Below are 144,179 nucleotides of genomic sequence, written 5' to 3'. Positions count from 1 at the left end.
ATGTACCCCTTCAAATCAGTACTTTTGTATCATTTGGGTAAATACCTATTAGTGCAATTGCTGGGTCATAGGGTGCTTCTATTGTTAACTTTTTGAGGAAACTTTGTACTGTTTTCCAGAGTGGGTGCACCAGTTTGCATTCCCACCAGCAGTGCAAAAATGTTCCCCTTTCTCCACATCCTTGCCAACACCTGTTGTGTCTTGTGTTGTTAATGTTAGCCATCCTGACAGGTGTGAGGTGGTACCTCACTGTGGTTTTTGATTTGCATTTCCCTGATGATGAGTGATGTTGAGCATCTTTTTACATGTCTATTGGTAATATGTACGTCTTCTTTAGAGAAATACCTGTTCTGCCCATTTTTAATTGGATTATTTGGTTTTTGAGTGTTGAATTTGATAAGTTCTTTCTAGATTATGGATTCTAACCCTTTATCAGATATGTCATTTGCAAATATCTTCTCCCATTCCATAGGCTGCTTTTAGTTTTGTAGATTACTTCCTTCACTGTGTGGAAAATTTTTATCTTCATGACGTGCCAATAGTTCATTTTTGCTTTTGTTTCCCTTGCCTTCAGTGATGTGTCTAATAAGAAGTTGCTGTGGCCAAAGTCAAAAGGGGTGCTGCCTGTGTTCTCCTCTAGGACTTTGATGGTTTCCTGTCTTACATTTACATCTTTCATCCATTTTGAATTTATTTTTGTGTATTGTGTGAGAAAGTGGTCCAGTTTTATTCTTCTGCATGTCGCTGTCCAGTTTTCCCGGTATCATTTACTGAAGAGACTGTCTTTTTTCCATTGGATATTCTTCCCTGCTTTTTTAAAGATGATTTGGCCATATAGTTGTGAGTCCCCATCTGGATTTTCTTTTCTTTCTTTTTTTTTTTTTTACCCTTCGTTCCGACAAGGCTAACTATCTGGATTTTCTATTCTGTTCCATTGATCTGTGTGTCTGTTTTTGTGCCAGTACCATACTGTCTTGATGACTACAGCTTTGTTATGTAGTTTGAAGTCCAGAATTGTGATGTCTCCAGCTTTGTTTTTCTTTTTTAGGATTGCCTTGGCTATTTGGGGTCTTTTGTGGTTCCATACAAATTTTGGGATTGTTTGTTCTAGCTCTGTGAAAAATTCTGGTGGTATTTTGATAGGTATTGCATTAAATATGTAGATTGTTTTGGGCAGTATAGACATTTTAATGATATTTGCCCTTCCAATCCATGAGCATGGAATGTTTCCCATTTCTTCGTGTCCTCTTTAATTTGTTTCATAATATTCTTTAGTTTTTGGAGTGAAGATCTTTTCTTTCTTTGGTTAGGTTTATTCCTAGGTATATTATTGTTTTTATAAATGGGATCAATTCCTTGCTTTCTCTTTCTGCTGCTTCATTATTGGTGTATAGAAATGCAACCGACTTTTGTACATTGATTTTATATCCTGCAACTTTGATTATTTCATGTATTAGGTCTTAGCTCTTTTTTTAAGAAAGGGAAAGTTAATGATTATCGAAAGGTTAATAATCCATTGTTATCTCTACAAGACATGAATCTTATTGGTTTCTAATTGGTTCCTAATATGTAATTCTGGTCCCTGATAAAATATGCACAGCAACACCCAGTAAAGGTACAAAGACTGAATGGTTCACTTCCTTGTTCCTTAAGACAGTGTAACTAAAACTGAAATGAATATACGAATTATGTCTTTTCTATATAAGTGTAAGTTATCACAAGGAAAATTTATATTTTACCAAAAATCACGTATCCATATTACATATTAACATAGAAGATAAATCTAAAGAAAGATTTATAACAGCTCAACACTAAGCTTAGAGTCTGTTGTTAAATATTCCAGTGTTAGTTGCAAATAGATTTTTAATCCTTTCTCAGTATTCTGGTATTGAGTACACTCTGTTCTAGCATTTAGGGCTTCAAAGCCACTATCTTGTAGAATCATGAAATTTGGGTCACTTCCTATTGTTTTCATTCCTCTTGTCAATTTCAAACATATATTGGACATAAATTAATTAAATCATTTAATCTTTTAATAAATAATATTTACTAAGTATCTACTTTTGGGCAGGCATTGCACATTAAATACCCAATTATATGTCATGTACTGTTCCCCCATTACTGTATATGTGAATAAAAGAAATTTATATATATATATATATATACACACACATATAAATGTATATATGTCAAATTATAGTATACACTTGTAGGAGCCCCACCTATGTAATAATTAACGTAAATATTTATGTACCTATTTTAGAATAATATATAATACGAAAAGAGTTTCTTCCTATATTTAGATTTATTTTACCAAAATTATGTATGAGACATCAGTTGTTAAAACACCTCCTTAGGGGCACTCGGGTGGCTCAGTCAGTTAAGTGTCTGACTTCAGCTCAGGTCATGATCTCACAGTTCATGAGTTCGAGCCCCACATCGAGCTCTGTGCTGACAGCTCAGAGCCTGGAGCCTGCTTCGGATTCTGTGTCTCCCTCTCTCTCTGCCCCTCCCCCACTCGGATTCTGTCTCTCTCTCAAAAATAAGTAAACATTAAAAAAAATTAAAACAAAACACCTCCTTATTAATACACTAGTAGGAGGTAAATGAAAATTGAGATTGTACTTTTAGAGTTATTGCAATTGTTTGAGAGAGTATTAATAGTAATGTGTCCTGCCCCCTTTGTTGCTCAACATGTCCCTGGATGGTGAAATTCTACTCCATGTAAGAGTAGTTAACACGTGGTACTTACTATGCAGCAGGGACTGCTTTTAATGTTTTACATTAGTTAACAACTTAATCCTCACAATAATCTGACAAGTTACATACTTTTAAATACACATTTTAAATTTGGGAAAACTGAAGGACAGCACAGTTAAATGACTTGCCTAAAGATATGCAACTAATAAGTGATAGGGCTGAAATTTGAGGCCGAGGACTTTGGTTCTTGAGGCCATGCTTTTAACCATCATATGATATATACTGATTTTCAAAGTGAAATTTAGTTTATATGGAGTGAAGACATTTCCAACTTTCATAGTCTTATACCCACTTACACATAATTTGTGATACTATTTGTAGAGAACCTAGATACTTTGATGAAACAGGGCAAGAATAGAGTCCGGTCACCTCAACAGAAAAGAGGACCAAATTGGGGCGCCTGGGTGGCGCAGTCAGTTAAGCGTCCGATTTCAGCCAGGTCACGATCTCGCGGTCGGTGAGTTCGAGCCCCGTGTCAGGCTCTGGGCTGATGGCTCAGAGCCTGGAGCCTGTTTCCGATTCTGTGTCTCCCTCTCTCTCTGCCCCTCCCCCGTTCATGCTCTGTCTCTCTCTGTCCCAAAAATAAATAAACGTTGAAAAAAAAAAAAAAAAAGAGGACCAAATCTATATTACCAAAAGTTTTGCCTATGTCTCTCTGCTCTAAGTCTAACTTTCTTGAGAGTCTCAAATGTTCTCATCTTTCATGTCTATATTACTCGGCCACTTAAATCACCTTAAAAAGTAATAAGCTTTAAATTTTAAAAGCAGCAAGAGACAAGAAAGAAGTTATATACAAAGGAAATCCCACAAGGCTACCAGATGATTTTTCAGCACAAAGTTTGCAGGCCAGAAGGTAGTGGCATGATATGTTCAAAGAGAGGAAAGAAAAAACCTGCAGCCAAGAATACTCTATTCAGAAAGGCTATCATTCAGAACAGAAGGAGAAATAAAGTTTCCCAGACAAACAAAAGCTAAAAGAATTCATCACCACTGAACTAGCCCCACAAGAAATGTTAAAGGACACTCTTTCAGCAGAAAAGGAAGACCACAAGTAGGAAAAAGTAGTAAAGTTAAGTATATCTGTAAAAATCAGTCGAGAGATTCACAAAACAAAATGATGTGAAGTATGACAAAATACACCTAAAACATGGTGGGGAGAGAAATAGAGAATAAATTCAAACTTAAGCGACCATCAACTTAACATAGACTGCTATATGCATACGATGTTATATACAAACTGAGTCGTAACCACAAATCAAAAACCACTAACAGATATGCAAAAAATAAAGAGAAAGGAATCCAAGTATATCACTAAAGAAAGCCAGCAAACCATAATAGAAGAGAGCAAGAGGAGAAAGAAACAGAGAAGAACTACAAAAACAACCACAAAACAAGTAACCAATGGCAATAAGTACATACATACCTATCAATAATTACTTTGAATGTAGATGGGACTAAATGCTCCAATCAAAAGGCATAGGGTGATCGAATGATTTAAAAAAAAACAAGCCACATCCATATGCTGCCTACAAGAGAGTCATTTCAGACCTAGTGACACATGCTGATTGCAAGTGAAAGGGTAGACAAGCATTTATCATGCAAATAAAAGTGAAAAGAAAGCTGAGGCGGCAATAATTATATTGTACAAAATAGACTTTAAAACAGACTATAACATGAGAGAAAGAGGAACACTCTATAATCACAAATGGACAGTCCAACAAGAAGATATAACAATTGTAAGTATTTATGCACCTGACATGAGAGCAATCAAATACATAAAGCAGCTAATAACAAACATAAAGGAAATAATCGATAGTAATACAATAACAGTAGGGGATTTTAACACCCCACTTACATCAGTGAACAGATCATCTAAACAGAAAATCAACAAGGAAACAATGACTTTGACATTGGGTCAAGATGGATTTAACAGAGGTATTCAGAACAACCCATGCCCCAAACAGTGGAATACAAATTATTTTCAAGTGCACATGGAACGTTATCCAGAATAGATCACATATCAGTCCACAAAACAAGTCTCAGCAAATTAAAAAAGATTGAAGTCATACCATGCATCTTTTTTGACCACAATGCCATAAAACTAGAAATCAACCGCAGGAAAAAATCTGGAAAGACCACAAACACATGGAGGTCAAATAACATGCTACTACACAACAAATGGGTAAGCCAAGAAATCAAAGAGGAAATAAAAAATACATGGAAACAGATAAAAATGAAAACAAAGTAGTTAAAAATCTTTGGGAAGCAGCAGGAAGAAAATAATAAAGCACAGAGCAGAAAGAAATGAAACAGAAACTAAAAAAACAAAAAACAACAGAACAGATCAATGAATGGCACAAAAACAGACACATAGACCAATGGAATAGAACAGAAACCCCAGAACTAGACCCACAAACGTATGGCCAACTCATCTTTGACAAAGCAGGAAAGAACATCCAATGGAAAAAAGATGGTCTCTTTAACAAATGGTGCTGGGAGAACTGGACAGCAACATGCAGAAGGTTGAAACTAGACCACTTTCTCACACCATTCACAGAAATAAACTCAAAATGGATAAAGGACCTGAATGTGAGACAGGAAACCATCAAAACCTTAGAGGAGAAAGCAGGAAAAGACCTCTCTGACCTCAGCCATAGCAATCTCTTACTCAACACATCCCCAAAGGCAAGGGAATTAAAAGCAAAAGTGAATTACTGGGACCTTATGAAGATAAAAAGCTTCTGCGCAGCAAAGGAAACAACCAACAAAACTAAAAGGCAACCAACGGAATGGGAAAAGATATTCGCAAATGACATATTGGACAAAGCACTAGTATCCAAAATCTATAAAGAGCTCACCAAACTCCACACCCGAAAAACAAATAACCCAGTGAAGAAATGGGCAGAAAACATGAATAGACACTTCTCTAAAGAAGACATCCGGATGGCCAACAGGCACATGAAAAGATGTTCAATGTCGCTCCTTATCAGGGAAATACAAATCAAAACCACACTCAGATATCACCTCACGCCAGTTGGAGTGGCCAAAATGAACAAATCAGGAGACTATAGACGCTGGAGAGGATGTGGAGAAATGGGAACCCTCTTGCACTGTTGGTGGGAATGCAAATTGGTGCAGCCGCTCTGGAAAACAGTGTGGAGGTTCCTCAGAAAATTAAAAATAGACCTACCCTATGACCCAGCAATAGCACTGCTAGGAATTTATCCAAGGGATACAGGAGTACTGATGCATAGGGGCACTTGTACCCCAATGTTTATAGCAGCACTCTCAACAATAGCCAAATTGTGGAAAGAGCCTAAATGTCCATCAACTGATGAATGGATAAAGAAATTGTGGTTTATATACACAATGGAATACTACGTGGCAATGAGAAAAAATGAAATATGGCCTTTTGTAGCAACGTGGATGGAACTGGAGAGTGTGATACTAAGTGAAATAAACCATACAGAGAAAGACAGATACCATATGGTGTCACTCTTATGTGGATCCTGAGAAACTTAACAGAAACCCATGGGGGAGGGGAAGGAAAAAAAAAAAAAAAGAGGTTAGAGTGGGAGAGAGCCAAAGCATAAGAGACTGTTAAAAACTGAGAACAAACTGAGGGTTGATGGGGGTGGGAGGGAGGGGAGGGTGGGTGATGGGTATTGAGGAGGGCACCTTTTGGGATGAGCACTGGGTGTTGTATGGAAACCAATTTGACAATAAATTTCATATATTAATAATAAAAAAAAAGAACAGATCAATGAAAACAGGAGCTAGTTCTTTGAAAAGATCAACAAAATGGATTAAACCTTTTGCCAGACTCATCATCAAAAAATACATCCAAAAACAGAGAGGACTCAAATTAAATCAGAGCTGAAAACAAACAAACAAACAAACAAACAAACAAAAAACAATGCCACAGAAATATACAAGATAATAAGAGAATATTATGAAAAAATATATGACAACAAACTGGACAATTTAGAAATGAATCAATTTCTAGAAACATATAACCTCCCAAAACTGAATCAAGAATAAATAGAAAATTTGAACAGACCAACTACCAGCAATGAAGTTGAATCAGCAATCAAAAAACTCCCAAGAAACAAAAATCCATGACCAGATGGCTTCACAAGTGAATTCTACCAAACATTTAAGGAGTTAATACCTATTCTTCTCAAATTCTTCCAAAACATAGAAGATAAAGGAGTATTTCCAAATTTATCCTTTGAGGCCAGCATTATCCTGACACCAAAACCAGATAAAGAAAACACACACACACACACACACGCACACACACACACACACACACACACACAAGAGAACTGTGGGCCAATATCTCTGATGAACATAGATGCAAAAATCCTCAACAAAATATTAGCAAGCCAAATCTAACAATACGTTAAAAGAATAATTTGTCACAATCGAGTGGGACTTTTTTTATGGGATGCAAGCATGGTTCAATATTTACAAATCAACGTGATACATCACACCAATAAGAGAAAGAATAAAAATCAGATAATCATCTCAATAGATACAGAAAAAACATTTGACAAAGAAAAATATCCATTCATGATAAAAAAAAACCCTCAACAAAGTAGGTTTATAGAGAATATATATCAACATAATAAAATGCTATTTTTCATGATAATATATGTAAACCCACAGCTAACATCATACACAATGGTGAAAAACTGAGAGCTTTTCTCTTAAGATCAGGAACAAGACAAGGACGTACACCCTCGCCATTTTTATTCAACATAGTACTGGAAGTCCTAGCCACAGCATCATATAAGGATAAGAAATAAAAGTCATCCAAATTGGTGAGGAAGGAATAAAACTTTCACTATTTGCAGATAATATGATACTATACACAGAAAACCCTAAAGAGTCTACAAAAAAAGCCACTAGAACTGATACATGAATTCATCAAGGTTGCAGGATACAAAATCATACAGAAATCTGTTGTGTTCTACACACTAATAATAAAGTAGCAGAAAGAGAAATTAAGAAACGATCCCATTTACAATTACACCAATAATAATTACACCAATAATAAAGGGGCACCTGGGTACCTCAGTCGGTTAAGCATCCAACTCTTTATCTTGGCTCAGGTCACGATCTCACAGTTCATGAAATCAAGCCCTGTGTTGAGCTCTGCACTGTGCAGCGCAAAGTCTGTGTGGGATTCTCTCTCCCTCTCCCTCTGTCCCTTCCCACCATTCACTCACACTCTCTAAGTAAATAAAGAAATAAACTTAAAAAAAAAATAAAATACCTAGGAATAAACTAAGGAAGTGGAAGACCTGTACTCTGAAAACTATAAGACATTGATGAAGGAAATTGAAGATGATACAAAGAAATGGAATCCTCATGGATTGGAGGAAAAAATATTGCTCCTCCATACTACCTACAGCAATCCATACATTCAAGGCAATCCTTGAATGTCCATACTACCTACAGCAATCCATACATTCAAGGCAATCCTTATCAAAATACCACAGGTGTTTTTTATAGAGCTAGAACAAATAATCTTAAAATTTGTATGGGACCACAAAAGACCCCAAATAGCCAAAGCAATCTTTAAAAGAAGAACTAAACTGGAGGTATCACAATCCCAGATTTCAGGATATACTACAAAGCTATAGTAATCCAAGCAGTATGATCCCAGCACACAAAAAAAGAGACCTATAGATCAATGGAACAGAATAGGGAGTCCAGAAATAAACCCACAATTATTTGGTCAATCGATCTTTGCCAAAGGAGGCAAGAATATGCAATGAGAAAAGTGTAGTCTCTTCAACAAATGGAATTGGGAAAACTGGAAGGCTACATCTACATGCAAAAGGATGGAACTGGACTACTATCTCACACCATACAGAAAAATAAATCCAAACCGGATTAAAGACCTACCATGTGATATCTGAAGCCATAAAAATCCTGGAAGAGAACACAGGCAGTAATTTCTTTGACTTGGCTGTAACATTTTTCTAGATATGTCTCCTGAGGCAAGGGAAACAAAAGCAAAAATGTACTATTGGGATTACATTAAAATAAAAAGCTTCTACAAAGCAAAGGAAATAATCAAGAAAACTAAAAGGCAACGTACTGAATGGGAGTATATTTGCAAATGACATATCTGATAAGGGTTAGTGTCCAAAATATTTATTTTAGTAATGTTTATTTATTTACTTGAGAGAGAGAGAGAGTGCAAGTGCGAGAGGAGCAGAGAGAGACAGAGAGAAAGAATCCCAAGCAGGCTCCGCACTGTCAGCACAGAGCCCAAGGTGAGTCTCAATCTCACAAACCATGAGATCATGACCTGAGCCAAATCAAGAGTTGGAAGTTTAACTGACTGAGCTACCCAGGTGCCCCAGTATCTAAAATATTTAAAGTACTTATACAACTCAACACACACACACACACAGACCCAAATAATCCAATTAAAAATGGGCAAAAGACATGAACAGACATTTTTCCAAAGAAGACATCCAGATGGCCAACAGACACATGAAAAGATGCTCACCATCACTAATCATCAGGGAAATTAAAACCAAAACCACAAGGAGATATCACCTCACACCTGTCAGAATGGCTAAAATCAAAAACACAAGACACAACTAGTGTTGGCAAGGATGTGGACAAAAGAAACCCTCGTGCACTGTTGGTGGGAGTGCAAGCTGTTGCAGCCACTATGGAAGACAATATGGAGGTTCCTCAAAAAATTAAAAATAGAATTACTATATGATTCAGCAATTCCACTACTGGGTATTTACCCAAAGAATAGGGAAACATAAATTCAAAAAGATGCACGCACCCCTATGTTTATTGCAGGACTATATACTATAGGCAAACTAAGGAAGCAGCCCAAGTGTCTATCGATAGATAAATGGATAAAGAAGAGGTCTCTCTCTCTCTCTCTCTCTCTCTCTCTCTGTGTGTCTCTTCCTGACACACACACACACACACAGAGTGGAATATTAGTCATAAAAAATGAAATCTTGCCACTTGCAACCACATGGATGGATCTAGAAGTTATAATGATGAATGAAATAAGTTAGTTAGAGAAAGAAAAGTACCACACGATTTCACTCATATGTGGGATTTATGAAACAAAAAAAGTGAGCAAAGAAAAAAAGAGTCAAACCAAAAAACAGACTCTTAACTATAGAGAACAAAACGGTGGTTAGCAGAGGGAAGATGAGGCAAGGGATAGATGAGGTAGGTGAAGGGGGATGAAGAGTACATTTATCATGTGGGCACTAAGGAATGTATAGAATTGTTGAATTACTCTGTTATACACCTGAAAGTAATATAACATTGTATATTAACTATACCGGTATTTAGAAAATAAGAAGTGAGTCGCCTTATTCATCCTGAAATACCAAGGGGATACATGGTATATACATGTCATTGCAGGGGATGTAACCCTTGATTATTTGGTTGAGGTGGTGTTTATTGGATTTCTCCACTCTAGTTATTAGTCTCCCTTTCCCCTGGTTTATTCTTTGGAATTAACTTGGTGGTAATTAATGACGGTAATTATTTCTATCAAGTTTTGCTTGAGGAATTTTAAAACTTTCTCCTTTAGTTTTGAAAAATATTTTCACTGTGCCCTGTCGTTCTGGGTTGGTAGTTTAGTTTCTTTCATTCAGATCTTAATAGATGTCATTTTCACTGTCTTTATGAAAGCATCATCTTGATAAGAAGTCTACTGTAATGATTTCTCATTCTTCTCTATGTCATGTGACTTTTTTCCTCTGGTTGACTTCAACTTTCTCATCCTCTCTCTCTCCTTCTTTCTCAATTGAACATAGTACACTCTGTGTGTGTGTACCTCTCATCTCGTTTGGTGTTCTTTAAGTATGTTGGATCTGTGGTTTGGTGTCTATCATTAATTCTTGACGGTCATTTCTTCTGCCCATTTCATCACCATTTTCCTCCTGGCGTTCCAATTACAAGTATGTGGCACTGTTACGTATTGTTCCACAGCTCTCGTATGTCTTGTTCTGTCTTTGTTCAGTCTTTGTTGTAGATGCTTCCTCAGATTCTCCCAATTATGTTCTTCAAGTAACCATGACTTGTGTAATCTCCTTCTCTTGTGTGTGGGCTGGGCCCCATGACTTACTTCTAATGAATAAGACACAGCAAAAAATGCTGAGATGTCCCTTTGAAGATTAGGTTATAAAGGACTGTGATTCCATCTTTCTGGTAGTCTCTCTTGCTGCAAGAGTTCATGCTCTCTCTGCTCTACGGAGAGGTCAATATGGCAAGGAACTGAATGAAGCCTCTGTCTCAGTCAGCAAGAGACAGTGTCCCTCAAATGCAATATCCCGTAACACACTGGATCCTGCCGACAACCTTATTAGTGACTATGTTATTCAGCGTGGGATGCCATAACAAAATACGACAGGTTGGGTGACTTAAACAACTGGAATTTATTTTCTCACAGTTCAGGAGACTAGAAGTCCATGATCAAGGTGTTGGCAGATCTGGTGTGTCGTGAGAGATCTTCCTGGCTTGCAGATGCTTGGTTACCTTCTCGTCAAGTTCTCACACGGCCTTTCCTCTGTGTGCATGCAGAAGGAGAGCTCTCTGGTGTCTTCTCGTCTTCATATAAGGACGCCAATCCTATTGGCTTGGGGTCCCACCCTTATAACCTCATTTAACCTTAATTACCTCCCTAAAGGCCCCATCTCCAAGTGCAGTCACATTGTGGGTTAGAGCTTCAGCCTACAAATTTGGGGACGATACAGTTCAGGCCATAACAGTGACCCAGTGACCGTGGCCACAGATCTTTCCTCAGTCAAATCTTGAAGTGAAATTATGGCCTCAGCTGTAGCCTGATGGGAGTCCTTAAGGTGGAATATCCAGCCACTGCCAAAAGAGAAGGTTATCACGCTCATTGTGCCTGCTCACTGTAAAGGTGAGAAAGAGACATAAACATTTATAGTAGGAATTGCTTACTGCCAAATGTCTGAGGGAGGGAACTTTGGAGACTGGCAGTGGAGGAAGCCCAAAACAGAAGCAGGTTTGCCATGGAGGTAAGTGTCAGTACGTACATTTTGTCAGAGCACAGCCGCCACCAGGTTTTCGTTGTTCTATGTTTTTAGTTCTCACTCCTGTGAGATCAAAGCTCACACATTTACCAGCAATAGTTTGCTCTGCATGTGTCAGCAAGAAAATGTCAAAGAAGTGAAAATGGTTCCAGTCATCCTGCATTTTGAAAATTTCAGGAAGTTGTGGCTGAGAAACTAGGTACCAGACCCAGTTTCAGTACCTCCCCCCCCCCCCACCCTTTTTACCCTCCATTGTCTCAATCATATGACCTTGTGCTGGATAGTAGATTATATTTCCCCAATGCTTGTTTTATCTCCCGCTTTCCCAGAAAAAGTTCTTCCTGTTTTTCTTCTGTTTCTGACTTGGGCATTTACCTCTGTTCTGAGAAGAGAAAAAGAGACAGTGTCAGAGGTATAACTGGCTCATACCCAGTGAGTACTGAAATTTAATTGGACTCCTTAATAACACATTTGATGTTAATTGCAGCATAATTTTATTTAACCTTTGTTTTGTGATCTGCTAAGTATCTAGGTTGACAAGGAAGGGACAAGGAAGGACAAAGCTTTTGAATTTAATAATGAACATTTATAAGAGCTAAGGTACTTATCTGAAGTCTTTATTTTCTTATATCTCATTTTAATTTCTGTACGTTAGCTTCATTTTTATTCATCTGCCTCCTCCATATAGAAGTATGGTATGAAAAATCCTGACAAGTATCCTGATGGACTTATTGACTTTTCCTTGGACCTATCACTATAATCAGGAAGATGTGGGTTTATCAGAAGATGTGAACAATAACTATTAACAGATAAAACATGAGGAAGAAAAGGAAATTTTCCCAAAGAAGTGGGATAGGATGTATAAGCTCATTAAAATATACAACAATCAGGGGCGCCTGGTCGGCTCAGGTCATGATCTCGCGGTCCGTGAGTTCGAGCCCTGCGTCGGGCTGTGTGCGGACAGCTCAGAGCCTGGAGCCTGTTTCAGATTCTGTGTCTCCCTCTCTCTGACCCTCCCCGTTCATGCTCTGTCTCTCTGTCTCAAAAATAAATAAATGTTAAAATAAAATAAAATAAAATAAAATAAAATAAAATAAAATAAAATAAAATATACAACAATCACTGAGCTAAGACACTACTTCCACTGGTTTCCACCAAATGTTTGAAATCATTTAAATTGATGTTTTCCCATTGGTAACAAATATTGTCGGTTGTCTTCTTTGAAGTGGCAGGCCTATTTTGTTTATTTTTGAGAAAATTTTTGCCAAATACCCAGGTGTGAATAAACAAAGTTTGCCAGTTGTTCTTTCTAATAAAATCGTATTCCATGAAAATAGTTGCTAGTTCAGTTCACAATAATCACACAAGTGCATTTTGTCAAGACAGCTGTCATTCATTAATTCAACTGTGACATATAGAATAATAAAAAGAAGTACACAAGCAGCAAAATTGAAAATAAATAAATAAATAAATTGATGTTTTCCCAACTCATTGGGTGACTAAACTTTATTTTATTTCACATAACCATTAACATTAACAATCTAATTTTCCAGGGTGCCTGAGTGGCTCAGTGAGTTAAGCGTCTGACTCTTGACTTCAGCTCAGGGCATGAGCTCATGGTTCACGAGTTCAAGCCCCGCATTGGGCTGCTGCTTGGGATCCTCCCTCTTTCTCTGCCCCTCCCCAACTCATACTGTCTCTGTCTCTCTCAAAAAAAATAAATAAAAACTTTTTAAAAATATCTAATCTTCAAGGACTCAATTTTAAACATTCTCACAGAATTATAGAATGTTTTCAAATGTGTTTATCCATGCTCATGTTGACATCAGCAAAAGTTTCATAGAAAATCCGACTGCGAGGGGCGCCTGGGAAGTTCGGTGGGTTAAGCGTTCCGACTAGGTTTCGGCTAGGTCGTGATGTAGAGGTTCGTGAGTTCAAGCCCTGCATTGGGCTCTTCGGTGACAGTGTGGGGCCTGCTCCAGATTCTCTCTCCTCCCACCCCTCACGGTCCCTGCCCTGCCCGTGCTGTCTCCCTCTCTCAACATAAAATAAATAAACTTTTAAAAAGAAAGACAGAAAATCCAGCTGTGAGTCATGTCATTTCCATCTGAGTCCTTTAGGACAGCCCTTTGTAATATGTGTGCCAAAGTAAACAAATCTGGCCACATGTTTTTCCTTTTAAGTAAAGACCACATAAATCTTTTAATGCAAAATATGGACCTTTTTGAAAGTTTAGGGTCGCAGTTTATAGTTCCCCTTACTCTGTGGGACCTTCCAGGCAGATTTTTGCTGCCCCACATCCTGATGTGACAAGGAAGGAACAGGGGAAACATGACCTCAGCTTTTACAATGACTTCTTCTTTCAAGTACCAGTAACTTAATCTTAGGGTCTCCTTTCCAAACAGACCTGTTTTCACATCATTAGCCCACCTCCGAGGCATGTATGAGAGGACCCGGGAATTCTTTTTTAAGACTTGGAAAGAGAGAGTCTCACAATGAGGCAAAACTCTTGACATGTTGATAAGGGTTTGCTTTTATTTTGCTCTGCTATTGGGAAGAGAGTGGGTATGGTAGGAGTATGTCTGTCAACAGATAGATATCAATATTATACAGTAAGGATGAAAATAGGAAATGAGAAACACAAAAAATCTTGGAATTTTGGTGGCACTTTGTGCGGCAGCAATAACGGAGGCAGAATACGAATCCAAAAAAAAAGGGAAAAGCATGAACGATGTCAACAAAAACAAACGATAAAAGCCATGGATTAGAAGTCAGACAAGAATATAGGGGCGCCTGGGTGGCTCAGTCAGTTAAGCATCTGACATCAGCTCAGGTCATCATCTCACGGTTCTTGAGTTCAAGCCCCACATAGGGCGCTGTGCTGACAGCTCAGAGCCTGGAGCCTGCTTTGGATTCTATGTCTCCTTCTCTCTCTCTACCCCTCCCTCACTCACACTTTCTCTCTCTCTCTCTCTCTCTCTCTCTCTCTGTCTCTCTGTCTCTCTCTCAAAAATAAATAAACATTAAAAAAATGTAGAAGTCAGACAAAGATATGAAGTGGTAAAAATGACAATAAGGTGCACATGAGAAACACACATTTATTGTTACCAAATGCTAGGTACTGTAGTAAATGCTTTACATCATTCAATTTAATTCTCACAAGCCACCTAAGAGGTAGGTATTATTGTCTCCATTGCTAAAGCGAAAATAAGCATTTAAAGGCTAATTGATTTATGTAAGTTCATATAGTAAATTCTAAAATGTAATTTAAACCCAGGGCCAGCTACGTCCAAACTCTTGATCTTTCTGCTATAACTTTTAGTAAAGAAGACAAATGAAAAGAAATTGCAACGAGGGAAACAAAGAACAAGTCTTTTTTTTTTTTTTCAATTTTTTTTTAACGTTTATTTATTTTTGAGACAGAGAGAGACAGAGCATGAACGGGGGAGGGGCAGAGAGAGAGGGAGACACAGAATCCGAAACAGGCTCCAGGCTCCGAGCCGTCAGCCCAGAGCCCAACACGGGGCTCGAACCTACGGACCGCGAGATCGTGACCTGAGCCGAAGTCGGACGCTTAACCGACTGAGCCACCCAGGCGCCCCAAGAGCAAGTCTTTAATGGACTCGAAAGAGCAAGAATGGACGAAGGAAAATATGGCTAGGAGATATTTCAGAGCACACATGAAATAGTGATAACGTTTAGACTTACACTTCATGGACATTTGGTGGAAATGAGGATGGCAAAGGCTGGAAAAGGCCGTTTGCCCTGAGACAGGAGGCCTAGACAGTGTTAGGACTTTTGAAGATGCCCTGATACTTCTTTGTGACTATTTTGCTTATGACTGAAGACCAGCAAATTTCTAGAAAATCAGCTGAATGTCTGACTTTAAAAAAAAAGGACTTCTTTGGGGTGCCTGGATGGCTCAGTCGGTTAAGCGACCAACTCTTGATTTCGGCTCAGGTCATGATCTCGCTGTTCATGAGTTCCAGCCCTGCATCAGGCTCGCACACTGACAGTGCAGAGCCTGCTTGGGATTCTCTCTCCCTCTCTCTCTAATATCCCCCACTTTGTTCTCTCTCTCTCTCTCTCAAAATAAATAAACAAAAGAGAATACATAAACAATTTTAAAAAAGACTTTTTTTTTGACTACGACTTGCTGTAGTTCAAGAACCATGGCTAGCTCGCATCTAGCAAAGTCAACTTAATGAATTACAGCTCTTCATTATTCGTGTGAGTTCCTTAAAGGAGTACGGTTATTTAACCTTTAACCTGCCGCATGCCCTGTACGTAATTAGAAAATGAACAAGAAAGTTGAAAATGTTGAATTTGGCAGGATGGCATTAGGTAGGTAGAGGGTCAAAAGTTCTGGTAACAATACTTTAATAGTCGTCTCTCTTCTGTCGTGTTCATCACTGTTCTATTTGTTCAGCTTCTCGTCCATTCTCGCGTGTGTTGGTATCAACTTACTAAGTCTCCTTATCTAATGTTCTGTATTACCCTTATGAATCTACATCTATTTCCGTAAATCCCTATGATTAATTTTCTCATACGCTCTTAAAATAATCTTTCTAAAATGCTAATTATATGTAGCATACCCTGATTAAATGTTACCAACAATAGCCGAATTATGGAAGGAGCCCAAAGGTCCATCAACTGACGAATGGATAAAGAAGATGTGGTTTATATGCAATAGAATACTACTTGGTGACCAAACGAATGAAATCCTGCCATTTGCAGCAATGTGGATGGAACTAGAGGGTATTGTGCTAAGCAAAATAAATCAGTCAGAGAGAGACAGATAGTCATGTTTTCACTCATCTGTGGAATTTGAGAAAGGGAGGCAAACCATAAGAGACTCTTAAACACAGAGAACAAACTGAAGGCTACTGGAGGGGAGGTAGGTGGGGGGGGGGGCTGGGCTAAATGAGCGATGGGCATTAAGGAGGGCACTTGTTGGGATGAGGACTGGGTGTCCTATATAAGAGATGAATCACTGGATTCTGCTCCTAAAGCCAAGACTGCACTGTAGGTGAACTCAGTTGAATTTAAATTAAAAAATAAAATAAAATAAAATATTTACTTGAAGTCTCCAAATGACTCTCGGAATAAGTTCTTGCTCTTCCCTATTTCAATTCATTCTTTTCCCACAAATGGATGTAAACTCTATGAGTTGCAGAACTGAGAATAAGCTGGAAAGAGAGAGAGGAGTGAGGAAGGTGACAGAGTCTGTAGATGAAATAGTGAGATGCTTCTTTGAGATACAATTGACGTATCATGTAAGTTTAAGGTGTACAACTGCAGAGTTGATACAATTATTTACAGCTAAATTATTCACGGCTAAAGATCTACTCTCTTCCCAGCTTTCAAATACTTAGCACAGTATTAACTGTAATCACCATGCTGTAAGTTAGACCCCCTAAATTTATTCATCTGAAAAAAATCAGAAAGAAAGAGAGGAAAGAAGGACAGAAGGAGGGAAAGGAGGGAGGGAGGAAGGGAGAGAAAGAGAGAAAGAAAAAGAAAGAAAGGAAGGAGGGGAAAAAAGGGAAAATGGAAGAAAAAACAGCAGCTATTATGGGGCACCTGGGGGGTGCAGTAGGTTGAGTGTCAGACTCTTTTATCTTGTCTCAGGTCGTGATCTCACGATCTGTGGGGTGGAAGCCTGCATCAGGCTCTGTGCTGACAACTCTCTGTCTCCCTCGAAAATAAAAAAAAAAAAAAAAAGAGAGAGAGAGAGACAACAGTAATTAAATTAAAAATAAATAGTGAGATACTGGCAAAGTGGGTGGCTTTGGTAAATAATCATGACCTCAACCAGAAGTTATCAGTACAGTGGACCACAAAGGTCGGGTGGCTTGTACATTTCAGTCAGAAGCCACCCAGTACGACGCAGGGAAGAACCTTTTTTCATCGCCCTTTTCCCATAACAAAGCACCAAATCTGGTGCATACCTCACTCTCAACAAATGAGCAATGAATTAACAAAGTGGGGTGATAAAATCAGATAGAAAAGCATGGTAAAAGAAAGAAAAAAAAAAAACCTGGGGATAAGGTAGACCAAAGAGTCGAGAGGTAAAAATAAGTAGCCCTGAAATACTGATTAAACCACCTCCAGAAGCCTCAATATAGATTCGGACACATATGCAAACTCTTAATGTCACATGCTAAAATCTCCTGATGCAAACCATGTTGTGGCTTTCCATCACAAACAAGATCTAAGCCTGTGACATTTTCGTAGGATAAAAGAAGTTTTGTGCCCTTTCCTTTGGAAGAATAGTTCTTTACTGTCTTGGGTTTAAATCACTGAAGTCATCTAACGTATACCAGAGAGGCATGGATTTCCATCTTGCTATATTTTGTTTCTTCAGATTTTGGCAGATGCTGCGCTCAACAGAATCTCTTGTCCGTGTGGTAATTTACATCCTGCTAGTGAATTCCTGTTTTCGCTTCTGAGTTCTATGGGATAACTACTTCCTGGGCCTACACTTCCTCACCCCGCCTTTCCCCTAATCACCACCCAAAACAATTATTTTGAGGTCAATAGAACATGTGAAAATAATTTCAGAAGTCTCATTGAAAAAATATGCATATTTAAGCCTAATGTATTTTTAAAATTAGAAAAAGTTAATAAAACAAATATAGAAATCAAAGAGAATAAACATGGTAAAGAAAACATACCTAATTTTAACACCAAGAGAAAAACACACCTACAGCTTTGAAAACCAATTTTTAATATATCTTTATATTAATATATAATATTATAAAGAAAATTAGTATTATACTATGCTACTGGTTATTACCTGTAGAGTTCTTTAACATACCTATTACAACATATATTCACTTATGATACAAAATTGTATTGGCTGTGTATGTTTCCGTCACTTGGAAATAATTCAAATAGATTTAGATAAGACCCTATGAGTGATTATTGACGTGGCGTAATTAAGTTTTATATTGTCATTACTTTAAGAATTTTGTAAGTTGTGTTTTATAAATCTGATATATTTCCTTTCTGTATTTTTCATATTTTTGATAATTTTAATTAATGCCAAAGTTGTAGACTGGTATTTTGTTTTATCTTTTTATTTTTTTTAAGTTTATTTATTTATTGCGACAGAGAGAGCACGGGAGTGGCAGAGAGAGAAGGAGAGAGAATCCCAAGCAGGCTCTGCCCTGACACGGGGCTCAAACCCATGAGCCGTGAGATCATGACCTGAGCCGAAATCAAGAGTTGGACACTTAACCGACTGAGCCACCCAGGCACCCCTGAATGTTATTTTATCATTTTAAATTAACCTCTTAAATCTTATTGAAACTGAATTATAGTATTCAAAAGCTTATTTATTTTTATTAATTGCTTAGTTTCTTGATGCATTTTTAATATTTCTGTCTTACATTAGAATAGCATGAGATCTTTATATTTATTTCAAAATAGTATTGCTTCTTGTCATATGTGTTGCAAGTGTTTTCACTAATTTATTTGCTTTTAAAAATGCTTTAAATTTCTTTCTGTTTAATATAATATTTTATTAGACAAAAATGTTCATCACATATACACAATTTATTAATCCAAACGTACACAAACCCATCATTCAATCAGGAGACTGAACCTTTAGCAATCTCTTTTTTTCTGTTTTCTTCCTCTTTTCCATATATCTGCCACCACCTCCAAAGGTGACTTCTATTCTGAGTTGTGTGTTTCTTATTACCTTGCTTACTAATACAATATATATAGATACAGTGTAATACATATAACAAATTGTTTAGTTTTGCCTGTTTTTAAGCTTTATAAAATATCAAACTGCATTTAGTGTTCTGGGATGACTTTTCTTTTTCAGTGTTATGTTTTTAAACTCCGTCTCTGTCAATGCAAACGCTATAGTTTAGCCTTCATTCATATAAAATATACATATTTTTAAGCAGTTTTTTTAAAAGTTCATTTATTTATTTTGGGGGGGCAGAGAGAGAGGGAGAATCTTAAGCAGTCTTTTTTTTTTTTTTAATTTTTTTAACGCTTATTCATTTTTGAGAGACAGACAGAGACAGAGTGTGAGTGGGGAAGGGGCAGAGGGAGACACAGCATCTGAAGCAGGCTCCAGGCTCTGAGCTGTCAGCACAGGGCCTAACGTGGGGCTGACATTCACAAACCGTGAGCTCAAGACCCGAGCTGAAGTCCGACGCTTAGCTGACTGAGCCTCCAGGCACCCCTTAAGCAGTCTTTTAAGCAGAATCCACTCTGAGCACGGAGCCCATCATGGGGCTGGATCCTACAACCCTGGGATCATGACCTGAGCCCAAATCAAGAGTCAGATGCTCAACCAACTGAGTCACTCAGACGCCCCCCAAGTTAGATTTTTTAATGCGTGAAAAATGATACGGATGTAATTTCATTTTTTTCAAGTATCAATTTTCTTCACCTAATTTATTGTACAGATTTCTTTTCATGTTTTTTTTTATTTTCAAATATCCATTTTCTTTTTTTTTTTTGAAATTTATTGTCAAATTGGTTTCCATACAACACCCAGTGCTCATCCCAAAAGGTGCCCTCCTCAATACCCATCACCTTCCCTCCCCTCCCTCCCACCACCCCCCCCCGCCATCAACCCTCAGTTTGTTCTCAGTTTTTATTTTTTTTTATTTTTTATTTTTTCAACGTTTTATTTATTTGGGGGACAGAGAGAGACAGAGCATGAACAGGGGAGGGGCAGAGAGAGAGGGAGACACAGAATCGGAAACAGGCTCCAGGCTCTGAGCCATCAGCCCAGAGCCTGACGCGGGGCTCGAACTCACGGACCGCGAGATCGTGACCTGGCTGAAGTCGGACGCTTAACCGACTGCGCCACCCGGGCGCCCCTGTTCTCAGTTTTTAAGAGTCTCTTATGCTTTGGCTCTCTCCCACTCTAACCTCTTTTTTTTTCCTTCCTCTCCCCCATGGGTTCCTGTTAAGTTTCTCAGGATCCACTTAAGAGTGAACACATATGGTATCTGTCTTTCTCTGTATGGCTTATTTCACTTAGCATCACACTCTCCAGTTCCATCCACGTTGCTACAAAGGGCCATATTTCGTTCTTTCTCATTGCCCTGTAGTACTCCATTGTGTATATAAACCACAATTTCTTTATCCATTCATCAGTTGATGGACATTTAGGCTTTTTCCACAATTTGGCTATTGTTGAGAGTGCTGCTATAAACATTGGGGTACAAGTGCCCCTATGCATCAGCCCTCCTGTATCCCTTGGGTAAATTCTTAGCAGTGCTACTGCTGGGTCATAGGGTAGGTCTATTTTTAATTTTTTGAGGAACCTCCACACTGTTTTCCAGAGCGGCTACACCAGTTTGCATTCCCACCAACAGTGCAAGAGGGTTCCCGTTTCTCCACATCCTCTCCAGCGTCTATAGTCTCCTGATTTGTTCATTTCGGCCACTCCAACTGGCGTGAGGTGATATCTGAGTGTGGTTTTGATTTGTATTTTCCCTGATGAGGATCGACGTTGAGCATCTTTTCATGTGCCTGTTGGCCATCCGGATGTCTTCTTTAGAGAAGTGTCTATTCATGTTTTCTGCCCATTTCTTCACTGGGTTATTTGTTTTTCGGGCGTGGAGTTTGGTGAGCTCTTTATAGATTTTGGATACTAGCCCTTTGTCCGATATGTCATTTGCGAATATCTTTTCCCATTCTGTTGGTTGCCTTTTAGTTTTGTTGGTTGTTTCCTTTGCTGTGCAGAAGCTTTTTATCTTCATGAGGTCCCAGTAGTTCATTTTTGCTTTTAATTCCCTTGCCTCTGGGGATGTGTCAAGTAAGAAATTGCTACGGCTGAGGTCAGAGAGGTCTTTTCCTGCTTTCTCCTCTAGGGTTTTGATGGTTTCCTGTCTCACATTCAGGTCCTTTATCCATTTTGAGTTTATTTTTGTGAATGGTGTGAGAAAGTGGTCTAGTTTCAACCTTCTGCATGTTGCTGTCCAGTTCTCCCAGCACCATTTGTTAAAGACACTGTCTTTTTTCCATTGGATGTTCTTTCCTGCTTTGTCAAAGATGAGTTGGCCATATGTTTGTGGGCCTAGTTCTGGGGTTTCTATTCTATTCCTTTGGTCTATGTGTCTGTTTTTGTGCCAATACCATGCTGTCTTGGATGATTACAGCTTTGTAGTAGAGGCTAAAGTCTGGGATTGTGATGCCTCCTGCTTTGGTCTTCTTCTTCTTCAAAATTACTTTGGCTATTCGGGCCTTTTGTGGTTCCATATGAATTTTAGGATTGCTTGTTCTAGATTCGAGAAGAATGCCGGTGCAATTTTGATTGGGATTGCATTGAATGTGTAGATAGCTTTGGGTAGTATTGACATTTTGAAAATATTTATTCTTCCAATCCATGAGCATGGAATGTTTTTCCATTTCTTTATATCTTCTTCAATTACCTTCATAAGCTTTCTATAGTTTTCAGCATACAGATCTTTTACATCTTTGGTTACATTTATCCCTGGGTATTTTATGCTTCTTGGTGCAATTGTGAATGGGATCAGTTTCTTTATTTGTCTTTCTGTTGCTTCATTATTAGTGTATAAGAATGCAACTGATTTCTGTACATTGATTTTGTATCCTGCAACTTTGCTAAATTCATGTATCAGTTCTAGCAGACTTTTGGTGGAGTCTGTCATATTTTCCATGTATAATATCATGTCATCTGCAAAAAGTGAAAGCTTAGCTTCATCTTTGCCAATTTTGATGCCTTTGATTTCCTTTTGTTGTCTGATTGCTGATGCTAGAACTTCCAACACTATGTTAAACAACAGCAGTGAGAGTGGACATTCCTGTCATGTTCCTGATCTCAGGGAAAAAGCTCTCAGTTTTTCCCCATTGAGGATTGTATTAGCTGTGGGCTTTTCATAAATGGCTTTTATGATGTTTAAGTATGGTCCCTCTATCCCGACTTTCTGAGGGGTTTTTATTAAGAAAGGATGCTGAATTTTGTCAAATGCTTTTTATGCATCAATCGACAGGATCATATGGTTCTTATCTTTTCTTTTATTAATGTGATGTATCACGTTGATTGATTTGCGAATGTTGAACCAGCCCTGCATCCCAGGAATGAATCCCACTTGATCATGGTGAATTATTCTTTTTATAAGCTGTTGAATTCGATTTGCTAGTATCTTATTAAGAATTTTTGCATCCATATTCATCAGGGATATTGGCCTGTAGTTCTCTTTTTTTACTGGGTCTCTGGTTTAGTAATCAAAGTAATGCAGGCTTCATAGAATGAGTCTGGAAGTTTTCCTTCCCTTTCTATTGTTTGGAATAGCTTGAGAAGGATAGGTATTATCTCTGCTTTAAACGTCTGGTAGAACTCTCCTGGGAAGCCATCTGGTCCTGGACTCTTATTTGTTTGGAGATTTTTGATAACTGATTCAATTTCTTCGCTGGTTATGGGTCTGTTCAAGCTTTCCATTTCCTCCTGATTGAGTTTTGGAAGAGTGTGGGTGTTTAGGAATTTGTCCATTTCTTCCAGGTTGTCCAGTTTGTTGGCATATAATTTTTCATAGTATTCCCTGATAATTGTTTGTATTTCTGAGGGATTGGTTGTAATAATTCCATTTTCATTCATGATTTTATCTATTTGGGTCATCTCCCTTTTCTTTTTGAGAAGCCTGGCTAGAGGTTTGTCAATTTTGTTTATTTTTTCAAAAAACCAACTCGGTTTCATTGATCTGCTCTACAGTTTTTTTAGATTCTATATTGTTTATTTCTGCTCTGATCTTTATTATTTCTCTTCTTCTGCTGGGTTTGGGGTGTCTTTGCTGCTCTGCTTCTATTTCCTTTAGGTGTGCTGTTAGATTTTGTATTTGGGCTTTTCCTTGTTTCTTGAGATAGGCCTGGATTGCAATGTATTTTCCTCTCAGGACTGCCTTCACTGCATCCCAAAGGGTTTGGATTGTTGTATTTTCATTTTCGTTTGTTTCCGTATATTTTTTAATTTCTTCTCTAATTGCCTGGTTGACCCATTCATTCTTTAGTAGGGTATTCTTTAACCTCCATGCTTTTGGAGGTTTTCCAGACTATTTCCTGTGGTTGATTTCAAGCTTCATAGCATTGTGGTCTGAAAGTATGCATGGTATGATCTCAATTCTTGTATACTTATGAAGGGCTGTTTTGTGACCCGTTATGTGATCTATCTTGGAGAATGTTCCATGTGCACTTGAGAAGAAAGTATATTCTGTTGCTTTGGGATGCAGCATTCTAAATATATCTGTCAAATCCATCTGATCCAATGTATCATTCAGGGCCCTTATTTCTTTATTGACCGTGTGTCTAGATGATCTATCCATTTCTGTAAGTGGAGTGTTAAAGTCCCCTGCAATTACCACATTCTTATCAATAAGGTTGCTTATGTTTGTGAGTAATTGTTTTATATATTTGGGGGCTCCTGTATTGGGCACATAGACATTTATAATTGTTAGCTCTTCTTGATGGATAGACCCTGTAATTATGATATAATGCCCTTCTTCATCTCTTGTTACAGCCTTTAATTTAAAGTCTAGTTTGTCTGACATAAGTATGGCTACTCCAGCTTTCTTTTGACTTCCAGTGTCACGATAAATAGTTCTCCATCCCCTCACTCTCAATCTGAAGGTGTCCTCAGATCTAAAATGAGTCTCTTGTAGACAGCAAATAGATGGGTCTTGTTTTTTTATACATTCTGATACCCTATGTCTTTTGGTTGGCGCATTTAGTCCATTTACATTCAGTGTTATTATAGAAAGATATGGGTTTAGAGTCATTGTGATGTCCGTAGGTTTCATGCTTGTTACGATGTCTCTGGTACTTTGTCTCACAGGATCCCCCTTAGTATCTCTTATAGGGCTGGTTTAGTGATGACGAATTCCTTCAGGTTTTGTTTGTTTGGGAAGACCTTTATCTCTCCTTCTCTTCTCAATGACAGACTTGCTGGATAAAGGATTCTCGGCTGCATATTTTTTCTGTTCATCACATTGAAGATTTCCTGCCATTCCTTTCTGGCCTGCCAAGTTTCAGTAGAGAGATCGGTCGTGAGTCTTATAGGTCTCCCTTTATATGTCAGAACACATTTATCTCTAGCTGCTTTCAGAATTTTCTCTTTATCCTTGTATTTTGCCAGTTTCACTATATATCATGCAGAAGATTGATTCAATTTACGTCTGAAACGAGTTCTCTGTGCCTCTTGGATTTCAATGCCTTTTTTCTTCCCCAGATCAGGGAAGTTCTCAGCTATGATTTCTTCCAGTACACCTTCAGCACCTTTCCCTCTCTCTTCCTCCTCTGGAATACCAATTATGCGTAGATTATTTCTCTTTAGTGCATCACTTAGTTCTCTAATTTTCCCCTCATACTCCTGGATTTTTTTTATCTCTCTTTTTCTCAGCTTCCTCTTTTTCCATAATTTTATCTTCTAGTTCACCTATTCTCTCCTCTGCCTCTTCATTCCGAGCCGTGGTCATCTCCATTTTATTTTGCAGTTCACTTATAGCATTTTTTAGCTCCTCCTGACTGTCCCTTAGTCCCTTGATCTCTGTAGCAATAGATTCTCTGCTGTCCTCTATACTGTTTTCAAGCCCAGCGATTAATTTCATGACTATTATTCTAAATTCACTTTCTGTTATATTGTTTAAATCCTTTTTGATCAGTTCGTTAGCTGTTGTTATTTCCTGGATGTTTTTCTGAGGGGAATTCTTCCGTTTGGTCATTTTGGATAGCCCCTGGAGTGGTGCAGGACTGCGGGGCACTTCCCCTGTGCTGTCTTGAATAACTCGTGTTGGTGGGCGGGGCTGCAGTCAGACCTGATGTCTGCCCCCAGCCCACCGCTGGGGCCACGGTCAGACTGGTGTGTGCCTTCTCTTCCCCTCTCCTAGGGGCGGGATTCACTGTGGGGTGGCATGGCCCGTCTGGGCTACTTGCACACTGTCAGGCTTGTGTTGCTGGGGATCTGGCGTATTAGCTGGGGTGGATCGGCAAGGTGCACAGGGGTGGGAGGGGCAGGCTCAGCTCGCTTATCCTTCGGTGATCGCTTCAGGAGGGGCCCTGCGGCATGGGGAGGGAGTCAGACCCGCTGCCAGAGGGATGGATCCGCAGAAGCACAAGGTTGGGTGTTTGTGAGGTGTAAGCAAGTTCCCTGGCAGGAACCGGTTCCCTTTGAGATTTTGGCTGGGGGATGGGCGAGGGCGAGGGCGAGGGCGATGGCGCTGGCGAGCGCATTTGTTCCCCGCCAAGCTGCGCTCTATCGTCCGGGGATCAACAACTCTCCCTCCCATTGTCCTCCAGCCCTCCCGCTCTTGGGGCAGAGCTGTTAGCTTATAACCTTCCAGATGTCAAGTCCCGCTTGCTGTCGGAACACACTCCATCCGGCCGCTCCGCTTTTGCCAGCCAGACTCGGGGGCTCTGCTTGGCCCACGAGCCGCCCCTCCGCCCGGCTCCCTCCCGCCAGTCCGTGGAGCGCGCACCGCCTCGCCGCCCTTCCTACCCTCTTCCGTGGGCCTCTCGTCTGCGCTTGGCTCCGGAGACTCCGTTCTGCTAGGCTTCTGGCGGTTTTCTGGGTTATTTAGGCAGGTGTAGGTGGAATCTAAGTGATCGGCAGGATGCGGTGAGCCCAGCGTCCTCCTATGCCGCCATCTTCCCCTCCTCCTCTTTTCATGTTAATCTGAAATGCTATCTATATTATGTAGTGTGAGACTCTTCGGAGGCAGTCTATTTTCTCCCAATTAGCCAATAGTCCACCCCTACACCAAAATCCTGCTGTCTTAATTACTCTAGCTTTCTAGTAAGTTTTCATATATACTAGTCTAGGTATATCAAATTAATTCTTTTTATTCAGAAATGTCTTGCCTATTCTTATTCTTTTACTTTTCCATATAAATGTTGGAATCTGCCTAACAAGCCCCTAAGATCACATGTTGGTATTTTCATTATTACTGAATTTATAGCCTATTTGGGGAAGAATTACGGTTTTTACAATATGGATATTGTTTTGTTACTGAATATGCCACATATGACCCAGTGAAATGTTTTTGTCTCTCAATAATGTTATGTAATTCTTCGGATACAGATCTTTCTTACTTTTGTTAGATTATTCTTTGGTATCAAAATTTTTATTTGCTATTATAAATAGTATCTATTTTAAATTATATTCACTGACTGATACTAAAACAGAGAAATGTAATTGCTGTTATTATTAATATTTTGGTATATTGATTCTAGCTAACCTCACCATAGCCTTTCTTATTTTATCTAAAAATGTGTTGGATATATATTTTTAATTAAAAAATTCTATCCAAAATAAAGATAATTCAATTTCTTTCTCTACTATTCTTATGCCTTTACTTTATTTTTCTTGGTTTATTGCACTGGCCAGAATTTCTAGTATAATGTTAAATAGAAACAAAATGGACATTTTTTTTCCTGTTTGTGATTTACAAGGAATGCATCCAATATTCCCTTTTTAGGACTGTTATTGTTGTATATTTTTCTCCTTCTAAGGAGAATATTGTTGTATATTTTACCTCCTTCTAAGATATCACTTAGAAGGAGGTAGTTCATTTCTATTCCTAGTTTATAAAAAGTTTTTATCAAATTATTTTACTCTGTCATTGAAACAATTATATGGATTTCTTTGCCCTGAATCTATTATGTGGTTCATGATAATTATAGATTTTTCTATATCAAACCAAACTTACCTGTGGTTAAACCTAAGGTTTATTAACTTTCTAAATATTTTTGCTAAATTTGGTATGCTAATTTTATTTGAAGTTTATTTATTTATTTTGAGCAAGAGAAAGAGAGAGAGCTGAGGAGGGGGAGTGGGAGAGGGAGGGAGAGATAGAATGCCAAGCAGGCTCCACACTGTCAGCTCTGAGCCTGATGCTCGGGGCTCAGTCTCACAAACTGTGAGACCGTGACTTGAGCCAAAATCAAGACTCAACCGACTGAACCACCCAGGCACCCGTCCCAGAATGGTTTTGATGGCTGGTTGGAATACACACCATAGGAAAACTGATATAGGAATCTAACATAAATATAAGTACATAATATGTTTGGTCTAAGAGTAAGAGAAGCAAGGGAAGTAAGTTGTAATTAATGATTGACTATTATCACTGAATACAGACAATCTGAAACATAACTTGGAAATATGCCTGCCTGGGAGGAATGGACTATCATGTTTGCTGAGCAAACTCACACTTGCCAAGTCTGACACTGTCCCATTCTTCCTACCTGGGCTGCCTTTATCTTGCCACCATATTGATAATATACTTTTTTTTCTGTGATTTCCATATTTTTAGTAAAAAAAACAAACAAGCATTCTCTTTAAATTCTCCATATAATGTGCCATATTATTTTTACTTTACACCGTAATTTAGCCTTTCCTTTTTGAGATTACAACCATATCACTGTGATCAGGGTTTGTATACTTCTAAACTAATTTAACTATGCATATGTAAATGATCAATCTTTCATTCCACACAAATTTTATTATTTTCCATTTCAAATGGTTCTTTATGGAAAGCTTACTTCAACCGTTGGCTGAGGATCATATCATGGAAGTTTTTTAAATTACTTATGTAATTTTGTTAGTTAGCAAAATATAGCGTATGAGGGCATCTTACAGATATGCCCTCAAATCCATTTTCCTCTTATAGACAAAAAACCTTGAAAGTTTCAACGAAAAGATTTATGTGGCCTTGAATGAATAATTATATCATTTCTGTGAATTCTCTTTGCCCTAGAGCTGAAAAAAAAAATAGCCATTTCTAGCAAACTGAAGTGAGAGGACATTTTAGCATTAGAACCATGAGTCCTTTGAGCCAAAAAGAAATATCCTATGCCAAAAAAAAAAAAAAAAAAAAAAGAAAGGAAAAGAAAAGAAAAGAAATACCCTATGGAAATAAGTAAACAAAACATGTTTTGAGACTCGGGAAGCCTGGTTCTTCTCAATATCACTTATGACCTAGACCTAGGTCTCTTTTATAGGTGAAAAGGATCTGTACTTAAAGATGATGAGTAGAAGTAATCAATGTAAAGGGGTGGCAAATGTCAAAACCCAAAAATGCTGTGTCAGCAGAGCTGGGCTGTTAAGAATGCTACTGTCATTGGGGCACCTGGGTGGCTCGGTTGGTTAAGCATCCGATTTAGGCTCAGGTCATGATCTCAGGGTTCTTGAGTTCAAGCCCCATGTTGGACTCTGTGCTGCAGCTAGCTCAGAGCCTGGAGCCTGCTTCAGATTCTGTGTCTCCCTCTCTCTCTGCCCCTCCCCCACTTACGCTCTGTCTGTCTCTCTCTGTAAAAAATAAATAAACATTAAAAATTAAAAAAAAAAATGCAACCGTCATGGGGTGCCTGGGTGGCTCAGTCAGTTAAGCGTCTGACTTCAGCTCAGGTCATGATCTCCCAGCTCATGGGTTTGAGCCCTATGCCGGGCTCTGTGCTGACAGCTGAGTCTGGAGTCTGTTTCAGATTCTGTGCCTCCCTCTCTCTGACCCTCCCCTGCTTTCTCTCTGTCTCAAAAATAAATAAACATTAAAAATTATTTTTTAATAAAAACAAATGCTACTGTTCTGTGTCTCTATAATCAACACAAGTTTTCATTTTAGTATTAGTGTTTCACACAAGAAAAATCTGGATTTATCATAGACTGTGCTTTGGAAATGAGTCCGCTCTCTGGGGAATGCAAAAAAAAGCAATATCTACAGCGTTTTAAACGGTCTGGAGTTGGGTAGCAGGAGAGCATTGTGGTCCTAAATGACAACTTCCAAATGTGCTTACTTACCTGCCAAAGGAGGCTGATAGGTGACAAATAGAATAAATAAAGAACCACATTTTTGTAAATGAAATACACACATTTTTTACTATTATAAATTGTAATTGACATCGTTGAGTATAAAATATATACAAATTTCAGAAACCAAAGAGTGAAGTTTGTTTTATCAATCTCAACCTATCTCTCTTTAATCTCTTATGAGAGAGATTAAATGTTTAATATTTATGTTAATATTTAATAATTATGTTTAATATTTAATAATATGTTTAATATTATGTTTAATATTATCAACTTGGTAGGCAAAGTTAACTGTCAGTCTTTTTGTACGCAGCAATTTTATTTTATAGATTGATATAAAATATTATAAAATGCTTTTTTTTCTTTTTCTAATTGAAATATAACTAACATATAACATTACATCAGTTTTACATGTACAACATAATGATTTGATATTTGTATATATTGCAAAGTGATCATCATAAGTCTGGTTAATGCCTATCACCACACATAGTAACGAGTTTTTTCTTGAGACTGGAATTTTTAAGATCTCCCCTCTTAGCACTTTCCTTTTTGTTTTTTGAAAACTATTTTTATCAAGTCATATACCCAGTAAAAGTCACATACAAAAAAATTAAAAGATTTTTAAAATCCACTTAAATACTACCATTCGTTCACATTGTTCTTTTTCTTTTTTACAATTATGTCTATGTTACAGAAGCATGGACATATGAGCATGTGTGTGTGCCTGTGTTCATGTGTGTGCATGTGTGTGCGTGTGTGCCCCTTTTTTTGCTGAATAATATATCATAGACATATTCCTCATGGCCATTATTAACCATCCTGTTATAGGCTACTTAGTATATTGCCTAAATGTACTATAATTTATTGACTCTCATAACTGTGAACTTTTAAAATCAGGTTTTCAAGTTTTCACTATTCAAAATAACTAAAAGTACATTTTTCACACTTTGATTATTTTCTTTGTTAAATACTTAAAAATTGAATTGTTGGAGCGCCTGGGTGGCTCAGTTGGCTAGGCAACCGACTTTGGCTCAGGTCATGATCTAGCAGTTTATGAGTTGGAGCCCCATGTCGGGCTCTGTGCTGACAGCTCAGGGCCTGGAGCCTGCTTTGGATTCTGTGTCTCCCCCCCTCTCTACCCCTCCCCTGCTCACGCTGTGTCTCTCTGTCTCTCAATAATAAATAAATGTTAAAAAAAACTTTTTTTAAATGGAATTGTTATATAAAAGAACATGCATCTCGGGTCACCTAGGCGGCTCAGTTGGTTAACCGTCTAACTCTGGATTTCAGCTCAGGTCATGCTCCCCTGAGCTGAGTTTGTGGGATTGAGCCCCGCATCCAACTCCATGCTGACAGCAGGTAGCCTGCTTGGGATTCTCTCTCTCCCTCTCTCTGTCGCTTCCCCGCGCCATCAAAAAGAAAGAAATAAACTGTTTAAAAAAATGTATTTAAAAAAACATGCATCTTTTTAAACTGGAATATATATTGTCAAATTATCTTCCAAGAATTTTGTAATCTTTTGTTCTTCTACTAAATGTTATTTTTCTACTACCCCACTGCCTACCACTAACACCGAATATCTTAATATTTTTAAAAGCACTGTCAGTCTGGTAAAATAATAATAATAATACAAATCAACTAATACCCATTGGACGTATACTGTGTGCTGGGCACTAGGTGTTTTACTTTATGTAGATGATTTCATGTTATCCTTGTGTAATCCCAGGAAGTAGACACTATTCTAACCTCTGTTTTACAGTGAAGAAATAGATACACTGGAGTAACTTACCTATGGTTACTTGGCTATTATAAGGGCAGTGGTGAAGCTGGTATTCAAATATAGGTTGCTTAGGGGTGCCTGGATGGCTCAGTCAGTTAAGCATCTGACTTTGGCTCTCCCTTTTATTGCTTATATCCCCCTTTATATTCTCAGTCTTGATTGTAAAACATCTGATATCTGCAGCCTTTGTTTTCTTTTTCAAGTTTTTATTAAATGCCAGTTAGTTAATACACAGTGTAATACCAGTTTGTGGTGTAGAATTCAGTGATTCAACACTTACATGCAACACCCAGTGCTCATCACAAGTGCCCTCTTTAGTACCAATCTCTACTGGTATTAATAGCTGTTCTCCGTAGTTAAGAGTCTGTTTTATGCTTTGCCTCTCTCTTATCTTCCCCTATGTTCATCTGTTTTGTTCCTTAAATTCCACATGCGAGTGAAATCATACGGTAATTGTCTTTCTTTGACTGACATATTTCGCTTAACATAAAACTCTCTAGCTCCATCCATATCACTGCAAATGGCAAGATTTCATTCTTTTTTTTATGGCTGAATAATATCCCTTTGTATATATAAACCACATCTTCTTTATCCATTCATCAGCTGATGGACACTTGGGTTCTTTCTATAATTTGGCTATTGTTGATAATGCATCAGAGTACATGTGTCTTTTCGATCCAGTATACTTTTGTATCCTTTGGATAAATACCTAGTACTGCGATTTCTGGATTGTAGGGTAGTTCTATGTTTAACTTTGTGAGGAACTTCCATACTGTTTTCCAGAGTGGCTGCATCAGTTTGCATTCCCACCAACAGCGTAAGAGCGTTCCCCTTTCTCTGCACCCTTGCCAACACCTGTTGTTTCCCATGTTGTTCATTTTAGCCATTCTGACAAATGTAAGGTGATATCTCATTGCAGTTTTGATTTGTATTTCCCTGACGATGAGTGATGTTGAGCATTTTCTCATGTGTCTGTTAGCCACTTGGATGTCTTCTTTGGAAGATGTCTATCCATGTCTTCTGCCCATTTTTGTGTGTTCGGTTTTATAAGTTCTTTATATATTTTGCAGCCTTGTAGTTCTTGAAGATTATCTAACTAGAAGTTTCCCAGCTTCACTAAAAAAAAAAAAAAAAGGAAAGAGAAATTTAAAGTACATTTAAATCAAAAAGTGCATAACTTTTATAGTGATCATACAGGACTAAGAGAGATTACTTGGTGATCGAGGCACCTAAATGAGTTCCAAGAATTCTCTTCTCACTGTCCAGTAAGTGCAGGGAGTTGTCCATTCTGTTCAAAGGCCCTGGCTGAGTCTGAGAGGAATACGGCAACCAGTGTTTACAAAGGTCGAAAGAAAATCACTACGTGTTTGATACTATTGAAAGTGTACATAAATGTGTTTCTATGAAAATACCTTAATTATTTAATCATTTATCCACTTAAAAAACAATTTTCTTATTTGATTAAGCCTCTTAATTTATATATCTGTCACTAACATAAGCAGTAACTCATAAATACTCATGGTTTGATAACATTTTCTAAAACGAAATCTAAATATTTACCTTTTTAAACACTGTATTTACTTTCGTGGGGATACTTCCTTATGCAAGTTAAATCAGACTCGTTACTTAAGCATTATTACCGACTCAAAGATGCATTTTTAAATAATGAGTTTTTGTAAGACTAAAACATTTTAAATGACACATTCGATATGAATTAAGAAAACAGAACTTTTTTTCTTATTAGGTAACATATTTTTAGCGATTGCATATAATTTACAAATCAGACCTACTCTCTAGATTCTCTTGCAAGTATGTGAAAAATCAGATTTGAAAACTGTCATGCCTCACCCTTATGTTCTGGTGAAAGAGCTCAAGAAAGGAATACACACCAGACTAGCACATTTCTAGCCATCTGTTAGTTTCATCATGATGGCTCTAAATTCAGCATCGATTCAGAAACGTCAGACACTGCTCATGTCTAAATTGTAAATACAGGAAATTTCAGATTGTAGTCTAGTGCTTCTCTGCTGGCATTAGAACTCTGGAAATTTCTGGATATTTTAGCAGTCTAAATAACTCACACCCACTAATTACTCCCTTACAGTCCCACATGCCATAGGATGGCTGATACTGTACTCTGTTCCTCATGCTATGAATGGAAGTAACATTCAGGTGAATCATGATAGCAATGAAAAGAGAATTTTATGATTTTTTTCTATGATTTTCCTTTACAACATCATTATTACTAAAGAAGATACATTTTTCTGATAAACAATTCTCTTAGCTCACAGAAAAATTGTCATGGGTTTATAGACTAATTAAGATGATTATTCATCCAAAAATGTGTAGTGAGGACCTATTATATTCCAGAATTTAATAACCAGGGCCAGGTTAAAAGCAAGATGGATAACATTTATGGGTAACATCCTTTTGGAGTTTAGAGTCTATTAGGAAAAGAAGATACACACACATGCAAGCAGTTTGATATGGAACACAATAGGAGAAAATAAAGGAATCTAATTTAATATTTGGAAAATATTATATGGTTAGAGACATAGATTGGGAACTTAAAGATGCTACCATTGCATGGGGAAATGCCAGGGAATGAGGAGTTGGGGCACTGGGCAAGTCTTCCTAAGAAAAGTCACATCTAGAATGACATTTGAAGAAAAGCAGAGGTTGTCCAGGCAAAGTGTAAAGTGTGTGTGAAGTGTGTGTGTGTTTCTGGGGCAGGGGAGTGTTTCAAGCATTAAAAAGATAACGTGTGATAGCATGGAGGTGCTCAAATACTGGAAGAAGGTTAGTACAGCCGTTGATGAGTTTTATGTGTCAATTTGACTCAGCTAGGTGATGTAATCAAATCTAATCCAGGCGGTTCTATGAAGGTATTTTGTAGATGTAGCTAATATCTACAATCAGTTCGCTTTAATAAAGGAGACTGCTCTTGGTAATGTGAGTGGACCTCATCCAGTCAGTTGGAAGACCTTAGGAACAAAACTAGGGTTTCCCAGAGAAGAAATTCTTATTTAAGACTGCAAAGTCAAAATCAACTTCTGCCGACTTTCCAGTCTGCCAGCCTGTCTGCCCTACTGATTTTGGACTTGTCAGCCTCCATAACTGCATAAGCCAATTCCTTGAAATAGTCATATGTATATAAAAATATAATACACATATATACATATATGTCAAATATCATATATATATATTTTTTTCTATTGGCTCTGTTTCTCTGGAAAACACTGGTACAGATTGGATACCAGGAAGTGAAATGTTGCTATCATAAATACTTAAAACTGTGAAAGTGGCTTTGGGATTGAGTAAGGGCTAGAAGCTGGAAGAATTTTGAGAAGCATGATCAAAAAAGATCTAGACTGTCTTGAAGACGTTTTGGTAGACATGTGAACATTGATGGTGCTTCTGGTGAAGGAAGGCCTAAAAGGAAATGATGAGCTTGTTATTGGCCACTGGAGAAAAAGCCATCCTTGTTATAAAGTGGCAGAAACTATGCTGAACTCTATTCTATCACTGGTGGAAAGGAGAGCGTAAAAACGATGAACAGAGACTCCCGAAGCAAAATATGGAAGGTGCCGTCTGTTTTCTCCTTGCTGTTTTTAATAAAATGTGAAAAGAAGAGATCAATTGAGGAAAAAAATTGTTAGGCAAATTGATAATTTGGAAATTTGGAAATTTGGAAATTTTCCAGCCTATTCCAAGAGCATAAGATGGAAACCTTGCCAAAGGTGTGGCTGGAGAAACTTTCCACTGAAGACACTAGGTGTATGATTCGTGGATCCAATCAACCATCTCAGCAGACAGAAATACTGCCAGCTTGGACTGAAGGGGACAGAGACAGAAATAATTGAAGGCAGGCTGTCACATTTCTGAGATTCTACAAGCAGGAAGCAAGCTGCCCAGAAGGTGGCTCTGTTGAGGGATTAGGGTAGCAAACAAAGCCCAGGGACTTTGGGCCACTTGGGCTGAGGCTGGCTTAGAGGCCAATGGGCCTCCATGGACCCAGAGGCTGAATTGGCCCATGGAGAATTATTTGTAGGCTTTGGAGCCTAATGGTATTTGCCCTTGTGTGTTTCATTCTTGCTGGGGACCTGTGACCCCTTTTCCCTTCCATTTTCTTCCTCTTGTAATGGGAATATCTTGTCTATGCCTGTTTCCACTATTGTATTTTGAAAGCAGATAACTTGCTCTCCAGTTTTACATCTCCACAGATAGTAAAGAATTTTGGCCCTGGATGGATCATATCCAGCGTCTCATCCATACCTGATTTAGATTATTTAGAAGATGAGATTTTGGATTTAGGATGACGTTGCAATGGAACTAGACTTTTGGGGGGATGCTGGGACAAGGGATATATACTTGGCAGGTGAGAAATATATGAATTTGGGGGGACCGGAGGACAAATTGTTGTTTCAATTGTGTCCCCCTCAAAATATTTTGAAGTCCTATCCCCCAGTACCTCGTAATATAAACATATTTGGGAGTATGGTTGTTGCAGACATAATTAGTTAAGATTATACAGGAGTAGAGTGGGTCCTTAAGCCAATATGACCAGTGTTCTTATCAGAACAGGAGAAGAGACGCAGAGACATAGACACAGGGGGAGAAGATAGCCATGTGCCAACAAGTCAGAGAGATTGGATATGGTGCTGCATCTATAAACCAAGGAACGCCAAGGATGGCCGGCAAGCACCAGAAGCTAAGAAGAGGCGAAGGAGGATTCTACACTACAGGTTTCCAAGAGAGTATGGTCCTGCTGACAATTTGATTTTGAACTTCTAGCCTTCAGAGCTGTGAGACAATAAGCTTCTGTCATAGTAAGCCACATAGGTTTTGGTACTTGCTTATGGCAGGCTTAGGAAACTAATACCTACTAGATTAGCGTAGGTTCTAATCCAAAATAATTGTCTCTTAACGAGAGAAGAGACCACAGAGACAGGGACCCAGTGAAAATGCCATGTGATGACAGAGGCAGAAGTTGAAATGATGTGTCTACAAGCCAAGGAAATGCCAGGATTGCCAGAAATGACAGGAAGCTACGAGAAAGCAATGCGGCAGATTCTCTGCCGGAACCTTCAGGAAGAGGATGGCTCTGCTGGCAAGTTTATTTCAGACTTGCAGGCTCTAGAACCGCAACGGTAAATTTCTGTTGTCTTAGGACACCCAGTTTGTAGTAATTTGTTATGGCAATCCTAGGAAACTGATAAAATGTTGATAGTAAGAGTGGTTCGAAAGGAACAGATTCTTGGGGCACCTGGGTGGCTCAGTCAGTTAAGTTCAACTTCGGCTCAGGTCATGATCTCGCAGCTCGTGAGCCGGAGCCCCACATCGGGCTCTGTGTTGACAGCTCGGAGCCTGGAGCCTGCTTTGGATTCTGTGTCTCCCTTTTTCTCTCTGCTCCCCCCCCCACCCCCACCCCCACTCGCTCTCTCTCTCTCTCTCTCAAAAATAAATAAAAACATTTAAAAAGAAAATAAACATTTAATAAGTAAACATTTACAAAGAAAAACAGAATCTTAAGGATGAGTTTTCTGAATTCAGGCTCAGAGTTCTGGAGTTGGTTCCCTAATCTCTCTAGATTCAAAGACACTAATGATTCTATTTACAGTGGTAAAGGGGGAACTGAAAGTCCTCAGTGTAATGTGACAATAGAGATATACAAAGTATACACAGAGAGTAACCCCTGGATACTCTTTTGAATACTTATAAACGACAAGATTCTGGGTGACCGTGTATTTGATACATTGGCACATTTTTGTCAAACTAAAGAGCACAATGAAATTGGCTGGTTGCTCCTGATGATGCTGAACAATGAGGACAGAAAAAAGATGAACTCAGGGTTCAAATTCTCAGGTCAAGCTCTATGTAAATAACCTGAGAGTTTCTAGGTCTTCCCTGAAAGAAACTCCCATATACTGTAACTACAAAGCTGAGATTTCTGAAAAATCAAACCTGGAGTCTTGTCCCGTGAGTGGGTAAGTAATACCCACAATAAATTGAATTACTGGCATCGATTTTCCAATCATGTTCCTTCCCAGTCCCTGACCATTCAGCCAAAAGTTGGCCACAGCCCATGAGTTGGTGTATAATCCTGCCTCTGGTTATTTCTCTTTCCAAGTAAAATGAACAGCGAAATACACTGCTCAGAAGTCTGCCCCTGGGGACGATCTTCCTTCACCATTGTCCAGGGATGTCCCAACGAGAGGCTGTAGGACAGTGACTGTTTGCTTTCAGATGCTGCACGCATATCACACAGAACCATCTGTAGGTCAGACTCAGTTCTCTCCTCCTCCGTGGGTTAATCGTAGGTAATGGCCTTGAGGTCATAGGTGCAGGCTGAAAGAGAGAAAGTAACATAGAAGAAATGAAACCGGGAAGGTGGGCCATTTGCTCATGTAACTGACTTGTGCCTTCAGGGCCTGCTCAAGCCTGATCTTCTGCATATCACTTCTGTTTGATGATGGAATGCTGCTGGGCGCATTCAGCTTCCTGGCCCCGTGAGTCAGACGACATCCAATTCGTGATAAGAAGCGCAGATCACATGGTCACCTGATAATTTGGTGGCCCATGGTTAAGTGTTCGGTCTCTACCAAAGCCCAGCAGCAAGTCAAAAGCTGTTTTTCAAAAGGAGAGTAGTTCTCTGCAAAGGACAGCAGACCTTTGCTCCAAAGTCCTGAGTCTACACTGCGATTCACCACTAGAAGCCTGCCAAAAGTTCTGAGCAGCTTGCCTACTGAACTTTGCACACCAATGGGTCTTTGGATCATATGGCTCAAGTGGAAGAGGAGCAGCCTAGACCTATTGCAAAGGTTTCTCTCATTCTAGGCCCTACTTAACACTAGCGGCTTTTCCATCCATTTGGGGGATGGGCCAAAGTAGTACATCCAAATGAGAAATGCATTGCCTCCAAAATCCAAAGAGAACCACTAGGTATTGTACTTCTTTTTTGTTGCAGGAAGGGCGAGATACATGAATTTATCCTTCAGCTTCAAAGGGATATCTTAACAGGGCACCTGGATGGCTCAGTCGGTTGAGCGTCCCACTTGGGCTCAGGTCATGATCTCGTGGTTCGTGAGTTCGAGCCCCGCATCGGGCTCGCTGCTGTCAGTGCTGAGCGCACTTCAGATCCTCTGTCTCCACATCCCCCTCAAAAATAAAAAAAAATAATAATAATAAATACATTTTAAAAGTAGGGCTATCTTGACATGACCCACACCACTTGACTCCTAAAGTTTTCACTGAGGTACAAGGATCCTAAATGCACTTTTCCTTCTCTGTCACACAAATATCTTGCCAATAAGTATAGCACAGTTGCTGCTTCTTGCTCCCTAGGTCCGATGGGCATCAATATAATGGGTTGGTGTGAATTCTTGTTGGAAAGAAAGATGATCCAGGTCCTTGTGAACTAAATTATGACTAAGGCAGGAGAGTTCATATTCCTGATGTGAGACAGTAGAGCTGTATTTTTGGCCTAGCCAGCTGAAAGCAAACCGCTTCTGGTGGTTTTCATTAAAAGCGTGAAGGAAACGTATTTGCCAGATCTCTAGCTGTACCCTAGTTACCGGGAGCTATATTAAGTTGTTGGAATAGAAGCTACAACGGGAGCCACCATCTGGCTAAGCTTCTGAAATCCGCTGCCTTTCTCCAAGATCCACCTGTTGGCTGCACAGACCAAATGGGCAAGTCGGACGGGGATATGTTAGGAATCACCCTTCAAGTCCTTGATGGTGGCACTAAACTCTCCAGTCATTACCAGAAAGTGGGGTTGGTTTTGGTTCACTAATTTTCTAGCTATAAGCAATTCTGGTAGCTTCCAGTTGGCCTTTCCCACCACAATTATCTTCATTGCACAGATCAGGGAACTGATGTGGGGTTTCTGCCAGTTACCGAGTACGTATAGTCCAAAGCTGGGAGTCAGTTGTGGCGCCATGACCCTCCACTTTTATGACTCAAGTTTACTTATGCTCATTTGACTTAGAATTCTTTGCATTCATACAGATCAAGTAAAAATTCAGTTGATCGCCTTCCTGTTTCACCTCTAGGAACATCACGATCAACTAGGCGATGTCATAAATCTCTGCAAGTCAGGCTATTCTAACTACTGCTTTGGATGTGCAGTCCATTATGGTAATCACACCCACCTTGCCTTTGACAATTAAGTGTCCATCACTGTCCTTACCACCCGGTGGCCCAGTTACCCCCATTGTACTTAAGAATCCTAACCAAATGGCAAAAGTTCCCCTTGTAGTTTCTTTTTTTTTCATGTTTATTTATTTTTGAGAGAGAAACAGAGACAGAGAATAAGCAGGAAAGGGTCAGAAAGAGAAAGAGAGAGAGACCCAGAATCGGAAGCAGGCTCCAGGCTCTGAGCTGTCAGCACAGAGTCCGATGCGGGGGTCAAACTCATGAACCACGAGATCATGTCCTGAGCCAAAGTCAGACACTTAACTGACTGAGCCACCCAGGTGCCCCCACCTTGTAGCTTCTGACTATATGAAGAGCGGCCACAGGGTTCTTCAAGAGTGGTGGGGCTCCCCTCACAGATTTATTTCTCACAACCGTGGTGAAGGGTATGCTCTCCGAATGCTCCTGGGGTAGGTGAGCAGACATTACGTGACACATTCACTCTAACACTCCAACTTCCTTCCCTAAGCCTCTGGGTCCTTCCTCTACCACATACGGAGGCAGTTCTGGCATTTCAGCTGTATTTAATGAAGGCCATCTTTCCCTCGGTGGAACCTGGGGCTGCTCAGGAAGAGGAGATACATTTCCAAGGGCAGTGGGACACATGTGATGTGGGTGATGACACATGGAACAGTGATGCTGCTGCTGTAGTGTGTGGCCAGCTGGGTTGTCCACCTTGTATCACTGACACGGGTCTTGGAAATGATTCTGCAGGATATGGAAAAATTTGCCTGGATGATGTTTCCTGTGGTGGGGATGAGTCATCTCTGGGAATGCAGGCACAAAGAGTGGGGAGATCATGACTGCAGACACAGTGAAGATGTTGGAGCAACCTGTTTGGATAAGACATCCATACCGGGATTTTCAATAAAAGCACATGGACTCTCCAATGTACTTTTTTCCCCTAATGGGTACTTATATGACAGAATACTCACTTCTCACTTTTTGAAATGAATCATACCTCATATCCTCATTCTGATTTTTTTAACGCTTATTTATTTTTGAGAGAAAGAGACAGAGCATGAGGGGGAGAGGGACAGAGAGAAAGGGAGACACAGAATTGGAAGCAGGCTCCAGGCTCTGGGCTGTCAGCACAGAGCCCGATGCGGGGCTCGAACTCATGAACCATGAGATCATGACCTGAGCTGAAGTTGGACGCTCAACTGACTGAGCCACCCAGGCGCCCCACCTCATTCTGATTTTTAAGGCCTCTTTCTATCGTACCAAACTTTTTTTCTCTCGGGAAGTCAAATCTCATTTTCTGATATCTACCCATATTTTCCCAAAGTTAAGTTCACCGGACCCTAGTGGTAACAAAGTATTCCACAAAAAGAAGTTATCCATAGTCAAATTAATTTAGGAAAAATTAATCAGAGTTTAGTCATTGAAACACTCAAACAGTTGCCTTGAAATATCCACATACTTAGGGCACCTGGGTGGCTCAGTTGGTTAAGCAACTGACTCTTGATTTCAGCTCAAGTCATGATCTCACTGCTCATGGCATCAAGCCCTGCACTGACAGCATGGAGCCTGCTCAGGATTCTCTCTCTCCCTCTCTCTGCCCTTCCTCCACTCACTCGTGTGTGTGTGTGTGTGTGTGTGTGTGTGTGTGTGTGTATCTCTCTCAAATCAGTAAACATTTTTTTTAAAAAAAAAGAAAAGAGGGGCACCTGGGTCACTCAGTCGGTTAAGCGGCCGACTTCGGCTCAGGTCACAATCTCACTGTCCGTGAGTTTGAGCCCCGCATCGGGCTCTGTGCTGACCGCTCAGAGCCTGGATCCTGTTTCAGATTCTGTGTCTCCCTCTCTCTGACCCTCCCCTGTTCATGCTCTGTCTCTCTCTGTCTCAAAAATAAATAAACGCTAAAAAAAAAAATTTTTTTTTAAAGAAAAGAAATATCCACATATTTAAAAATTCTTTTTTCAGAGTTACCCAAATACTCATTCTTACTTGAAGGACTTACTTGTGTATGATTCATACCAACAACGCTGGAATAAATGTTCTTCAGCTAAAGTCTGGACTTATGGTTTATATAATTTCAAAAATGTTAAGAATTGTTTTGAGGATTCTTCCTCCAAGCCAAAGTTTTTATTATGCAACTTTCAAATCGTGCAAAGAAAATTCTCATGTACACCTGCCCAGGTATAATTGTGGGAGAGTTGAATTCCCTGATTCGGATATACTCTTTTATTAGTCTTGGAGTTTCCTTATTTTCAATCAGTCCCAACACCTTTATCTCTTACTTTAGACATTCTTTTCTGAAATGAGCAGGTAAGACATTGAATTCGGTCTTAAGGAATTTATTTAAACTCCAATATAAGTGTGAAATCTGCCTCTTAAACCTTGACTATCCTATCCAGCTTTTCAATTTAGATAGATTTACAGTTATGATTTACAAACAATCACAATCCTTCAGTGACAATTTTCTATCAAATTGAATTTTCCCCAAGTCTTCTGGATGCTCGTTCTGCACTGAACTATTCTCTTTCAAGGAGAACTTTTCCTCCTCATGGTCATGAATATCCACATGGTTTTTTTAATGTTTATTTATTTTTGAGAGAGAAAGACAGATCATAAGCAGGGGAGGGGCAGAGAGAGAGGGAGACACAGAATCGGAAGCAGCTGACACATGTGTAGCACGTCCACCTGGGCCACCTTCTTGGCCTCCTTTTGCCCATAATTCTCCTGAAGGATCTGGTGCTGTTCTGGAGAGGCCCTCTGCAGATACCGAACCACCAGTCAGCTGCATTTGTTGTCCTGGATATCAGTGCCAATCTGGCCTGTCACCTTGGGGTCTCCAAAGAGACAAGGTAATCATCCTGAATCTGAGAGAAGTCCCCCTTCTCCAGTAGCATCTCCCCATCAATGCCCACCATATACACGGCAGCAGCTACAGGAAGGTAGAAGGAGTAGAAAGCTATCTTGCACCTGACAATAGATTTGTACTTCTTTCCAGTGAATCTGCCAAGACCCACATTCCCCAGGGGCTGGGGGGGAGGGGCGGGGAGGGGTGCTGTGATGAGGTCCAGGATCTGTCCGATCTCAATCTGATAGGAACTCTGCAGGAAAAGCTCAATTAAGTTCAGGTAATAGGGCTGCTCCCGGCAGTACAGCTTCAGCAGGCAATAGATACATGCTTCCGGAAGCAAAGCATCGTTGACGGCATCCAAACCTATGCCTGGCTTCTGTTAGCAGCCAATCTGCCCCTGTTCGGTGAGGGATGAATCCATGATATCATTTGACATCAGGAAGAAAGCTTGGAGCAGTTCTGCACAGCAGCTCACAGTCAGGGCCAGCAGAGACTATCAGCATCTTAATTAAATATATTCATTCTCACATCAGTAGGCAATAGGACTTAAATATTTCACTGACTATGCCACAGCATGCCAAAAACTACCCAAGTGCCCTAACATAGATAAATTAGACTTGATAGAATTGTAACTCATTCCCTTTCATACGAACACTTGCAAGAATTCTGCAAAACAAACAAACAAACAAACAAATACTTGCAAGAATTGGCTTCAAAAACTGACTGTGTCAATTTGGCTCAGAATCAACTTGCAACTTCTTAATTCTCCAAAAAAGTCACATACTCTTTACATATAGTGAATTTCAGATTCCCCCCACCCCAGGGTCCAAACTCTTGTTAGAATTATTTTCATCTAGCAACTCTAAGATGTAAGTTTATTCTAACTTCCTGGATATTGTCATATTACAGATATGTGCCTTTCTTTCCTGACCCCACTTATGATATCACCTCTCCCTAATATCCTTCACAATATCTAGTAAGTAGTATGTAATTATTTGAAATGCAGACAAGAATCAGGACCATTAAGTAACATTATTTTTAGCTGGAGTCTCTGATCAGATTTTGAGGCAAAATGATACCTCGAAAATCATTCTGGTGTTCTGGTTACAGAACGAAACAAAAAAAGAACTGAGGCTCGTGGGCAGAGGCAGCAGATGCGCGGGGAGGGTCAAGCAGGAAATCTACGTCATTGCCACCCTTCTGCTAACCGCTGGGAAACGAACATTGGTGCAGTTATTTGCAGGCAACTTGGATGTGCCTTACTCAGCATCTGCCAAGGGCCTCATTTCACAGGAAAAACATCACACGTCTTACTCTCTAGATCTGGCTGCACTGTAAATGAAGCTTCTCCCTGGGATTGTGTCCAAGGGACACAAACTCGTGTCACTTTAATAAGGAAGCTAGTTTGATCTGCTCAGGTAATTTCTGGACAAAGATAAATATACTTACTCAATTATTGACGATTTCATGTATTTAATACGTATTTATGGAGTAGCTCCTTGACAATGCTAGGCCAAAGGCAGATGAACTAAACAAAAGTAGCTCTAGTCCCTTATCCAGAAAAGAATCCAAGTGTGTAATGGATGTGCACGAGGAAATAATTATTTATTTAAAGTTATGAAGTAGAAGTACAAGATGAAATGAAAAGGCGTAAGCAGAAGGCCTTACCTGTTTGCAGCGTCAGAGAATATTTCTGTGAAGGGTATGGGTGTGACTTAATCATATATAGAGGTGTTAGGGAGACCATTAAAAATACATAGGTAGTGGGGCGCCTGGGTGGCTCAGTCGGTTAAGCGTCTGACTTCAGCTCAGGTCATGATCTCATGGTTCATGAGTTCAAGCCCCACATCGGGCTCTGTGCTGACGGCTCAGAGACTGGAGCCTGTTTCGGATTCTGTGTCTCCCTCTGTCTCTGCCCCTCCCCTGCTCCTGCTCTTTCTCTGTCTCTCAAAAAGTAAATAAATGTTAAAAAAAAATAAAGAAGTAAAGAAATAAAGAAGAAGATAGTTTCAAGTTCAGGAGTTAATGGGAGTTAGAACATTGGGAAAGTAGGTATAGATTATTTTCCAAAAAAGCTGAATTTTAAGGGGAAGAGATAGATAAGACAGTGACAAAAAAAAAAAAAAAAGGAAGATAAGTCCAGCAAAATTACTTATTTTCTTTGACAGAAGATTCTAGAGTAGTGTTGTGCAATAGAACTTTCTGTGATGGAATAAGGTATATATACAGGTAGCAGATGTTGAGGGTTATAGAAAAAAAAAAAGGACAAGGAAAATGGGATCCAGAGTGTATACGGGACAGAATACAATCCCAAATAGGATGTTTGGGGTAGGCCTTCTAGAAAAAGTGAAACTTGAGCAAAGTTGAAGGAGGTGAGAGAGTTGATTAAGTGCATGTACAGGGAAGAAAAACACAGGTAGGGGCGCCTGGGTGGCTCAGTCAGTTAAGGGCCTGACTTCGGCTCAGGTCATGATCTCACCATTCCCGGTTTCGAGCCTCACATTGGGCTCTGTGCTGACAGCTCAGATCCTGGAACCTGCTTCGGATTCTTTGTCTCCTTCTCTCTGCCCCTCCCCTGCTCACACTCTGTCTCTCTCCGTCCCTTTATCTCCAAAATAAATAAACATTAAAGAAAATTAGAAAAATACAGATAAACAGCCAGTTCAAAAGCCTTAGGGCAAGATTATGCCTGATATGTTTGAGGAATAGTAAGGAAAGGAACCCAGTGTAACTGAAGAGTAAGAATTAGAACGGTCAGACATGAGTCAAAGGAGGTAAGGGGCAGGGCAAATAATTCAGGGATAAGTAGGTCTTCGTAACAATTTAGGTTTTTACTCTAGTGAAACATGGAGCCATTGGATGATCTTGAGCAAAAAACTGCTGTCTGATTTCTAATTTTAGCTTGTGAATAAAGAATACACTGTAGAGGATCAATGATGGAAATAGAGAATTTAGACTCATGGGAGGTCATTGCAGTAATTCAGGCAAGAAATGTTGGTGGCTCAGTGTAGTTGTTAACAATGAAAGGGGTGACAAGTGTTGGGATTTTTAAACATCTTTTGAAGATGCAGAAAACAAGATTTCCTGAAAGGTAGGATATATGGTATTACAGGAGCCAATAATTGTGCCAATATATTTCCATATATAAAATAATGGATTTCCATCAAGCAAAACACGGCAGATTACAGTCTTAGAGGATATTTGGAAGAACTGAAAAGAATTCCGTTTCAGACGTCTATGAGAAATTCAAGTGCTACATGGCGTTTGGATAAATGAGTCAGGAGTTGGAATAGTCAGGAATAGATGTTAACGGCATAGATTATTAACACAGGTGCGCTGCAAAGGATGGGATCAGTGGGAAAAAGCAATTATTTTTTGTTCGTTTATTTTTAGATTGCTTAGATGTATTGCTGGGAATTAACCTGGAGATAAAAATAACCTTCTACGGGAGCACCTGGGTGGCTCGGTGGTTAAGCGTCCGACTCTTGGTTTCGGTTCAGCTCACGATCTCGCGGTTTCATGCGTTCGAGTCTCACATCGGGCTCTGTGCTGACAGCCCGGAGCCAGCTTGGAATTCTCTCTGCCCCTCTCTCTCTGCCCCTCCTCTGCTCTGTCTCTCTCAAAAACAAATAAGCTTTTAAAAAAAATAAAATAACCTTCTATCTTTAAATTACATCCATCACCTCAAAATGATCACAAATCTTCGTATCTGTTATTTAATGCTGAGGTTACCCAATCATTATTTCTTTTCATGGAAATGATTTGCACCGTTCATTTCCTTCAGAGTTCCAAATCTGGGATTGGCATGTTACCAAGATCCAGTAAGTAAACATGTAATCTAGGTCTTAGGAACCAAGTCGGTACTACAAAGATATCTTTCTCGGATCCCCTGCAAATGGAGTGTTCTAATGCTGAATGGAGAAAAAGTACCCTGGAATTAGATAGGGAGATTGGAGGATGGGGCTAGATATTGGAGGCTCTGAAATATGATTTGTAGCTCACAAGCAGCCCCGGCTGGTTGGAATGGCTGTCTCCTGTTCTGGACGTGTTGAAGTGAGACGTGGAGACAGGTGGGGTTCTTTGTGTGATTCTGACTTCTCTCTCCCTGCTGCCAGTGTGCTGTGCAGAGGATTAAGTTGTGGAGAGGCTGGATCTCTTTTTGTGGGTCCTCACTCTGAGAAAGGGAATGATCCAATTGGGGCTGAAAAGCTTGAATTTGAAGGGAGTGAAAATCATCTTGCCTTGTGCCCCACGGCGCCCCATCCCGACGGGACTTGTAACCATAGCAAGAGAGGCTGGAGTCTGTTCTTGTGAGATGGTGAATGATCTTAATGTGCTGGGGCTGGAGAAGGAGAAGGTTGGGCAGGAGTTGAAAAGGCTCTTTTCTAAGGCTTTATCTCCTCTTCAGATACACAGATGCCTGACTTGTGAATGGCAAACCCCAATGGAAGGGGTGAGTGGAGATCAAGGTGCCTGGAACCTGGGCTTCCCCCTGTGACAACCACTGGGACCTGGAAGATGCCAGTGTCCTACACAATCAGTGCAGCTGTGGGATTGCTTGCTCAACCACAAGAAAAAAAAATATATATTGGAGGAGGAAGTGTTTGTGTGTAGGGACATAGGTTCTGTTGCTTAGGGAATGAGTCCCTCCTGGATAACTGTCAAATGACAGTCTTTGGAGCTCTTCTCTGTGCCCATGAAAAACCATCATTGTGACCTGCATGGTGAGGGAACAGTGCTTGTGGGCATCTACTGGCAATAGAGCTCACACATGGCAGATAAGATGAGGGATTGAAGGAAAGACAGGTAAGAAAACAAGGGATGTAGGTGGGATAGGCATGACAGTCAGAGTAACATGTAATAAATAGTGATAACTGGGCACACTGGTAAGGTGAAGGTAAGCACTCACCTCTCCTTTGGGGATTTGCAACTAGACATTAATAAAGACAATTTTAGGGGCGCCTGGGTGGCTCAGTCGGTTGAGTGTCCGACTTCAGCTCAGGTCTTGATCTCACGGTTCATGGGTTCGAGCCCGCATCGGGCTCCGTGCTGACAGCTCGGAGCTTGGAGCCTGCTTCCGATTTTGCGTCTCCCTCTCTCTCTTCTCTCCTCTTTGCACTCTGTCTCTCTCTCTCTCAAAAATAAAAATAAACATTAAAAAATAAAAAATAAAATAAATAAAGACCATTTTAATTGGTCACGAGTTTGAGAGTCCTTACCATGATTGCTCATTCAACTTTGTCATAGAACTCTTCGATCCTTTCCATGCTAATTTTCGCCCCATTTCCTACACCCCTACCAGGAAACCAGACCCGGCCATTGTTTCCATGTTCCTCAGGTTTATCTGACTCATCTCTGTCTGCAGTCCCAGACAGTGGTGATTTCATCTGCTCAGCTAAGTAAAGCACAGTACCAGGAAATGCTTTGCAACACTAAAAATTGTGACCTATTGGCTAGACTTTCTCCTCTCTGCAGACAAACAGCTCTGCCTCGTGGGTGGGGGCCATCCTGTGCTGGCAGAGTGGAGATCCTTCACCAGCGTTCCTGGAGCGTGTCTGTGATGACAGCTGGGACCTAAGTGATGCACACGTGGTATGCAGACAACTGGGATATAGAGTGGCCGTTAATGCCACCAACTCTGCTCACATGGGCGGGGGAGGGGTGGGATCAGACCCCATCTGGCTGAATGACCTGAACTACACAGGAAAGCCACATTGGAAGCCCCCTTCCCGGGGCTGGGGACAGCACGACTGCAGGCACAAGGAAGACGCAGGGGTCATCTACTCAGGTCTGCCCACAAGCCTTGTATCCTGCTGCAAACACACACACACACACACACACACACACACACACACACACGGCACAGTGGCAAAGTGGAGTCAAAAATGTACTGATCTGAGAGTATAGAGAACTTGATTTTAACTCTGTTCTTAAACTTTCCTAATACCCTTGGCTATTTCCTTCCTCCCTTCTTTCCTTCCTCCCTTCTTTCTTCCTTCCTTCCTCTCTCTCTCCTTCCTTCTCCCTTCCTACCTTCTTCCCTTCCCTCCCTTCTTCCCTTCTTCCTTCCTTCCTTCCTTTCCTTTTTTGGTGTCATTTAGGAGAGGAGTGTTGGTCTTAGAATAAGAGAAGGTTAGATCCAAAGAAAGGGACCTTTCATTCCATCTACTCTGGTGTTCGGAGGCCAAAAGACATTGAGTAACTTGCCAAATAACACAATCTAATAAGTAGTAGAAATGGGATTAACCCCATTTCCTGAATCTGATTTATGTTAGAGAGTAAAACTAAGAAAGTTACGTTTTAACTTAATTTTAAGCATAAATATCGTTGGGGAACCCCTATGAACCCTGAAATCACACAAGAGCTTCAGTTTCCATCAGATACATTGTGTTAATAATATGTTAAAGTGGTTTATGAAATTTTTTTGAGCCCTAATACACTATCTTCAGGGAGAAATTTTTCTAACACTCCAAAAGGAAATATTTAACAGTAGATTCACAGCTTTGAGGCTCTACAACGAAACCGAAAGGGACACTGGTGCTGGGAGACTGGAGGTATTCCACGCCAGGACCTGGGGCAGTGTGGGCCGGAGGAATGTGTCCACGGTCACCACGGGGATCGTGTGCCAAGGACGCAGTTATCAGCCACACCCCTTCGTATAAAATGGGCTCTGCTTTCACGTGGGAAGATGGTGTTCGGGGCCCTACAATGCTTATCTCCATATGGCAGTGTCCATCTGCCCCCCGGGGAGCAGAGACTATCCCGCCCGGCAGGAGAGGGTGGATCACGTATGAAGGTGGGAATCTTCTTCAACACTGGCTGCTCTCAGAAGCCCTGTGAACTAGAATGTGCCGCTAAGAAATACCTGGTCTTCCAGGTCGGGAGCTCATGGCAAACTCACTGCAAAGTGCATGGCAGTAAATACCGAGTTAAGGTCCTTCCTCCCACACAACCTCATTACTCTGGTTTAGTATTTTACAGCGTTGCTTGGTTTTGTTTCGTGTTTTAGCGCGCACTGTTTGCTTCCCCTAAGTCCCCTGTGAGCTCCTGCGTTAAAAACAAACAAACAAACAAACATAAAAAAGGATATGAACTCTCATAAAAATTGTGACATGTTAAAATTTGAAAAATATTATATGTATTCTTTGTCTTAGAAATTCTAGAAAGCTCAGAACACTGGGCGAGCATGCGAATCAATTGGGAGGACTAAGTGCTCCATTTTTTTCCTGCAGAATTTTCCAGGGTGAAAAGGTTACACAGTAATGTATAAATAATGTATTTTTAAAATACATTAAACTGCATTAAAATTTAACATGTGTAGTAGAGAAATTTGGAAACATTTTACACTATAAGTAATAAAATCCATATTTAATCCTACGATCAAAAATAACTATTGCTGGGGTGCCCGGTGGCTCAGTTGGTTGACCAGCTGACTCTTGACTTAGGCTCAGGTAATGATCCCAGGGTTATGGGATCAAGCCCCACATCCAGATCAGCAGTGAGTGTGGACCCTGCTTAGGATTCTCTCTCTCTCTCTCTCTCTCTCTCTTTCCTTCTGCCCCTTTCCCCTCCTCACGTGTTCTCTCGTTCTAAAAAAATAAATAAATAGAAATAAAAATAAAAGCTTCAAAAATAAATAACTATTGCTAGTGTTCAGGAGTATTAACTAGTGGTCTTTTTGTACAAAAATATAATTGTAATTATGATTGCGTTTATGAAACGTGGATGATACTATAAGTACTTATATATACACATAGAGAATATGGCATCTATGCGTATAATGTGTCGTATCACTATATCTCATATATATAACATATATGTTTTGAGTGGGGGTTCCTTTTTATATGAAACTATGTTGTGAATATATTCTAATTTTACTAAATGGTCTTTGAACAGCACACAATATTTCATCCTGTGGATGTATCTTAAATAACCATGTGTTTATTGATACTAAGGCTATCTCCCTGTGTCAAACTAGTATAAATAATGGCATTATAAACATTCCTACCCATTGTGGTGAATCTCTGGTTATGTCCAAAAATTATATGTCTAATCCTGTAATGAAGGGGGAAAGTGAATGCACGCTTTCAAGATTCCTTATATATACTACTTCATTGCCCTCACAGAAAACCTGCGTATTAATTTTCATTCTTATGATCAGCATATAAGGAACCAATTTCATCTCACCCTGCCTACCAAAGCCACACACAGAAAAACACACACGTGCATATACACACTTTGCCAAATTAAAATTTCACCTCTCTCCACGAAGTTTGAATGGGCTTGATGAGGAGTGAGTGTGAACATTTCTCATGAATATTTTCCAATTGTGGTTCGTATTTTTACTTTCCTTGCTTCTTTCAACTATTTGGCGTTTATCATAATAGAAAATGTTTTTCAAAACAATGAGAATATACAGAAAGCAGGAAAAATACAAATATCAGCTATAAGCTCATTATTAATTGATGATATTTTTGATGATGTGTTACCTAATTGTACGTTCTTTTTTAGTTCTAGTGTAGTTAACATGCAGCGTTGTGTTAGTTTCTGGTGTACAATATAGTGATTCAACAATTCTATGCTCACTCAGTACTCATTCACATGAGTGTACTCTTTAATCCCCTTCACCTATTTCACCCATAGCCCATGCACCTCCCCGCTGGTAACCATTAATTTGTTCTCTATAGTTAAGAGTCTGTGCCCTGGTTTGTCTCTTTTTTTTTCTTTGTTCCTTTGTTTTACTTCTCAAATTCCACACATGAGTGAAATCAAATAGTCTGTCTTTGAAATCAAATGTCTTTCTCTGACTGACTTATTTCACTTAGTATTATACCCACTGGATCCATCCATGTTGTTGCAAATGGCAAAATTTCATTCTTTTTTATGGCTGAGTAATATTCCATTCTATTATCTATCTATCTATCATCTATCTATCTATCTATCTATCATCTATTTATCATGTATCTACTACATCTTTTTTATCCATTCACCTATCAGTGGACACTTGGGATGCTTCCAGAATTTGGCTATTGTAAATAACCCTGCAGTAAACTAGGGTTCCCATATCTTTTTGAATTTGTGTTTCCCTATTCTTTGGGTAAATACCCAGTAGTGGAATTATTGAATCATATGGTAATTCTATTTTTAATTTTTTTAAGTTGATTTATTTATTTTGAGAGAGACAGAAAGAGTGACACAGAGAGAGAGACAGAGAGACAGGGGGAAAGGCAGAGAGAGAGGGAGACATTTTTTGGCAGGCTCTGAACTGTCAGCACAGAGCCCGATGGGGGGGTTCGAACTGATGAAACTATGAGATCACCCTGGCTTCCTACTTTCTTTACTCCTACTATGGTCTCCCCTTTCCATTCAAAGAGTTCCACTCAAAGAGTCCCCTTTAACATTTCTTATAGGGTGGGTTTAGTGGTGATAAATTCCTTTAACTTTTGTTTGAAGTGGAAAAAATAACATTGCTACCCCATTAGGTTATGAGAGGTAATTAACCATCTATAGGAAGGGTGGCCAGCACGTAGTAAGTGCTAAATAAAGGACTTAATAAAAGTGGAGGAATTGCAAGGGCTCAGCAGAGAGAAAATGAATCTTAGGAACCTGAAGAATTCACTAGCAGAGACGGTAGGGGCCGGGCCGTTTGAATTTGAATTCCTCCCACTGTGCATCCTTCTGAGTTTCATCCAGAAGAAGGGATTCTCTAGAGGAGGACCTATTCCATGAGATGGAAACCTGCCTCTCCAGAGAGGACCCCACCGGGTGGGCACCTCAAGTCTGTGACTCCGGGGCCCTCACTCCATGGGGAGGATGGGAGTGTGAAGAAACAGGACGGATAGTTGCGAATTCCCGCCTGACAGAAACGTTCCTCTGCCTCCTATACAAACGACTGCGTGTGAAAGGGAAGCAAAAGCAGCAGCGGTTGAAATAAAAGGTGATTCAAAATTAAGAAAATTAGGCAAATCGACTTAAGACAATTACCTCTTCACCCACTTCATCCTCAGGATCACGTGTAGTCCATGGCAGAGGCACCAAACGGGTTTAAAATGAAAGTCATGCAGTCTCTTCAGATGTATTTCAATCTCTCCAGCCTGTCTTCAGTTTCATTAGCAAGCCGATCAACAACGAACAGTTGTTTTCCAATTTTGCTACGTTTTTACTTTTTAAAACGTGGTAACTGGGGCACCTGGGTGGCCCAGTTGGTTGAGCCTCCGACTCTTGATTTTGGCTTGGGTCATGATTTCAAGGTTGTGGAATCAAGCCCCGCATCAGGCCCCAGGCTGAGCATGGAGCCTGCTTGGGGTTCTCTCCCTCTCTCTATGCCCCTCCCTGGCTCACACTCTCTCTGTCTCTCTCAAAACAAATAAATAAGTATTTTTAAAAATTTTGATCACTAACTTCTTTGGATATTGCCATTATTTGCACATTTACGATTATTTTAAAATGTTTAAAATGACATATAATATGCATACAAACATATACATAACATGCAAAAAACTATTCATTGTTTCATTGGAGAAAACGCTATAGTGGAATTGCTGTACCAACATAATAGACATAGTCGGGCAAGTGATTTTCCAGTAGTTGTAACAAATTTCACTCCTAGAAGTTATGAATGAGAATGTATTTTACTGCCTCTTCTCTGGCACTGAATATTTTCATCCCTTTTACAATTTTGCTAATTCAGTTTTGATAAATAGTATCTCACTGTTATTTTAATTAACAATGTTTTCATTATTAATGAAATATATTATTTTTTTGCATCTTTACATATTAGCCAAGTTACGTCTTAAAAGTCTTAAGAGGTGCCAGTTTTTCCTTTGACATTGATAGTTTCTTAATTTGCAACTGCTATTTTTTTAATATTTTTATTTATTTTTGAAAGAGAGAGAGAGAGAGCATGAGCAGATGAGGGGCAAAGAGAGAGGGAGACACAGAATCTGAAGCAGGCTCCAGGCTCTGAGCTGTCAGCACAGAGCCCGACACAGGGTTCGAACTAGTGAACTGCGAGATCATGACCTGAGCTGAAGTCAGATGCTTAACTGACTGAGCCACCCAGGTGTCCCTGCAACTGCTTTTTCTTTTTTTTAATGTTTTATTTATTTTTGACAGAGAGATAGAGAGAGAGAGAGAGAGAGAGACAGAGCATGAGTGGGGGAGGGGCAGAGAGAGAGGGAGACACAGAATCTGAAGCAGGGTCCAGGCTCTGAGCTGTCAGCCCAGAGCCTGACGCGGGGCTCGAACTTGTGAACCACGAGATTGTGACCCGAGCTGAAGTCGGACGCTCAACAGACTGAGCCACCCAGGCGCCCCTGCAACTGCTATTTTTAATATCAGGACTACTGATCTTTCCTCTATGTTATTTGTTGCATTCAATCTCCCAGTTTGTCATTTGACTTTAAATACTTTAGACAGATTTGTATTGCACTGAAGAAATTTAAGGCTTGGGTACAAAAAATAAAACAGACAATGATCTTAATCTTTCAATAGCACTCTACATTTTATCTGATTGAAAATGTGGACCCCACTTATCTCTCTAATGGTGGTGGGGTTATTATACTGTGTTAGTTCGCTACAGCTGCCATTAGAAAGCCACTCTGGATTAAACAGCAGATATTTGTTTCCTCACAGTTGCAGAGTTTGGAGGTCTAAGATCAAAGTGTCAGCAGAGGTGATTTCTTCTGAGGTCTCTTCCCTTGGCTTTTCTCTGTCTCTTCACATCTTCCTTCTGAAACTTTCTCTGCTCTGGTTTCTTCTTGTAAGGACACCAGTCATATTGGATTAGGGCCCACCTTAATGATCTCATCTTAACTTAATCGTCTTTTGTAGACCATATCTCCAAATATACTCCCATTCTGAGGTACGAGGCATTAGGAGGATTGCAACATGTGAATTTTGTAGGGACACGACTCAGCCCATCACATGCACCTAGTAAAGGAATTGCACCAATGTAGAATATGCTAGCTTGAAGCTTCCCAGATCTATCCAGTTGTATTTTGAAGTGATTGTTTTCATTTCCACTTTCAACAGTACAGGAATGCTCCCACCTATTACTCCACGGTTTTATTAATTAGTATCTGATTAGACTGATCTGATCTGCATCTCTGCAGTCTGCCAGAGGGCAAACTGAATCTTCTTTTGAGAGAAATAATATCATCCAGAGCATCCAAAAATTTTAAAAACGGGGCTCCTGGGTGGCTCAGTTGGTTGAGCGTCCGACTTCGGCTGGGGTCATGATCTCACAGTTTGTGGGTTCGAGCCCCACATCGGGCTCTGTGCTAACAGCTCAGAGCCTGGAGCCTGCTTCAGATTCTGTGTCTCCCGCTCTCTGCCCCTTCCCCGCTCATGCTCTGTCTCTCTCTCTCTCTCTCTCTCTCTCTGTCAAAAATAAACATTAAAAAAATTTTTAAACACAATATTCAGTATTTAAAAACAAACAAACAAACAAAAAAACCACACCAGGCATACCAAGGAATAAGACCATACGTAAAAAGATGCCAAAGAATGAAAACCAAAGTGGACCCAGATACTGGGGTTATCAGTTAAGTATTTTAAAGTAATTATGATTAATGAATTCAAGAAAAAAGCTGTCCAGGTAGAGAATTTCACCACAAAATGGGAAGCTATAAATAAAAATGAAATAGAAATTCTATGATAAATACAAAACTGAAATTAAGAATGCAATAGGTGGGGCGCCTGGGTGGCTCAGTCGGTTAAGCATCCTACCCTTGATCTCAGGTCAGGTCATAATCTCACAGTTCATGAGTTCAAGGCCGGCATCAGCTGTTGGTGCAGAACCTGCTTGGGATTCTGTCTCTCCTTCTCTCTGCCCCTCCCCTACTGGTATGCTCTCTTTCTCTCTCTCAAAATAAATAAATAAACTTAAAAAAAATAAGAAAGGGGGCACCTAGGTGGCTCAGTCGGTTAAGCATCTGACTACAGCTCAGGTCATGATCTCACAGTTCGTGGGTTTGAGCCCTGTGTCAGGCACTGTGCTGACAGCTCGGAGCCTGGAGCCTACTTCTGATTCTGTGTCTCCCTCTCTCTCTGCCCCTCCCCTGCTCACACTCTGTCTCTCTCTGTCTCTCAAAACTAAATAAATGTAAAAAAAAAAAAATTGACAAAAAAATAAGAAAGAATTCAATAGGTAAGTTTAAGAGCAAACTGAATAGAGCTCAAAAGAGAAAGAATGAGCTGTATGATAAACCAATAGATAGTAATTATAGATAGTAATTAGACTTACAGAAAGCAAAAAAAAAAAAGGACAATACAGCAAAACACAAGAGAAAAATAAAGTATGATAAAAAGTCTCTAATTAATGTAATCGGTGACAGCAGTTTCAAGCAAGATACAGCCTGTGTCTCCTGCTGATGACAACTAATACCTCTGAGCAAACATAAAAAACCAACCACTCACCTCAGATCCATCGGAATGGCTACTACTAAATAAATAAACAAGCAAATAGGTAGAAAATAACAAGTGTTGGCAAACATGGCGAAAATGGAAACCAATGCCTTGCTTATGGGAATGTAAAATGGTAGAACCACTATGGAATATACTATGCTAGCTCCTCAAAAAATTTGAAACAGACCTACCAGATGCTCCAGCAATCCCCCTGCTGGGGATACACCCAAAAGAACCAAAAGCAGGTCTCCCAGGGGTACTTGTACTCTCATGTTCATAGCAGCATTTTTCACAGCAACGAAAACATGGAAGTCACCCACGTGTTCATCAGCAGATGAATGGACCAGCAAACTGTGGTACGTAAATACAACAGAATGTAGTTCAGCCCTAAAAAGGAAGTGAAGTCTGATGAGCTACAACATGGGTGAAACTTGAGGACCCTGTGCTGAGTGAAGTCAACCATGAAAAGACATCCTATTTGATTCTGTTTCCATGAGGTACCTAGAGGAGTCCAAATCATGGCAACAGAAAACAGAATGGCGGTTACCAGGGGTGTGGGAGACCAGGAATGGGAAGTAATTGCTTAGTGGCTACAGAGTTTCAGTTTTGCAAGATGAAAAGACTTCTGGAGATAGATGGTGGTACTAGTTGCACAACTGTCTGGATGCACTTAATACCATTGAACTGTACATTCAAAAATGGTAAAGATGTCAAAAAGAAAAATTAAAAAAAAAAACACAAACAAACCTTAGGACTCTATGACTCCATAAGGTAAATAATAGATGGAGGAGGATTTTCTTTATTTTTTTAAGTTTTTATTTACTCATTTTGAGAGAGGGGGAGAGAAAGAGAGAGAGAGAACATATGTAAGTGAGGGAAGGGCAGAGAGAGAGGGGGTGGGGGAGAGGGAGAATCCCAAGCAGGTGCCCCTAACTTCTAGCCCACCTTTCTGGCCGGAGGACCAAGGAAGGGAGGACCAGGGAGCATGGCGGAATCCTTTGGGGTTTTTCTTTTTTGCTCTCCTGCCCCTGCCCCTAAGGCAGTTTTAGGGCATATCTATGACAGTGTTATTGATTTCTAGTATTTCTTTTTTAACTTTTCTTGTCATCCCCTCTCTGCTTACATTATCCATACGCTCTTACAGGTTGTCCATGTTCTTCACTTGAGTCATTAGCATGTTAATCATAGTTATTTTTTATTTAATTTTTTTAACATTTATTTATTGTTTTGAGAGACCGAGCATGAGGGCGGGCGGGGCAGAGAGAGAGGGAGACACAGAATCTGAAGCAGCCTCCATCTGAGCTGTCAGCACAGAGCCTGACACGGGGCTCAAACCCAAGAACGCTGAGCCAAAGTCAGATGCTCAACCAACTGAGCCACCCAGACGCCCCATAGTTATTTTAAATTCCTGGCCTAATCATTCTAATCTCTCTGCCACAATTTGAGTCTCATTCTGATGCTGGCTCTGTCTCTTCTTTTTTTTTAAGATTTGGTTTTTTTTATTTTGAGAGAGGGAGAGAACATGAGCAGGGGAGAGGGGAAGAGAGAGAAGGAGAGAGTGAGAGGAGAGAGAGAGAAAGAGGAGAGAGAGAGAGAGAGAGAGAGAGAGAGAGAGAGAAAGACTCAAGCGGGTTCCATGCTCGGCAAGGAGCCCGAAACAGGGCTCAATCCCATGACCCTTGCGATCATGACCTGAGCCAAAATCAAGAATCTGATGCATAACCAACTGAGCCACCCAGGTGCCCCTTGCTCAGTCTCTTCAAACAGTAGTTTTATTTTTCAGTGTCCCTTGTAATCTTTTCTTGAGAGCCAGGTGCGATGCGCTGGGTAAAAGGAATTGAGGTAAATAAGCCTTTAGGGAAAGGTTTGATGCTTATCTGGCTGGGAGTTACACTGTTTGCTATAAGCTATAGGTGTCAGAGGCTAAAATTTCCAGTGGTGTTTTTGTCTCCCATGTTGTCTTTGGGTTCCATAGTGACTTCTTCATTAATAATGTCTCAGATGTGCCATTCTTTCTGTGGTAGTCCCCTGTTAGTATATCGCAGCCCATTGATGTGGTGGTGAAGTGTTGGGGGAGGGGAAGCATTCTGCAGGCCTGTCGTTTGATCTCAATTTTTTAGTAAGCCCATGCTTCCTGGCCGTGACCTTCACCTCTGTCTTCCCTTCTTAGGGGAAGGAGACAGGAAGGCCAGAAGGGGCTGAGGTTGAATATTCCCCTTCCCTCAGGTCTTTTAGGCTGTGGTAAAATCCCAGTCCTTCAGGCTCGGATTAAATAGTTTCCCTCGAGGGCAGACCTTGTGTAAGTAAGTGAGTAAATCAATCAAACATTCAGTCAGCCAAGCAACCAACCAGAATGCTCTGGGTGTCTTTCCAAATGGCTGCTTTTCTCTTTTTTCCTGCTGGAATCGCAAGGGGATTTTTCTCCAGTCTTCACTGTGAGAACCTGGTACAGGTCCTAACGGTAAAACTCACAGAAGTGTGGGACCCCTGAGGTTTTTACATTCCAGTTGGTCCACACGGAGCCTCCAGCAATTTGCCCGTAGTGGCTGAGGCTGAGGCGTTTCTTCACCGTTACTGGTCCCACAGAGCTTTCTGCTCTTGGGCTTCTGTTCCAGTAAGTTGTGCTCTGTCTCTGCCTGCCGCTCTCTAATTTGGGGAGCAGCAGTTTGCCCGGTGACCTCAGGTCTCCAGCAAATCTAAGAAAAGTTGCTGGTTTTCAGTTTGTTCAGCTTTTGTTCTTGCTGTGTGGCTAGGAATGATGGTTTCCAGGCTTCTTACACGCAAGATGGGAAACCGAAGTTCAGACGGTCACTCCTAATAGATCCAGTCACAGGCAGCCTTATTGAGTCACCAGATTTCTCCATCCGTGGACAATGCTCCATTGCTCTCAATTCTGCTATGAATGGGGCTGTGGGGTGTGTGTGTGTGTGTGTGTGTGTGTGTGTGTGTGTGTTACAGTTCTAGACCTTTAAAATATTGGGAGCAAATCTGATCATCTAATTATAAATGCATTTTTAGTGATGATACCTCAATGGCTTACCCGTCTAAATTTCATAATTAAATGTTTTCACTCAAAACAGTAACTGAGCTTGCTTTTCAAGGAATGTGATAACGTTCCTTGCTCTATTGTATTTTCCCAGCTGCTCAAAGACTCCACCTGACAGCTCTTCCCTCCGCAGGGAGGTGATCTCCTATTGGATAATACAGAGGAGCTGGTCTTCTTTTAGCGGCACCCGCACCCATGATCGTGAAGGTGCTGGCCACATCACACTGCTGGATGTTCCTCCTGCCTTGGAAACCAGAAACGACTGTGGGCTTCCAAAGCCCGCGCAGCAAGTTGAGAAGCATTACTCAGTCACTGAACACACAGATCTACCCTCACAGAATTCAGCGTACCTCTTTTCTATCTTTATGGCTCACATCCTCAGTCTGTTCAGCACTCCAAGTTTCCTCCTGGAAAAGGTTACGGGTGATGAGACAGTTGTTCTAACAGAAAGAAAGCTTACAGAATGTATCAGGACTCTTTCCGAGCATTGGCTGAAGCTGTGGATAGTCTATCATTGAGGAGAAGGGTAATTAGATCTCAGCTTCCGATACGGCTCATTAATATCTTCCGTTCCTAGGATTTCTGCTTATTTTTATTACACAGAGTAGGATATTCACATTTTGTTCTCTTAAGTGCAACCCAGATTCGGTGCATTAATATTGTCTTTTGTTGTTTTAATCTCCAGGGCCTAGCACATGATACGCACTCAATATTTGTTAAGTGTAGGTGGCTTTGCCTGATGAGAAAACATCAGCGTAATAAACAAGCTCCGGAGATTTAGAGAAACATGCACTCATTACATGAAGATGTCATATATATGTGCACGTGTGTGTATATATATACATATACGTATATATATATGTATATATATACGTGTATATATATGTGTATATATATGTATATATGTATATATACGTGTATATATATGTATATATGTATACATATACATATATATGTATATATATGTATATATATACACGTGCACATATATATACACATAAATATAAATATAAATAATATAAATATATACACATATACATTTAAAAGTCAATTCTAAGACACCTACCAGTGCCAGAACAAGGAGAAAAAAAAGCCAACTGGGAGTTCTATCATGAAAAGAGCAATGTTTTCTAAGTCCTAAGATCCTCGCTTATTAGAAATAGAGCTCGCTGACAATTTTTGCTAAAATGTCAAGGAATCGGAAGGTTTCATGAGATCTGATCACTCACTGACTGCACCCAGAGAGTAGAGTGAGTGGGCCAGGCACAATGGAGAAGGGAATTGAACTTGTAGAAGTCACAGCACTAGAAAGCACAATGCTTTACAAATAGCATTGAGAAAATATTCTAATTCCCAGCATGGGTAAACTAGCAATTCTGAAAAGATTGTTCCCGTGTAATCCAGAGTCAATTCTGAATGCTTTTTTAAAGTTTCTTTTACTTATTTTGAGAGGGGTGGGGTAGGGGTGGAGAGAATCCCAAGTAGGCTCCATGCTACCAGCACGGAGCCCGATGTGAGGCTCAATCTCAAGAACCACGAGATCATGACCTGAGCTGAAATCAAGAGTCGGGCACTCAACTGACTGGGCCACCCAGGCACCCCTGCATGTTTTTATGGGAATAAATACTAGGGTGCAGATATAGGTCATCTCTCCTGATTTTTATTATAGAATATTCAGGTATCACTGGCACAAAACTATTCCAAATTTGACCCAAGCATCCAAGTGAATGAGCTTGCGTTTCCTTTTTTTCCTCTCAAAAATATATTTAATTACCAAAATAAGAGAAAAATGTTGGAAAAGTCAGAGGCAAAGTACATGAAAACCATTTCAGTGGTAACTAGCCCAAATATAACACAGTAGTTACTCTCGTGAGTAATGCTGGAACTTATTTGTATTTATGGTTGCAACCCCCTTCCTACTCATATGCCATTCCTTAGTTATTGATGATGATATTAATTTCTCTATCTGGAAAAGTTCAGTGAAAAGCTTAAACTAAAATATTCTTTAAACACAGGAGTGCTGGGGAAACTCACTCACTTAAGCGTCTGACTCTTGATTTCAGCTCAGATCATGGTCTCATGGTTCGTGAGTTCAAGCCCCACTTCAGGCTCCATGCTGACAGTGCAGAGCCTGCTTCGGATCCTCTGTCTCCCTCTCTCTCAGCACCTCTCCTGTTCTCTCTCTCTCTCCCTCTCTCTCTCTCTTTCAAAGTAAATAAATAAACTTAAAAAATAAAATAAAATAAACATGTACCTTATAATATTTCCATCTATATGATGTAAAGAACAAAAGATTGTCTAGATTATTCTAAACAATTTTTTATAATTAGCAATTTGTATTAGCACAAATTATTCTTTGCAAAAAAATAAATGTTATTTTTAACACACTTAAAATTACGTTTCTATGTTAGAAAACATTTCCCTCAGCAATTCTGTTTATTTTTTTAAGTTTTTTTATTTTGAGAGAGAGAGAGAGAGAGAAAGAGAGAGAGAACGGCTGGGGGAAGGGCAGAGAGGAAGGGGGACAGAGGATCCAAAGTGGGTTCTGTGCTGATAGCAGAGAGCCCAGTGAGGGACTCGAACTCACAAACTGTAAGATCATGACCTGAGCTGAAGTAGGACGCTTAACCAACTGAGTCATCCAGGCGTCCCTTTGTTTAGTTTATTATTGTGCTTAATCTATCAGTGTGCTAGGGCCACCATAACAAAATACCACGGACCAACTGGTTTAGACAACAGAAATGTATTTTCACACAGTTTTGTAGGCTAGAAGTCTGAGATAATGGTGTCAGCGTGTTAACTTCTTCTAAAGCCTCTCCTTGGCCCATAGATGCCATCATCTTTCTGTGTCCTCACATGTTCACCTCTTGGTCTGTGTGTGTCTGTACCCTAATCTTCCTACTTTATAAGGATATCAGTCATATTGGATTAGGGGCCACTAAATGACCTAATTTTACCTAAGTACCTCTTTAAATCCCTATCTCCAAATATAGGCACATTCTGAGGTACTGGGGGTTAGGACTTTGATATATGAATTTGCAGGACATGATTCAGCCCATAACACTTAGCACATCAGTTATCATATGAAACAAAGGGCCACCTTTGCCCTGTCTAAACCTTATTAATCATAAACTTAGAATTATTAGAGTCCAAACTAAAGACTTTTTAAAGATTAATTTCCAGAAGCATGTCAAAAGCAAAACCACATACAGTTTTACCTTCCTCTTTCACTCTGAGGTTATTTAACTGTTTCTTGTCAAATAAGTTGTTTTTACGTTCTGGGACTCACTAAGGAGACAAGAAGAAAACGCTTAAGATCTGGGCGTAGAACGTAATATTAGGATATAACACCGGAGAAATCTGTCCTAAGAATTTAGGAAATCTGATCAATTCTTTGTGTGTGTGTTCGTGTGTGTGTGTGTGTGTGTGTGTGTGTATCTTCATATATTCAAGCAGCTTCATTTCGAATAGGAACTTATTGCCTCTTTTATAATTTCAGATCAGCTTCCAAATGTCTCGGAAAGACACAGTAAATTTTGAGTGAAGAGGAAATCAACTTACCCTATGAAAAGCTGGTCCAAACAATAGTTACTGAGCAATAAAAGAACAGCTAAATTGATAAAGACTGGTGATAATAAAAGTTAACTTTCATGTATCGCTGTTACAGACTTAATGTTTCTCACCCTCTCTTCCCACCCCACCATATTCATATATTGAAATCTTAACATGCAACATGGTGGCATTAGGGCCTTTGGGAAGGAATTACTGTCCTTATAAATGGGATCGCAGAGAGCTCTCTCACTCTCTTTTCACCGTGTGAGCCTACAGTGAGAAGTTGGCCATCCACACCCTGAAAGAAGGCCTTCACCAGAACCCCATCATATTCTGGCACTCTGATCTCAGACTTCCAGCCTCCAGGACTTCAAAAGTAAATTTCTCTTTTTACAAGCCACCCAGTCTATGGTATTCTGATATAGGAGTCTGAACTAAGACACCACTAAGACTTCTGTAATAAACTAAACAATTAGAAACATTATCTGAGAATGTGGAAAACACCATTTTCTTTTTTCTTTTTAAATGTTTATTTTTGAGAGAGAGAGAGAGAGAGAGAGAGAGAGAGAGAGTGTGTGTGTGTGTGTGTGAGCAGGGGAGGGACAGAGAAGGAGACACAGAATCTGAAGCAAGTTCCAGGCTTTTGAGCTGTCAACACAGGGCCCTATGTGGGGCTTGAACTCACAAACACGAGATCATGACCTGAGCCAAGTCGGATGCCCAACTGACTGAGCCACCCAGGTGCCCCATGAAAACACCATTTTTAAAACTGAATATCAGAATCGTCATCTTTATTTTTATCCCTGTTTGATTTATTCATGATGCCTTTGATCAGTTGCCTTGCTTCTACTTTAGCTTCCTTGGTTTTTGAACATATCTGCCTTTCCAGAGGAATTGTAACAAATTATAGCAATAAATACCTGTCTCAAAAGAAAAAGAATTTTGGAAAAACCAATAGGCTTCATGGAGCTCTTATAAGAGATGAAATAGAGAGAAAAGGAAGACCAGGTTATGAAACAGGAAATTTTTATTTATTTATTTTTTAAATATAATTTATTGCCAAGTTGGCTAACATACATTGTATAGTGTGCTCTTGGTTTCGGGGGTAGAATCCTGTGATTCATCACTTACATACAACTCCCAGTGCTCATCCCAACAAGTGCCCTCCTCAATGCCCATCACCCATTTTCCCCTTTCCCTCCCCTTCCCATCAACCCTAAGTTTGTTCTCGCTATTTAAGAGTCTCTTATGGTTTGCCTCCCTCCCTCTCTGTTTGATCTATTTTTTTCTCTTCCCTCCGCCATGGTCTTCTGTTAACTTTCTCAAGTTCCACATATGAGTGAGGACATATGATATTTGTCTTTCTCTAACTTATTTCACTTAATAATACCCTCCAGTTCCACCCACATTGCTGTAAATGGCTGGATTTCATTATTTCTCAGTGCCAAGTAATATTCCATTGTATATATAAACCACATCTTCTTTATCCGTTCATTAGTTGATGGACACTTGGGCTCTTTCCATAATTTGGCTATTGTTGAAAGCGCTACTATAAACATTGGGGTACATGTGCCCCTATGCATCAGCACTCCTGTATCCTTTGGGTAAATTCCTAGTAGTGCTGAGTCATAGGGTAATGTTTAATTTTTTGAGGAACCTCCACACTGTTTTCCAGAGTGGCTGCACCAGTTTGCATTCCCACCAGCAGTGCAAAAGAGATCCTCTTTCTCTGCATCCTCACCAACATCTGCTGTTGCCTGAGTTATTAATTATAGCCATTCTGACAGGTGTGAGGTGATATCTCAGTGTGGTTTTGATTTGTATTTCCCTGATGATGAGTGATGTTGAACATCTTTTCATGTGTCAGTTGGCCATCTGGATGTCTTCTTTGGAGAAGTGTCTATTCATGTCTTCTGCCCATTTCTTCACTGGATGATTTGTGTTTTGGGTGTTGAGTTTGGTAAGTTCTTTGTAGATTTTGGATACTCACGCTTTATCTGATATGTCGTTTGCAAATATCTTTTCCCATTCTGTTGGTTGCCTTGATAAGGGAAATTTTTAAATCTTTAAGCTCCCAAGAAACTTTTGTTCATTTAGGGTCTCTGCTCTCAAGGAGTCGGGGATTTTGTAAATCAGAACATTTGGTCCATGAATGCAATCAGAAAGAATAATTAGCCCTGTTCCAAGAGAAACTTGTTTTGTGAGCTTCTTTTCAAAAGAGAACAAGGCTTTGGTTCCTTAGATTTGATATAAATCCCAGGACCTATCCATGCATTATGTTTGCAGTAAATATTATGAGGAAATGTAGTAGAGTGTTTAAATATTAAAATTTAACCTTGACCTATTAAGATATGTTTAATTAATATTTTGTCCTTCACTAAAAAGTTTCCTGTATAAAAGTGCAGAGATATCCCTTTCTCTATTTATGGAAACTTCAGTTCTTTTATTAGAAAATGAATGCATGTTTCATAAAAATATGGAAAATATTAAAAAGACAATAATAAACACTAAGAATTCTACCATTCTGAGATAATTACTGTTGATGTTTTAGAATGTTTCTGTCAGTCTTTTATTTATCTTTGTATGGAATATAAGTGAATGTATATTGTTCATCTGTGTAAAATAAAGATGCTTTGTTCTTATTACATTAGTTTTTTTGAACTAAGTCTAGCATAAATCATGTTGTACAGAAGTCATTTTTCCCTTGCTGTTTTTGATTTTCTCGTTGTTTTTCAATAGTTTGGTTTGGATAGGTCAAAGTGAGGATTTCTTCATACATTCCTCTTAATCTTGTCTCTTAATAAGATCATTAGTGGTCCACCATATTCCATACCTTCTTATAAGTAATATGATTTTTAGTAGATGTGTCAGCTATAATTCTCAGCCTTTTTTATGTGATGATGTGACTGGGGCTCAGCCAAGGAATGTGAGCCACCTCTGTGCATCGTACCCGCTCTTTCCCCTTCTGTGAGTGAATACAGATGACTGACCACCAAATGGGTGGAGGAGTCACAAGATGGGATGAAGTCCCATTAACCAGCAGAATCAAATAAATCTGTTATGCAAGTGCAAAACAAATCAATTTTGTTTTTAAGCATTATACATTTTTTGGCTATGATCCAATAGTTTTCAGGTAAACTAACCAGTGAGTGAAAAAGGAGTGTCTGAGAAAGAGGAAGGATACAAGTCATTTATAGGGAAAGACCAAACAGGAAAATTTCGGAATAGTGAACACGTGGCATGAAATTGAGTAAAGGACTACAGTGCTTTAATAGTAAAAACCATAGGGGTGGCTCAGTTGGTTAAGCATCCGACTCAATTTCAGCTCAGGTCATGATCTTGTAGTTCATGAGATCAAGCCCCGCATCGGGCTCTGTGTTGATGGTGCAGAGCCTGCTTGGGATTTTTTCTCTCCCTCTCTCTTTCTCTCTCTCTCTCTCTGTCCCTCCCCTACTCATGCTACACACTCTCTCTCTCAAAATAAATAAAGAAACTTAATATCTATCTATCATCTATCTATCTATTGGCACTGCTGGTGCCTAAGCCACATGTGAGGTAAAATGAGTCAGATTGTGGTGATATTTGTCTACTGTGTTAAGAATATTTTAAACTCTGGGCCAGCTGTTGTTGTGATATACTAAACAACATGAGCAGAAGAATATAAAGTTACAGTGAAGGCCGGGAAACTCTAACAAAGAGGCCAAAAAATATGGTGACTAGTGAACCAAGAAGTTTATTCTGTCTAAGGGAAATGTGCAGGGGCAAGAGGTGGCCTCTGCTGTATCTAGAATCATGGCTGGAAAAGCTGTTCTCTTTACTCTAAACAGGGCTTCGAATTGAAGAAGATACCCAAAAAATGGAAAAATATTCCATGCTCATGGATTGGAATAACAAATATTGTTAAAATGTCCCTACTACCCAAAGCAATCTACATATTCAATGCAATCCCTAACAAAATAACACCAGCATTCTTCACAGAGCTAGAACAAACAATCCTAAAATTTGTATGGAACCAAAAAATACCCTGAATAGCCAAAGCAATCTTGAAAATGAAAACCAAAGCTGGGGGCATCACAGTCTCAGACTTAAAGATGTATAACAAAGTTCTAATCATCAAGACAGTATGGTACTGGCACAAGAACAGACACTCAGATCAATGGAACAGAATACAGAACCCGGAAATTAACCCACAAAAGGTATGGCCAATTAATCTTTGACAAAGCAGGAAAGAATATCCAATGGAATAAAGACAAATTTGTCTCTTCAGCAAATGGTGCTGGGCAAACTGGACAGCGACATGCAGAAGAATGAACCAGGACCACTTACACCACACACAAAAATAAACTCAAAATGGATGAAAGACCTAAAACCTAAGACAGGACGCCATCAAAATCCTCGAGGAGAAAGCAGGCAAAAACCTCTTTGACCTTAGCTGCAGCAACTTCTTACTCAACACATCCCCAGAGGCAAGGGAAACAAAAGCAAAAATGAACTATTGGGACCTCATCAAGATAAAAAGCTTTTGCACAGTGAAGGAAACAATCAGCAAAACTTAAAGGCAACTGACAGAATGGGAAAAGATATTTACAAATGACATATTGGATAAAGGGTTAGTATCCAGAATCTATAAATAACTTATCAAACTCCATACCCAAATAAACAAATAATCCAGTGAAGAAATGGGCAAAAGACATGAATAGACACTTCTCCAAATAAAACATCCAGATGGCCAACCGACACGTGAAAAAATGCTCAACATCACTCATCATCAGGGAAATACAAATCAAAACCACAATGAGATGCCACCTCACCCCGGTCAGAATAGCTAACATTAACAACTTGGGCAACAAAAGATGCTGGCAAGGGTGTGGAGAAAGAGGGTCTCTTTTGCACTGCTGGTGGGAATGCAAACTGGTGCAGCCACTCTGGAAAACAGTATGGAGGTTCCTCAAAAGATTAAAAATAGAACTACCCTACGACCCAGAAATTGCACTATTAGGTATTTATCCAGGGATAAATAAGGTACAGGTGTGCTGTTTCAAAGGGCCACATGCACCCCAAGGTTTATAACAGCGCTATCGACAATAGCCAAAGTATGGAAAGAGCCCAAGTGTGCATCGATGGATGAATGGATAAGGAAGATGTAGTGTATATATATATATATATATATATATATATATATATATATATGTGTGTGTGTGTGTAGTATATTATATATGTATAGTATATGTATGTAGTATATATATATGTATATACAATATAGTTACATATATATACACAATGCAGTATTGCTCGGCAATCAAAATGATAAAATCTTGCCATTTGCAACTACGTGGATGGATCTAGAAAGTATTAGACTAAGCAAAATTAGTCAGGGAAAGACAAAGATCATATGACTTCACTCATATGAGAATTTAAGATACAAAACAGACGAACATAAGGGAAGGGAAGCAAAAATAATATAAAAACAAAGAGGGGGACAAACCATAAAAGACTCTTAAATACAGAGAACAAGCTGAGGATTGCTGGAGGGGTTTTGGGAGGGGGGTTGGGCTAAATGGGCAAGGGGCATTAAGGAAGACACTTGTTGGGATGAGCACTGGGTGTTATACACAGGGGATGAATCCCTGGAATCTACTCCTGAAATCGTTATTGCACTATATGCTAAGTAACTTGGATATAAATAAATAAATTAATTAATTAATTAAACAGGGCTTCTAAGGTGACCTCAGTTGGTTCCATTTCCAAGTCAAGGACAGAGAAAACATTTCCCTTTTAGCCAATGACATGGATTCAGCGTGGATCATTTGTTAGCATTCTACTGGCTCAGTCACTACAGCAACAGCTACTACGACCTGCTATAGCTACTACTTGCTTCCAGGGAAGTTAAGAAACATAGCCTCTGCTGAAAAGCCATGTGCCCAGGAAGAAGAAAAACACAGATTCGGGGAGTGAGCAAAGAATCTTTGTTCCATGTGCTTCTTAACATGCACCTCTTCAAAATGAGAGAGATTACACCAGGGAATCTTCATTCTTTTTGAGTATGGAAGTTGATCCAATGAATGCCACAGTATAAGAGTACTAAGATAGTTGAGGAAGAGCCAACAGAGACCTTTATGCAGAGAAAGAACATGTTAAAACATGATTTTTAGGCTAAGTGGGATGAAATGTGGAACATAGCATGAAAGGGGACGGATTAGCTCCATAGTCTGAATTGTGAAGCAGTTGTAATTGCACAGAAGAAGAATATGATGCTCCGGGGGGGGCCAAAAAGCTTAAGGAAGAATAAGAAAAGCCACAGCAGTTCCTCCCCCACACATCTGTGAAACAATGTTCCATCATAGGCTGGGGGAGGAGCATGGCACTTGTGCAAGAAAATGTTGTAATCTGGACAAAACACTTCAGAATATTTATGTGATTTGTGAAATCATTTTGGGTGGAGGGAGGAAAGGCTCAGCTCTGGTCCTGGAATCAGTGTCTGCTTATTCTGGTAAGAATCATGAGCATCTCTTTACCTACGACAGTGAAACCACATGTTGCACTGAGAAAGGAAATAGCACAGGTCACTCACATAGGACAACAGAAGTGTGCTTGGGACTTTGATTTATTAAAAGAAATGGGGGGGGGGGTGCCTGGGTGGCTCAGTTGAGCATCTGACTCGTGATTTTGGCCCAGGTCACTGGATCGAGCCCCACGTTGGGCTCCTCAATGAAAGTGGAGCCTGCTTGGGATGCTCTCAATCCCTCTGCCCTCTCCCCAACTCACATGCTCTCTCTCTCTCTAAAAAAAGTTTTTTTAATTAAAAAAAAAAGAAACGAAATGAAAGAGGATAGATGTTCAGTAAAGAATTCCTTAAAGCGCTTTTCTGAGAATATCAAAACGTTTATTATCAATTTTCATTTCCATACACACAAATAATGAGGGTCTCAGAAGCTGTTTCCTGTCAGAGACAGCACATAACAGAGGATCCCTTACAGGTAAAGCCACTCTCAAATTGATGTTACGAGGCCGACTTCCTGGGTTCTGTCTCCTACCACCTTCACAATGAGGTGAGTGATCTTGTCTCATCCTGGCTTCTGCCCCTCTCAGAGCTTCTCTCCCAGGTAGCTGAAGAGGATGGCCTGAAACAGAAAGAATGCTCTTTGGCTAAAGCTTAATGCAGCAAAATGACAGAACCCTCTTTAAGCAGATCCAATTTCAAGAGATGCAGACTGCAAATATTTCAGAACATCAATAAATATCTCTCAGCCTTTATATCAGGGTAGAGTTATGTGGCTCACGGGCCATAGTCTGGTAAATACTTACAAGAGATTATAGCCAGACAACCACTGTGTGCAAAACTGTCTCCCTGTCTAATCAGTAAGGACATGAGGGCAAAGAGGCAAACATTTCATTTTGCAAAATATGGATAAATTCACAAGGAATGGAAGGTAGGAAAATGCAGCTCCAACCATCATGCCTGTCTTGATTTTCCAAAATCTCCATGTGGATAACCCCAGTCTTGTTTATCCCCAAATAAATAGGAGTGATTACTTGAGCTTCATGAATAAGTTTACCAAAGACCATGCAACTCTCATCTTACCCATTCTGTAATTGGAAAGATTAGAGCTTATATTTTCTGTGGTTCCTTCTAGATCTAACTGCCTATGTGTATGTCTACTGTTCTCCTAAAATCTGATATCTAACTCATTGAAACTCCATATCTATCAGGAAAGTCTTAATCGGAATTACTAGGGTCAACAGTCACCAAAAGTCAAACATGTCACAAATGTGCCAATATTTTAAAATTTGAACAGATTACCCACAATTCATCACACCTGGAGTTAGTGCAAATGAATCATGACATTCTGAGGAACTAACATTTGAATTTAGGGATGTGTGCATCAATGACTGAGAATGTAGGCAAGAGAGAAGGGAAGAGTATGATTTCTTTTTTTTTTATATGAAATTTATTGTCAAATTGGTTTCCATACAACACCCAGTGCTCATCTCAACAGGTGCCGTCCTCAATGCCCATCACCCACTTTCCCCTCCCTCCCACCCCCCGTCAACCCTCAGTTTGTTCTCAGTTTTTAAGAGTCTCTTATGCTTTGGCTCTCTCCCTCTCTAACTTTTTTTTTCCCTTCCCCTCCCCATGGGTTTCTGTTAAGTTTCTCAGGATCCACATAAGAGAGAAAACATATGGTATCTGTCTTTCTCTGTGTGACTTATTTCACTTAGCATAACACTCTCCAGTTCCATCCACGTTGCTACAATAGGCCAGATTTCATTCTTTTTCATTGTCAAGTAGTATTCCATTGTGTCTATAAACCACGATTTCTTTATCCATTCATCAGTTGATGGACATTTAGGCTCTTTCCATAATTTGGCTATTGTTGAAAGTGCTGCTATAAACATTGGGGTACAAGTGCCCCTATGCATCAGCCCTCCTGTATCCCTTGGGTAAATTCCTAGCAGCGCTATCTTAGCCCAGGGTCATTGAAAGGTTTAAGACCCAGAGATGAGGAACTGTTTTCCCAGATCATGTATTAACCACATGCTTTATTCAGCCTCTGTGAGGATAAAGGGGAATGACAGAAATGCCTTGCAAAGGACACAGCTGATGTGTAGGAGAGAAAGGAACCCACTCGGCTTCTGAACTCTCAGAAAGGATAGTTATTCTAACCTCAACTTTCCTTGGCCACTTACAAGAGGCCCCGGATGATCAAGCTGTGTCTCTTCACCCCTCCATGAAGGCGATACCCCTCTCACCCATGGCTGCAATAGGAAAAGTTCTAGACAGGGGCACCCATTTGACTCTTTTGAAATTATCACTTGAGATATTGTTGTTCTGACTTTGGGTTCTTATGGGCAAATGGGTCTCAAGAACAGTAGCAGAGTGGTAGAGTGGAGCATGAATTGGGGAAGTGGAGACATTTATACAAATGACTAAGAACTACAGTGAGTTATTGTGAAAGTTGGGGCAACTCAACTTCTTCAACTACCATACTACATTATATATTCTCATGTATATAATGGCAATGTTGTGATAGATGGCACTGTTGTGTGGTTGCTTACAATTAAAATTACCATATACTTTGGTTATGTTGGGGGTGTGGCAGATACAAATACATGGTCTCCCACTCTTCCCTTGAGTTAACAAAAACATTCTCAAATCCAAATACTTCCTTCAGCCCAAAATGTATTTCCCACCTGTTTTACTTACCTCACAGCAACACAATAACCTTTTATATACCAGACATTTCAATTTTATGAGAGGAAACCTTGGTCAAGGTATTGGTAGGACATGTAACATTCATATTGAGGGTGGGAGATGGTGGGCACAGAGAACCCAAGAATCTGGTGCTTTCTCTCCCCGTGATGCCATGAAGGGCCATAGAACAGCACAAAGGAGGGAAGAACTGACCCTACATCGAGAGGCAAGTCACCTCATATACACAGTCTATGGAAGTTACTAGTTAACAGATGATGAGAATGATCTTCAATCTTTCTCTGAAAGTCTCGTCTCTATAGATGAGAGGATCCTGGGATCCTTCTATCTTTATTCCTATTTCAAAACCAAATTTATAACCACTGCCTGGTTATAAATCGTTCCTTTCCTTTCACCCTCTAGCATGTTAATATGGAAATTTCATCAGTCAGTTGAAAGGGACCTTTAACAATAGAAAGAGAAACATCACAGAAATAGACAAAAAGGAGAAATGTTTCCACTCACAGGAATTAATGACAGCTCAGAAGAAAAAGTCAGTTTGATACATTTTCTCCCCAGAAAGAAGGCTCAGAGGACTTAGGTTTACCTGAGACAAAGGGGAGGGCATTTACAGAGCCTATGAGGACTGTCTCACTAAGACCAGATTTCTGCACGTCTAAACTGCCTAGCACATGGGCTTTGGAACTCACCGGAGCTGCCAGGTTTTTGTACAGAAGAACCTGGAGGTGAGGGCAAAGAATACTCACCTGGCCTTTCCAGATGGTCCATCTTTATAATTTCGTCATCTTTATCATTACACAGAGCATTACACAGGGACCATCTGTACCTGAGCAGGACTAAGACAAAGTTCCCTGGATCAACTCCCTCATGGGTCCCCAGATTCTATAGGGGTTTTCATATTCTTATACCTGGTCATTAACCTCAGCTCAGTCAGGGCCCCAAATACTTCCTCAGACTCCACAGGCATACTGAGAACAGACTTCCTAGCCTGATCCTGACCTCTGTCCCTAGGTATTTCTATCATACATGAAAGTATGATTTTTTAAGAACTCTTAGCCCAGGGACATTGAAGGATTTAAGGCACAGGGATGAGGAACTGTTTTCCCAGATCATGTGTTAAGGGACATATTTTCAAATACCTCATATTTTAATAGATCCCTCCCCTCCTCTTCCAGACCCCACATTAAGACTCACATTTCCTTATGTGTTCATCAACCTCACCGAAGAAGGGACAAAATGAGAAGAAGACAATAAAAAGAACAGTGATGGTAAATAGGATATATAACCAAAAGGCCACATTTAGGGGTAAGCAGAGAGAGAGGGAGACACATAATCAGAAGCAGTCTCCAGGCTCTGAGCTGTCAGCACAAAGCCCGACGTGGGGTTCAAACCCACGAATCATGAGATCATAACCAGAGCCGAAGTCGGACGCTTAACCGACTGAGCCACTCAGGCGCCCCAGGAAGAAAACTATCAGGCCATCTTAAATCTCAGTTTAAGTCCCAGAGGTTGGGTTGCAAGGTATATTTGTTAATAAATACATCAGGCTTCTCACCCCTCAGGGAACGTTTTGGAAGAGCAACAGTTTTCTGGGAAGGACATTAGGACTAGAACCTTCATGTCACACATGAAATATATGGGTTTAAGTAACCAAGATTTGGGGGAAATAAATGGAAAGCTATTGGGATTGTAGTGTGCTTTTAGAAAGGTAAGGAAGAAGATGGTTTCCAACTTGGCAATGATTTCAAAAGGGTGGGATCTCAGCTTGAGCCAGGTTAAGCCCTCCTGACCCAGCACCCTGAAGAATCCCTGTGAAGAACAGAAAATGAAGTAATGAGAGAAGTATTGCCACGTACATTACAGTGTACTAGAATCACTAGGATTTTCAGGAAGATAAGCAGAGAGCTCCCCTGTGCACTGACCGGGCAACTGAGCTGTATTACCTCTTACAAATTCCTCACTATCCCTGCTATCTCGTATGCTCTCCCTCAACAGCAGGGGCTGGAAGACTGAGAACTACATTTCCCGCAAACCTGTACGGGTGGAATCTGGGCCAGGTTGCACTGTGCTGGGTTCTCCTGTCTGTGGGAGATTTTGTTTTGTAGGGGCCTTTGCACTTGCCCTGAAATTCGCTAGACTTGGTTTTGCAACACGGTGCAGTGGTTTCCTGAGGTTTTTGAAACTTCATGATGAGGAATTTGTAAGCATATAATTTCCCATAGTAAACCACTTCCTGCTTTAAATACCTAGATGGCTGTTTGATGTCTAATTTTAGAGCCCTGGGTCTCCTTAAATTCATTCAACCTGGAGAAGGATTATGTTTGGGGGAGCAGGGCAATAGGGCCTCAGAGTTGTATTTTCTCATTCCAAAGTAGTGAAACATGAAGAATGAAACATTTGCAAGAAATTTGTTGGGTTGCTAGACAGAAAAAAAGAGAAAGTAAAAGAAATTACACTGAGTAGGAAATAATCAGAAATTTAGAAAACCGAGGGGGGTGGGGAAGATGGCAGCATAGGAGGGCGCTGGGCTCACCTCGTCCTGCTGATCCCTTAGATTCCACCCACACCTGCCTAAATAACCCAGAAAACTGCCAGAAGGCTAGCAGAATGGACTCTCCAGAGCCAAGCATAGACAAGAGGCCCACAGAAGAGGATCCACCCCAGCTAATATGCCAGATCCCATGAAGACAGCACCACAAGCCTGGCAGTGTGCAAGTAGCCTGGACAGGGGCCACACCACTCAACAGTGAGTCCTGCCCCTGGGAGAGGGGAAGATAAGGTACACACCAGTCTGACTGTGGCCCCAGCAGTGGGCTGGGGACAGACATCGCATGACTGCAGCCCCACCCACCAACCCAAGTTACTCCAGACAGAACAGGGAAGTGCCCTCCAGTTCCGTGCCACCCCAGGGACTCCCCAAAATGATGAAACGGAAGAACTCTCCTCAAAAAAACTCCAGGAAGTAGTGACAGCTAACTAATTGATCAAAAACGATTTAAGCAATATAATGGAACAAGAATTTAGAATAATAGTCATAAAATTAATCACTGGGCTTGAAAAAAGTATAGAGGACAGCAGAGAATCTATTGCTACAGAGATCAAGGGACTAAGAAATAGTCACGAGGAGCTAAAAATGCTATACATGAGGTGAAAAATAAAATGGAGACAGCCACAGCTAGGATTGAAGAGGCAGAGGAGAGAATAGGTGAATTAGAAGATAAAATTATGGAAAAAGAGGAAGCTGAGAAAAAGGAAGATAAAAAAAAATCCAGGAGTTTGAGGGGAGAATTAGAGAACTAAGTGATGCAATCAAACAGAACAATATCCGTATAATAGGAATTCCAGAAGAGGAAGAGAGAGAGAAAGGGGCTGAAGGTGTACTTGAACAAATCGTAGTTGAGAACTTCCCTGCTCTGGGGAGGGAAAAAGGCATTGAAATCCAAGAGGCACAGAGAACTCCCTTCAGACGTAACTTGAATTGATCTTCTGCACGACATATCATAGTGAAACTGCACAACATACAAGGATAAAGAGAAAATTCTGAAAGCAGCTAGGGATAAATATGCTCTAACTTATAACGGGAGACCCATAAGATTAGTGGCAGACCTATCTACTGAAACTTGGCAGGCCAGAAAGAAATGGCAGGAAATCTTCAATGTGATGAACAGAAAAAATATGCAGCCGAGAATTCTTTATCCAGCAAGTCTGTCATTGAGAAGAGAAGGAGAGATAAAGGTCTTTCCAAACAAAAACAAGAAATTCATCACCACTAAACCAGCCCTACAAGAGATCCTAAGGGAGATCCTATGAGACAAAGTATCAGAGACATCGCTACAAGCATGAAACCTACAGACATCCCAATGACTCTAAACCCATATCTTTCTATAATAACACTGAATGTAAATGGACTAAATGCTCCAACCAAAAGGCATAGGGTATCAGAATGGATAAAAAAACAAGACCCATCTGTTTGCTGTCTACAAGAGACTCATTTCAGACCTGAGGACACCTTCAGATTGAGAGTGAGGGGATGGAGAACTATCTATCATGCTACTGAAAGTCAAAAGAAAGCTGGAGTAGCCATACTTATGTCAGACAAACTAGACTTTAAATTAAAGGCTGTAACAAGAGATGAAGAAGGGCATTATATCATAATTACAGGGTCTATCCATCAAGAAGAGCTAACAATTATAAATGTCTATGCGCCAAATACAGGAGCCCCCAAATATATAAAACAATTACTCACAAACATAAGCAACCTTATTGATAAGAATGTGGTAATTGCAGGGTACTTTAATACTCCACTTACAACAACGGATAGATCATCTACACACAGGATCAATAAAGAAACAAGGTCCCTGAGTGATACATTGGATCAGAATGACTTGACAGATATACTTACAACTCTGCATCCCAAACCAACAGAATATACTTTCATCTCAAGTGCACATGGAACATTCTCCAAGATAGATCACATACTGGGTCACAAAACAGCCCTTCATAAGTATAAAAGAATTGAGATCATACCATGCACACTTTCAGACCACAATGCTATGAAACTTGAAATCAACCACAGGAAAAAGTCTGGAAAACCTCCAAAAGCATGGAGGTTAAAGAACACCCTACTAAAGAATGAATGGGTCAACCAGGCAATTAGAGAAGAAATTTAAAAATATATGGAAACAAATGAAGATGAAAATACAACAATCCAAATGCTTTGGGATGCAGCGAAGGCAGTCCTGAGAGGAAAATACATTGCAATCCAAGCCCATCTCAAGAGACAAAAAAATCCCAAATACAAAATCTAACAGCACACCTAAAGGAACTAGAAGCAGAGCAGCAAAGACACCCCAAACCCAGCAGAAGAAGAGAAATAATAAAGATCAGAGCAGAAATAGACAATATAGAATGTAAAAAAACTGTAGAGCAGATCAATGAAACCAAGAGTTGGTTTTTTGAAGAAATTTAGAAAACCGAAATAGGAAAGACATGCACAAACCCAGAGATGAAGATGAGAAAAATTATTTAAAACTTTCTAGGGGCACCTGGGGGGCTCAGTTGGTTAACGATCTGACTTCAGCTCGGGTCATGATCTCACCGTTTGTGAGTTCAAGCCCCGCGTCGGGCTCTCTGCTGTTAGCACAGAGCCTCCTTTGGTTCCTCTGTCTCTCTCTCTCTCCCTTCCCCTCCCCTGCTCTCACTCTCTCTCTCTCAAAAATAAAATTAACATTTAAAAAAAACTCTTAAAAATAATCAATATTAAAAAAAGAATCAATAAAATCTAATAAATAACATATAAAAAGAGAACAAGAAAATGGAAAATGGAAAAAGAGAAATGTGCCCCCAGAAACTGCAGGAGCACTTTTGAAGAAAAAAAGATACACAGACATACCAAGAGACAACGCTCCATGCAAAGAAACAGATGCAGACACACACACACAAAAACAATATCCCATGGCCATTTTGAATAGCATCTTAATAGGCAGCCATACAGTTTTGTGAGCATCAAAGTGAATTGAAATCTAACAGTTCTTTCTCAAAAGTTATTGTAGGGGCGCCTGGGTGGCTCGGTCGGTTGAGCATCTGACTTTGGATCAGGTCATGATCTCACAGCTCGTGAGTTCAAACCCCGCGTCGGGCTCTGTGCTGACAGTTCAGAGCCTGGAGCCTGCTTTGGATTCTGGGTCTCCCTCCCTCTCTACCCCTCCTCTGCTCATGCTCTGTCTCTCTCTGTCTCAAAAATAAATGAACATTGGAAAAAATTGTTTTAACTTATTGTAATTATTATACAATGAAGGGACTTTTCCAGACAATTTTAACATTGAATGCAATGCGGAAATCTGTCACATAACTGTTCTGACAGGTAGTACCAGACTTTTCTTTAGAATTTCTTTTTTTTTTTAAGTATGAAATTTATTGTCAAATTGGTTTCCATACAACACCCAGTGCTCCTCCCAACAGGTGCCCTCCTCAATGCCCCTCACCCACCCTCCCCTCCCTCCCAGCCCCCATCAACCCACAGTTTGTTCTCAGTTTTTAAGAGTCTCTTATGTTAGTCTCTTTCATCTCACAACAACTTATTCCGAATCTCCAAGCTAGATATCACTGCCCTCTGTTTCCCTCCCTCCCCTTTTCCTTTCCTTCTCTCCCCCTTCCTCCTTCTCTCTCTCCACAATCGCTTATATACCTCTCCAACTAGAGGTTTCCACACAGATGCTTTAATGACCCATCATGACAAAAATATTGCACTTGGTTAAAAGAGGGGAACAGAGAGGAAGAGCCGGTAAGTAGACATATGTGGTAGGTAAGAATGAGTGAGAATCATGTGGAGGAACTTCCGTGAAAATGGTTCCATTGGCAATGAAGCAGCAGCATTTGGGGGGCCATGATGCTTTGGGTCGAAAGAGGAAATCTATACCAATCTATACCAATCCCTTCCCTATGCGTCTGACTTCATGAAACTATATTCTACACTAAGATGTGAAAGGAGCCTGGCACTTATATAAGACAACAATCTAGACAGAACATTTTAGAACGTTCCGATGAATTAGCTGTGTGATCATCTTGGGTGGGGAGGAGGAGGACTCAGTTGTGGTCCTGGATTAAGTGTTTGCTTTTCTTCCCCTGAAAGAATGACTCTACATGTTGTTTAGGAGAATAAGAGAATGTAAGTCATTCGCCTAGGATTTTGCCTGAAAATGGGAAATGTGAGATTTGGATTGACTATAAGCAACTGAGGGTAAGTTTGACAAAAAAATTCCTGGCAACATAGAACTTTTCTGAGAGTCTCAAAATATTTATTATCTTTCTCTCTCTCTCTCTCTCTCTCTTTTTTTTTTTTTCAGTATAAACATACATAATGAGGGACTCAGAAGCCCTCTCATGTCTGGAATACGATGTCACAGGTGATTCCTTACAGGCTCAGCCACTCTCAAACTGATGGCCCAGGGGTGCAGATGTCAGCCTCAGAATCCCTTGCTACCCTCACAAGTAGAGAGGGATCTTTTCTCATCCTGTCTTCCTTCCTTCCCAGAACGTCTCTCCTTGGAGACTCCAGAGGGCAGCCTGAAACAGGAAGAAAATTGTTTGATTATAACTGTGGCCCAGCAGAATGGTGGTACCCATTTGGGACAGCAGACACAATGAAACAGAGGCAGATCATAAAATTTTCTGTACATCATTAAGCACTCAGCAAAATCCTGTCGGGACAGGATTATACGACTCTCAACCTATAGTCTGGGAAACAGTTGTCACAAGAGATTATTGTTTCTCAAGATGAATGTATAAGAAATGTTTTAATCTCTAAAGCATTTGTTCCTCGATGGCCAACCCTTTCTTGTGACTTTGTCCTGATTCTACCTATGAAGATAACCCCGCCCTTTATAATAATAAAGCTATATAATGTTACTGTTATAGAATCGTTATATTGTTATAATAATTATATAATGGGAGTTGTTGAATGAGCTGTAAAAGTCAATCCTCACCAAATAGCCCACAACTTCCACCTTCCATAGCAGAGAGAAAACAGAAATTTAACATGTAACATTCCTATTGAGGGGGTGATATGGGGGACACGAAGAACTCAGTGATGTCTAAGTTCAAGGACCAAAAACGCAAGAATCTGGTGTGTTATCTCCCTGTGATGTCACAAGGGAGTCACAGAAAAGCACAAAGAAAGCTAGAGCTGACCTTAACCTAGAGAGGCACGCACACAATTTTCAGGAATTATGGTCACCTGGTGGTCAGAATGTCCCCCTGAACAGTGGACTTTCAGTCTCCTCGGGCTATTTGTATGATGATCTATCCCTACAAGGTCCTTCTGCACTTATCCCTATCACAAAGGCAACTTTATAACAGGTGCCTGGACAAGAGTCACCTAATTTTTTTTTAACGTTTATTTATTTTTGAGACAGAGAGAGACAGAGCATGAACGAGGGAGGGTCAGAGAGAAAGGGAGACACAGAATCAGAAGCAGGCTCCAGGCTCCAAGCTCTCAGCACAGAGTCTGACGTGGGGCTCGAACTCACTGACCGTGAGATCGTGACCTGAGCCGAAGTCAGACGCTCAACCGACTGAGCCACCCAGGAGCCCCACCTAATTTTTTTTTTTTTAATGGTAGCTTCGTCAACGAAACTATCAGGAGAAACATCACAAGTATAGATGAGTAAAGAGAAACTTTTCCACCTACAGGAGACCCTAGATTCTGAAGTCAGTGAGGCCTCAGAACCAAACTTCTGCTTGAAAACTGTTCTCCCTAGAGAGAAGACTCAGAATTCCTAGGCTAAACAGAGTGTGAGGGGGCTGTCTCGCAAAGACTAGATTTGGATGTGGAGTTCTCGGCCATCTAGCACATTGACCGTGAAAGTTACTAGAGCTGACAGCTTATGGACACAATGAGCCCATAGAGAAGTGAAGGGCAAAGAATACTCACCTGGCCTTCTCAGATGGCCCATCTTTATCTCATTTCCTTTATTCTTACGCACAGCATTATGCAGAGAATACCTGCATCTAAGCAAGACTAACACGAAGCATGGTGGGTCAGAGACCATCATCTGAAAATTCCTTCATCTGTCGCCAGATTACACAGTTTCCTGTGAACTTATACCTGAGCCTTACATCAACTCAGGCAGGGCCCTAGATACCTCCTCATGCTTTATACATGTACCACAGATGGGCTTCCTAGTCCAGTCCTGGCCTGTGTCCCCCAGATACTTCTAGCACCTGTAAGATTAGGATTTCTAAGACGTTTAGCCCTGGGTCATTAAGACCTTGAAGTTCAGAGAACAGCAAACATTGTTTCCATGTCCCCCGCCTTACAATGTGTACCTTCTCACTCCACACACACATTCTCTCATTCAGCTCCCCTGTGTCCTAAGGCCGAGGGGAAATATACTCACATTTCTTTATATACTGTTCAATCTCAAGTAAAAAGGGAGAGAACATGACAAAGAGAAAAAATACAAAAAGCATAGCAAACAGGGCGTAGAGCCAAGGAACACCATTTGGGAGTAAATTGGCCCCGGGTTCAACTTCCGCCATTGAGATCTGAGAGAAGGCACGGAATTCTCTGCCCCAGGTTGTCTCACCTCCTAGGTGATCCAGGTGATGAAGTCACAGCTTCAGGCACAATGGGAGGGATGAAGATCTGGATGGGGATTGGCCAAGCCTCATTCTATACATGCTGTATAGAAACAAGGAATCTCAGGGAGCTTAGAAGCCACAGCTCTATTGAACCAAAAATACTAGACTATCAGGCCAAAGCGGCAAGAAGGTAGATTGTTCCATAGATATTCAGAGTGTTCCGTTCACTGCACCAGAACCGTATCCATTCACGAAATGAAGGAACTGTTTTCCTAGACTTCACAGTCCCAGAGCTAGTCTTTGTCAGCAGAATGATGTCTAAGTTGAAAGACCAAATTTTCCTGAGGAGAGAGTTCAGATCCTTCCCTAGAAGCTCGGAAATAGCTTGTCTTTGTGTGCTCATCATGTCAGGACTGTGTGTCACATGGATCATGGGAACTTCTCCCCAGTCATGTCAATGGGGAGGGAAGAGTTTATTTTCTTCTTCTTTTTTTTACTGTTTATTTTTTAAGGGAGGGACAGAGAGAGTGGGGGAGGAACAGTGGATCCAAAACAGGGTCTGTGCTAACAGCACAGAGCCCGATGCAGGGCTCCAACTCTCTCCAACCGTGAGATCATGACCTGAGCCGAAGTCCGGAGCACAACCGACTAAGCCACCCAGGTGCCCCAGGAAGAGTTTATTTTCTTATAATGTTTTTTCTTTGTTTATTTTTGAAACAGAGAGAGACAGAGCATGAACGGGGGAGGGTCAGAGAGAGGGAGACACAGAATCTGAAACGGGCTCCAGGCTCTGAGCTGTGGGCACAGAGCCCAATGCGGGACTCGAACTCACGGACCTCGCGGTCGTGACCTGAGCCGAATCAGACGTTTAACCCACTGAGCCACCCAGGCGCCCCAGAAGAGTTTATTTTCTAAGATGGGGGTTATGTTCTTTTAAATGAAACAGAACATTAGGCAGGAGTGTTGCTCCGAATATCACCGTTCTTTTCCTGTCTTTTAATTCCTAACCTACACAAACCCATCTAACACGTTTCGAAGAAGAACTTTGATCAATCGATTCCCCCCCCGCCCACCCCCCCACGTTCAAAAGAGCACTTGACACTTGTCTTATGCTTCAAGCCACTTTCCCCAGAGATTCCCAGCCCACCGCCACAGGCAGCACCCTGTCCCGGCGCCACTCCCCCTGCCCACAAGCATCCCAATCCCGGGTCTGAACTCGACCTTCTCTAACGTCACCCGGCCACACCCGCTGACCAAGTGCCAATGTGCCTCCACGGTCTTTGCCAGCTGCCAACACTCGTTACGGACCGTCTCCGGGAGCCTTCGTGCCTAATCTCTCTCTGCCACGAATACGGGCTTCCTCCCAAAGTCCACAAACGCCCTCTTGCTCACCCAGAACATCAAGGAGAAAAGTCGCTGACACCATCCCACTGCCTAAGAACAAAAACAGTGCCCAGTGCTGTCTTATGACAGGAACCCCCCCGGCCTAAATCCTGCCCTCTAGGGGCTTCTCGTCCAGCTGAGGAAATAACACCCCAGGTGGAAAAGGGGGGGGTCATTGTGGGAAAACTGGGGAGTTCTTTATGGAACATGAGAGGCGAAAAATCTAGTAAATTAACGGAACTAAAAGGAAATGATCGCCTGAGAGTCAAAAGGACTTCCTGGTTTCAAGGAATGTAAATAGGGAACCACGACGCCTGCATGCCTTTATTGGCTTTGTTTCTAGTTGAGTCTCAGAAACGAAAGTTCTTCGACCCGAGCCTTTTAAAAACTTATCAGGATAAGAATTAATGTCTAGAAGCTGAAACAAAACAAACAGACAAAAAAGTTGGTCATTACTGTTACCGTTACTAACAACCGCACTAGAATAAAATCTACATGATTCTGTTATTTTGTGTTGATATCCTATAGAGAAAGCCTCATGTTTTAGGCCAAACCAGTATTCCTTGACCCCAGCACATCTTTCTTTTCCCAAAAAGCTCTTTCCTCCTTATGGAGGACTCTGTTAAAATTCTTTTCTCCTTTTCATATAATCTGTTTGAATCTCCATGTATATAGGGGGAAAAAATCAAGGAGGATACAATTTCTTAAAGTTTTTTAATTAAAAAAAATAAAGAAATACAAATAAAATAAATTTAATGTGTTGATTAATTCCAGTTAGTTAACATACAGCGTAATATTAGTTTCAGGTGTACAATTTCATGATTCAGCACTTACATAAACACAGGATGGAAAGATACAATTTAAATAATCACGAGTGAGGAGGCTTTTTAAACCAATAGCACTTGCCTCATGCTTTTAACAAGAAAGGCATTTTAAATCCCAAGGCTCGGGGCCCCTGGGTGGCTCAGTCGGTTAAGCGTCCGACTTCGGCTCAGGTCATGATCATGCGGTCCGTGAGTTGGAGCCCTGCGTCCAGCTCTGTGTTGACAGCTCCAGCCTGGATCCTGCTTTGGATTCTGTGTCTCCCGCTCTCGCTGCCCCTCCCCCTCTCAAAAATAAATAAACATTAAAAAAATTTTTTTAACAGCCCTCAGAACCTCAAAATTCCTACAAGGGCTTGCACCGTATTAATCACAGCTTTTACCCAACCAGACAACACCAAAAACCTTACAGCAGCGTCTGGATCTTGAATTTTCTGAGGGTTCCCTGCCCATCCTCTTCCTTGCAGATGCTCCAGTAAGTCTTTGTCCTGCAGCAGAGACAAGTCTTCCCATGTTACCATTGTATCATCAATGTAATTGGCCCATGGTACTGATGTGGGGAAGGAGAACAGGGACAGGTCCCAGCAACCATTCCGGGACATATGGTGGGGCTGTGCAGGCAGCCCCGGGGGAGCACTTGAAAGGTTCATCATTGTCCCTCCCATGTGAAGGCAAATTGATCTTAGGAGAAACATATTTGTCAGTCTTTTCCATGAATCTCTTGAAAATGAAGCACTTTTGCAGGAACACTTTTTGCCAAAGGCTCAGAGAAAAACCAGTGCTGTCTGCAAGAAACACAAGACTTAAAAGTGGCCAGGGTTAAAATCCGATGAGAGATCATTATAATGCGGTGAACAAAGGAACTTCTACAGATGTATATTACAAATGTATGTTACAGATATACGTTACAAAGTATGCCCCCTTTCTTTCCTTCAGTCTCTGTGGGCCAGGTTTTGATTACCTCCTGGAGAGTTTACATTTCAAAGACATGATAACATTCACAACTTGAAGGGACAGAGAAAGAATGCAAGTTTTCTAGAAGTTTTTGAGTAACTGCTATTTAAAACATTTTTTTTTTTTTTTGGTAAGAGTCAGAAAGCATGGGGTGTTTTGTCTGTGTTTTCATCAGTTACCATAACATTCTCCTCTTTTCCTTCATTTCATCACTTTCTCAAAGATTTCACCTCTTTGTGCACCAAGCAGGCTTTGCCACAAATGCCCGGATCTTAATCAGTGGCAGCTTGCACCCTCCTGGCTTTGCAAAACAGCACCCTAAGGTCTCCAACTGACTATCCTGCTCTCCCACCCCTGTCTTCCAGCCCTGAAAGTAACAGACTAGTGGACACCCCCACATCCTTCTCTAACCTCAGCTCTTCTAACTTTCTAACCCGAGCTTCACCCTCTAGTCGGGCCTGGTGGCCAGTGAACTGCCCACAGTAGTCAGCCCACCGCGGCAACGACATGCTTCCCTCCTCCCTCACAGTGTGCCCTGAGCGGCTTCACCAAGTGCATTATATCAGCCTGTGCTTTTGGGGTGTCCCTGTAGTCATGCAGTGGTCCATCTGACATGCAAGTCACACACACCCACCCCCCCGCACACACACAGAAGTCGATGGCCAACTTAGGAGTCCCCCTGCAGATGCCTCTTGACCAAGGCTCATTTGTTCAATCTGCTGACTGGCTCACCAATTGTTGGTTCATAATCCTCTCGGGAGATTCCCAGGTGAAATCTGAAACCAGCCCCATATGAAGAAGGCAAATAGAGGCAGGCCACTCCAGGTTGGTAGGTGGCAGTTTTAATAAAGGAATTTACAAAAGGAATTTACATGAGAGGCTTGTCTCGGGAGACAGCAAGACCAGTGGGTGCCCCCCACCTGCTTGGGCTCGGTCACGTACACCATGCAGGTGTTCTCATCACCACATCACTATCTCAAGGCTGTGTCCTCTGGGAGTGAGAACCACCATTCTAAGAACAGGGGAAGACATGAGGAACCTCCAAGTGCCTGGTCATGGGTCAGCTGGTGGTCACGTCTCTTTGATGACGTTCCCAAACAATATCACTTTCAGATACTGATTTCATTTTCTTTGGATATATACCCAGAATGGGACTGCAGGATCATATGGCAGTTTGATTTTTAATTTTTTGAGAAACTTCCATACTGTTTTCCATAGTGGGCTGCATGCACCAGTTCGCATTCCCACCCAAGTGAATTCACCCAAGTCAGTTCTCTCTTTTCTCCACACCTCACTAAAAGTTGTACCTCGGAGCATTTGGGTGACTCAGTCGGTTGAGCATCTGACTCTTGATTTCAGCTCAGGTCATGATGCCAGGCTCGTGGGACCAAGCCCCGCATCAGGCTCTGCCCTGAGCATGGAGACTAGTTAAGATTTTCTCTCTCTCTCTCTCTCTCTCTCTCTCTCTCTCTCTCCTTCTGTCCCTCTCCCCTGCTCCTGCTCTCTCTCTCTCTCTCAGTCTTTCTCCCCAATAATTAATAAATACATACATACATACATACATACATACTGTCTCTTGTCCTTTTGATGATAGCCATCCTAACAGGTATAAGGTGACATCTCATTGTGGTTTTGATTTGCAATTCCCTGATAGTGATGGTGAATGTCTCTTTACCGACTTCTTGGCCATTTCTATGTCTCCTTTGGAAAAATGGCTGTTCACATCCTTTGTCCATTTTTTAATTGTTTTTTTTGTTTGTTTGTTTTGGGGGGGTTTTTTTTGCTGTTAAATTGTGTGAGTTTTCGATGTAATTTGGATCGTAACACTTCATCAGATAGGTGGTTTCCAAATATTTTCTTCCACTCCCTAAGTTGACTTCTAGTTTTGATAATTGCTTCCTTTGCTGTGCAGAAACATTTTCATGTTACATAGCCCACTTGTTTGTTTTTGCTTTTGTTGCCTGTGCTTTTAGGGTCTTATCCAACAATTGGTGTCAAGACCAATGTCTAGGAGCATTTTCACTATGTTTTCCTCAGTAATTTTTATGGTTTCAGGTCTTACATTTAAGCCTTTAATTCCTACTAGTTAATTTTTGTGAGTGGTATGATATAAGGGTCCTGTTTTATTCATATTTACTTATGAATATCCAGTTTTCTTAACACCATTTATGGAAGAAACTCTCATTTCCCCATTGAGTGTTCACGGCATCCTTGTCAAAAATTAGTCAACTGTACATGGGTTTATTTCTGGGCTCTGTACTCTATTCCATTTGTCCATGTGTCTGTTTTTATGCCATTACTATGCTGTTTTTTGATTACTACAACTTTGTAATAGTTTTAAATTGAGAAGCAGGATGCCTACCACTTTGTTCTTCCTCGAGATTGCTTTGGCTATTTAGGGATCTTCTGTGGTTTCATATGAATTTTAAGGTTGTTTGTTCTATTTCTGTGAAAACAGTCAATGTAATTTTAGTAGAAATTGTATTGAATCAGTAGGATGCAGGATACTTTTCTATTTATTCTTTTGTTTCTTAAATTTCTCTCACCAATGTCTCATCATTTTCAATGTACTTTCACTTCCTTGGTCAAATTTATTCCAAAGTATTTTGCTTTTTTTAAATTTATTTATTTATTTTTATTTTATTTTAAATAATTTTTTGTAATGTTTATTTTTATTTTTGAGAGAGACAGAGACAGAATGCAAGTGGGTTAGGGGCAGAGAGAGAGGGAGACACAGAATCTGAAGCAGGCTCCAGTCTGTCAGCACAGGGCCCGACGCAGGGCTCGAACTCATGAGCTGTGAGATCATGACCTGAGCTGAAGTCGTACGCTCAACCGACTGAGCCACCCAGGCGCCCCTAAATTTTTTTAATGTTTATTCATTTTTGAGAGACAGAGAGAGACAAAGCGCGAGTGGGGGAGGAGCGAAGAGAGAGGGAGACACAGAATCCGAAGCAGGCTCCAGCTCAGAGCCTAACGTGAGGCTCAAACTCACAAACCATGAGATCATGACCTGAGCTGAAGTCGGATGCTTAAATGACTGAGCCACCCAGGTGCCCCAGTATTTAGTTTTTGATGCTCTTGTAAATGGGATTGTTTTCTTCACTTCGTTTTCACATAGTTTCTTGTTAGTATGTGGAAACACAACTGATTTTGTGTATGATGACTTTACCTCCTACAACTTTGCTGGATTTATTTATACATTCTAACAGTTTTTGTACCGTCTTTAGGATTTTATGTAGGTAAGATCATGTCACCTGCGAACAGAGACAATTTTACTTATTTCTGTCTGATTTGGATGTTTTCTTTCTTTTTCTTGTCTAATTGCTCTGGCCGGGACTTCCAGAACTATGTTAAATAGGAGTGTTGAGACGGGCATACTTTTCTTCCTGACATTAGGAAAAAGCTCTCATTTTTCCACCACTGAGTGAGATGATACCTGGTGGCTTTTCATATACAGCCTTCATTATGTTGATGACCATTCCTCCTCTACCCAATTTGTTGAGGATTTTTATCAGGAAAGGAGGTTGAATTTTGTCAAATGCATTTTGTGCGTCTGCTTTGATGATCATATGACTTTTATCTTTTGTTCTATTAATATGTTGTTTCACATTTGTTGACTTACACATGTTGAACCACGTTTGCAATCCAGAGATAGCTACAGCTCGATCACTGTGTATGATTCTTTTAATGTGCTGTTGAAAAACTGCTTGCCAGTATTTGGGTTTTTTTTTTTTTAAGTTTATTTATTTTGAGAGAGAGAGAGAGTGAGTTTATTTATTTATTTTTGAGCGAGAGAGGAAGAGTGAGAGGATCCCAAGCAGTCTCAGGCACTGTCAGCACAGAGCCTGATGTGGGGCTCGAACCCACAAACCATGAGATCATGAACTTGAGTTGAAATCAAGAGTCAGATGTTTAATGGACTGAGCCACCCAGGCTCAGTCCATTGAGCATCTGACTCCTGATTTTGGCTTAGGTCATATCTCTCAGTTCCTGAGATCAAACCCCGCATCAGGCTCTGTGCTGACAGTGTGGAGCCTGCTTGGCAGGCTGCTTGGGATTCTCTCTCCCTATCTCTCCCCTCCCCCCTCAAAATAAATGAATAAACATCAAAAAATTCTTACTGTTAAAACAGGTCAAAATGATGATAAGAGGTCAATATAGTAATAGGCAGGAGAAGCAGGCATGACAGAACCTTTTGTGGCATGGAAAATATTCTTTATTTAGCATACACATATGGCTATATAGATATGCAATGATTCTCGAATTGTATACTTAATATTTGTGACATTTTCTCTATGTAAGTTTATCACTCTATAAAAAGGTACAATTAATATTACACTAGGCTTTTTAAAGGAGCTGGGACTTTTTATATTTTCTGCTTCTTCTACTTTTTGGTATAAAATAGTAATTGTTGCTTGAGAGTTTGATGGAACTTACCAATAAAACTATCTAGGCCTTCAGCGTTAAATTCAATTTCGTTGCTTCTTCTTGTGTTAATAGCCACTTTAAATATATTTCATAAAAATTGTGGCTTATATAGCATATTTCTTTCTCGCTTAGGAATGATAGTTGGCTCCAGATACAATTCCAAAGTCAGTGTTCTTGCTTCTTTTAAGATAGTACTTTGTCTTATAAGTAATGTTGCCACTGAGAAGTTTAGAGTCAATCTGATTCTTGTTCCTTAACAGGTGATGTGCTCTTTCTTCTGGAAATTTTACTCTGGTACTTTAAAAAAAAAAAACAAAAAACTTCTCTATAGTTTGTCTGGGTGTGAAAGTTTTTTCTCATATTCCTTTAGTGGCAATCCAGAAGTGCTTCCAAAATGAATCACAAATCCTTTTTATTCTGTGAAATTTCCATCTATTGATAGAATTCTTCAGCTCTTTCCTCCCCTCTAGTTTTCTGTTTCTTACTTGTAGGACCCTTGTTAAGTATATGCTGAGGCTTTTCTTCTGTCCCCTGTATCCCTTACCATTTTATATTTTCCATGTTTTTGTTCTTTTTTCACGCCTTCTTGGAAAATTACTGAAACTGATTGGGGCGCCTGGGTAGCTCAGTCAGTTGAGTGTTCAACTTTGGCTCAGGGCATGATCTCACGATGATTCATGAATTTGAGTCCTACGGTGGGCTTTGTGCTGATAGCGTGGGACCTGCTTCGGATTCTCTGTCTCCCTCTCTCTCTGCCCCTCCTCTGCGAGCACTCTCTCTCTCCAAAATAGAATAAACATTAAAAAATGAAAATTACTGAAACGGATATTTCAACTCAGCAATTTGCTCTCTGCCTATATTTATCCTTCTATTTATTTCTTAATTGTTTTCCTTAACTTCTTAGCTTAGTAGCTAGCACTTTTGTACTTGCCTGATATTAGTCATGGACAGACACCGTGAGCAGCTTGGATCACTGCCACAGATTTCTGTGTCTGTAAAATTAAAGTAAGTGATAAAATGAATTGGGGGAGATACAAGATCAGAACTGGCCCACTGTCTACACTTTCATCCCTCCCCTCCTCTAGCTCTCTTCCTGGACTGCAGGCATTGACCACCTCCTGCCCTGTCCACTGCTCTCAGGTCACCATTTCACCCTAAGTTGGTCTCGTTCTAATGTGATTAATTCTTTAGATGCTTATTTCCATTTTAACTCAATCACTTCTCCAGAGGTGATTTTGGGAATTGGTAGCCCTGTTGATTTTACCATGTTGGCAGTAACAGGATTCATGGTATATAAAACAGATTTCCCACGGAAGGGGAAACACTTTGAGAAGATAAGACAAATATGTGTCGTTTTGGAGCCCAGCTACACCCAGTAGGATTCATTAATAAATCAAAATTCCAATTTCCGAAGTTAATCACCCCTTTATCTCTATGACTGATCAATGGTGAGGCTGCTAGCGTAGGGAATTCTGTAGATACTCTAGATCTTTCATAGCAATCTAACATATACAAAGTACACCACGATTTTCTGCCAAATAGAGATCAGTGAAGCCTCTTACATTACTGTTAATCAAATATTACTAGGGGATGTGCAGGATGCTTTTCTGTTCATCGTTAGGTCCATTTGCCATTATAACCACAGTGGTATGATACAGGAAAGAAAACCTTGCTATATCAAAAGAAATAACAGCAGTAGCTTTTGCATTCAGGAAACGGGGGTGGGTTATGGGTAACAGTAGTAAAAGTTAACTCTCCATGTGTATTACAGGAGGTTAACCAGTGCCCAAATAGTATGATTGGAGTCATATTCCTCACATAAGTCTGCTATGTGGGTAAGATTCCTGTGCATACTTATAAACTAGACTAATCTATTTATATGCTAAAGCTCTATCATATTCCAATGTGAAAATCTAGGCAGCTCCTGCTAGACCAAAGCACAAGGCTGACCTGAGCCCCGAAGAAGCAGAACATGCAAATTCTGTGGAGGGGGGCAGCTTATGCACAAAGGTAATTATAAGAATCCAGGAACCAAAAGCTGTCCAGGCAGCAGCTGATAGAAGGATAAACCTTTTCTTGGATTTCTTGCCCAAGAATCAAGCACAGGATCTAAAGTGGATGATATTCCTCTACTTTGTCTTTGTTGGAAGAAGGATTTTTTATTGATCTACTCTCCCGCCGCCTCTCGATACCTGAGGCAGAGGCAGGAGGGCCAATTTCGAGAGGACTTATGAGAGCATTTCAAACCCCATCCGAGAAAGAAATTAGGAAAGGAAAGAAATTAGAGACAGGGGTAGGTGTGTGCTAAGTAATGGTGACAGGGTGAATAGGGAAAGAGGAACAAAGAGAAACCCCCTCAGGCAGGGGGGATAGGAGAAAACAGCAGCGGGACATTAAGTTTAGGTCAAATTTGGGGTGACTGGCTGGCTCAGTCGGAAGAGCATGCAACTCTCGATCTCGGGTTCGCGAGCTCAAACCCCACACTGGGCGTGGAGATTACTTGAATAAACATTAAAAAAAAAAAAAGCTTTGTAAGATTAGGTGAAATTTGGTAATTATGTGTATCTTTTGCCAGGCTATCTTCCCTTCTTCCCACCCCCTCTTAACACTAAATTTCAGTGAATGCTGATTGCAAGAGCGTTTGATAATGTTTTAGAGGAGGAAGAAGGAGCAAGCTGTCCACACATTCGGTGACATGGGGCAGAGGGCAGATAAGAGGCCTCAGGAGAAGAGGGGAAAAAAAAAAACAACAAGATGGAGAATTCAACAAAAAGACACTGTGAGGAAGTAGTAGTTAGAAGCATCACAGCCCAAACACACTCGAGAACCATTAGAAATTCTAGGGACAGGATGTAGAGCTAATGATTCAAGTCACTTCATTTCTTATTTTCCAAAGGACCTGAGAACTTGGACATGTTATATGTAGATTGTGTATCTGTCCCCAGCAGATGTGTGAGCTCTAACGGTTTTTCTCAGGATCCCCAGGCGATGAGCCTCCTCTATGACCTGCGATCCCCTTGACTTTAACACAGCAGGTCAGACATAAAGGACCTCATTCTTTTCTCCCCTTGGATGGGTAGGCACACATTCGGATGCAATTTGCGGATGAAAGCAGGCACTTTTTCCTTGTAAGTGTTTATCATTTGACTTTCCGGTACACTGTAGCTTGAAGCTAAGGGGTTACTTCGTATCTTCAAAACAAGTCATTCGGAGATAGTGGTGTAGAGAGTAATTTTACAGAGACAGTGTGACTCTTTTTAGCAGCTATTTTCCCAGATGTCGTGCACCTGTTCTCACTTCTCCAGGCTATCGGGAAAGAGCAGAAACTACATATCACTGGGTGAATATTGGGAATGCCAGAAGCCAGATTAGGGTCAGGTTTAGGAGTTAGGACATTCCTGTTCCCTCAGCATGTTACAGCCTTGGTGAATGTGGAGTGTCTTCTCAAGTCATATCCTAGAAGCTGCTCCGCCCGTGGGGTAATTTGAACCAGTTTACATTTTCAAAAGATCGCTGTGCTTGAGGATACAAGAAATAATATTTCTTTTAATTAAATGTGTAACACACATGTGCTACACCCAAAAACTCAACTATGAGAAGACAATTAGGTTTGGAAGCAAGTTGAGGTATGAGTATGTTCACAAAGTCACAAAGTTAACCTAAAGTCATTCTCCTTCCAAGTGACCTGCACTCTCCTATTCCAATTATGCCTCCGTGAAATTTTTAGATTTATTTATGTTTACTAAGAAATTTCGGACATACCCACATCTACCCCAAGTGAATTGAAATTCCAGAGTCTGTAGGGTGGAGGGGAGGGGCTGAAATTATGTAAGAAAAGATGACGTAATTAGGATAGAACATTTCTGGAATCTTCAAATGTTCTTACTGTGATGTCATCTTGAGGAAAGAAACCTCAGCTCCGGAGCTGGATTCAACGTCTCTTTCAGTGTGACCACAGATCAATCACCTAGGATTTCACTCAGGAAAAGAAAATGTATACTTGGATTAAAGCAGCTAGGGTATGAATTCCATAAAAAGCAGTTTGTGTTAGAGTCTCTAGATGTTCACAAAGATTTCTTGATAACACAGAACTGGTCTGGAAGGACCCAAGTATTTATTATTAGACATTTTATATAAAGATAGACCACAAGTCAGCACTGTCCTATCCTGATGTAGGCAGTGATATTTTCTGAACGTCTAGCCTGGACCAAAATGTAATAGGAGTTTCAATACAGGCATATTTATTCTTCAAATGACACCCCATTGACTCCAATCTCAACTTTCTCACATACAAGCTCTTCTTCATTCAGGAGTTTCTCCTCTTCCAGACCTTCTTTCTCTGAAGACCGTGAAAACCAACCTGCAATAGCAAATTCAGGGCCCTGTTATAATTACAACTCAGAGACTAATAAGAGCCTTCAAGAGGTATCAGAACCATGGACAAGAGGAAAACAGCACCCTGGGGGACCCAGATTGAGATAATTTCTGCATAATATAAAACCCATCAGGGAAATCATCCATACAAACTGTTGATTTCACACCGTTGTGTAGGAAAGATCTGTAATAGAGACTAAAGACCTCTGAAGAGCTGCTTCGCAGTCAATACAAACAGCAGAGACATGAAATTGGAGAAGGAATGGTGAGAATCCTACTTTTCTCAATTAGATTGGGCCACATCAAGGGAATTTGGTAACAGGAAGGTATAACTCTATTACCATATATCCCATGAAGTCACCTAGACACCAGATCCTGACTCCCCCAGTGTCCACAAGGATAATCCCAATCTTTTCTGAAAGTCCTTAAATGGGTATAGCTGCTTCTGCTTCCCCTGTTGTTCTCCTCCCGAGGAACCCCACCGCCTTCAAGAAGGCTGTGGTAGCAGATGATCTGTTGGGCCTTCCAACTCTGAATAGTGTGGATCCAGCTCCATGGACATGTAGCTCATGAGGTTGTGTAGGACTCCATGCTCCAGAAGGCCCTGTGCTTGGTCTCACATCCTGTTGTCACCATCTTCAAAGTCTTAGTATTTTTGAGGGGCACCTGGGTGGCTCAGTCGGTTGAGCACCCAACTTCAGCTCAGGTCATGATCTCAACAATCGTGAGTTTGAGCCCTGCAGTGGGCTCACTGCTGTCAGCGTAGAGCCTGCTTCAGGTCCTCTGTCCCCACTCTCTCTGCCCCTCTCCTCCATTCACTCCCTCTCTGTCAAAAATAAATAAGAACAGGAGTGCTTGCGTGGCTCAGTCATTTGGGCGTCTGACTTTGGCTCAGGTCATGATCTCACTGTTCGTGAGTTGGAGGCCCACATCAGGCTCTGTGCTTACAGCTCGGAGCCTGGAGACTGCTTCGGATTCTGTGTCTCCCCCTCTCTCTGGTCCCCCCTGCTTGTGCTCTGTCTCTCTGTCTCTCAAAAATAAAAAAAGATTAAAAACATTTAAATAAACACATTAATAATTGTTGAACAAGGAATCCCACTTCATTTTTCATTGGGCCCTGAAAATTATGAAACCAGTCCTGCCATAGGTCATAAAGAAATATGGAGTAATTCTTGCCCTTCACCCAAAACCTGACCCCATGGAAACCCATACTTATCAGAGTAATCTTAATATATTATTAGCAGCCATAGAATATCAAAAAGTAGTCTAACATTAATGTTTGGCCATTTTATCTCTATTTCTCACTTTGTCACATTTTGAATTCCCCCCCCCCAATCTTTTAATAATCTATGTGATTGCTGTGATTGGAAAAACATGACCACAGCATCAAAAAGTACATGCATGGCCACAACTGCAGGAAAGTCCCTATCACCACATCCAACCCATTCCCATCCTCCCTAAAGATGCTAAGAAATAACTGAAATGACTTGGGAAGCTAACTCTCTCTCTGATTAAGAGATATTCTTTTCCTTGTCGGTAAGGGACTATTTTACTATTTGTCTGTGAGGTGCTATTCTCAGGATTACATAATTTGCGGGGCCTAGTGCAAAACAAAATCAGAGCCTCTTGTTCAAAGACCATCAAAAAGCTCAAGATGGCAACAGGAGGGCAACAAGCCAAGTGTGAGGTCCTTCTTCATGTGGGACGTGGGCAGTTGCACAGGTCACATTCCCATGAAGGTGGCCCTGAGCAGATCTATCTCATCTGTCCCACGTAAAGAAGTCTTGGCAAGAATTTCAGGGACGGGAAATCCTTCATTTATGTAATTGTATTCCGGATCACCTGTCTCTTGTCCTCTAAGGGCAGGCTAGGGCCTCTGGTGGAGCACATAAGTAGAGCGGACCTACCCCTAGGAATCAGGATAGGATCATTCTGGATCTAACAGTGACCTCTTGCGTGACCTTGAGAAAGTCACATCCTATCTACTTTCAGTTATTTTATCTATGTAGTAGTGGTTGATTATACAATTCCTCTGATCCCTTTAAGTACCAATAATCCCTGAGGCTATAATTGAAGGCATTCTGGATAATTGGTGGATATATCAGCTTATGGGGCGCCTGGGTGGCTCCGTCGGTTGAGCGTCCGACTTCGGCTCAAGTCATGATCTCACGGTCCGTGAGTTCGAGCCCCGCGTCGGGCTCTGTGCTGACAGCTCGGAGCCTGAAGCCTACTTCGGATTCTCTGTCTCCCTCTCTCTCTGACCCTCCCCCGTTCATGCTCCGTCTCTATCTGTCTCAAAAATAAATAAACGTTAAAAAAAATTATAAAAAAAAAAAATCGGCAGCATTCGCCCCCTAAAATACCAAAAGGTTCGCCAAATCCCAATATATTTCAGTAAAATGATCTCTCAGTTGCCTCCCACCCTGGAGTTTTACAATGTTTTGTCAAACCAGATATCTTGGTTTGGGAAATACCTATATGTTAACATATAGCTGAAACCATCAGAACAGCTATGCACATGGAAAACTGTCTCTTTCTTACTCTCTAAAGTCATGAGGTGTCAAGAGAAAAACAGTTTAAACCAGCCTGAGAAGTAGTCGCTCAGTTCCTGAGAGAATGGTCCCCAGGAAACCAGACTTCCCCTCTCAGAGGACTGAGGTTGCCATCTCCCAAAACTCTATTCCCCCTTCAGTCCGTCTTCCACACGGGCCTTCCTACCCCCACCCCAGTCTGCCAAAGCAGACTGGCCTGCCTTGCCTATAACATTCCCAGATCTAACTCTGTCTTCATACTCTTTGGCGCACGGTAGCAGCTTGGCCACAGAATTATCTGCCAGGCGAGAAACCTTCCCAGAGCAGACGTGAGAGGATAAATCTGCATATATGAAAAGTAAATAAAGATTCATAACAGAACCTCGGGCTTGAAATGGTTTCTTTCCAGAGAGAAGACTCCGCATTCACTGGGAAGCAGAGAGAGCTGCTGAGAGCCTGAGAGTGTGGAGAAAGGTATGGTTTTAAGGAGGGTTGCAGGAGTTGTATGTGTAGATGCTGCACCACGGATGCTGTGAATCACCCTAGATAGTGGTTTATGGCCAGAACGTGCTAGGGAGGGCAGGGACATCCACCCAATTCCAGCTGTTTCTCCTCCCTAGTTCCATGGTCATTATCAACGATTTCACATGCAGCCCCGTGTGGATACTATTCACAAGTGGGCAAGATTGATACAAAGGTTCCGAGTCAGAAACTCACATGCTAAAACACCTTCATATAGAGCCACCTTTGAAGTCTCTGGGGCTGCTCTCAGCTCATCAGAGCCCCTTCCTTGTTCATGCTTTATGGACATACCCCGGAAGAGTCCTAACCTGTGTCCCTATTCCTGGTGCTGAACTCACTGCTGTCATGGGATACCATATTTCTTTGGTCCTTCTAGTCCAAGGTCATTGAGGTTTAAAGTCCAGAGCAGTCCACGTATCACATTTTCCAGAAAATGCAATAAGGACAAAAGGCAGCTTCAGTATCCACATCACAACGGCCCCTTCTCATCCACAGCCCACAAGCTCTCCTTTTCCTCATCCCCTTTTTGGGCCTACCTTTGCATTTTATTTTCTTTCTGCACGGCCGAATCACCAGGAAAATGAGAAAAAGGAAGATGCAGGGTCCAAAGATGAAACTGAGGATACCTGTCACAAAGAAAATCCCAGGGCCAGGATTTGAGCCTAAATTGGACTCTGAAAAAAACATATTCTCAGGATGGGAAAGGACATGGGGGAAATCCTGCCCCTACTGTCACCTGGTGGGTTTTCAGGATGGTGAAGTCACAGCACAGGCACAATGGGAGATTGTGAGATCCTGGCAGGTACTGGCCCAGCCTTTGGCTTTCAGAGAGCCCAACCCTATCCAATACTACCTTGAGAAGTTGTAGGAGAGAATGCTAAGGAATATCAGGAAGCTTCACAAATTGCCACACGCATAGGTTCAGAAGCACTATATCCAACCCCCCTTTCCAGGAATGGAGCCCACCCACATCAGAGCAGGGAGAGAGAAGGCTTGGAGTGCTCTTGTTTAGGATGAGAATATTCCCAGAGCAAACAAGACCCACGTGCATGGCAACTGGTTTGTTTTCCCAAGTTTTCTGTTCTAAGTCAAACCAAGGAAGGGAAAACTTTCCCAGGAAGGGACTCCTGATCCTTTCCTGAAAGGTCCAGTCTTCCTCAGGGCACATCCAATCTTGTCTAAAATGTGTGCACCAGAGATCATCTTAGAATAGCTCTCCTGCCCTGTGGGACAAAAAGAAAGGAACACTGTCTTCGTGTGAATACGAGGCAGATTTTCCCTATTGTCTGGACAGTAAAGAAAGAGCTTAAGTTGTCCAATTATCACCAGAAAGCCCACCCTCATCCTTCACCCTGTTCATGGGAAGTCCTAGGTGCCCCTCTTCCAAAAGTACCTGGAGAAATCCATCAATTTAAGCACGTAGCCTCACCTGGTATAAGAACTCTTACAGTTCCGTTGAAGCACTTTTTGAAAGAACATTTTTACATTCCTACCATGTTTCCTAAGTCTGCCATAACAAAGTCTACGCTGTCTCTGGAGGCATTAGGGAAGGATTCTCCCTTGCCTAGTTTCTGGTGCTTGTTGGCAATTTTGGGCATTCTTCTGTTTGTAAATGCATCACTCCAATCTCAGCCTCCTCCATCACATGGCAGTCTCTGTGCGTCTGGTCTTCACACAGTGTTCTTCCCTGTGTTTGTGTCTAAATGTCCCTTTTCTTATACGGGTACCAGTCATTGGATTAGGGCCAACCCTAAGATGCTATTTCTAAATAAAGTCACATTCTGAAGTTCTGAATGGACATGAATTTTGGAGAGATATATTCAAACCAGTAGGTAACTAATCCCCAAAACTGTCAAGACTAATTCTCCTTTATGAAGTTTCAATCCACAACCCAATCTTCTTCACTCAACAGACAACCTCAGTTGATACTGCAGGGAGATGGAATGGCCCTTCATATTTTTTCCAAATAGAAAGAGAGACCCATGCACTGAAGAGTCACTGGATAGATGAGGACTGTCCCCAAGGAGGGGACAGCCACCAACACTTACAGCAGCTCGAAAATGAATGCCTTAGTCAGACAGGGGGTTACACCAGAGCCTCCACCGCAGCCACCTTTTGTACCTTTCCAGTTCATTTGCTTTATGCATTAAGTATGCATTTTTACATTAAGTTATGAGAGCTTATTCCTGCTGGATTCTTGTACACTTCTTTTTCTGGGGTATTTTGCAAGAGGAAGGTTAGCTAAGACAAGCTACAGATCCCCACCACTGCAGTTGGGTCTTGAGTCCACAAATCATCACCTCCCTCCTATACCACATTCTAGATTTCCTTCATCCTTTATTAGCACCTCTGCTGGTCTAGGTAGCTTAGCTGGTGGGATGATCCAGACCCTTACCCTGAGTGATCTAAAACTCTGGCCACCATATACTTCTCAGGCTGTGACTCATGCACTAGTATATTTATTATCAAAATGGGGCAAGGAAGTGCCAAGAGATATCCAAATATATATGCCAAGTATATTCTTGTCTGCACCTGTTGTGCGACAGTTTTCATCTTCCTGATGATTAGGGTCATTTACCCCAATAATGAGGTTATTGTTTTCTTGCTTATTGATAATTTGTCATGGATATCCTGATGTGACTGGAAAGGAGCCATGGCTTAAAGTTTAATGTGGCATCTATGTGATCCCTGGTGGAATCATTTTTCCTTCTGGGAACCAGAGCTTCCAAATGCACAAAGCCTAGACTTAGAAGATAGAAATCCCAGGGGCGCCTGGGTGGCTTGGTCGGTTAGGCCTCCGACTTCAGCTCAGGTCATGATCTCACGGTCTGTGAGTTCGAGCCCCGCGTCGGGCTCTGTGCTGACTGCTCAGAGCCTGGAGCCTGTGTCAGATTCTGTGTCTCCCTCTCTCTCTGCCCCTTCCCTGTTCACGCTCTGTCTCTCTCTGTCTCAAAAATAAATAAAAAAATAAAAACGTTAAAAAAAATTAAAAAAAAAAAAAAAGAAGAAGATAGAAATCCCAAATACCTCAAGTGGACCATTGGGAATGAAGGTAAGCATAGCCACTCCTATTTCCACTTATTCTTGGATCCATGTATTCTTACCTGTTGGCCATATCATGGGTAACCACACAATGGTAACTTATTTTGAGAACATACATTGTACTGTGGATGGTGGGCCCCATCCTTGCAGGGTATCATCTCCAAGCTGTTTTTCAGCTACACCTTCAACAGGCATTTCCATCACTCTGTCAGTGGATAGGTGATAGGACCCTTGGATCCGACAGTCCATAACGCCTGCCAAATCTCCTTTGCCATAAAATGAACCCTTGGTCCGAAGCAATGTGGTGCAAGATCCCACATTAATGAACTAAACACTTTATAAGACCCCAAATAGCGGTGCTGGCTGAAACCCTGCAGGACTTCCAGATATCAAAAATTAAAAAAGACATTACTAGAAAAGAAAACTACAGGCCGATATCTCTGATTATTACAGATGCAAAATTCTCAATAAAATACTAGCAAACCAAATTCAGCAGCACATTAAAAAGATCATTCACCATAAACAAGTGGGATTTATCCCTGGGATGCAAGGGTGGTCAACAGCCCCAAACCAGTCAATATGAAGCATCACATTAATAGAATGAAAGAAAAGATTCATGTGATCATCTTAATAAATGCAGAAAAAGCATTTGACAAAGTTTAACACCCATTCATGATAAAAATGCTTAACAAATCAGGCATAGAAGGAACATATCTCAACATAATAAAAGCCATATCTGTCAAGCCCACAGCTAAAAAGCCTTTTCTCTATGATCAGGAACAAGACACCAGGGCCTACTGTCTCCACTCCTATTCAACATAGTGCTGAAAGTCCTAGCTAAAGCAATAAAGCAAGAAAAAGAAATAAAAGATATCCAAATCTTAAAGGAAAAAATAAATTTCTCTCTATTTGTAGATGACATGATTTTTATATAGTAAATCCTAAAGACTCAACCAATCTAATCAATGAGTTCAGTAAAGTTATGTATCCAAAATTAACATGCAAAAATTAGTCGTTTCTAGACACTAACAATGAATTTCCTGAAAAACAAATAAAGAAATTGATCTTATTTATAACATCAAAAATGATAAAATACTTAGGAATAAATTTAACCAAGAAATTAAAAGATCTCTACTTGGTGAAAGAAATTGAAGAAGGCGTAAACAAGTGAAAATATATCCTATGTTCATGGATTGGAAGAATTAATATTGTTAGAATGCTTGTACTACTCAAAGTCATCTTTATGTTAAACAAAATCTCTATCAAAATGCCAATGGCATTTTTCACAGAAATAGAAAAAACAATCCTAAGATTCATATAAAATCACAAAAGACCTGAAATAGACAAAGCAATTATGAAAAAGAAGAACAAAGCCACACACATCACATTTACTGATTTTAAACTATATTACAATGCAATAGTAAATTAAGCAGTATGGTACTGTTATAAAAAATACACACACAGGCCAATGGAATAGAGTATAGGGCCCAGATATATATTTCTACATATATTGTCAACTAATATTTGACAAGAGAGCCAAGAACACTCAGTGGGGAAAGGATTGTCCCTTCCACAAACTGTGTTGGAAATACTGGATAACTACATGCAGAAACATGAATGTGGATCTCTGCCTTCCATCATTCACAGAAATTAACTCAAAATGAATTAAAAATGTTGACATAAGATTGATAGAGTGAAACTCCTAGAAGAAAAAATAGGAAAGAAGTTCCTTGACATTGGTCTTGGTGATGAATGATTTTTTTATAGATATGACATATATTAAAAGCACAAGCAACAAAAACAAAAGTCAACAAAGTGAAACTACATGGTAAGTGGGCATTATGCCAAATGAAATAAGTCAGAGAGAAAGGCAAATACTGTACTATATCACTTATATGTAGAGTCAAAAAAATCAAATTCCTATAAATGGAGAGTACATGTTGCATACCAGAGGCTGGGGGTTGGGAGAATTGGGAAGATGTAGTTTAAGGGTACAAACTTGCAACCAGTAGATAAATAAGTCCTGGAGAATTCATGCACAGCATAATGGCTATAGACAATAATGCTGTGTTATAAACTTCAAAGTTGCTAAAAGACTAGATCTTTATTTCTCCCCCACAAAAAATAAATTATGTGATGTGATAGAGGTGTTACCTAATGTTATGGTGGTAATCATATTGCAATATATAAATCACATTGTACACCTTAAATTTACACAAAATTATATGTCAATTATATCACAATAAAAATAACTTTTTAGGCGCACCCGGGTCGCTCGGTCAGTTGAGCATTTGACTTTGGCTCAGGTCATGATCTCACGGCTTGTGAGTTGGGGCCAGCGTTGGGCTCTGTGCTGACAGCCTACAGCTTGGAGCCTGCTTTGGATTCTGTGTCTCCCTCTCTCTCTTCCCCCTACCTGTTCGCATTCTGTCTCTGTCTCTCTCAAAAATAAATAAACATTAAAAAAATTTTAAAAAGAAAAATAACTTTTTAAAATGGTGAAAACATGATCAGTACTTGTTTTGTTGATAGCAAGGGTATGATAAGCAATTTGTGTAAAACAGATTTCATTTCCAAGCACTGTAAGACATTTTCATTATTTACTCAAAGGCCTGGAAAGAATGTGAAAGTAGTAGACTGGTTTATATGAAAATGAACAGAAGAAGGGGAGGCAGAGAAACAGAAACGTTGACGAAGAGGACCTAAGAGTAGAAGGGCATATACTTTCTTTTCTTTTTTTTTAATTTTTGAGACAGAGAGAGACAGAGCATGAGCAGGGGAGGGGCAGAGAGAGAGGGAGACACAGAATCTGAAGCAGGTGCCAGGCTCTGAAGCTGTCAGCACAGAGCCCCATGCGGGGCTGGAACTCACGAACCGTGATATCATGACCTGAGCTGAAGTCGGACACTGAAGTCAGACTGAGCCACCCAGGCGCCCCAGAAGGGCATGTACTTTCTAACCAGATTGCCACAGTGTAAAATGGGGATTCATTTTGTAACTGATTTGTAATCTATAGGTCGACCATGTCGGGGGAACTATAATTTATTCCCAGGTGACATGTCCATAGTGGCCATGGTAGTCTTGAGGACAAAAGCTTCTCTGTGATGTGATGGAAAGGAAAGACATACTTCATACTTGCTGCCCTCAGGAGTCCTTGATCTTTATAAGGCTTTCACTTACCAACCAGAAATGAGAGGAAAGACCCAATGATCATGTTCCCTTGAATCCATCTCACCTTTTTTTTTCATCTTCTTGAGAATTTTTTTATCCTTCTAATCCCAATTTTCTACTCTTCTGATTCTTTGTTCTGTTGGATACCTCTCATTTCTTTAGGGCCACAATATGTTGTTCATTGGACATTGGAGACCTAGGCTTCATTAAACCAAAAAAAGCATCTTTTCTTGGGCTATATGTGGTAGAACTGACTCCAAAACAGGGTACCTGACTGTCAATAACACCAGCTGAGCTGAACCAGCCATTGAGTCAGACTCTGGGGATGGAGAAAAGAACAGCATATTTTTTTAACATTTATTTAACACTGAGAGACAGAGAGACACAGAGTGTGAGCAGGGGAGGGGTAGAGTGAGAGGGGGAGACATAGAAGCTGAAGGAGGCTCCAGGCTCTGAGCTGTCAACACAGAGCCCGATGCAGGGCTCGAACTCACAAACTGTGAGATCATGACCTGAGCAGAAGTCGGTCGCTCAGCCAATTGAGCCACCCAGGTGCCCCATGAACAGCATATATTTTTTGATAGAACTTTTTTATAGGAGCTTTGGAGACAAAATGAGACCTAATGTCAGGAAACCTTGTAGCTCATATAAGGAGATGTTTAAGAGTCAGCATGTAATCGGTGTTTGTATTTCAGAAAGTTTACTTTTTATATAGTCTCTGATGGCAGAGGAGATGTTAAACAGGATTTCTGTTGGTTCCCAGAAAATAGTGAAGCCAGGGATGGGACTATATAATTCCCTTCCTGCTGTAGGAGCCCCATTAGGGACCAGGAGAGTCCCTTGTATGGTTTGAAGAAGCTAAGGCTATTACCTGAAGGCATGAGGATCTGAAAAACCATGAACTGAGTCTGCTTTCTCCAGGGAATTGCTTTTCTCCTATTCAGTATCCTAGTGAGTGCTCAAGGTTAGCATAGCCTCAATTCTTAAAATCAGCAGAGATATTAGATTAGCTCAAAGAATGTGGAGAGCTATCTCTGGGGTTGTAAAGACAATGCCTTTTTACTGACCGTTTGGTTTTGACCAAATGTGACCTTTAGTAACAATGAATGTTGGTTTTTCTCCTGTGGGGGAGAGACTCTGTTTTTCAAGTTCAGCAGTGGGATGTTCCAGACATATGAAGTTGGTTTTCTGAATCAGCCCCCACAACACCGAAAAGCTCAGTGAATGTCAAATCACTTCCAAAGTATCCCGTAATGGAATGTATACGTCAGGCTGGATCTCCGATCTATCCTTCCTATACTCTGTTACCCTTTAGACTATGGGCATCTGTGTCAGACAGGGGTTGGGGAGTGGGGTGGAGGAATCGGGTGAAGGGGAGTCTGAAGAGGAGGAGAAGGCTAAATGCATAAGCAGAAACACGTCTGCCTGCTGAAAGTCAATTTTTGTAGATAATACTCCATAGAACTCACATTGTCTAAGCCAGATTGCTGGATTTGGTGGTGAAGGTGGAGGTGGTGATGAGGATACATATGTATGTGTATATGATAGGGCAGATATAGAAACCTTTCTGCCTATAAAGAAAGTCCTCCCGGGGTGCCTGGGCAGCTCAGTCAGTTGAGCATCTGATTCTTGGTTTCAGCTCAGGTCAGGGTTCAAGCCCCACACAGGGCTCTGTGCTGTGAGCACAGAGCTTGTTTGGGAGTCTCTCCCCTCCTCTCTCTCATTCTCTCTCAAAATCAATAAATAAATAAACTAAAAACAAGTAAAATAAAATCATCCCAATATGAACTGTAATTACACCCCCCAGATAACCCCGCACTTGCAAGGTAAGCCTGACTTTGACTTTCTTTTTCTTCCCCACACACCTACAGCTCAGCTGTTTTTCTTATTTACTGTGGTCTTTCCCCAGCATTGGGTTCTTGGCAGAACTGTGTCTTCCTGCCTGTTATGTTTTTGCTTTTTTTTTAAGCTTATTTATTTACCTTGAGAGCGAGAGCATGAGCGTGCAAATGGGGGAAGGGCAGAGAGGGGGGGAGAGAGAGAATCCCAAATAGGCTCTATCTCGCGAACTATGAGATCATGACCTGAGCTGAAATCGAGAGTCAAATGATTAACCAACTAGCTACCCGGGCGACCCTGATGTTTTCCCTTCTTACCTCTTGATCATTCTGCAACCTCACTGTGCAGCAGAGAAAAGTGATGTCAAATGTAGGTGCCCTTAGATGCACTGACATTAGCATTGAAGGCAGAAGAGGGCTAGTCTTAGAGACGTCATGATGTGTCTCTTTGGTTAATTTTTCCCTGCCCTAGTGAGGTATTCAAGCTTGTTTGGGGACGTCCTAATGGATTCACTCTTTAGAAAGAATGCTGTGCTTAGAACATGCTTTGGGAAATTCTGTCCCTTGTAGTTCCCCCGGATCCCATATGAAATCTTGTCTCCACTGAGCCCCTGACTGAGGAGAATACAGATATCAGTGCTTGAGCTTCCGAAAGAACAATCTAGTCACATGGCCGGAGAGCCAGCTCTTCCAGATGTGCGCCTTGGTCCCTGGCTGCTGTAGCAATGTCCCTCAACTCTCTATCCTTTCCCTCACCCTTTTTCCTCCTGTTCCAAACCCCTCCAACCACAAGTCTCTGTCTCTCTTCTTTGGGAAAGTCTATGCCTCCAAACAGGAGCGAGAGGTTCTGCTCCTCATTTCCTTGTTGTATTTCTTGGAACTTCCAGTTCCTCAGGTTTGGGCCATATGCTAATGATGGTTGTCCTTCTGTAGGCTTTGCAGGCTTTTAGGGGTTGAGGTAGACTCTCACGATGAAATGTAAAATTGGTGCTCGGATTCCAGGTTGGCCTCTCCAGCCCCGAGAACAACGAATGCCTTTCTCATTAGGCTAAGAAGAAATCCCATGTCATCAGTCAAGCGCATTTTTTTGCAGAGAGAACTTTTTTAGAATCATGTTTTTACGGAGCATGTTCGCATGTTAAAGCGTTCGGTTCACATGAGTTTACCCCATCTACTTGTGACACTTCAGCTTTGGTATCGTGGTGTCAAAGGTCATCAAATATTCCCCAAGCCCGCCACGTACAGGACAAGTTAGGGTCTGCCAGCTCCCTTTAGATTCTTTCTGAACACTAAATAGAGGTTTAATAGAGGGCACATCTCAGTCTCTACACACGTGTGTGTGCATGCATACACACACACACACTCACACTCATAATTGGATCATAAAGTACACAATTTTATATACACTTTCAAAATTAACAATATTTTTTTATTTTTTAAGGTTTATGTATTTTTGAGAGAGAGAGACAGAGCACTAGTGGGGGAGGGGCAGAGAGAGAGAGACACACACACACACACACACACACACACACAGAATCTGAAGCAGGTTCCATGCTCTGAGCTCTCAGCACAGACACCAATGCAGCACTCGAACTCACAAACTGCAAGATCATGACCTGAGCCGAAGTTGGACGCTTTACCGACTGAGCCACCCGGGAGTCCCTTAACGATATATTTTAAATTTCTTTCTGTCAATTAAAATATCTTCTATGTCATTTGTATTGTTGCCGGTATTACACTGTATTACTGAATCATAACTTATTTTTCTAATCCCATTTGTTGTATATTTATGTTTTCAATTACAATACTGTGATGAAATTTTTATGAACATCTACATTGACCCAATAGAAAAGCCATTATTATTTCCTCAAGATAACCATTCTGAAGCCTCTGATATATATTGTCTAATAGCCATCAAAATAGCTATCAGTAGCTTTGATTTTCAACATTAACTGAGAGCATTATTTTCTTCATAACTTTGCCATAAGTGCATTATATCATGTTTTTATCCATATTGATCCTATACACCAAAATATTATCTTATACTGTAACCTTAAAATGTCTGTCATAACATTTCTATTTTTTCTTTAGAATGTTTTTCATTTTAGTGTTTACTTATAGGAATTCTTTAAATTTTTTTAACTTTTATTTTTGAGAGACAGAGAGAGACAGACCACAGCAAGGGAGGGGCAGAGAGAGAAGGAGACACGGACTCTAAAGCAGGCTCCAGGCTCCGAGCTGTCAGCACAGAGCCCTATGTGGGGCTTGAACCTGCAAACTGAGAGATCAGGACCTGAGCTAAAGTTAGATGCGTAACCAACTGAGTCACCCAGGCTCCCTGACTTATAGGAATTCTTTATAAACTGATATCATTTACTATTTGTCTTACATATTTTCTAAATATTTCCCCCATTTTTGCATATTAATGTTTTTAGGGTTATGCATGTGTTAAGGGGCTATTGTGTGATCAAATTTATAATCCTCTACCTTTAGGATTTCTGTCTTTAATGCAATGCTTCAAATGCCATTCTTCATACCACAATTACTTTTAATCAATTTTATTTTTCTATAAATAATTGTATAGTTTCACTAGAGAACATTCAAAACCTTATTACATCTCAATTTATTTTACTGTATGTAATGGTGTTATATCAATTGCACCAAATAAGAATATTTTAGATATGTGATATATGAATTTATGAATTACTTCTTCAAATTAAAAAAAATTAATGTTTATTTTATTTATTTATTTATTTATTTATTTATTTTTGACACAGAGAGAGACAGAGCATGAGCAGGGGAGGGGCAGAGAGAGGAAGACACAGAATCTGAAGCAGGCTTCAGGCTCCAAGCTGTCAGCACAGAGCCGGACGCGGGGCTCAAACTCACAGACTGCGAGATCATGACCTGAGCCGATGTCAGATGCTCAAACGACTGAGCCACCCAGGCGTCCCTGAACTAATTACTTCTTAAGATGCAATATTTATGACCACAAACCATTACCATTAATTTACATCTCCTTTGTTATTTTGCTGATTAACAAGAATTTAAAGGAATCATATTTTACTGGACTTTGTGCATCCATTCATTCAATACATATTTATCAAGCCCCTATAGATAGTATTTAGAAAAGGTTCTCAATGCATGCTGTTGAAGAATGTGCCAGGCACTGTCCTAACAGCAGAAACACAGAGGTGAATAAGGCATGCAGAGTCTTTCTTCTCATGGAGCTTGTGTGTGTGTGTGTGTGTGCGTGCGCGCATGTGTGTATGCACATGTCTGTATTTTATTTGTTGTGGAATGTGGAGAGTGATAGACAAGTAGACAGATAAAACAATTTCAGGCGGTGTTAAAGGCTATGATTTGGTCAACGTCTCAGTAACTCAGCCCATTAGATTAATTCCGAAGACTGTTATTTTCCCTTGCCACTTGGACTGAACCCAGGCCTTCAGATCATCTTGTTTGGGGGCAAGATCGCTCCCAGCTGTCCCTGACCTAGCGCTTCCCCATTGTCTGCTTCTGCAGGAATGAGACCCAGGAGCTGTCCAGCAGCTGCCCCCTGCACAGGTACATCAGTCCCTCCTGCCTCGCCTGCTGGCTCCTGCCTTCCCACCAGGGGCGGTAACCGAAGGTGCTGCTGCCTTTTCAGACCAAGAGAAGCTCCGGCTCAGGGGAGGAGACACCGAGTGCTCAGGGCGAGTGGAGGTTTGGCACGATGGCTCCTGGGGCACGGTGTGTGATGACTCCTGGAGCCTGGCAGAGGCCGAGGTGTGTCAGCAGCTGGGCTGTGGCTCTGCCCTGGATGCCCTGCAGAGGGCGGCATTTGGCCCGGGAAATGGGAGCATCTGGCTGGATGAGGTGAAGTGCAGGGGCAGGGAGTCCTCCCTGTGGGATTGTGCTGCCGATCCCTGGGGACAGAGCGCCTGCAAGCAGGAAACAATGCTGGAATGAGGCGCTCTGGTTGAGTAGAAGGACCAGGGTATTGGGTGAGGATCCAAGGACATGTGAGTTTGTATCCAGAAGTACTTCCTGTACTAACTTTGTATTGTGCCCTGGCTCAGTACAAATACAGGAGAGGCTCTTGCCTGACCTGGGATCTGGGAGAGAACAATAGGACTCTGATGTAGGTGTAGCCTATGGCTTTTCCAGGCCAAGTCAATACAGTGATCCCATTCTCCTTCTCTTCTCTCCAGGTGTGAGGACAACCTTTCTCCCCCATTCATGGAAGTAAGTGGTTCTTCTGTCCTGAACTATGTCAAAGAGGAGACACCCATATTTTTAGGGACCTGCACCATGGAATCTACATATTTCTGGGAAAATTGACCATTTCAGTATAGGAAAGGCCTAATGATAAGGTGTTCATAGTCCTATTAAGTTGTGACAGCTGCAATGCTCCAAAGATTTACTGGCTTTAATTTTATAAAATTCCCTTAGAACCAGATTCAGAAGAGAGTTGACACAGCTCAGGGCAGGACCTAGGTCGATCACATCTTGGGATTCAGACAAATCCACTGTATCTGAATGGTGATTTCATGGTCTTGAGGACTCAGGAGGTGACTGGGATAAGGGGGATTCTCCTGGGCTTATGGCCTTCTCTAAAATCTCATGGCCCTCTTTTCTCCTCAGACAACAATTCAGGCTCAGCTCTTTTCCCTGGCATTTTTTCCCTACCTGGGATCCTCTATACCAACCTAGGGGACCTTCTTTCCCCAGTCCTCATCATCCCAGTGATTCAGCTCTGCAGATGGTGAGCAGAGCACTGAGGCAGGCCTTAAGGATGCTAAATGATCTGGAAAGTAGTGGGAAGACTATGAAGCCAGGTGGGATATCAAGAAAAGTGCACAAGTATTGGTCTCCATCCTCATTATCTAGCAGAACTCCACCTTTCCTACAATGGAGTTCAAGATTTGAAAGAATTCAATCCTTGGTCCTGGGTTGAATGTAAAATCTCTCAAAAATTATGACTTCTTATGTGAACATGTTAGTGGAAACTGGAAAACTAAGGGAAACTGAAAACTTATAGTAGCCAGATTTCTATTTGGGCTTTGTTGACATCATGCATCAGAAGTAAAATATAATAATCTTGGTGGGCATACTTTATTCCATCATTGAATTCATCATTTCCTATGGCAAATGGCCGTGTATATTGCACCAGGAGAATCCTTGAGCACCTTCCAATCCCCATGTCCTGCCAAAAATTATGAAGATTGCAAAAGTGAGTGTAGGTTGGACCGCCGCCCCCCAACAACATCCAGAGCCATCAATTAAGTATAATAGGTTGGGCTTGGTAAGAATGAGGGTATGAGTATGGACCAAGTTTAGAGTCCCCTAAGAAAGAGAGACCTGGAACATTTGAGAGCCTGGGCAAAGTAATGCCTTGAGTAGCCTATAGAGGAAGTGAGAAAACAGGTCAGTTTATTCACCTTGTATTTCCTTTGGGAGAAACTGAATCAACATGAAACTTGCTAAATTATCATCAAAGCAAAAAGTACTTTATTCAGAATATTTCATTTTAAGTAATTTCCATATAATACCATTATAGGGCAGCACTACTCTATTGAAATACAGGCAATTAGAATATCTGAGGCCTTATCTCATTTTTAATGCAACATCAGGTGAAAACCATGGTAGATGTTCAAGGGGCATTTAGTTCAACGTCATCATACCCCGGGTCACCTTCTTCCCCCTGGAGCATCCAGGGACTATCTTCTTTCCCAGGACCAGCTACCTCTTCAGAGAACTTCAGAGAAGAGCCTGAAACAGTAAAGAGAAGTTTGACTGGAACTGTGACAAAGTGATAGGACAGTGCCCCACGGTGGAAGCAAGTTAAGTAAGTGGTGATGACAAAGCATCCCTGGAGACCCAGTAATGCTCAAGGAAGCTCAGACAATTTAATATTAGTTATAGCGAAAATATATCAAGGTTATCCTATCAGAATCCAGTCCATATGGGTTTCTGGGGCCTCAGCTTATCTGGGAAATGCTGTTATCACAGATCTATGGCCAACACAGGGGCTCTCTGAAGACATGTTTCTCAGCAAATGGATGGCCCAAGAACGGTGAAAATCATAAGAAGGGACATGAAAATTTCTCCTCTCACAATGTACAGGTCTGAATTCAGAAGGAAAAGGACAGGAGACCTAGGAGAAATCTCAGGTCCTCACTGGATGTTCAACTCTGCTCTTGTGTCCCCAGATGCCCATAGAAACAATCACAGGATCCTTCCTTCCATAAATGCCACCTCTCCAGGAATCACATGGGCCTTCAGATGGAAAAATACTCTTCTCTGGAGAATGAATGTCTTCATTTGACCATTGAAATGTCTGGAGCAGATTGGCTCCAGTTATCCACAGACAACTGCCCACAAATCCAGTCTCTATACTCCATCACCATGGCTTTAATATTCAAGGCCACCATATATCATAGACTTTGTACATACTAGGGCTAACATATGATTACAGAGCATCTCAAATGATCAAAATGCCTCACAAATTCCAGTATTCCAATATTTCTTACATCTCTAAATGCCTTTCACATATGAGACAGTGCAACAATGTTATTAGAACAGTTGCTCTATCTTTGGATTTGGTAAATTAATCTATAAGTCTTAATGCAAGCACATGAAAGACGAAGTTATGGAGACTCCGATACCAAGAACACAGAGTGATTCCTCCCTCCCCAAGGAATGTGCCAGCACTAAAGAAAGGAAGATGGTTGAAGGATATGAGGTCATCCAAATTTTGAATCTATAGGAAGGGCGGGCAATGAGGATCTCAAATTCACCCTTTCCAAGACAGAGACAAAAGATTACAGGAGATCAGCTACCCCACTCACCTGTCTGAGAGGCCATCATCCCATTCTCCTCGGGGGGCACGTCCCCCTCGATCATCCAAGAGGCAGGAAGAGTCTCAGGCACCGGTACCTCTTCAGCATTATCATAATCCTCAGCAGGAGTGTCAGTCCCCTGAGCTGGGGTTTTAAGAGCAGACAAGGGGGTCAGATGAAACCACAGTAAGTGGGTTGGCCTAGGAAATATCTGAAATCCTTCTGCTGCAGAGATTCTGAAGGCTGCTAAAGTAGAGGCACTAACTACCCACTCCCTGTTTTAACAGGTCTCATCCAAGGTTATATATTTCACTCTGATGTGTCCGTAAGCCAGAAAAATGACCCAAACACCTCAATAGTCCCTTATTAAAACTACATATTTCAGAGAAACTCTTACACCAATGGATTACTAAATATTTTGTCAGTTACACTTTCCAGACGATATTTTTCAAAACAATGTGTGTGAGTTGTGACTGAATGAGGATGGTGTTGAACACAGAGAGCCCAGCCTCAACGTGAGGCATGTTCAGAGCAACCAGAGAAGGAGGAGAGAAGAGACCTCTCTAATCCTAGTCAAAGGAAGACGGTCCCTCTTGGATCTCATCTCTAGGAGGGAGAGCCCCCTGCCCCTAATATCCAGCCAAGACAGATCCACCCGTACTACCTGGAGCAGATTTAAAGTCACTGTCCTCCTCACCATCCCCAGTGTAATATGACAGGGTAGTCACTGAGTCCTCTGACAGGGACGCTAATGTGGAGACAAACATCACAAAACAAGCAGAACATGCCTTCTCACGCCCGTGGGACCTGTGGTAAGGCTGAAAAGAAATGCTGGAGCGGGCGAGGCTCCCGTAGAATAAAGAGAAGGCTCAGCATTCACAGGGGCTCAGGAGGGGCCCATCCTGCAGCCTTTGGAAGGGCTGCTTCTGTGAGCCTGGGGCACATATGGGGTCTGGCACGTTCTGAGAAGACGTGGCTCGCAGACAGCAGGGACCAGAAGTCCCAGGAAAGCAAAGTAGGGATACACACCAGTGCCGCCCAGCAGATCTTCCTTCATTGTCACAAGATGATCGATCTCCTCGTACACAGCCTCACTGAGAGCATCTTCGAAACTGGATAAGGCTGAGCAAACCACCAGCAAGTGAGAGATCGCCACCTGAGTTCCTCCCTGAACCAACAGGCTAATCGTTCTTCCCAGGGCTGACAGGTGGAGAAGCCCTCGGGGCTGCCAGGATGCCTTCATAGTCTCCAACCCCATGCACCATATCTGCACCTTCTCCCTTGCCTACCCTGTGTCCACAGCTCAGCTCCTATCCCTTCCTATCCCACATAGAAGCCATGACTTACGAGGGTTCACACTCCAACCCTCAAAGCCTCTGTAGATTCAGCCTTTCCAGTTTAACGTAGAGCAGCTGGAGTTTTTCAAACACGGTTTCCCCCCCACCTCATGCCTGGCCCCCCCTCCTGCTTCCACACACTTTCCATGTTACCCAGTACCCCCTGTAGCCCACCTCTGATCGCTGCTCTCCATCTGTACAGCTGAGTTACCAGGATCATGAGGACCAGGAAGAGAAGGGCCCCCAGGATGAAGCAGAGCATCTCAGATAGGGAGAAGATGCCACGGACAGGATTTGGGCCTGGTCTGGTCCCTAAAGAGAATAAAACCAATAGAATTTGGAGAAGGGCAGGGGCCTCAGGAAACTCCTTTAGCATTTCCAGAGGTACCCAGGATGAGGAAGTCCCAGACTCAGGCATAACAGGACTGACCACGACCCTGGTGGGCACTCCAAGCCTTGTCCTGAGATAAATTCAACTCCACTCCAGTGAGGTCCAAGGGAGCACTAGGATTATCAGAGAGCTTCCCTGCTGCAACAGCCTCTGAGCGCCAAGCCACACAAATGCAGCTCCCTTTCTTTGGGCTTCACCAGACCAGAGCATCAAACAGCTCCTGGAATAGGCGTCTTGCCTCTGAGCAGTGACACTCAACAGACAAATGGGAAATCCTGAGATCCTGCAGCACGGGAACCAGCCTGCCTTGGCCCCAGGGCAAGAGAAACTTCTGGTGCAATGGGCCAACGAAGGGAAAGCTTCCCCAAGGAAAATGCCCTAAGACTTCCCCACCAGCCAATGGCTCCTCAGTATCTTTCTCTTTCTGAGTTGGCTCATCCTGTCAGATTCCACAGAACAAGTCCCCAGAATCTGAATACTGTGGCACTGTACCTGGTATAGTAGACAGCAATGCTTTTCTTTCACCTAGAGGGAAAAACAGTACCGGAATTGGCCAGAGTGCAGGGCCGTCCATTTTCCCCACCTTAGTCCCTGAAATCACCCCTCGATTACCACAACATCAATGTGGAGTCCTCCCCCGCCCCTCCATCTGGGACTCACAGCACCTCGATGCTTTCAGAATGCAAACTTCCGAGGACAACCCTGGCCCACCCCGTTGGCCCACCCTTGCCCCAGCTCAACCAGAACCGCTCACCAGAGCACCTCACTCCAGCATCCTCCTCGTGCTTGCAGTCGCTCTGTCCCCAGGGATCGGCAGCACAATCCCACAGGGAGGACTCCCTGCCCCTGCACTTCACCTCATCCAGCCAGATGCTCCCATTTCCCGGGCCAAATGCCGCCCTCTGCAGGGCATCCAGGGCAGAGCCACAGCCCAGCTGCTGACACACCACCTCGGCCTCTGCCAGGCTCCAGGAGTCATCACACACCGTGCCCCAGGAGCCATCGTGCCAAACCTCCACTCGCCCTGAGCACTCGGTGTCTCCTCCCCTGAGCCGGAGCTTCTCTTGGTCTGAAAAGGCAGCAGCACCTTCGGTTACCGCCCCTGGTGGGAAGGCAGGAGCCAGCAGGCGAGGCAGGAGGGACTGATGTACCTGTGCAGGGGGCAGCTGCTGGACAGCTCCTGGGTCTCATTCCTGCAGAAGCAGACAATGGGGAAGCGCTAGGTCAGGGACAGCTGGGAGCGATCTTGCCCCCAAACAAGATGATCTGAAGGCCTGGGTTCAGTCCAAGTGGCAAGGGAAAATAACAGTCTTCGGAATTAATCTAATGGGCTGAGTTACTGAGACGTTGACCAAATCATAGCCTTTAACACCGCCTGAAATTGTTTTATCTGTCTACTTGTCTATCACTCTCCACATTCCACAACAAATAAAATACCGACATGTGCATACACACATGCGCACGCGTGCACACACACACACACAGACTATCAGAAGTAGGTCATAAAGAATTTTGGGAGAGGTAAAAGCATTTAAATTGTGAAGGGGATGTCTCACCAAGGAAATGACATTTAATGTAAAAACTGAATGAGGAGGGGCACCTGGGTGGCTCAGGTCATGATCTCACAGTTCGTGGGCTTGAGCCCCGCATTGGGCTCTGCACTGACAGCCTGGAGCCTGCTTCGCATTCTGTGTCTCCCTCTCTCTCTGCCCCTCCCCTGCTCACACTCTGTCTCCGTCTCTCAAAAATGAATAAACATTTTTTAAAAACTGAATGATGAGAAGTTGACAAGTAAGCAAAGCAGATAGAACAGCTAGTGTGAGGTCTTAGGATGAACAGTGCCATCTGCCTGGTAAAAGAATACCGAGGCATTAAAAGATGGCCAGTCTGCCTTCCCTTACTTCCCGCAGGCCTGGCTATTTCAGGGACACAAAGAGAGTCAATATGTGTACCGACTGAGTGGAAGAGTGTTCCCAGAAAAAGACTGAGTGATGGGTAAGGAACAGATCATATATAGCTTTGTCAATCAGTATAGGAACTCTGAGTTTTACCTTAAGTTCAACATGAAGCCCCTGGAAGTTTATAAGCAAGAGACAGGATAAACGCTAATTTTTTAAACTTCTCTCTGACAGATGATAAGGCACTAAGATGATAGTGACAATGGAAGGTATAGAAGCACTGAGGATATATTTACAGGCAGAGTCAGCAGAACTTGCTATCATATGGGAAGTAGAGGGTGAGGGAAGTAGAGAAATTAAGGCTGACTCCTATATATTGAGCCTAAGTAACTGAGTAATCATAGCGATGTTAACTGAAATGGGGAATACCGTGGGGAGGAAAAATCAGGAGCAGGAATTGAGAAGGTGGACTCAAATATTCTGCTTTAGACTAAATTTGAGCAGCCCGCTGATACTCAAGTGGAGATGTCAGGTAGCAAAGGACTATATGAGTTTGTATTAAGGACAGAGATCAGCTGTGATGGTATATATTTGAAAATTGTTAGTGTAGCGATGCTGTTTGGGCCATGGGCCTTAGGGAGGGAGTATAGCTAAGAAGGATAGACAGTCTGATACTGAGCCCTGAGAGTCTCCAAGATCTAGAGGCTGAGCACAGGAGTTACAACTCTGTAAGCATAAGAACAGCAATGAGGCAGAATTGGAACAATGATCAATGAGGTAGAGTGACTGTCAGGAGGGGTTAAAAACGAGAAGGAAAGAGGGGCGCCTGGGTGACTCCGTCAGTGGAGCGTCCGACTTTGGCTCAGGTCATGATCTCGCAGTTTGTGAGTTCGAGCCCCGCGTCGGGCTCTGTGCTGACAGCTTGGAGCCTGAAGCCTGCTTCAGATTCTGTGTCTCCTCCTCTCTCTGCCCCTCCCCTGCTCATGCTCTGTCTGTCTCTCTCTCTCAGTAATAAATAAACGTTAAGGAAAAAAATTCTTTTTTTAAATGAGAAGGAAAGAGAAGTCAGCCTGTTGAATGCTGCCAAACGGTCATGAGTAATGAAGACAGAAAAGTTTGCTACATTTCATTACCTTACCAATTCAGAGGGATGGTGGACCCTACCACTTAATTGGGATGAGTTTAGACCAGTAAAAGACAGAAAATTGTGAAGACAATGAGTGATTACTGACCGTCCTTTTACATTTTTTTTAATGTTTATTTACTTTTGAGACAATGCGAGAGACAGACTGCAAGCAGCGGAGGGGCAGACAGAAGGAGCCACGGAATCTGAAGCGGGCTCCAGGCTCCGAGCTGTCAGCCCAGAGCCCGACGCGGGGCTCGAACTCACGGACCGTGAGATCCTGACCTGAGCCGAAGTCAGGCGCTCAACCGACTGAGCCACCCAGGCGCCCCACTGACTGTCCTTTTAGAAACTTGGCTGAGGAGGGGCGAGAAGAGGGATAGGCAGCAGCTAGGAAGGGAACTGGAGTCAAGGAAAACTCCGCAGGTATTTTTCAAGATGTGAGATACTCAAGCCCATATATACATTGATGAGAATAAACCAGGGGACAGGGAGGAAGTTGATGGTACCAGGAAGAGGGCATAACGGAAGTGAAGACTTTGACAAGTGCAATCAGGCCCCACAGCCTGAGCAGAAGACCTGGCCTAAGGTAAGGACAGAGGCCACTGAGCCAGGAAGCCAAGCAAGCAGAGAGTGCGCACAGAGACCACAAGTGAGTAGATTTGGTAAAAGGGAGATGAGGGGTTCACAGCTGACTGTTCTAATTTCTTAACGAGGTAAGAGGCAAGATCATGACTTGAGAACAGATGGTGGGGATCCAGGTGTTGACAACGTGTGGAGAGCAGAAAACATGTAAAATATAATTTTATTTATTTTTTTCAACGTTTATTTATTTTTGGGACAGAGAGAGACAGAGTATGAACGGGGGAGGGGCAGAGAGAGAGGGAGACACAGAATGGGAAACAGGCTCCAGGCTCTGAGCCATCAGCCCAGAGCCTGACGCGGGGCTCGAACTCACGGACCGCAAGATCGTGACCTGGCTGAAGTCGGACGCTTAACCGACTGCGCCACCCAGGCGCCCCTAAAATATAATTTTAAAGATAGGGCAAGCCCACATATTGGAGGACTCCGGGGACACTGGGGAATGCCCACTAGAGACTGTCCGTGAGTTCCAAAGTAGACTGGCGCCACGACTGTGGGCCATTTTCCCACCTTTCCGTTAGTCAAGTGCAGACAAGGAGTACTCTAACCAGATCTGGAGTTTGCCAGGTGAGGTTGACAAAGAGGAGGCGAGGGAGTTGAATAAGTTAAAGGCGAATGGTTACAATGCTGGATCATATTATCTCGTTTGGCTAAGAAAAAAAAAATGTGCAGACATGGAGAAGACTAGAAAAGTAAGAAAAATGGGTAGGGGGAAAGACTGGGCATCTCCAGGAGGACGAGAAATGATTTGAAATGGAGCATTCTAGGTTAGGAGCCGTAAGTTTAAGAGGCACTGGCCAGAGACTGGAATACAGAAATCAAGATTTCCAGGTATACAGTTATTGGTGGTCAGTAGTGTTTGCATAGGCAGAGATAGGCTGGAAGGAAAGGTGCCTGGAAATGAGGAAGTCAATGAACTGCGAGGCCAGGGTGCTGTCTTGGTTGTGTTTAAGGGCATTGAAGGACCCCCCCACCGGTTCCAGGAGTAAGACAGAGATGAACAACTTGGTGAGCGTGGTGCTGCAGTCTTCAGTGGACAAGGGGAAGCGGCCAGAAGGTTAGGATGATGACAGCAACAAGCGCGAGCAGTGGGCGGTGTTGTCTTGTGGCGTGAATTTCCAGCAGTTGGGTGTTGAGAAGACAGACAGAAGAGGAGTTGTTGAAAGTGACACCTGCGAGCCAGGAGCATACCTCCTCCAAGTCCCAGCCCAGAGAAAAGAGTGTTTTGAGAGAGAAACAAAGAGCCTCCAGGTGACAGGCAAATCAGTGTTCCCAGGGAAAAGTCGGGTCTTGACCAGAACATGAAAGTGAAGGGAACATTGAGGGCATAAGGGAGTTTGAAGATGTCGGGCTCCAAATTCAGCAGGCTCTGCAGAACATTTCGGGAGAGCGGGGTGAAGGGGACAGATTAAGTACATGGTGGTCAATGAAAGGCCCAGAGGATACAGGATCGGCCATGAAGACTGGGATCCTACGGCCTCTGAGAAGAGCTAAATTCAAGCAGAAAGACATGGGGGCATGAGGTCACTGACCTCTCAGTTCCCCAGGATGCAGCAGCCAAGAAGATAAGCAAATTCCTCTCAAACAGGAATGTCTTCCTGGGCCCTGCCTCAGAGAGGTCTCTGGTTCTGTACCGCTCTCCAAGGTCACCCTGTACCGCTCTCCCTCCCTCTTTTCTGCTCTGGTCCTGATGGGATTTTTCTCAGTGCCTCAAAGACACCATGTTTCCTCCCACCTCAGTACCTACACTGACCCAAGTGATCTCTCCACTTTCTTCCTTTGAGATACTCTTACTCAGCCTTCAGGTTTCCACCTAAGTATGAGTTCTTCCCTTACCCCAATTCCACACTTCCATGGCACTTTCTAGCTCTTCATGAAATTTCTGTCGAACAAGAGTTTTCAACGCTGGATTGTAAGCTCCGTGATGGCGGAGACTACATTTACTTCTCTTCTCCATCCTCCTGCATGCAGCATAAATTTGTGCCTACAAGGCACTCAATTACTATCTACCAACAGACTGAAAAACTAGTCTGACTGGTGTCAATGCATTCCAGAGTAAAATACCATCAGCTCAAGAAACAAATCAATCAGGAAATGTCTGGATGGCTCAGTAGTTTAAGCATCCAATTCTTGATTTAGGCTCAGGTCATGATCTCACAGCTGTGGGATAGAGCCCCAAGTTGGGGCTTAGCATGGAGCTTTTTTAAGATTCTCTTCCCTCTCCCTCTGCCCTTCTCCCACTCACATGGGCACACACACCCATTCTCTCTCTCTCTCTCTCTCTTAAAAAAAAAAAGAAAAACAATCAGGATTGATTTTACTTTAACCTGTTGGGCTATTCCTAATTAACTGTTCCTAATTAATTAGCAATTGCTTAGAAAGTTTATCAGGGTATTACTTATTCTTTCTGGTACCTTTCATGTAAACTCCTATTGGCACAGGTTTCCTTATTTTTTCCTTCAAAACAACATTGGAACATGTGAATCAAATCATCATCCAAACTTCATTTTGTAGTCTCATACTGAACCCATCCCTTAGATTCAAAGACATAAAATCTCACTAACATCCTGCAGGACTGGGACGGACACGTAGAAACAGTAAGTTACCTGCACACGAGATATAAGCTTCCTCTTTTGCAGAGCATGATCTGTGTTTCCACGGGCCAGAAGGACATTGCCAGAGAGAGAAATCGGTTTTCCGACACTGGATTTGATCCACCCACCGAAGCCTAGAACCCTCCCTGGGAACTACGGAAGAGTCGAGGGTCCCATTGTCTCCACAGCCAAGCTGTCTACAGATGATGGACAAGGTCATGGGTGTCATGGGGCTGTGGCAGACACTGCCCCAGGTCCCATTGTAGAAAACTTCCAGCCACCCGGCACACTCCTGGTCCTCGCTCACCAACCTGAGGTTCAGGAAGTCTACATCAAAAGGAGAGAGAGGGGGAAACAGTCCACCGTAAACATTCCACTCAAATGCTCTTGATTTTTTTTTTTTCTCTCCATGCCAGAGATGGTGAACATTCATCGCTGACTCTGCTGAGGAAGCACCCACGGGATGACAAGGCTGAAATCTGTCTCCCTTCTACCTGCTTTTGTCTGTTTGTGTCTGTCTTTCTATTTCCACCACAATGACGTAATGGACTATGAACAGAGAGGGCACTCTCCACGGAGGGCAAGCTGAATCCTGCTTCCTGACAAAACTTCTAACAGAGTCTGGGAAAGAGAGTGTGGAAAGTGGGATGCTGGCAGAATAACGCCCCCTCAAAGGTGTTGTGTAAATATGTTACCTTACATGGCAAAAGAGACTTCACAGATGTGATCAAGTTAAGGACCTTGGGATGGTGACATTAACCATAATGGAATATGTGGAATATAACCATAGTGGAATAGTGTGGGTTAAGCAGGTGAGCCCAAATCCAATCACATCCCTAAAACCGGGAAGACTTTTCCAGCTTCAGTCAGAGGGAAAAGTGACTATGGAAGAATGGGAAGAATGCTCAGAGGGAGCAACGTTGTCAGCCTGAAGAAAAAGAGAGGGAGCTAACTACCAGCCAGGGAATGCACACGGCCTTAAGAAACTAGCAAAAATGGAGAAAAGGGATCTCCCCTAGAGCCTCCAGAAAGAATGCTGCCCTGCTGACACGTTGGTTGGAGCCCAGCGAGACCCTTGGTAGACTTCTAACAAACAAAACTCTAAATTCACAAATTTGTGGGGCACCTGGGTGGCTCACTCGGTTGAGCATCCGACTTCGGCTCAGGTCATGATCTCGCGGTCCGTGAGTTCGAGCCCCGCGTCGGGCCCTGTGCTGACAGCTCGGAGCCTGGAGCCTGCTTGGATTCTGTGTGTGTGTGTGTGTGTCTCTCTCTCTTTGCCCCTCCCCTGCTCATGCTCTGTCTCTCTCACTCTCAAAAATGAATAAATGTTTAAAAAAAATTGTTTTTTAATTTAATAAATTTGTGTGGTTTCTACCGCTAACGGTGTGGTCATGCATTTCAACAGCAATGGGACCCCAAGACTTTGCCGCCACAGAAAACTGAAGAGCGGGCCCTGCTTTCAAATGGAAACTGTAGGAAATGGCTGTCAGGAGGTCTTGCTGAGAAGGAAGGACCTCAACCCCAGCTGCCACAGGAGGAAAAGAAAGCATCTAAGCTTCACATCTGCTAGAAAGCCCGGCACTGGGGCAGGAAGCTTTCTTCTCCTCTGGCCCTTTCAGCAACACCCCCTCAGGGCTCAGCCTCCCCTCCTGCAGAGCCCCCACCTCCTCACCCAACCTGCAGACGGGGTGCGGGAGGACCTGAGCAGACGACCCCGGCGTCTTCCTTGTGCCTGCAGTCGTGCTGCCCCCAGCCCCGGGTGGGGCACTTCCAAATGTGAGACTCCTTTCCTGTGCAGTTCACGTCCTCCAGCCAGATGGAGTCTGATCCCGCCCCGAAGTGAGCGGAGACCGTGGCATTGAGGGCCTCGCCGCAGCCCAGCTGTCTGCACACCACGTGGGCGTCGTTCAGGTCCCAGCTGTCATCACAGACGGTGCCCCAGGAGTCCTGGTAGCGGATCTCCACTCTGCCAGCGCAAGGACCGCCTCCGTCCACCAGGCGGAGCTGTCTGTGATCTGAGGGGAGAATCAGGCCACTGGGGCATCGAACAGGAAACGGGAAGGGCTTTCTGGTCCGGTGGGACCCCTCACCTGAGCAGTTGGGAGCACTCTCCCGTGAGCCCGCAGAGGCCGCCGGCTCAGACACAGAGTCGTCGCACTGGGGCAGTACCTGGGTCTGGTTTCCTGCAGAAACAGCAAGGTCAGAGGGTTACTAGGGTTGGAGAACAGGAAGCTGACTTAAACTAAATATGGAACCTGGGGCCGGGGTCTGAGATGAAAGCTGTTACGTGAGAGTAATGTTATCATAATGGTAGAATTCACTTCCTGCTTCTGACAGGGCCAAGATTTGTCTTTCAAGCCAAGTGCGGCACTAAGCATGAATTGTAAAATGTGGGAATGTATCGGGGCACCTGGGTGGCTCAGACGGTTAAATGTCCTACCCTTAGGTTTTGGCTGAGGTCATGATCTCACTGTTGACAGGTTCAAGCCCCTCATTGGGCTCTGCGCTGGCAGCACTGAGCCTCCTTGGGATTCTCTCTCCTCTCTCTCGGCCCCTCCCCCACTCATGCTGTCTCTCTCTCTCTCTCTCTCTCTCTCTCTCTCATAATAAACTTAAAAAAAATAAGTGGCAATATATCAGTACTGCTTGAAAGCGTTGAAGATCTACCAAGGCAGTGAGAATTTGGGGAGCCAAGCTCTAAGAGAAAAGACGGCCAGAGGTGAGCCACTTCCCCTCGAGGCCTTTGTCAATTCCAAGACTCTAGCGAAGATGCGGAAAGGTTCAGCACAGGTTTTGCCAGACTCACAGGGCTCTGGGAATAAAAGAATAATTGAGGGTCAGCCAAGGAGGAGGCACCTATTAACCAGAGCCCTTGAACCATAGAAAGAAAACTGAACTAAAAGTAGACTATTCCTCACAAGGACAGATGCACAGCATCTAATTATGCAATTCCTTTAAATAAGATGATCTGGCCATAAACAGGTGCCAGGAGGAAGCAAAGTAAAATCCTTTCTGAAGGATTTCTATAATGTTTCATCTATGATGTCTGCCAATCAAAAATGCCCAGGCAGAGGGGCACCTGGCTGGTTCAGCCGGTAGAGCATGAGACTCTTGATCTTGGGGTCATGAGTTGGAGCCCCATGCTGGGGTAGAGATTACATTAAAAAATTAAAATCTAAAAATAATAATAACCAGGAATAAAAGAGAAGAGATTTGACAAAAATCCAGGAGGATAAAAGAGGCATTGGAAAGAAATGTACAGGGTATCCAGTTGTTGGAGTTACCTGACAAGGAGTTTAAATTACCACGAATGAAATGTTTGTGGGGGCGCCCGGGTGGCTCAGTTGGTTACGTGTCTGACTCTTGATTTCAGCTCAGGTCATGATCTTACTTCATGAGATCAACACCCACATTGAGGTCTGCACTGACAGCATGGATCCTGCTTGGGATTCTCTCTCTTCCTCTCTCTGTCCCTGCCATCCCCCATCAAAAATAAATAAACTTTTAAAAAATTTTATTTAAAAAAATGCATCTAAAAGATGTATAGGATATACTGAGATATATATTGCCAAATTATCTTCCAGGAATTTTGTAGTCTTTGCTCTTCTACTAAACTATATTTTTCTACTTCCGCATACCTACCACTAACATCGAATATCTTAATATTTTTAAATCACTGTCAACATGGTAAAATAATCTCTACTTTGAAAAAAGACAAATCCAATTTTCACTCATGCAGGATGGAATCTAATATCAATTTACCATGCTTGTACAAGATTTCATTCTCCTGACTATGGCCACAACTCAAATTGGAAGGAGATTCTACATAATAACTGGCTCGTATTCTTTACAAAATGTCAATGTCATGGGGCGCCTGGGTGACTCAGTCGGTTGAGCGTCTGACCCTTGATTTCGACTCGGGTCACAATCTCACAGTACATGGGATCGAGCCTCGTTTTGCGCTCCATGCTGAGCGTGGAACCTGCTTAAAAGACTCTCGCTTTCCTTCTGCCCCTCCACCCTGCTCATGCTCTGTCTCTCTAAAAAATAAGTCAATGTCATGAAATACAAAGTGAGATTCAGGAAGTGTCCTTTATTAGAGAAGACTAAGGGGTATGACAACTGAATGTAGCATATTACCTCACCTCTTTTTTTGCCGCGAAGTATGCATTTGGGACAGTTGTGAAATTCTGAATAAGGCTTGTGAACTAGATAATAGAATTATAACAATGCTAATTGATCAAGAGATGAATGGAGAAAGAAGATGCGTCATATATATAATGTAATATTATTCAACCATGAGAAAGAAGGAAATTCTGTCATTTAAGACACCAGGGATGGATAGTGACGGCATTATGCTAAATGGAATAAGTCGGAAAGAGAAAGATGGGTAGTGCATGATATCATTTTTATGTGGAATCTAAAAACAATCAAAATCATAGAAATATGGAATAGAAAAGCTGTTGCCAGGGAGCATGGGGTGAAGGAAATAGGGAGAGTTTTATAAAAACGTACAGACTTCCAGTTATAAGATGAATAAGTTCTGAGAGTCTAATGCATAACACGGTGACGACAGCTGCTAACACCATATTGTATAATTGAAATTTGCTATCAGAGTTGAACTTAAATGTTCTCACACACACACAAAAAGATAAATGTGTGAGGCCAAAGCTGTATTAATTAACTAGAATGGGGGAATCGTCTCACAATGTACATGCATCTCCAGTCACCGTATTGTACCTTTCAAATGTCTTACAATTTTGTCAGTGACACCTCAGGAAAGCTGAAATTTAAAAATATTTTTGCTTAAAAAAAAACATGATTACAGTTTGATTGAGGTGGGATTTAATCTACAGATGAATTTTGAGGTAACCAACTTTGACAATATTTAGTATTTTCAACTCATTTATATGGTGTGTCTGTCCATTGTTTACATCTTCTTTAATTTGTCTTGAAGATCTTTTATGTCTTTGATTAGCTTTTCTCCCCAGTATTTTATGTTTTGATCTTTTTGTGAGTAGTACAGCTTTTTATCTATTTTTTATTTATTGATACTATTTATTAAGAAAATTATTTTTTGCATATATTTTGTGCATGGGCTTGTACTTAGCAATGTTATAGTTATAGTCTATGTTATAGACTATGTTATAGTTAGACTTTAACTTCTAATAATCTAACTGTAGATTCTCTTGGGTTTTCTTGCAGTCATGCAGTCTATAAATAATTGTTTTGTTTCTTCCTTTCTAATTCTTATACTTAAAAATTTTCTGTGCTCTAGTAAACTGTTGGATAACAATGGTGATAGATATTAATATCATCTCTCTCATCTGAGGGAAAAATATTTCAATATTTCACCATTAAGTGTGACATTTTCACCAGATTTTTTTAATGAGGCCTTTGTAGACTGAAGAAAGTTCCTTCTATTTTCAATATGCTAGGAGATGTTCTCATGCATCGTTGTCAAATCTTTCCAAATGCCTTTTCCACATCTGATGAAACGATTACATGGTTTCTTTTTTGTTTAGTTTTGTTAATTGGCATATTTTACACTAACTTTGCATTTCTGGGAAAACTCTGGTTGTGGTGCATTCATTTTTGTACATCTCTGGATTCAACTTGCTAACATTTTCTTCATGAATTCTGCACGTCTATAGAGAAATTGGTCTGTAATTCACCTTTCTTCCAATGTCCTAGATTTTTACATTTATGGTTCTTGCAACTTTTCTGTAAGTTTGTGTTCATTTAAAACTAAAAAGTTTAATACATCGGAAAAAAAGAGAATTAACACTCAATCTTCCAAATAATTAAAAAGAGAGAGAAGATAACTCCTACTTCATTTAAGAGAATTTGAAAAATGTATACGTGGGAGGTGGTGAGTTTAGCAATTTCACATGTCACCATGTTGGACTCGATCATCAAGCTATTTTTTGGTGAAAAATGACAAGCTAATTTTAAAAGTTTATATGGAAGGGACTCCTGGATGGCTCAGTTGATTGAGTGTCCAACTGTTGATTTTGGCTCAGGTCATGATCTCACGGTTCATGAGATCAAGCCACCCATTGGGCTCCATGTTCAGCATGGAGCCTGCTTGGGATTCTCTCTCCCACCCCCTGCTCACTCTCTCTGTCTCTCTCTCTCTGCCCCTCCCCTACTCATGCATGCTCTCTCTCTCTCTCTCTCAAAAATAAACATTTTTTTAAAATAAAATATATATGGAAAAGACCACAAATGATCCACACACTTGAGAAGAAAAACAATGAAGTTAAAGGAGTAACTTTACCACGTATCAAGACATACTACAAAGTTACAATAATTATGGAATGGGGGCATTAATGCCAGAATAAACAAGGATACAATAGAAGAGAATGGAGTCCAGAAAAAGACTCAGACATGCGTAGACTCATTATGACAAAGGAAGCACTGCAGTGGGGAAAAGTGTCTTTTCAGGGAAGGAGTCTGAGTCTGTTGGGTATCCTGATAAAAATATGAAATTTGACCCCTATCACACATGAAAATCAATTCTAGGACCATACAATTATATGTGAAATAAAGGTAACTAAACTTCTATAAATACCATAGAGGAATATCTTCAGGATCTTTAAAGTTCTCTTTAAAAGGACATAAGAAGGGGCACCTGGGTAGCTCAGGTGGTTAAGCATCCGACTTCAGCTCAGGTCATGATCTCATGGTTCATGAATTCGAGCCCCACATCAGGCTCTGTGCTGAGAGCTTCAGAGCCTGGCGCCTGCTTCGGATCCTGTGTCTCCCTCTCTCTCTGCCTCTCTACCGCTCACACTCTGTCTCTCTCAAAATAAATGAACATTTAAAAAAATTTTTAATAAAAGGATATAAGAAGTATCGTGTGCCAAAAAACAAAGTTGACACACTAAACCTTGTTAAAGTTACGAACTTGGCTTATCAATAAACACCATTAAAAGAGCAAAAATAAAAAGACAAGAGTTAAACACCCAAAATAAATACATACATATTTGCACCACAAGTCACTGTCACAATTATCTGTAACATCACTATTTGCAATGATTAAGAACTGGAAATAAACCAAAACTCCACCATCAGTTGATGGATCAATACCTGGTCACATGGTCAATCAATGGAATGCTTTACAATAAAAAATGAAGGAAGCACTGCTATAAATAACTCATGCATGAATCACAAACATAGTATGGAATCAAAGAAGTTAGACACAAAATGAAACATACTATATGATTTTATATGAGGCTCAAAATAGAAAAAACTATCCTATAGCATAAAAGTTAGGGGACTGGTTTTCTTCAGGCAGGAGGGCAGGGATAGTGATTGGTAGGGTATGAATGTGGTTTTTGGGGTGCTTATGATCTCTTTGTTGATCTGGGTTGGGGTTACACGGCGTTCATGTTATTATGACTCATCGAGCTACACACTTACTACTTACATACTTTCTCTGTAAATACTCAGATGTATTTAAATAATAGTGTTAATTTAATTTTTTTTAATGTTTATTTTTTGAGAGAGAGAGAGACAGCACACTAGCAGGGAAAGCAGAGAGAGAGGGGAAGAGAGAATCTGAAGCAGGCTCCACACTTTTAGCACAGAGACCAATGAGGCTCGAACCAGTGAACTTCGAGATCATGACCTGAGCGAAAGTCAAATGCTCAGTCGACTGAGCCACCCAGGCGTCCCAACAGTGTGTTAATTTTAACAGATATCCCTCTTAAATTCCTTGCCTTGACCTAAAGGCAAATAGCAATGAAAAGAACCATATTTTATTATGGATTTTCTCACTTTTAAAATAATTTTTCCATGGCACAAAAACAGACACATAGACCAATGGAATAGAATAGAAACCCCAGAACTAGACCCACAAACGTATGGCCAACTCATCTTTGACAAAGCAGGAAAGAACATCCAATGGAAAAAAGACAGTCTCTTTAACAAATGGTGCTGGGAGAACTGGACAGCAACATGCAGAAGGTTGAAACTAGACCACTTTCTCACACCATTCACAAAAATAAACTCAAAATGGATAAAGGACCTGAATGTGAGACAGGAGACCATCAAAACCTTAGAGGAGAAAGCAGGTAAAGACCTCTCTGACCTCAGCCGTAGCAATCTCTTACTCGACACATCCCCAAAGGCAAGGGAATTAAAAGCAAAAGTGAATTACTGGGACCTTATGAAGATAAAAAGCTTCTGCACAGCAAAGGAAACAACCAACAAAACTAAAAGGCAACCAACGGAATGGGAAAAGATATTTGCAAATGACATATCAGACAAAGGGCTAGTATCCAAAATCTATAAAGAGCTCACCAAACTCCACGCCCGAAAAACAAATAACCCAGTGAAGAAATGGGCAGAAAACATGAATAGACACTTCTCTAAAGAAGACATCAGGCCAACAGGCACATGAAAAGATGTTCAGCGTCGCTCCTTATCAGGGAAATACAAATCAGAACCACACTCAGGTATCACCTCACGCCAGTCAGAGTGGCCAAAATGAACAAATCAGGAGACTATAGATGCCGGAGAGGATGTGGAGAAACGGGAACCCTCTTGCACTGTTGGTGGGAATGCAAATTGGTGCAGCCGCTCTGGAAAGCAGTGTGGAGGTTCCTCAGAAAATTAAAAATAGACCTACCCTATGACCCAGCAATAGCACTGCTAGGAATTTATCCAAGGGATACAGGAGTACTGATGCATAGGGGCACTTGTACCCCAATGTTCATAGCAGCACTTTCAACAATAGCCAAATTATGGAAAGAGCCTAAATGTCCATCAACTGATGAATGGATAAAGAAATTGTGGTTTATATACACAATGGAATACTACTTGGCAATGAGAAAAAATGAAATATGGCCTTTTGTAGCAACGTGGATGGAACTGGAGAGTGTGATGCTAAGTGAAATAAGCCATACAGAGAAAGACAGATACCATATGTTTTCACTCTTATGTGGATCCTGAGAAACTTAACAGGAACCCATGGGGGAGGGGAAGGAAAAAAAAAAAAAGAGGTTAGAGTGGGAGAGAGCCAAAGCATAAGAGACTGTTAAAAACTGAGAACAAACTGAGGGTTGATGGGGGGTGGGAGGGAGGGGAGGGTGGGTGATGGGTATTGAGGAGGGCACCTTTTGGGATGAGCACTGGGTGTTGTATGGAAACCAATTTGACAATATATTTCATATATTAAAAAATAATAATAATAATTTTTCCACACTCTTTGCTCATAGGGACATTTCACTCAAAGAGCATCCTGAGTAGCAGTTAGCCCTTCCCTCTCTCTTACCTGAGCAGATCACAGAGGCTGTGTTTCCATGAGCACAATCAGGAATGCCCAGGGCAGTCATAGGACAATTCCACAAGAAAGACTCAGCCCCCGAGCAGTGAAATCGAGCTTTCCAAATCTGATCACCTCCTTCCACGAAGTATGCTCCTTTTGGAGCAGAGATAGCAACTCCACAGCCAAGCTGTTGACAAACAACATTGGCATTTGCCATATTCCAGTGTGAGGCACAGAGGGCTTTCCAATGTCCAGAAATATTCATCTCCACTTGTCCCTCACACTGAGAGGTGCCATTTTTCATGAGCCGGACTTCCGTGTACACTAGTAAGAGAAGACAGGGTTTCGGTCAGATCTCATGTTTTTCTTACCCCAGCAGAGTATGCAGCGAGGTTGAAGTCCTGCTCTGCATCTCACCTGAACAGGAAACTTGAACAGCCTTACGGTGGCAAGTACCTCCTGGACAGCACACTCTAGGGCAGAAGCGGAGCTCAGGTTCATCCCCCTTACACCGGAATTCTTCAGGCCACACTTGTCTATCTGACTCCCTGAAGGACACATCTCCCAGGAAAGACACAGCTTTGCCACACCCCAGCTCTGCACAGATGATCTGGGCAGTGAGGAATGTAAAGTTCCCATCAGATACTAGAGTCCAGTCTTTTCCAGAATGCACTTCTACCTGCCCTGAGCAGGGTCCATCCCCACCAGCTAGACGCACAAATCCTAGGAGAAAAAACAACAACAACAAACACAGGTAAATATTCATGATTCTGGCTTGGCAATTAGAAGTGACATGTCATGGACAATGGTATATGACAGTGACATGTCAAAGTAAAAAGTTTTTCTTTTCCCAGGCATTGGCACAGAGGAAAGGATTTAACAGTTGGTGGCAGAATGGGACCTGCATGAGTGAGTTTCTGAAGACAGACTATTTGGAGTAGGTGAATACATTTTGGGGTTGGTTAGAGAAGTGAATTCCTCATCTACAAGTCTTGGCCCAAGGAAACTGCATAATACATAGGCATTCAGACTTAAGTACAAAGGTATGAAGAACAGAACCAACCCAGTGGGACATGGGCTATGAGACAGTAGAGATGTATCAGCCAGACAAGGTTAGAAAGTCATCCTGAGACTTGCGGGGCTCAAATTCTGGTCAGCTTTCTCTCCTAGGAGTCAATCCTCAAGTGGCTGAGGATAGGGAAAATCATGAGGGCTGTATCCATGAATGCATGACAACCTGTTGACAGACTGATGGCTCAAGATTAGAAATATAGACATTATAACTGGTCACAGTTACGATTTCAAATTTTATCTTTCTGATAATTTTGGATGCAAAATATTCCATGAACTTCTTAGGTGACCCACATGGGAAAGAAGATGAGTATGGATGTTAAGAGAGCTCAGAGAGTCAGGAGAGGAAGGGTATGTTCTAACCAACTCTCTTGAAACCCTAGGATATAAGAATAGCCACCTTGCGGGGCGCCTGGGTAGCTCAGTCGGTTAAGCATCCGACTTCAACAATAGCCAAATTATGGAAAGAACCTAAATGTCCATCAACTGATGAATGGATAAAGAAATTGGGGTTTATATACACAATGGAGTACTACGTGGCAATGAGAAAGAATGAAATATGGCCCTTTGTAGCAAAATGGATGGAACCGGAGAGTGTTATGCTAAGTGAAATAAGCCATACAGAGAAAGACACCATATGGTTTCACTCTTATTGTATCTATGTTAATATCAAACAAAGTAAGACTATAAGACAAGAAATATATTCAGAAATAAGAAACATTTCATGATGATAAAATACAAAAGAAATCATGCAATATCAAAATTAGTGGGATACAGCTAAAGCAGTGCTCAGAAGGAAATCTAGAGTCTTGACACTTCCTTGATGCATACATTAGAATAGAAAAGAAAAACTAAAAATAAATTATCTAAAATTCCAGCTCAAGAATCTATAAAAATAACAGCAAATCATAACAAAAAAATGTAAACTAAGAACCAAAACTTAATGAAATAGAAAACAAATACACAATAAGTAAAATCAACAAAGTTCATTGGTGAATCCCTTAAAAATAAAACTGATAATCTTCTAGTAGACCTGATCAAGAAAAAATAAAATACACAGATTAACAATATCAGGGATGGAAAGGGGGTTATCATTATGGATCTTACAATATGCAAATGATAATGAGATATGAACAAACTTTGTCCTAATTTGAAAATTTTACTTATAATAGGATGAATCCTTGAAGACTAATTACTTGAAAAACACAATTTATCCAAAACGGATACCAAAAGAAATGGAAAATATAACTAGTCCTATATTTGTTAAAGAAATAGAATGCATATTATAAAAACTTCCCACAAAGAAAATTGCAAGTTTCAAATACCAGCACTTCTACAGAGCTCAAAAACTACTCCTACATCAACATAGAGGAAGAGAGGGAAGGAAGAAATGAGAACAAGAAGGTTAAAAACAGAAGCTGTAGTGAATATATGAATTAGCATGGATTTTCAGTCCCCAACCTCCCCTCCTTCAATTAATTGTATCTTCATCCCCTTACCATTCTGTACCTCAGTGCTGTGGCCCTTCCCAATCTGTGAAGCCCCTCCCCAATCTTTCTCCCCGAACCCTCTGAAATTCCCTCTTTATTTCAAACAAGCTCCTCTATATTCTTCAGAGATCATTCTTTCTACCTCTGAATTTCTCTTAAACACAATATTTTATTTCTAACAATCTACTAGAGGCTGAAATGTCTTTTTCATACCCCTTTCCTAAAATTGAGAGAAAGGAAATTCAAGAATGCAATTTAAATTTGAAAATTTATAAAGGGCATGGTTGCCTGTTCTTATCTAGACTGCATCATTACCACTTTGACTTCCCTTTACACACTAAAACATGTTCTGGAAAATATAGAAACAGACCAGAGGGAATAAACTTCTGACAAAGAGATTAGAAGAAAATGGAAACAGTTCATAAAAATATGAAAAGTTAAAATTAAAGCGATGGTAATGGTGGTCAGGGAGTAAAAAACAAAATCAATGTTTAGATGCTATATCACTCTCAAACTCTTTTTGTCTTTAAGCGTATCTTAACTGGAATTAATATCAAAAGCATCAATTTTCTTAAGGTAGTAATAGAAGTTCTGACATCACAGACTCCATTTTTCCTCAGATACTGATTTATCAAACAAAATAAGTCAGGTCCTCCTGTAGTGTTTACACAAGTTGATCTGCAGTTGATACCATGATTAGGACCTCATGACAATAAGGAATGTTACCTGAAATGCCAGAAAACAAGCTTTCTTCAAAAACCCTAACTGAAGGTAGTAAACTCAAATGCCCCCTTGAAAATAATTATTTTTTTAATAATAATAAAGAGGGTGGGAGGAAACTTTTGAGATGATAGATAGCTCTTATGGCACAGACTGTGATAATGCTTTCACAGATGTATACTCACCTCCAAACTCATCAAATTGTATGCATTAAGTATATACAGTTTTTTGCATGTCAATCATACTTCAATAAAGTAGTTCTCAAAAAAGAAAATAACTGTGTTTTTTAGGGACCTGAATTAGTATCATCAAAGATCTGCCAAAGTTACAATTTGAAAAGATCTACTTTTCCACCTCTCCCATGTCCCCTCTTTTGTCTGTACCTGACTGACCATCTCATGAAAGAAAACAAAAGAGCTACCATGATGAAACTTATTTCATCAATTGCTGGGTTGTACCTGTATGAAACATTTGACTCCACCTTCCTACTTCTTATGACAGATCATTGAGCTCTGAATGGCCCTGTGACCCATAGGTCTGGAGCCTTCACTGTCCAGGGCCAAGCAAGTCCTTATGCTTCCTTGAACACCTAATACTCTAGGAGTCACTGTGTGACTGGAGTCTTCGCCCAAATATGTGATCCTGCATTGTTAGTTATTCTGGGAATTAAACCAAGGCTACTCCTACTGGAGACCCCTCACGAGACCACACAGGCCTTACCTGAGCAGACTACTCCAACACCATTACTGTGGAAATCGTTTTTCTTTCTGTAGTTTTGAATATGAAAAGAATTACACTCATTGAGAGTTGATTCTGTACCTTTACAAACAATATATGTAAACCAAATAGGCCCAACCCCTGATCCAAAACGAGCCGCTCTGGGAGCATCAAGAGCATGTCCACATTTCAGCTGTCTGCACACCACATTTGCATCCTTCAAGCTCCACCAGTAATCATCCACTGTGCCCCATTTTCCTTGGTATTTCACTTCCACTCTCCCCTCACAGTGGTGTCTCCCATTCTTCAGACTCAGCTCCACAGCTGCAAGAGAGACACATACACAGAACACAGGACACAGGAGATTTTAGGAGACCATGCAGTGGTATTCTGGTAAGTATGAAAAAATGAGCTCTCTGGGTAGGGTGGAGGGGTGAGGGGGACCTTTCATGTATAACATTTGTCGATTTCTGTATTATAAATGCTGTGATCAATTTGAAGCTACCAATGTGGCGTCACTGAACATGGAGTTGGAAGAGATACACAATTATTTCTCACAAGCCAGCAAGACTCAGCTCCATGCATACCAATGAGGACAGACCTTCAGATGACTCTAGGTGCTACTGCCCTCCCAGTAGATTTGCATAAGGCAGGTAGGGGCCCAAATTCCTCCATCTCAGTTACAGTTCACAGTCCCCGAGGTCAGTGGAAGAATCTTCCCTTTCCTTCTCTGTCTCACGCAGAAGACTCTCATCTAGCTTTAGAAGAGAGGACCATGGTAAGCAGCCTCTAAACTGTCCTGATTATTCCTGCTTCCTGATATTCACACTCATGTAATCCCCCTCACACTCGAATGTGGCCTGAACGCAGTAACATTCATCTAACAATGGAATTTGGCAAAAGTGATGAGATGTTTCAAGAGGACGCTGGTTTCTCTCATTGACCCATCTTGCTCTCTCATTTGTTTGCTCTGATGAAGCCAACTGCCATATTTTGAGCTGCATGTGGAGAGATCCACATGACAAGAAACTGAGGGAGGTGTCTAGTCAAGAGTCAGCAAGGGACTGAGGCTCTAAGTTAGACATTCCACCAGTGGCTGAATGCTGCCAATAACCAAGTAAATAAGTTTGGGTGGCATTCAGTCTCATTTGAACTTTAAGGTAATTGCAACCTTGTGAGAGATCATGAGGAACGAGATCAGAGATCAGAGATCAGAGGAACCAGAAAAGCCATGCCCAGATTCCTGGCCCATAGAAACTATGAGATCCTAGATAGTTGTTGTTTTAAGCTTCCAAGTTTGGCAGTAATTTGTTGTACAGCAATATACTACTAATTTAGGGCTTCCCTCCAGGGTCAGAAAATAGCAGGGTGGACAAGATGGAGATTTATATGAGTGGCTTAATCATTTCATCCAAATAAGACTTCTTCCTAAGTGACCAAATCTGTGATCTTGGTCCTACTTGGAACTCGGACCCAAACCACCTCTTTCTTGTCATATCAGCTTGTCATCTAGTAGACTAAGTTCCTGTTCTCCTGTCAGGAACAGAGAAGTGGGTTTCCTGAGGCCCTAGAATCATCTCCATTAGCTTTGAATTGGGGTTAGCAAAATGAGAATTTTTCTCATAATATAATCAAGGCTTTGTCCTGGGGTACCCATTTGCACTGCTCAGGTCTACACCTGGCTCCATATGCTTCCACTCTGGAAGTTAGAAGTGGTGTATCAAAAAGGGAAACATCTGGGAAGATGCTGAACTTGGAAAGACTCCTAGTGTGCTAGTCTTCTCAGGCAGGCCGCCATAACAAAACACCATAGACTAGATGCCTTAAACAGAAATTTATTTTGTCACAGTTCTATAGTTTGGAAAGTCCAAGATCAAGGTGTTAGCAAGGTAGTTTTCATTCTGAGACCTCTTCTCTTGGTTTGTAAGCCACTGCATCTCACTGTGTGTTCACATGACTTTTTCTCAGTATGTGTACACAGGGAAAGATGGAGCTAGATAATTCTCTCCCTCTCTTCTCTTGTTATGAGGGTGGATTAGGGCCCCACTCTTATGACTTAATTTAACCTTAATTACCTCCTACAGACCATATCTCCAAAGACAGTCACATTGGGAACTAGGGTTGCAACATCTGAATTTTGGAGGGGCACAATTCAATCCACAGCACCTGTGGAGGTCCATTCTAGGAAGGAAATGAAGGTAAATGGGAAGAAGGTAAATGAGTAGAAGAAGGGAGACATCCTATGAAGCTTACTCAGTTTTTTAAAAAGTCTGACATGAGGTAATACATTGAAATAGGATTCTAAAAGTATACAAGAAACTATTATTAATAGTAACATCATAAAAATAATGATGATGATGATGATGATGATGATAACACTGATTGAGAGGCAGGTCCTGTGCTAAATGCTGTAAATGTAGAAAATAATAAGATAATGTTTTTGCCTTCAGGTAGCTTATATCTAGTTGGTGACACAAGCCAGTGGATGATTTCATGACTGTAAAAAATTCCAAAAGACTTTCTCAGTAATAGTAAGCTTGGTTATTTGAGGCTATCTCTTCTGCTGAAAAAAAAAAAAAAGTGGAGTAAAGCATACTAAAAGTGATCTTAAAAGATTAAAGACCTGATAAGATAGGAAGGAAAAATCAGGCCAAATCTGAAGGGAAAATGGGAATTCATTGTAACACAGGAGTGTGCAATGTTTTTGCCTGGATAGAATTACCCTATACAAGAAAATGTGGCTTTCTCACGGCCTTTGATGGTGAGGAGGCATAAATCAAATCCAAACCTATACCCAGATGAGACATCTAACAGTCTCCACAATAAGCTGGGATACCAACTGAAATAGACATGCCCTTGTATAAAATTATATTTAGTATTTGAATCTCTAGATTGTCTAGATAATATCAGTTTTGTACTTGTATTAAGGTGGCCCACCACTAATAATGCTATAAAATCATGGGAAAAATAAAATCCTCGCAGAAGAAATTGCCTTCATGCTAGGCCTCAAATCACTTCTATAAATAATTTTCGTAAATAAAATGGCCAGTACATTGTCAAGAATAAACAGACACACAAAGAAACAAAAGTCCATTAACAATAACCAAGAGAGGGGTGCCTGGTTAGCTCAGTCGGTTGAGTATTCAACTTCAGCTCAGGTCATGATCTTGCGGTTTGTGGGTTCGGGCCCCATGTCAGGCTCTGTGCTGACAGCTCAGAGCCTGGAGCCTGCTTCAGATTCTGTGTCTCCCTCTCTCTGCCCCTCCCCCACCCACACTCTTTCTCAAAAATAAACATTTAAAAACAATTTTTAAGCAATAACTAAGAGAAACTACTGAAATGGATACATACTTCTAATATTAGATATATCAGATATAGGCTATATAAAAACCATACATACTATATTTAAAGAAATAAAAATACACTCTTAAAGAATCTTCAAGGAACTAAAAAAAAAGTGTAGAAAAAAATTTTAAACCCAAAAGAACTTCTATAGGTGAAAAATATGTTTGTTGAAATTAATATTTTTTCATCAGATTAAATTCAGGTACAGAGAATTATTGATGTGAATAATAAGTCAGAAGAAATTATCTAGAATACTGCACAGAGAAACAAAAGAACAAAAAATACAGAAGAGAGGATCAGAAATATAAATGGAGCAAGAAGGTTTACACTAAAGTGAAATTGGGAGGGAAGACAGGAAGACAGAGAAAGACACACACACAGAAAGAGAGAGAAATGAGCAGAAGCAAAATTTGAAACATATTGCTATAAATTTTCCAGAACTTATGAAACACTCTAATGCTTAAAGTGAATAAACCCAACAAAACTCAAGTAAGACATAAAAACTAGTTTATCTGTAGACATATCATAGATGTGGTAGACATGACTAGTGTTCAGCAACATTTCTGGTTTTCTCTGGACACACGTAAATATCAATACTTCCTTGCCTGTTTGAAGTTAAGCATGACCTTGTGATCTGCCTTTTGAATGAAGTGTGAAAAAAATGATGTGTGGCACTTCCAGAAAGAAATATATAAAAGCTTGGGGCACCTGGGTGGTTCTGTCAGTTAACCGTCCAACTTTAGCTCAGGTCATGATCTAGCAGTTCATGAGTTCGAGCCCCATGTCAGGCTCTGTGCTGACAGCTCAGAGCCTGGAGCCTGCTTTGGATTCTGTGTCTCCCTCTCTCTCTGCCCCTCCCCCATTCACACTCTGTCTCTCTCTCTCTCTCTCTCAAAAATAAATAAACGTTGAAAAAAAATTTTTTAAGTGGTGGCATAAGAGAGTGAGGCATTCAACAACTTGAGAAGTTGAACAATTATAAGCAGAGGCCCAGCCAAACTGGACAGAATGTGTAGTGTAAGAATAAATAAATTTTGTTTATTTAATTCTTCTGAAATTTGGATTATATGTTACTACAACATAACCTAATTATTTCTGTTAAGATATGAGAAATAGTAGAAACCTGACAAAGAAAAAATGTTTAAGAGAATTGGTACACATTACCTCCAACTGAGCAACATCTATACTAACATTTAAGTCCTCAAAAACAGAGAGATACAAGTACAGAGTACAATGAAGCTTTAGATGATCCAAAAGAAAAACAAATTGCCAATCTAAATTGCTATACTCAAGAACACTCTATTTAAAAACAATGGTCTCAGAAGTGACATCACCAAAATGGCAAAGTAGGAGACTCTATTCCCACCACCCCACAAAATGATCAACAATTGAATAGCTTTCCACAAAGCTCAGAAGTCCACTTAAGAAATTTTAGAAACATTAAGACTGCATATTTTGGCAGTATCATCTCATCCCTCAAGCCAGCATTGCTTAGCACATAGAGGGAACTTCCTAGCTAGAAAGGGTTCCCCTCCAGCCCTACCTCCACCTAGCCTGATCCCTAGCCATTAGCCCTAGAAGCACTGCTGAGGCACCAGGAGCCCTTGCAGCCACTGCAGACCCTCTGCAGTGCTTGCTAAGATCCATGCAGTTGTCAAAACTATGGCCCTCAGTAGCCTGAGCTGGAGACATCATGCTCCCCAGACCTACTGCTGCCACACACCCCTGTATCACTAGACCTAGGTTATAGCATGCTATAGTATGCCCCCACTCACAGGTAAAGGTCTTCTCCTACCAAAGTCAGTCTGTAATATCTGGAAGAGGTTACTGCTCTTAAAAACACACATACATATGTGCAAGGCTACAGGGATTAAGAAAAAACAGGGGGAAATGATTTTACCAAAGGAATACAGTAAACGTCCATCCAGTACATGGTCCCAAAGAAATGGAGACACAGGAATTATCCAACAAAAAAAATTCAAAATAAATGTTCTAAAGAGGCTCAGAGAACTACAAGAAAACACATATAAACAATATAACAGAATCAGGAAAATAATACACAAACAAAATGAGAATTTCAACAAAGAGATAGAAAACATTAAAAAGAACCAACCAGAAACTTCGGAGCTGAAGAATACAATGACTGAAATGAAGAAATCAATAAAGAGCTTGAATAGCAGTCTTAACAAAACAGAAGAAAGATTCAGTGAGCTAAAAGACAGATCAATTGAAATTATCTAATCAGGGGCGCCTGGGTGGCGCAGTCGGTTAAGCGTCCGACTTCAGCCAGGTCACGATCTCACGGTCCGTGAGTTCGAGCCCCGCGTCGGGCTCTGGGCTGATGGCTCAGAGCCTGGAGCCTGCTTCTGATTCTGTGTCTCCCTCTCTCTCTGCCCCTCCCCCGTTCATGCTCTGTCTCTCTCTGTCCCAAAAATAAATAAAAAAACGTTGAAAAAAAAAAGAAATTATCTAATCAAGATGAGCAAAAGAAAAAGGAATAAAAAGGAGTGAAGAAAAGCCTGTCAGACTTACAGGACACCATCAAAAAAAAACTAGAGAAGAGTTAACATGGTGGAGCAGCATGGAGACCCTGAGCCTGTCTCATCCCTGAAACACAGGTAGATCAGCACCAAACCATTTTGAACACCTAGGAAATTGATCTGAGGATTAATGCAACAATCTGCATAACTTGAGCCACAGAACTCACCAGGTACATGGTGCAAAGAGGTGAACTGGAGAAGAGAAAAGACGCAGAGAGCAGGGAGCTGTTTTTGCAGAGAGAGGTCAGAGAGAGAAAGAGAAAGGGGGAGAGTGCTGCACATTGGGATCATGCAAGAAAAGCACTCTCCCTGAAAGTAGCTAGAGAGAGAGAAAAAGAGTGAAAGTACTCACAAGGGACTGAACAAGAAATCTGTTACCCAAAACCATTGACAGGGAGAAAGCAGAGGGTTTCAATACCACCTGGATTCTATAAACGGTGGATCACAGAGTCTGAAGTTTTGGAGCTCAGTGCCTGGTGGTGCTCTGGTGAGGAAGTAGAGTGAATCCCCAGAAGCAGGCAATGCAGTCTGAGGGGTCCACGTGCCACACAGGGAGAATTGGTTCCCTTGGAGTGCATTTGGAAGAGACCATGTGGCCTCCCCACAAGCAATAGTCACATTGGATCCTGGAGAGCAGCCATGATTGCTGGTATTTTGTCCCCATACAAACATGCCACGGTGCGGCAAAACCTGGCGCCGGATGTGTGTTGTGATTTGCCATAATCTCTGAAACTCTGCCACTGCACAATAACATGAACATTTTCTGGGGCAAGCCAGCACCCAGCCATTGCTTGGCGAGACCCTCCCCCAGAGAGTTGGTGCAGATCCAAGCTGCAGGGGTCTCTTAATTGTGGGGTTTTGAAACACAACCCCAGCTGAGAAAAAACTCTGGAGGGAGGTGCCGTCTGGCAAGGGGACAACTTGGACATGGACAGGGTAGAGGCAGGGAGTATAAGAGGCCTGAAACAAAGGAGAGGTGCTTGATCATGGGTCAGTGAGAGCACAAAGTTCCAGCGCCAGAGACTAGGGAGCTGGGTGAAGCCATTTCCACCACTCCCATGCACACACATGCATGCGCACACACTGATCCACCACAGTAAGCTAATCAGTGCTATCTAATGGAGAATGGAGCTGTTACACCAAACCCCACCAAACTAGGCCCTGCAAGCACATCCCCCAGAAGACCAGCACAAGTCACTCCACCTACTTAGTGTATGGACTAAAGAGTGCTTCACAGTTTCAATTCTAGGGGAAACTGGATATAACTTCATTCAGGTTTCATTCTGTTTCCTGGCTCATTTATTTAGTCATTTTCTTTGCTTCTCTTTTTTACCTAAATTGTTTTTTTTTTCTTTCTTTCTTTTCTTTCTCTTTCTTGGATATAGAAAATTTTATTTTTTTTTACTTTATTTTTATATTTTTTAAATTTTGTATTTTATTTTATTTTATTTTATTCTATTCTATTCTATAATTTCTTTTTATTTTTAAATTTTCTCTTACCTTTTTTTTCTTTCATTTCCCTTTTTTCTCTATCCTATCAAGTGTCTTTCAACAAGCAGGCAAAAACATACTCAGGATATAGCTTCCTTTATTTGATTCTTTGTTTTATTTTTCATTTTTTTATTAATTTTTTTCTTCCTCCAAAATGACAAAATGAAGGAATTCACCCCAAAGGAAAGAACAGGAAAAAAATGACAGCTGGGATTTAATCAACACAGATATAAGTAACATGTTGGAACTAGAATTTAAAACCATAATAACAAGAATACTAGCTAGGGTTGAAAAAAGCATAGAAGACACCAGATAATCCCTTCCTTCAGAGATAAAATAAATAAAATCTAGTCAGGCTGAAGTTAAAAATGCTATAACCAAGATGCAATCTCGAATGGATGCCACGATGGCAAGGATGGATGAAGCAGAGCAGCAAATGGGCAATACAGAAGATAAAATTGTGGAGAAAAATGAAGCAAAAAAAAAAAAGAGGAAAACAAAGGCAAAATATCACAATACAAGACTTAGAGAATTTCAGTTACTTATTAAAAGGAATAACATCCAAATAATAAGAGTCCCAGAAGATGAAAAAGGGGCAGAAGGTTTATGTAAGCAAATTATAGCAGAAAACTTTCCTAATCTGGGGAAGGACACAGACATCAAAATCCAAGAAGCACAGAGAACTCCCATTATATTAAAAAAAAATAAAAAACGACCATCACCAAGGCATATCATAGTCAAATTCACAAAGGAAAGACAAGGAAAGAATTATGAAAGCAGCAAGGGAAAAAAAGTCCTTAACCTATAAGGGAAGACATACCAGATTCATGGCAGACTTATCCACAGAAACGTGGCAGGCCAGAAAAGAGTGGCAGGATGTATTCACTGTTCTGAATTGGTAAACTATACAGCCAAGAATTCTTTACCCAACAAGGCTGTCATTCAAAATAGAAGGAGAGATAAAGAGTTTCCCAGACAAACAAAAACTAAAGGAGTTCATGACCACTAAACCAGACCTGCAAGAAATTTTAAGGGGGACTCTTTGAGTGGAGAAAAGATAAACCAAAAAAGAGCAAAAGCAACAAAGACTAGAAAGGACCAGAGAACATCACCAGAAACACCAATACAATGGCACAAATTCATATCTTCAGTACTCACCCTAAATGTAAATGGACTAAATGCTGCAATCAAAAGACATTGGGTATAAGAATGGATAAGAAAACAAGACCCATCTATATACTGCTTACAAGAGACTCATTTTAGACCTAAAGACACCTGCAGATTGAAAGTAAGGAAACAGAACTGTCTGTCACGGTGATGATCATCAAAAGAAAACTGGACTAGCCATACTTATACTAAAATAAAGACTGTAACAAGAGATAAAGAAAGGCATTATATCATAATTAAGAGGCCTATCAACTGAGAAGATCTAACAAATGTAAATATTTATGCCCCCAACATGCACCCAAATATATAAATCAATTAACCACAAACATAAAGAAACCCATTGATAATAATACTGTAATAGTAGAGGACTTCAACACCCCACTTATAGCAATGGACAGATCATGTAAATAGAAAATCAACAGGGAAACAATGGCTTTGAATGATACACTGGCTTGCATGAACTTAACAGAACATATATTCAGAACACTTCATCCTAAAGAAGCAAAATACACATTTTTCTCGAGTGTACACGAAACATTCTTCAGAATAGATCACAAACTGGGTCACAAATCAGCCCTCAACTAGTACGAAAAAATAAAGATCATACCTTGCATATTTTCAGACCACAACGCTATGAAACTCAAAATCAACCACAAGAAAAAAATTAGAAAGAACAGAAATACTTGGAGATTAAAGAAAATTCTACTAAAGAGTAAATGGGTTAACCAAGGAATTAAAGAGGAAATTTAAAGGTACATGGAAGCCAATGAAAATGAAAACAAAACCATCCAAAACCTTTGGGATGCCACAAAGGTGGTCATAAGATAACAGTATATAGCAATCCAGGCCTTCCTAACAAAGGAAGAAAGGTCTCAATTACACAACCTAACCTAACACCTAAAAGAGCTAGAAAAAGAATAGCAAATAAAACCCAACACCAGCAGAAGACAGGAAATAATAAAGATTAGAGCAGAAATCAATGCTATCAAAAAAAAAAAAAAACAACAAAACAAAAAACAAACAGTAGAACAGATCAATGAAACCAAAAAGCTGGTTCTTTGAAAGAATTGACAAAATTGATAAACCCCTAGCCAGTGTGATCAGAAATAAAAAGTAAATGGCCAAATAAATAAAATCACGAATAAAAAAGGAGAGATCACAACCAATACCACAGAAATACAAACAATAGTAAGATAATATTATGAGCAATAATATGCCAACAAATTGGGCAATCTGGAAAAAATGGACAATTTCCTAGAAACACATAAACCATTGAAATTAAAACACAAAGAAATAGAACATTTGAATGGACCCATAACCAATAAAGAAATTGAATCAGTAATCAAAAACCTCCCAAGAGTCCAGAGCCAGATGGCTTTCCAGGGTAATTCCACAAAACATTTAATGAAGAGTTAACACATATTCTTTTGAAGCTGTTCCAAAAAAATAGAAATGGAAGGAAAACTGAAGCCAGCATTACCTTGATTCTAAAACCAAAGATCCCACTAAAAAGAGAGCTATACACCAATTTCCCTGATGAACATGGATGCAAAAATCCTCAACAAGATATTAGCCAACCGGATCCAACAATGCATTAAAAAAATTATTCACCACAACCAAGTGGGATTTATACCTGGCATGCAGGGGTGGTTCAATATCTGCAAAACACTCAGTGTGATTCATCATATCAATTTAAAAAAAGGACAAGAACCATATGATCCTCTCAATAGATGCAGAGAAAGCATTTGACAAAATGCTTGATAAAAACTCTCAAGACAGTAGGGATAGAAAGATCATACCTCAAGATCATAAAAGCCATATATAAAAGACTCAACGCTAATATCATCCTCAATGGGGAAAAACTGAGAGCTTTCCCCCTAAGATCCAGAACAAGACAGGGATGTCCACTCTCACCACTGTAATTCAACATAGTATTGGAAGTCTTAGCCTCAGCAATCAGACAACACAAAGAAATAAAAGGCATCCAAATCAGCCAAAAGGTCAAACTTTCACTCTTCACAGATGACATGATACTCTATATGGAAAACCCAAAAGACTCCACCAAAAAAACTGCTAGAACTGATCCATGAATTCAGCAAAGTTGTAGGATATAAAATCAATGCACAGAAATCGGTTGCATTCCAATACAACAACAATGAAGCAACAGAAATAGAAATCAAGAAATCGATCCCATTTACAATTGCACCAAAAAACATAAAATACCTAGGAATAAATCTAGCTAAAGGGCTGAAAAATCTATACACTGAAAACTATAGAAAGCATATGAGAGAAATTGAGAAGACACAAAAAAATGGAAAAATATTCCATGCTCCTGGGCAAATATTGTTAAAATGTCAATACTATCCAAAGCAATCTACATATTCAATGCAATCCCTATCAAAATAACACCAGCATTCTTCACAGAGCTAGAACAAACCATCCTAAAATTTGTATGGAACCAGAAAAGACTGTGAATAGCCAAAGCAATCTTGAAAAAGGAAACCAAAGCTGGAGGCGTCACAATCCAGACTTCAAGCTGTATTACAAAGCTGTAATCATCAGGACAGTATGGTACTGGCACAAAAACAGACACTCAAATCAATGGAATAGAATAGAGAACCCAGAAATGGACCCACAAACCTATGGCCAACTAATCTTTGACAAAGCAGGAAAGAACATCCAATGGAATAAAGACAGTCTCTTCAGCAAGTGGTGCTGGGAAAACTGGACAGCGATGTGCAGAAAAATGAACCTAGACCACTTCCTTACACCATACACAAAAATAAACTCAAAATGGAAGAAAGACCCAATGTAAGATAGGAAGCCATCAGAATCCTTGAGGAGAAAGCAGGCAAAAACCTCTTTGACCTTGGCCGCAGCAACTTCTTAGTAGCACGTCTCTGAAGGCAAGGGAAACAGAAACAAAAGTGAACTATTGGGACCTAATCAAAATAAAAATATTCTGTACAGCAAAGGGAACAATCAGAAAAACTAAAAGGCAACCAACAGAATAGGAGAAGATATTTGCAAGTTATATATAAGACAAAGGGTTAGTATCCAAAATCCATAAAGAACTTATCAAACTCAACACCCAAAAAACAAATAATCCAATGAAGAAATGGGCAGAAGACATGAACAGACATTTCTCCAAAGAAGACATCCAGAGGGCCAACTGACAGATGAAAAAATGTTCAACATCACTCATCATCAGGGAAATACAAATCAAAACCACAATGAGATACCACCCTTACACCTGTCAGAATGGCTAACATTAACAACTCAGGAAACAATGGATGTTGGCGAGGATGCGGAGAAAGAGGATCTCTTTTGCACTGCTGGTGGGAATGCAAACTAGTGCAGCCACTCTGGAAAACAGTATGGAGCTTCCTCGAAAAATTAAAAGTAGAACTACCCTACAACCCAGCAATTGCACTACTAGGTATTTATCCAAGGGATACAGGTGTGCTGTTTTGAAGGGACACATGCACCCCAATGTTTATAGCCGCACTATCAACAATAGCCAAAGTATGGAAAGAGCCCAAATGTCCACTGATGGATGAGTGGATAAAGAAGATGTGGTGTTAGAAAACAAGAACCCAGAGGCACCGTAAGAATGTCCTAAAGGAAAGGGACAGAGCAGCAAGGAACTGAAAGCAGTTTCATTCCCAGAACGGAAAGCCACCAGGACTGTTCATTCTCTTCAGAAGGACATCATATGGGCATCAGGCTTGGGATAAGAATGTTTTGTCTGGCACCAGATGTACTCATGACCCAGTATGGAATA

The 144,179-nt window shown here is 41.1% G+C and overlaps 2 protein-coding genes and 2 pseudogenes across 2 annotated transcripts; 2 read left to right on the top strand and 2 right to left on the bottom strand.

Moving 5' to 3' along the window:
- Window positions 1-42,103: 42,103 nt before the first annotated feature.
- On the bottom strand, window positions 42,104-43,324 carry LOC106965435 (farnesyl pyrophosphate synthase-like; annotated as a pseudogene).
- Window positions 43,325-43,558: 234 nt separating this feature from the next.
- On the top strand, window positions 43,559-47,189 carry LOC128311015 (scavenger receptor cysteine-rich type 1 protein M160-like; annotated as a pseudogene).
- Window positions 47,190-47,441: 252 nt separating this feature from the next.
- LOC128316343 (scavenger receptor cysteine-rich type 1 protein M160-like) lies at window positions 47,442-107,770 on the top strand. Its single transcript, XM_053225782.1, is given in 6 exon segments — window positions 47,442-47,803; window positions 47,880-47,953; window positions 47,956-48,196; window positions 48,895-49,029; window positions 49,031-49,200; window positions 107,424-107,770. Coding segments are annotated over 6 exon segments (1,050 nt in total). The 5' UTR covers window positions 47,442-47,669; the 3' UTR covers window positions 107,720-107,770.
- Window positions 107,771-109,244: 1,474 nt separating this feature from the next.
- Window positions 109,245-132,207, bottom strand: LOC106965436 (antigen WC1.1-like; the record flags this gene model as incomplete). The annotated part of the gene is made up of 13 exons (XM_027073288.2): window positions 109,245-109,522; window positions 110,602-110,736; window positions 111,622-111,714; window positions 112,104-112,241; window positions 112,813-112,845; window positions 113,075-113,389; window positions 113,472-113,513; window positions 118,590-118,904; window positions 120,281-120,595; window positions 120,671-120,763; window positions 127,861-128,178; window positions 128,272-128,577; window positions 131,856-132,207. Coding segments are annotated over 13 exons (2,574 nt in total), but the record flags the coding sequence as incomplete, so codon positions are not given.
- Window positions 132,208-144,179: the final 11,972 nt, after the last annotated feature.

This window comes from Acinonyx jubatus, chromosome B4 (genome assembly GCF_027475565.1).
Source record: "Acinonyx jubatus isolate Ajub_Pintada_27869175 chromosome B4, VMU_Ajub_asm_v1.0, whole genome shotgun sequence".
Lineage (NCBI taxonomy): Eukaryota > Metazoa > Chordata > Mammalia > Carnivora > Felidae > Acinonyx > Acinonyx jubatus.
The sequence above is the reverse complement of the archived record's forward strand: the minus strand, read 5'-3'. Positions and strand labels throughout refer to the sequence as shown.